The sequence below is a fragment of the Hypanus sabinus genome, chromosome 8 (assembly GCF_030144855.1).
Source record: "Hypanus sabinus isolate sHypSab1 chromosome 8, sHypSab1.hap1, whole genome shotgun sequence".
NCBI classification, from domain to species: domain Eukaryota; kingdom Metazoa; phylum Chordata; class Chondrichthyes; order Myliobatiformes; family Dasyatidae; genus Hypanus; species Hypanus sabinus.
Window position 1 is genome coordinate 158,605,393 of NC_082713.1, and position 144,179 is coordinate 158,749,571.

The 144,179-nt window shown below is 41.1% G+C and overlaps 3 protein-coding genes across 10 annotated transcripts in view; 1 reads left to right on the plus strand and 2 right to left on the minus strand.

Moving 5' to 3' along the window:
* Positions 1-11,471: 11,471 nt before the first annotated feature.
* LOC132398643 (uncharacterized) lies at positions 11,472-35,742 on the minus strand. Of its 6 annotated transcripts, none has more exons than XM_059978353.1 (9): positions 35,610-35,626; positions 34,556-34,684; positions 32,782-32,880; positions 32,014-32,071; positions 28,868-29,117; positions 27,720-27,821; positions 27,426-27,552; positions 21,378-21,598; positions 11,472-14,878 (listed from the first exon to the last, which is right to left on the minus strand). In XM_059978353.1, the coding sequence occupies exons 3-9, from the start codon at positions 32,785-32,787 to the stop codon at positions 13,648-13,650; spliced, it is 1,995 nt and encodes a 664-aa protein (XP_059834336.1). In that variant the 5' UTR covers positions 32,788-32,880; positions 34,556-34,684; positions 35,610-35,626; the 3' UTR covers positions 11,472-13,647. The 6 variants fall into 6 exon arrangements, with proteins under 6 accessions (XP_059834336.1, XP_059834335.1, XP_059834334.1 ...); XM_059978352.1 differs by having other exon boundaries at positions 34,634-34,684; positions 35,610-35,625; XM_059978351.1 differs by lacking the exon at positions 35,610-35,626 and adding an exon at positions 34,404-34,497 and having other exon boundaries at positions 34,634-35,568.
* A 5,104-nt stretch (positions 35,743-40,846) lies between these two features.
* Positions 40,847-79,770, minus strand: cand1 (cullin-associated and neddylation-dissociated 1). Of its 2 annotated transcripts, none has more exons than XM_059978357.1 (15): positions 79,483-79,770; positions 70,908-71,051; positions 66,623-66,777; positions 62,119-62,242; positions 56,999-57,255; positions 56,812-56,917; positions 56,425-56,552; positions 49,820-50,112; positions 48,926-49,067; positions 45,516-47,009; positions 44,423-44,518; positions 43,666-43,835; positions 43,409-43,573; positions 42,868-42,975; positions 40,847-41,760 (listed from the first exon to the last, which is right to left on the minus strand). In XM_059978357.1, the coding sequence occupies exons 1-15, from the start codon at positions 79,548-79,550 to the stop codon at positions 41,536-41,538; spliced, it is 3,675 nt and encodes a 1,224-aa protein (XP_059834340.1). In that variant the 5' UTR covers positions 79,551-79,770; the 3' UTR covers positions 40,847-41,535. The 2 variants fall into 2 exon arrangements, with proteins under 2 accessions (XP_059834340.1, XP_059834338.1); XM_059978355.1 differs by having other exon boundaries at positions 56,404-56,552; positions 79,483-79,769.
* Positions 79,771-136,553: 56,783 nt separating this feature from the next.
* Positions 136,554-144,179, plus strand: part of grip1 (glutamate receptor interacting protein 1) — a 458,415-nt gene continuing 450,789 nt past the window's right edge. Inside the window, exon 1 of one of the 2 annotated variants that reach the window (XM_059978360.1) lies at positions 136,554-136,984. In XM_059978360.1, coding sequence (XP_059834343.1) covers positions 136,930-136,984 — 55 coding nt within the window. In that variant the 5' untranslated portion in view covers positions 136,554-136,929. Of the gene's footprint in view, positions 136,985-137,257; positions 137,463-144,179 lie in introns of those variants that run through there. The other variant, XM_059978359.1, reaches the window with a different exon arrangement.

Sequence of the window (144,179 nt, forward strand, 5' to 3'; positions counted from 1 at the left end):
TACTAACCCATCCCTCCACTTCCTCTTCCAGGTCATTTATAAAATTACAAAGAGTAGGGGTCCCAGAACAGACCCCTGAGAATCGCACACCACTGGTCACCGGCTTCCATGCAGAATTTGACCCGTTTACAATCACACTTTGCCTTCTGTGGGCAAGTCAGTTCTGGATCCACAAAGCAAAGTTCCCTTGGATCCCATGCCTCCTTACTTTCTCAATAAGCCTTGCATGGGGTACCTTATCAAATGCCTTGCTGAAATCCATATACACAACATCTACTGCTCTTCCTTCATCAATGTGTTTAATCACATCCTCAAAAAAAAACTGGTGGTTTTTGAACCTGGTGGTGTGAGTGCACTTTAAAATTTCTTTCCATCACCATACAAATCTTTTTTTTTGATACCTCCAACATGGGGATAAGATTCTGACTAACCAGCTGTGCCTCTCAAATTTTAATTTCATACTGTGTATAATTTCTATATTATATACAGTATATAGTTACCTCCCAGTGCCCTTCATCCAGGGAAACAAGCTCAACCTTTCCCCATAACTTACTGACTCTCTTCTCCACAACCTTATCCATCCCTGCAGTATATCACTGGTCAAAATCTTGCAATCAGAAAAGCAAGATGGGGCACCTGGGTTGATATGGACCAGTTGGGCCAAGGGTGTCTTGCCACGTTGTATTACTCCATGAACTCCAGGCATTGTTCTATCACTACCCTCTTCTTCCTAACACCTAACACCAACCCAATTGGCCAGCTCACCTTGGATTCCCCTTCCAGACCAGCCTACCATTCAAAACCTCAAATGTCTTACAAAAGTCCATTATTGATCAGTCAATTTAGTATAGATTACTGCCTCATGCATTAATAAATAGGAAATAAGCCTACAACAGGCAAGAACTCAATATGCACTATTAAGTGGCGTATTATATTTGTGCTACATTTTGACACCAGCAACATGAGGACAGGATCCCCTGCAATCACCTTTAAGAGCTAGAGAGAAAGCTAAAAAATAAAAACTTCATGAATTAATCTCTGGATTCAATGTAATGGCAAGAAAACAAATGGGAAGGTCATTACCTAACTAAGTACTTGGTTTATGAGATGCATATCAGTTGGCCTCTCAATTGGAATCAGGTGAGATCTGTTCAAGGAGGACAGGGTGCACAGGTAGCATATCTAAGGAATAGTGTACTGGCATTGGAGGTGGTTCAGACGAGGCTCACAAGAATGATTCCAGGAATAAAGGGGTTAACAACGGAGCCTGTTCTCACTGGAGTTTAGAAGAATGAGGGGGATCTCACTGAACCTGTCAAATATTGAAAGGCCTAGCTAGAGTGAATGTGGAGAAGATTTTTCCAATAGTGGCAGAGTCCAGGACCAGAGGGCACAGCCTCAGACTACAAGCCATCCCTTTAGAACAGAGATGAGAACGAATTTTTAAGCCAGTAGGTGGTGGGTCTGCGGAATTCATTGCTGCAGACAGCTGTGTATTTGGGTTTATTTAAAGCTGAGCTTGATAGGTTCTTGATTCAATGGTTATGGAGAGAAGGCAGGGGAATGGAATTGAGAGGGATAATAAATCAGCCAGGATGGAATGACAGAGGAGACTCGATGGGCTGAATTGCCTCATTCTGCTTCTAAATCCTATGATCTTATTTTAGGGGACTGGAACCAATGTTTGACCAGAGGGATTCAAGAATGAAGCTGGGAAAAGTTTAAATTTAATTGACATGGATGTCAACATGTAGCAACATGAGGGACATAAAATGGGAGTGCTGGTTAGGAACAGAGAAGGAAATGGTAAAGTTTTTGAAGGGAGAGAGTGAGAGGTGCAATTGCATGTAAATACATGAAATATAGTGAATAAAATTGATGGTCTGTGAGCTTAAGTAAGTAGGATTACGATGTGGTGGTGTAAGTTTAAAACAGGGCTCTTCGAGGATAAGATTGGGCACTTAATTGCAGGTTATAAGCTGGTCTAAAAGTATAGGGAAGGATAAAAAGGAGACACTCAGGTGGTTGCTATGGAGAATGTCCTTGTGAAAGTACATACTTGGTTAGTGTTGAGAAGCAGGGAGGGAATTATCAGATATGAAACATGGGCTACCAAGCAGTATGAGAGGTCTCTGGGAGTAAATCAGGGAGATTATCCAAATGTGTAGAAGCTATAGCGCCTATCAGTGATTTCAAAAGCTCTAATATTGCATGGAATATTAAAATAAGTCAAGGGAACTTGATCAATATGTTTCAAACCTAACATGGAATTGGGCTTCATTGAACTTGTTTCAGAGGGATGATTTGGGATATGTGGATCAGTTATTAATAGGAGAACAATTAGGAAGCAGAGATCATCAGATCAGAAGGCTTAGATCATAAGGAAGATGCAAGGAGAAATAGAATATAAAAGCAAGGATGTAAAGCTGAGTCTTTAAGGCATTGGTCAGACCACCCTTGAAGTACTGTGAGCTATTTTTAGGGCCTCTTATCTAAAAATATTTGTGCTGACATTGGAGAGGGTCCAGAGGAGATTCACGAGAATGATCCCAGGAATTAAAGGGTTAATGTCTGTGGAGTATTTAATGGCTCTGGGCTTGTACTCACTGGTGTTTAGAAGGAAGAGGAGGGATCTCATTGAAACCTATCAGGTTTTGAAAGGCCTAGATGGAGTGGATGTGGAGAGGATGCTTCCTACTGTGGGGAACAGCCTCATAACGCAGAAAAGAGATGAGGAGGAATTTCTATAGCCAGAGGATGCTGAGTCGATGGAATTCATTCCCACACACAGCTGTGGAGGACTAACTGGGTATATTTAAAGCAGAGGTTGACAAGTTGATGATAAGTCAGGGTGCCAAAGGCTACAGGGACAAGGCAGCAGAATGGGGTTGAGTGGGATAATAAATCAGCCATGATGGAAGGGTGGACCAGACTTAATGACCCAAATGGCCTCACCCTGCTCCTGTTTCTAATGGTCTAAATACAAAGCTGAACTTTTAAATAGAACGAGGGTTGGAATTGATGTAGACATGGCCAGCTTGAAGTAGAATCAAATCTTAGGAGGCAAAATTGTAACTGTATGATGCGTGACCTCTGGAGGGCAAACGCTTCAGGAAAAGCAGAGATGACAAAAGAGATACACAAAGTGATGGAAGAAAAGTTCCTGTAGAACTCCAGTGAGAATCGGGACAGAAAGGAGAATAAAACAAGAACGAGCACGAACTGGAAGACAAAAGAAGGTATTGGAAGGAGAGTCAAATATCTTCTGTAGTTACGTGGATAACAAACCGGTAGGATCAGGAAGTGTGGAGATGATTAGGAATAATAAATGAAAGTCTTGTATCAGTCTAATTAGGGCAATCCATGGAATCCTTAGCGGATGGAAGTTAATCGTCATACAGCATTGAACAGGCCCTTTGGTCCAACTCATCCAATGCCAGCCATGCTGTCCACTTGATCTAGTCCCATTTCCTTACATTTGGCCCCAAGCTTCAAAACCATTCCTGTCCCTCTAAACCAGGGGTTCCCAACCTTTATTTATGCCAAGGAGCCTTACCATTAACCGAAGGGTCCATGGAACCCAGGTTGGGAAACGCTGCTCTAAAGTTTTAAACCTTCCCTGTCTGTGCACCAGTCCAAAGAGCTTTAAAACATGGCAGTTATACCCACCCTTTCTACTTCTCTGTCAGGTCATTTACCCACCACCCTCTATGTGGGGAAAAAATGCCCCTCAAATCCTTTTTTAAGTGTTTCCCTTCTCACCTTAAACCTGTGCTGTCAAGTTTTGACTCCTTGACCCTGGGGGTGAAAGAAAAACTATGACCATTCACCTCATCTATGCCCCTCATGTTTTTGTAAACCTCTAGAGGCAGATAGATGCTGATCAGAAACTGATACGAAGCTTTCTAGACATGAATGATTTGACTGAAGAAGAGCAGATGTAACAATTTGTTCAAAAACAGTTGTAAGGATACAAAGGATTAGAGAGTTATAAAGGATGGAAACAATCACTTTAATTAAATCCATTCAAATCATCAAGCACCCATTTTACACCACTCCCTTTTTCTTCTCTGCACATTCCCATTAATATTCTACCAGGCAATAGAAACTACTTGTTTTCGGATTTTCAGAAGGCCTTGACAAGGTACACACACGAGGCTGCATAACAATTTAAAAGCCCATGGTATTACAGGTATGATATTAGCCTGGATAGAGCTTTGGCTAATTGGCAGGAAACAATGAATGGGAATAATGGGAGCTTTATTTGCTTGACTAGTGCTGACTAGTGCTGTTCCACAGTTCGAACTTTACATCTTTTTTTAAGGCACTGCTGGATACTGAGAACATCAGGTATGCAGGACTATTCCATTAGCGAGTTGCTCTGTGTTGGGACCATTTATTTTTATGTTATACATCAATGATTTGGATGATGGAATTGATGGCTTTATGGCCAAGTCTGCAGACGATATAAAGATAGGTGGAGGAGCAGGCAGTTTCAAGGAAGGAGAGAGGCTACAGAAAGACTTAGACAAATTAGGAGACGTGGCAGATGGAACACAGTGTCGGGAAGTGAATGGGCATGCTCTTTGGTAGAAGAAATGAAAGCATAGACTATTTTCTAAATGGAGAGAAAACTCAAAAATCTGAGTTGCAAAGGGACTTGGAAGTCCTCATGCAGGATTCCGGAAAGCTCCATTTGAGTCAGTGGTGAGTAAAGCAAATGCAATGTTAGCATTCATTTCAAGAGAACTAGAATTCAAAAGTAAGGATGTAATGCTGAGGCTTTGTAAAGCACTGGTGAGGCCTCACTTGCACTGTGAGCAGTTTTGGGCCCCTTATCTAAGAGAGGATGTGCTGTCACTGCAGAGGAAGTTCACGAAAATGATTCTCGGAATGAACAACTTGCCATATGAGGGGAGTTTGATGTCTCTGGGTCTCTATTGACTGGAATTCAGAAGAATGAGTGATGATCTCATTGAAACCTACAAATATTGAAAGGCCTTGATAGATGGGATGTGAAGAGGATGTTTCCTATGGTGGGAGAGTCTAAAACAAGAGGACACAGCCTCAGAATAGAGGGGGTCCTTTTAGAATGAAGATAAAAAGTAATTTCTTTAGTGAGAGGGTGATGAACCTGTGAAATTTGTTGCCACAGGCGGCTGTGGAGGCCCAGTCATTGGGTATGTTTAAGGCAGAGGTTGATAGATTCTTGAGGTACGGGGAGAAGGCAGGAAATTGGGGCTGAGAGGGAAAATGGCACAGTCGTGATGAAATGGCCGAGCAGAATCGACAGGCCAATTGGCCCAATTCTGTTCCTACATCTTATGGTGTCATTAATCAAGTGACCTGCACACCTTTAGAAAATGAATCAAACTAGATCCCCCCAGTGAAAGGGAGAACACAGACAGCATCCGAGACTGGGATCACACTGGAACTGTGAGGCAGTACCAACGTACCACCCAATAAACCAAGAGTAACTGGATATACCAGATAATAACAAGCCTCTTGTGGGAGAAATTAACATGTCAGCCACTCCTGCTTGCTCAAAAATTTTTTTGAACGGAAACTGCAAAGCTTTCTTTTGACACCAGACAGCTGACAACAGTCCCTTTTGGGAACATGGTTATGCTTTACAAATACTGATAAAATTAAGGAGATCATTCACATGGTAGTCTCTGCCTACGAGTTTTATAAATTTCATACCAATGCCCCTGCAATCAGTTTAAAACCCAATATGAATATTTACAGTGACCAGCTCCAGTTTAGTTAATTGCACAGCAACAAAAAAGCTATCATAGTCAATGTGGCATCTATTGTACTTCAGGGAGCGTTCAGGGGTGACAAATCACAATGTAAAACTCTAGGCCTAATGCCAATTTTATGGAAGTACAGTAGTTGAAATTTACCTCTATAACATTCCGTTTATTCAAAATTAATTTTGCCATTGCTTAAAGCTCCTTTTCGTTTGTTAGTTTTATTCACTTGCTTAAAGAAAGTTTTAGTCCGGAGCCCTTGTGGATCTGGACTGGTTTACAAGTATTTAAGGAATGTGCCACTGCAGGGACTGCAGGAGGTCAATGCCAGCACTGATGCTTGCAAGTGCAAAGACCGTAGCACAGAATCCCTACTAATTGCATCTCTGCTGGGTAGTCTTAATAAATGTTTCAAACACAAGTCAACAACATTGTCAAAAGAGCAATTTATCAGTTAAATTTATGATTAAAGGCAGACAAATTAACTATTCTATTAAATATTCTGAGAATTCCCTTGACTTACTTTGTCTACAATATATGGATGAGAAAACATGAAAATGTAGAAAAAGGAACCTCTAAGCTTTTGTTTCTTTTTAAGTGCTTTAAATTATCATATTCATTGTTCTTTGAAGTCAAAGTTTAGCCCTGGGGTGAAATATTTATGTCAGATGCTATATACATTCCAGGGTTTCAAGCTAGTAAATTGCACCTGTCTACCCAGTCATTACAGCATTTATTTCAAACAGAAGACAACTGTACTATTGAAATAAATTTACTAGGGAGGAAAAAATGGACTTTTTGTCCAACTGTGCTTTGTTTTTTGTACAGACACCAAATTTATTTATTTTCTGGTCTTCTGCCAACCATTAACACTGCATGTTCTTGGAAAAAAGCTAAAACAAATGCCATTACACAATGTAATTAGAATAAATAAGCAAATATTCCTTACCGAGAGAGTTAAAGAGAATAGTCTGCCTAATTATATTTTCAAGCAGTTTCAAAGTTAGTTGCACCTTGTGCACTATTATTAACTAACTTACCAGGCTAAATAGGACATCAAAATACTGTAGATAATAGAAAACTAAAAGGAAAAAAATCTTAAAGTGCTGGAGATACTAAGCAAGTCAGATCGAATCTATAGAGAAACAAACAGGAGTTTCCATTGAACCATTGAGGAGTTAATATTTCAGTTAAATTTCAGGATTGTTACAATAGCAGACACTAAAGAATGAACACCTATAATTCTGACTAATCTGCCCAATCTGCTATCCCACATAATGAAATGCTGGGAAACTCAGTAGTGAAGTAGCATCTGTGAAAAGGGAGAGTTAGTAATTCAGCTCAAAGATCTGTTGTCACTTGTCCTTTAATCTCACTCCACTCTAACCCATCCATCTGTAGCCACTGGCAAAGTTATACTGGGACCCAATGTAAGCTTGAGGAACAGTATATCACATCTTTGTGTAGTCTTCTGGACTTGTTTTAAATTCACAGCTCAGGTAACCATGCCTTTCTGCTTGTACCAAAACTGACCAATTGTACCAGAGAGTATCCAATACGACTCTGCTTCAAAGCTTTTTATTAGCATGGACTAATCTCCTTACGGTTTTCACAATTTTGTATTTTACACCTTTTCCATTCCCGTGTGTTTTTTTCTCTCCAACTCTGCTCAGGTCATATTTTTTTAATGTTTGTTCAAGTTATTTCTCTCTAAATTCTCTCATTAACCCACCAACCAGATTGCTTCATCAACATCTGACCCTCTATGGCAGGCATTCCAAACCTGGTTAATTGTGGGAGTCAGTGGCATTAAAAAAGTTGGGAATCCGTGCTCTATGGCGACCCCTGCTCTAGGCCTCACTCTGTCAGAGATAGTCATTTTACCTTTTCAATTTCTTCCCTCCCCCCCCCAACAACAACTTACCCTGCAATTTAAAACTTGTTTTGTTTTCCTCCCTTTCCCCATTCCGATGAAGAGTGTTAGACTTGAAGTATAAGGTCGGCTTCTCTTTCCACAGCTGCTGACTGACCTGCTGAGTGTTTCCAGCATACTGCATTTACATTTTACACTTCTAGAATCAAGTTTTCTGAAATTCCCTCCCATTCACTGTAGACCTGATCTGTTTTTCTTGCAACTTTCAAAAATAGAAATTCCATTTGAATTCCCTCATGATAGGTGATTTTTTTTAAACTTGATATTTTCGTGTCTGATTTCCAAGTGTCCATTCGAATGTAATTGATTACTGTGTGATTCAGTTCCACTAAAAAAAATGACTGCCTTTGGGACTTATGAAGAGGAAAAAAAAATGGGATTTGGCAAACAGTCAGAAACCATACACTACACAGAGAAATGTGATGATGTATTGTGACACCAAATTTGTGCATATATAAAATATTGAGTTCAATTGAAAGCAAAATTTACAGATCTACCTTTAGGAAGGGGCAGAAACCTTGAAACCTTTAACGGAAAATATCAACTAGTGAACAGAAAGGCTTCTCTAATAAAAAGCTCAGTAATTTTCCCCACACAGTCAACCAGAATTTCCAGATGCTGTCAGATTACTTATGGCATGGTAGTGGCAGAACTACTCCAGTTGACTTCAGTACGCTGGTTGAAAAAGTGAACGCCATCACCATCACAAGCAAGGATAAGAGTTGTAGATAAGGTCCGACATTACTGATAACCATTGTAACATTTAGGGGGAAAGCTCGTACTTTATGCCACATTGTCAGCACGTGTTAAACTATATGCAAGCAAGAGTCAATCCCTCCTGCTGGGTGTATTCAGCTGATACAGTACAAGAAAAACCATAGTTTCACCTGAGTTGTAATCAGTCAATTAAAGGAAAATACATTCTTCCATGAGATATTGCGGTGTGTAGAGCACAGTTACAGAAATAGAAAACTGGAAATAATGCCCCACAGGAGTCATCGAAAATTAAGTTAAAGTCTTCATTTTTAACACACAGCTAAATTTTATAAAAGATAGTAATTGCTCAAAAATAACCAAAAGTATCTACAGAAGCTGCTAATTAGGATTCATTATGCATAGCGACATTTCCATTGCTAGCCATTATTTTTCCCCCCTTCTTGGTTAATAAAATCACATATGTTCCTGAATTCTAACACTCATTGACTTCTCTCAGAAACCTTGCCACACAATATTCCAGAAGTAGCTACGCTGACTGAGACCTAAAGCAAAGAAAGGATTAAATATTTACAAGTGGCAAAACTCCATCACAGCAGAAAATGATTCAGAGCAGCTTTTACCAGTTGCCTGGACAAGTCAAAGGAGACTGCAGATGGTGGAATCTGGAGTAAAAAAAACAAATTGCTGGAAGAGCTCAGCAGGTCAGGCAGCATCTATGGACACAAACAGACAGGTGACATTTTGGGCTGAGGCCCTTCACTTGGATGCTGCCTGGTCCACTGCATTCCTCGAACGGTTTATGCTTTTTTTAATAAAAAGTTGCTGTAAAATAAAAGTTTATAAAAGTTTCTTTAATTTTTTTGAATTTTTAATCTTTTCAATTTCTATTTTTACACTACTTAACTATTACATATATAATTACTGTAATTCAGTTTTTTCCCTATAGTGTACTGCTGAGGCAAAGTTAACAAATTTCATGACATGTGCTGGTGATATTAAACCTGATTCTGATCCTTTTATTTTAAATGCTTTGGCTTTGCTGCTAAATTTGACCCTGAAACCCTGGCACTAAAAAGATAGCAGCAATATAGCATGCTGATTAACAATTTATCACAACTGTCACAATTGCCTTCTTTACATCTGACATTGAATTGAATCAATATTGGGCATATTCCAATGGAGCGGCAGAGGCTGAGGGGAGATCTGATAGAGGTTCATAAGATTATGAGAGGCATAGATAGAGCAGGCAGGGAGTATCTGTTTCCCAGGGTTGGAATGTCTAATACCAGAGGGCATTCATTGAAGGTGAGAAGGGTTCAAGGGGAATGTGAGGAGTCATTTTCTTTACTCAGAGTGGTGAATGCACTGCCTGGTACAGCTGTAGAGGCAAATACATTAGAGGCTTTTAAGAGATGTTTAGATAGGCACATGGATGTGAGGAAGATGGAGGGATATGGACATCATGTAGGTAGGAGGGATTAGTGCCTGGGTGCCTTTGATCTGCTTTTTGCCTGGCTCAGCACGACATTGGGGGCAGAAGGGTGTGTTCCTGCACTCTATTGTTCAACGTTCTGTGTAAATACAAACACAGGAGTGAAAATGTTGCAAAATACAAACTCAATATCTAAAGGTAAATATGCATCAGAATTCCAGGGCAAGCACCCACATATAAATGTCATATGCATAACCGATACATCAAGGATCATTTGAACCAACTCATCAACTGGCGCGTGAGCTGGAGGAGAAATAGAACCTTTCAGATCATTCGCTTGGCTCAGGGCTCTCCATATCACATCCGTCAAGGGTGGCCACACAGAGCTGGTGATGTTCTTTCTAAACCCCATCATGCAGAATTTGACCCTCTAAGTGGCAGGTCGTATGTGAAGTGCCAGTAGGAAACAACAGCTGGTTTCACACCAGTACAATCCATCTCTGGGGTGGATCAGGGCCCGAGAACGAGCATGAAGGTTTCTGAGGCCTGAACTGCATTAATACTCATCCTCTTCAATCACAAAGAGCCAGAAGACGTTCCTAGTAATCTTAGCTCCAGATCGCTGCAGCACCAGATCCCGTAATCGGCAACTGTCCCATATTGAACCGTAAAGCACTCCAACGGGTAGGGAAAACTGCCCAGCGGATTATCGGCACCCAATTGCCCACCACTGAGAACATCTACCATTAACGCTGCCTGGGCTGGGCGAAAAGCATTAACAAGGATGCATCTCACCCTAAACATGGACTATTTTCTCGCCTCCCATCTGGTAGGTGTGGTAAACTATGTATACCTGTCTGGACACACCCCTCTGCTGACTGCTTCTGTGGCTCCTCCCACAGACCCCTGAATAAAGGCGATTGGGGCACTGCTCCTCCCTCAGTCTTCGAGATGTCGTGCTCCCTTTTTGCTGTTAATAAAAGCCTATCATTTTCTTCCAGTCTCCGAGAGTTATTGATGGTGCATCAGAAGGCGCTACAGGAGTCTTCACTCCCACACCAGCGGGCAGAGGAAGAGCTTCTACCCTGAGGCTGTGACCCTGCTGAACCTCACACCACAGCGCTAAGCGGTATTGCACCCATATTGTACTGTCTCAGAACTTTTATATCTGTGTGCTGTAGCACTTACTTTTTATTTGCAGTTATATTGTAAATAACACTATTCTCTTGCACTTCTGGTTAGATGCTAACTGCATTTCATTGGCTTTGATTCTGTACTCGGCACAATGACAATAAAGTTGAATCTAATCTAACGTAATCACTCTGTCCCTAAAGGAAGCAGAACCAATCAAAACCTTCTAAAAGAATTGGTAGTATCCTTAAGATATTTGTGCAGGAAATGCCAGGTATATATCAGCTTTATAAGTTCAGAATGAACCAATGCATTATATGCAAGTATTATAAAATAAAGTATGTAATAGGTCAGATCGAAAGGGATGGGATCACAATTGCACCCTCTAAACCATGCAAACAGTTGTGTCTGTCAATATGGATACCCATGATCATTGTATTCCTGCCAATTAAGCAGATTTAGAACTTCAGCAATCTTTAAAATTATCTTTATCCAGGCTAAAATGGCCAAACATCTGAAAATTATTTTATTTAAGTAGTTGTTATAATGTCTGAAATAATGACACAGAAGCACAAAATACATTCATATAACCTAAGAATTCAGGCTGGTTCGATAGATGTAGAATTTCAAAAACAAGTTCCTTGCTAAGTTAGTATCTGCCAAAATGTATATGTTTGTCAGGCATTTTAACTTGATACAGCACTTTCCTTGTAAAATTTATTTTACATGGTTACCATGATAAAGGAGTTAAATATCAGCATTCTAAATACATTCTAAAAGAAAAAGAATTTCAGGACGTATGTTGTATACATTTCCCTGACACTATATGTACCTATTGAAACCTATTGAGAAATATTTACCTATTGCCTTATGTGTGAAAGATATGTTCGAGTAATTTTGTGCTTAAGTCAACAAATCATCTATACAGAAGGTGCAGCAATGATTATTTCATTCAAATATGTCAAATGCAATATAAAATACTGAATTATTTGAATATTTGTTTCAAATATGAATTTAACATTTTTTGAAATAAAAACACAAGACAACGCTCTAATTGTATGGAATAACAACATTCACAGTCATACAACTTACGCTTAAAGAACTTTAAACTTTGCATGAGACTGGAAGCATTCATTACAATATATTCAAATCCAGTTGTGCCTAAAATCATTTTTTTTAATGAAATCTTGCAACCTGGTGCTCTAGTTTCATCCCACAGCCCTTTAAATGGCCACTGTAAATTGCCCTTGCTACGTAAATGAGTGGTAGAAACTTGGGAGAGTTGACGTGAATGTGGGGAGAACAGGGTGCGTGATGACACAGACTTAATGAGACAAAGGGCCTGTTTCTGTACTCAATAACTCTTTAGGCCTGTCTAAAAAGAAATAAGATTCTAATTCATGAACTATGAAGGCTGAGTTAGTTCTTGCAGCAATTAAAAACAAATTTCTGGACAGGCAGTTTTGAGATGCCTTTTGAACGGGGTGGAAGTACCTCCAGCTGATGGCTTTGCTCCTGACTTCAAAAATGTATTGAGGTCAGAGGTACTTATAGTGCAGATGAACAGCCGAAGGAAATTTCCTTTTGGTGACTCTCCAGAAATTGGGCCTGTGATCATTTGACAGTCGTGTGGTGCAGTTTTAAAAACTGCCCAGTTTCCGGAATATAATTGATTTAAGTGTTATTCAACTCAGCTCCCATCACATTATATTGATGCCAAGGATCTATTTGCCTGTCTCGCGTGGCTAAAATTAGGAAGGGTGTTCTGCACATTATAAAACACCTCACCACATTTGGATGGACAAGTTGTCTGCCCATCAGATTAGCCCTCCCATTCCAAATGTATTATTAAGAATAAAATTTTCATAAGATGATTAAAGTGAGGAATGGCCCAAGCATGGTCCATCACAAGCATGAAAAATGTAGCATTTCTGGGCCTCAAGAATTGAGAGACCATTATGTTCAAAATCAGAGCAAAACGTCATCCTTGTGACATCGATCATCTTCATGAACCTCTTCTAGACTCTGTCCAATGTCAAAACACCCTTTCTGAAATATGGGCCCAAAACTGATGACAATACTCCAATTGAATTTAGAAGCCAAGAGGTAATGTTGCAGCTACATAGGACCCTGGTCAGACCCCACTTGAAGTATTGTGCTCAGTTCTGGTCGCCTCACTACAGGAAAGATGTGGAAGATATAGTAAGGGTGCAGAGGAGATTTACAAGGATGTTGCCTGGATTGGGGAGCATGCCTTCTGAGAATAGGTTGAGTGAACTCAGCCTTTTCTCCTTGGAGCAACAGAGGATGAGAGGCGATCTGATAGAGGTGTGCAAGATAATGAGAGGCATTGATTGTGTGGATAGTCAGAGGCTTTTCCCCAGAGCTGAAATTGTTGCCACAAGAGGGCATAGGTTTATAAGGTGCTGGGGGGTAGGTACAGAGGGGATGTCAGGGGTAAGGGATAAAATGTCAGGTGACTTCCATAGGGCGTAGCTTGGAGCTGGAGAATAAATAGGAAAGGACAATGAACAGTCAGCATCTCTTCATCAGCTCCTCGTCACTGTGCCTTCTGCAGCCTCCCCTCCCAATCCTATCCCTGTTAAATAAAGTCTCCTGCAGTTACCTGCCAATGAATAGCCATCAGCTAAAAAACTGACAAACTCCTAGATTGCCTCCCGCTAAGAAGGTGTTCTGCATGGGATTGGAGTAGGACACGTCATGGTTATTTTCGGAACTTCATCACCTTGAGAACTAAATATCTCAACCGTACGTTTCGCTGAGGGACTTTTACACCATATTAAATCTTGTGGCTGTGGGAATTGTAAATGCTGTGGTTCATCGTTGGGCTGAAACGTGCAGTTTTCCCTCTGACAACATTGATTAGAATGCATATTTGCACTTGCTTTCATGTCCCTATTCCTGCCGAATCCTTGCTCCACTGTGCTACAGTAACACAATCGCTCCAGTCTCCGCTGTGTTGCGGTCTGCAATTCCAGATTACAAGCATGTCGACGGCAATGATTAGAAGATTGATGGCAATGTTGTCTTAGCTTCCTGTACTGCTTCTGATCGTAACAGGACTTTGTACAAAACTTTGTGGATTCCTCGGGAGCTGAGCACACATAAGCTTGTGCAGTTTGGTTTAATGTTCGATAGAGTGGCTCAAGTTTCGTTCGTAAACAAGCTTTCATGCTTCTGGCTAAAGTCTGATTTACACAAGCAGCACTCCACTGCTCTCCAGTCTTGGGGAGATGCACAGTTGTTGTTTGAGAATGAGCCGGCCAGTCAAGTGACTTCTTCAGCGAAGACTTTAGAGGTTGTGCCTGATTATGGTGCCCCGCACCACACTTCAAGAGCACTGGAGTGTTGGCGCATATGCTTGCTCCCCTCTCTTGCAAAATCTGATTCAGGTCAAAAGTGTGCTCTTCACTTCCACCATCTTCACGCGCACCAGAACTAACTTTGGAAACTTTATCAGAGTGTTTGCTGACTGCACTGCAGCAAGCTGTTTTCTGAGATATTTTGTTTGAAAATGACTTCACAGGTGATTTGCTTAAACTGGTTACTACAGAGGAGCTTACTTTAGTCTCTTGATGTTTACTGCCAGGCTCTCTAATTACTTGTTTCATTTTTCCTTCATATCTCTCACAATTTGGAGTCACAGGAAAGAAACTGTGACCATCTGGGTTCTGGAAAGTCAGTTTAGGTATTACTTTTGCAGCTCCATCATCTCCTTGCTCCCCATTGACATTTTCTAAATTGTGAACACAGTTATCATCAAAACACAACGTGTCCGGGCCCGTGTGTACATTACAGTTTGCAGCCTGACTTACAGATCTGTGCTTGAGCTCCAAGTCCAAGGCAATTCCATTTGCACAGCAGGGACTGCAGTCTTGCTCCAGTTCAGTCCTTCAAAATGTAAAAACACTTTAAGGATACATTTTAAATCTTTACAAGAAGTATTATTTATACTGGAGATGATATTACGTCTTGCTTTCTCCATATTAAATAGTGAACACTTTGTTTTCAATCTATTCATTCATGGAACAGCATTTATTAACCTTAATTTGTCAGGCAAGTCAGAATTAATCAGGTTGGCATGTGGCTAGAGCAGGGGTTCCCAACCTGGGGTCCATGGACCCTTCAATTAAAGGCAAGGCTCCAAGATATAAAAAAGGTTGAGTACCCTTGGTCTAGAGTTACATATAGGCCAAACGAAAAAAGGGAATAATTAGTGGTCTAGATACCAGCTTATTGGCTGCCATTACTTAAATTAGTCATTTCAGTTCAGATGTATTTAATTAATTTATTTTAAGGTCACCCCTTTGCAATCCCCAGGACCAAGTCATGACGCCCTGACAGTAGGTTATTGCACTGTACGCCTGCCCTGTAATCACTGCATCTTTCAACCGCAGCACACAAACAGCCATTTTATCGAACATAGAACAAAGAACAATACAGCACAGTACAGGCCCTTCGGCCCAAAATGTTGAGCCGACCTTTAAACCCTGCCTCCAATATAACCCCCCCCCCCACCTTAAATTCCTCCATATACCTGTCTAATAGTCTCTAAAATTTCACTGGTGTATCTGCCTCCACCACTGACTCGGGAAGTGCATTCCACTCACCAACCACTCTCTGAGTGAAAAACCTTCCTCTAATATCCCCCTTGAACTTCCCTCCCCTTACCTTAAAGCCATGTCCTCTTGTACTGAGCAGTGGTGCCCTGGGGAAGAGGCGCTGGTTGTCCACTCTATCTATTCCTCTTAATATCTTGTATACCTCTATCATGTCTCCTCTCATCGTCCTTCTCTCCAGAGAGTAAAGCCCTAGCTCCCTTAATCTCTGATAAGAATCCATACTCTCTAAACCAGGCAGCATCCAGGTAAATCGCCTCTGTACCATTTTCAATGCTTCCACATCCTTCCTATAGTGAGGTGACCAGAACTGGACACAGTACTCCAAGTGTGGCCTAACTAGAGTTTTATAGAGCTGCATCATTTCCCCGCGACTCTTAAACTCTATCCCTCGACTTATGAAAGCTAACACTCCATAAGCTTTCTTAACTACCCTATCTACCTGTGAGGCAACTTTCAGGGATCTGTGGACATGTACCCCCAGATCCCTCTGCTCCTCCACACTTCGAAGTATCCTGCCATTTACTTTGTACTCTGCCTTGGAGTTTGTCCTTCCAAAGTGTACCACGTCACACTTCTCTGGGTTGAACTCCATCTGTCACTTCTCAGCCCACTTCTGCATCCTATCCTATGATTCTGACTCTCTGCAATCTTCAACAATCCTCTACACTATCTAAAAAAACCACCAACCTTTGTGTCGTCTGCAAACTTGCCAACACACCCTTCTACCCCCACATCCAGGTCATTAATAAAAATCACGAAAAGAAGAGGTCCCAGAATCGCTCCTTGTGGGACACCACTAGTCACAACCTTCCAATCCAAATGTACTCCCTCCACTACAACCCTCTGCTTTCTGCAGGCAAGCCAATTCTTTTGGTTGCTGATTTTCCCCTGCACTTCTTTGCATATCATTTTCTCTTTAATGAAAGTATGAAAACATTTCAGGTACCAGAAATACTTAGCATGGCAGGAGGTATCTGTGGAGAAAGAAACGATTAATGTTTCAGGTTAAGTATCCTTTCCCAGAACAGAAAAGGAGATTAAAGAAGCTTGAGGAAGGAGATCCAACATTTTCTGTTTTTTCAAATACTTCCTGCAATCGCAATGTTTAAAATTCTCAATTAAGTATTCAATAGTAGGAAGCTGAGGTGGGTGGCAAACTGTCCCCAAAGTGGCAAGGTTGATAGGTCATCACCAGAAAAATTTGGACTGCAGAGGGAGAGATTTGTTTGGTCCCCACACTTCAGAATGAGGATTGTAAGAACAACGTAGGAAAGGAAAAGAGGGAAGGTTGATTATACAGACAAGCTTTTAAAATCAAAATCAGACTTGAACTGCAGAAAAGTTAAAACATGGAAGAGCGTTTGTAAAATAATTAAGCTGGCCCCATTTCATAATCAGGTGAATTATTTCCTTTCAGGTATTGATCCAACTTCCCAATGATTGTCACAGTTGGATCTGTCCCCACCACTAATCCTAATAGTGCACTCCAAGTCCTAACCACGTGCTGTGTAAAGACAAATACTTTTCTTTGACTTGACACCTTCACTCTATTCTTTTGTTTTTGACTCTTCTACCACTGGAAAAAGCTTCTCCACATTTATTCAGTTTTGCCCTTCATGATTTGCAGAAAAATAGATATTTGAGAGGGTGATAATGGGGCAGGAAATAGAGATTGTATTAAATGTTTATTTTAAAATTGAGATATTGTTTAACAGAGAGTCAAAATAGTCATACTGGCTTAGTGTAAACAAAATCTGATACAGGTAGCATATTTTTGGATCATCTCCAGATTCACCATCATCATATACGCCATATCGTATGATGTAGACAATCATGGTCCTACGGCAAATTTCTTTTGCAGACATGATTTGCCATTGCATTCTTCTGGGCAGTGTCTTTACAAGATGGGCGACGTGGCGTCAATGGTCACATAACCAGGACTTGTAATATGCACCGACTGCTCATACGGCCATCCACCGCTCCCATGGCTTCAAGTGACCCTGATCAGAGGGTAAACAGGTGCTACACCTTGCCCGAGGGTGACCTGCAGGCTAGCGGAGTGAAGGAGCACCTTACACCTCCTCTGGTAGAGATTTATCTCCACCCCACCAACCATCTCCAGTTTAAGGATGCTGTAACGAGGAATATCAACCTGGTGTGTACTGGAACAACCCAAGGATTAAACTAACAGTGGTATTAGTAAGAACTTTGGCAGAGCCAAAGTGAAGGGAATCAAGGTATGGGGAGGAGCTGGAAATGAGTAGCTTAGTGGAGATGCATGTGTGTGTGGCTCCTGAGAAACTCCCTCTGGATAAGCTGTGACATCAAGGCAGTCAGCCTCAGACACTTGCCAAGGAGAATCGTGGAGCTGACGACAAGGTTTTTTGCAGGATATTGACTTTACTTTTCCAATTTTAGATGATGGAAAGTATCTACTCATTCAGCAATGAAGGCAAGCTAAGCAATATTACAACTTAGAGACAGAAGGAGGATTGAGAACGGTGGTGGTGAACTTGTGCACGTGTGGAGATGAAAACGACTGTTCCAGGTTATGATATTGAGTGGACAGCATGTTGGGGAGGGAGGTAAATATTGATCAGAGCAATCTCCAGAGGAAACGGGGAATTAACTGGCTTTAGCTGGAATCAGGTAACTATAGGTGCCAGGTGGTGGAATGGTGTTGGAGGTCAGCATGGTCTACTGTACATTCTGAGTAGCAACTATCATCAAATATATCAAAATCGCAATAAGGAATTCAAATGGATACTTATAGATCAATCAATTCACTGAGTCAGTCAGCAACTAACTGTGCTACAAACGCTAAATCTTTGAGCAATGATCTCAAATTGGTGCCATGGTAGCATTGCGGTCAGCAGGATGCTACCACAGCTCTGGGCATCAGAGTTTGGAGTTCAATTCCAACATCGTCTGTAAGGAGTCTGCACCTCCTTGCCATAGAGCGTGTGGGTGCTCCGGTTTCCTCTCACAGTCCAAGGATGTGCAGGCTAGTAGGTTAATTTGCCTTTGTAAATTATCCCACGATTAGACTAAGTCTAACTGGGAGGTTGCTGGGTGGCGCGACTCGAAGGACATTCTGAGTTGGATCTCAATAACACAGGCAGTGTGTTGTGTTCAATATTTCATATTCTTTGAGAGATAAATCTAATCTCTTCAGGCAAAAGATGCTTCTTGGAGCTTCTAAAGTTGTAAATACTGTCTCTGAATTTGGGTTATTGTCTACTTCTACAACTTGAGCACCATTGATCAAGAACAGGAAGTGAAATGAGAAAGCTTAGCACACCAAATAGCCTTTTCTAAGTTTGATTAATAAAGCAAGAACTCATTTCTAACGTCCCTTAGCCTTTTATGTTGGTTTTACATTTTCAAAGTGTGTGCTGACGAAAGGAGGAAAATACGAGAAATATTGAGAGATACAGAAAGGAACAATGAAAGGAAAAGTAGATTCAAGTTGTAATAATGGAAGAGCAAATAAAAATTCATAATAACCTAACAACTTGTAGGATTTTGTTTACTTTTTCCAATCGGCTTTTAAGTATTTAGTCTGTAGTTAATGTTTACTCTAGTTAGTTCTTCGGTTCTGCTCGGTGGACTGTGATGCCTGGGAACCGTGGTGTCTTTCTGCTGCAACTAATGGCCCAGATCATTCTCATTTTCAGTCAGCAGCTCTGTAGAGCTCCACTGAATTATATCCTTGGGTGGGTGAGTGCATTCCTTGCAACAGTGCCACAACACAGAAGCTGCTGCTGGCTTTCCAATTGTAGCAGACAAGAATGAGCTTTGCTAACTATGACAGACGGACAGCCACGGCAGGGAAATCTGGATTTTGATGTATCCTACAGGACCACACTGGAGCAGGAGAGGTGGAGAGGGTCAGTACACTTAACACTCCTGGGTGTTACTATTTCAGAGGAACTGTCCTGGACCCAGCATGTAAATGTAATTGCAAAGAAAGCACGCAGCGCCTCTACTTTCTCAGGGGTCTGCGGAGATTCAGCATGACATCAAAAACTTCAATAGAGTGTATTGCCTGGCTGCATCACAGCCTTGCATGGGAACACCAATGCCTTTGAACAGAAAATCCTACAAAAGGTAGTGGATTCAGTCCAGTGCATCACAGTTAAAGCCCTCCCAATCATTGAACACATCCAACTGAAACACTGTTGTAGGAAAGCAGTGTCCATCATCCTAGATCTTCACCACCCAGGGCATCCTCTTTTCTCACTGCTGCCGTCAGGCAGAATGTACAAGAGCCTCAGGACTCACACCACCAAGTTTAAGAACAGTTACTACTCCTCAACCATCAGGCTCTTGAACAAAAGGGGATAACAATACTCACTTGCCCCATCATTGAAATGTTCCAGCAGCCAATGATCTCACTTTAAGGACTTTTTATTTTATGTTCTCATTATTTATTGCTATTTATTTATATCTGCATTTGCAGAGTTCATTGTTTTCTGCACTCTGGTTGATCTTTCTTTGATTATAGTTACTATTCTATAGAGTTGCTGAGTATGCCCGCAGGTAAAAGAGTATCAGGATCGTACGTGATGACATACATGTACTTGGATAATAAAATTTACTTTGACCTTTGATACAAAAGGATTGTCTAGCCATGGGGATCATTTGGGTGGGGAGGCGAGCTGATTCAGCACAAATCCTCCTGTTGCTGAAAGGAGTTCTGCAAAGGGAAGTAAGAACGCTTTGCAACAACAGTGATGATGCACTGATACCGTACAAGGAATGCGTCAGTCATGACTGGAATTCAGTAACCATACATTTATTACAAATTGAAAATGGGTTCACATCAAGTGTCAGCAACCAAAATTATGCTCAAGAACCACTTCTCACACATCTATATCAACTCATCAACATGGTACAAGGTGATGCTACTTAATAGGAAGAATGAGGAGGAATAATACAGAATAAAGGATATTGTTCTACAATGAGTGCAGAAGCAGAGGGACCAGGGATATGGGTGCAACCATCATTGAAAATGGCAAGGTAGGTTGAGAAAGCAGCTGATAAGGCACACACAGTTCTAAACTTAAATCAACAAAGGAACAGAGTATAAATCACAGAAGTAATGCTAAGCCTTTATAAACCAGTGATCCAGCCTCAAGGGAAATATAGTGTTCAACTCTAGTTGCCTCTGTCTAAAAAAAACTGTGAAGATATTACAAAGGGTCCAGAAAAGATCTTCAAGAATGGTTCCTGGGGTGATATTATAAGGATAGATTCGAGGGAAGGACTGCCTTCTTTAGATAAGCATGAGGGAAGATTGAATAAAAATACACAAAATGGCGAGAGGTAGGGACTGAATAGATAATGGAAGGCTCCTCACTAGCAGATGGCCTTGGACTAGAGACCACAGGTAAACAATATGTAACAGGTAAACAAATGAAATTCGGAGTGCAATAAAGAGAGTGTTATTTTTTTAAAAAGAACTCAGTGTGTGGTTGGAATCAGGAATCCACTGCTTGTAAAGTGGGCGAGGAAGGTTCTATTGAGGCCTTGAAAAGAATATATATGTGGAACTAGTGAACTGCTCTAGGAGAGAGATGATATGGACTCCTGCCCTAAAAGCATTCAATGATTTCCAATGGAAAAGCAGAGCTATTGTTACATGCTATGGTATTAATGGATTAAAGTGGAGAACAACGTTAGAATTAATGGCTTTTCTTAACACTGAAGTGGGGCCCTCTGATACATTAAAATGGAAATACATTTTAACAGCAGCTTCACTTCACCTGGTATTTCCTTTCTCTGCAAGTGAAGTTGCCGAAGGTCTTTGTTGCCTATTAACAGCTTTTCTCACAAAGCTTTTTGTCCACTTCATTCTTGCAACAGAGTCTGATGAGCTATTTGCAATGTTAGCACTTTTTACACTCTTCACATTTAAACTCCTGCCACCATCCACTGCGTACCCAAGTCCTCCCTGGAACCTTGCTGTCACCTTTGTTCTTGCCTGCTTTGTTAAAAGAGAGTGAAGCTTGAGCAAGGTTGTAATAACAGAATAAAAGACAAGCTTATAAGTAAAGCAAGTGATCTGACTTTGCAAAATATGACACTTGTAGGAGCAGCAACCCCAATATTAAATCTGGGAATTAAAAGCTCCTCAGTACAGGAGTGAGAGCAAGTAGCGTATAGTTCTAGTTCAGATCTGATTAGTGTTATGGTCCTTACCCTTGGTAACCTTCCGGTATTTGCATGGACAAGATGAATAGGTGGTACTATTAAAGTGGTCAAGATGATTTGTAGATGGAGGAAAGTTACGTCCCCCAGTGTGATAGTCTTGGAAAAAGGGGTACCATGTTCAAATTTGAGCTCACACGGCAGTGAAATTAAGAGCTAGTGAAATCTAGAACAGTCTCCCACATGAGATCATTAAAACCAAATCAATGAAATAAATATCTTGCAACAGAATTTGTTCAAAGAGAATATTAACAGATCATAAAGTTAAAGCATGATTAGACAAATCCCCAAAAAATAAGTCCCCAAAAAGGCTTGGAAGCTAATCGGAGCTACCATCAGGTGGGTGGTACACAGAAATCTCATGTCCCACACAACTAGATTTAAGAACAGCTACTTCCTTTCAACCTTTCTATTCTTGAAGCAATGGGCAAAACCTTAATATCCATAGATTCGCACCACTATGACCAGTTTGCAAGAAAACTGACTTTTTTGTCCTAATTGTGTTGTTTCTTCTAAAAATTGTGTACAACTTGTTTTTTGTTATTGTGAATGCTGGTTCTACGGTGCTACAAGCCTCCGATGTTACTGCAAGTACTTTTTCCACTGCACACATCCATGCATACACGTACTTCTGAACATGAAATAAACTTGGCTTTAAATAAGTTAGCTTGCTTCGTTTCAAAGAACCTGAGAACTCTGAATGGGGCAGCTCAGTGTATCACATCTACAATAGCTGCTTTGAAAGAACTATCCAATTGCAGCACCATTCCCCCACCATTTCCTCCTAGCCTAGCAAACGTATTGCAATGGATTTCAAAATTCTCACTGGCATTCGGGGGTCACAGTCCATCATTCATTGTACTTCTCTAGCTGCTTTACATTCTTCCCTCCCTAAACAATATTTTGTTAGCCAACAGGCAGCTGAACAATTACCATTGGTTTTACACACCAGCCAAAGTTGAATTTCATAACTGATCCTGCGACAGCTTATTTAAACTAACTTGGCATGAAGGAATGGCTGGACTGCAAGTCGAGCAATGCATGAGCAAGCCAAAGTTCCAACCATTCAGATGAGTGGGTAACTGTGTAAATAATTAAAGTAACATCCAGATGTTTCCTCTGCAGTGTTATGTGCAGTGTGGGAATAATCCAAATTCCATTGTGATTTTTATTTAATCTCAAAACAGGGTGTAAAATTGCAATTATCAGAAAAAAGATCATAATACAGGTTAAGGCCAGAAAATCAAAGGACTTGTCACCCTTCTCAAATTGCAGCCTTTTCTTCCTTTAAATATTATTTTGCCAAGAAAAGCAAGAACAGAGGACTTTACAGAAATTTTAGTAAGGAGTAGGATTAGAGGGTAACATATACAAGCCAACTGGTGAAGAGTTGGGAGGAAAATTGCAAAGCACAAGAGCATTGGAAATTAGGCATCCGTTAGTCTTGTGAGACCATGGATTTGCGCCTTGGAATGTTTCCAGGGCACAGGCCTGGGCAGGGTTGTATGGGAGACCGGTAGTTGTCCATGCTGCAGGCCTTCCCCTCTCCACGCCACCGATGTTGTCCAAGGGAAGGGCACTAGGACCCAAGCAGCTTGGCACCGGTATCATCACAGAGCGATATGTGATTAAGTGCCTTGCTCAAGGATACAACGTGCTGCCTCAGCTGAGGCTCGAACTAGGCCACCCGCCAACACAACATTGGGAATGGCAAATAGCAAAAGACGATATGAGACCCACTCAGCAATTCAGGAAGAGAAATGATGACCCTCATCAAAAATGGAAAATGACGATTTTACAGACTGCGGGGAGGGTGGAAAGAACAGTATCCCCAATAGTGTGTAAACCAATGTTTTCTGCTCTATTGATACTTCCCACACCAATGCATTAAGCTTTCATTTTTTTTTTTGCCCATAGTTTCCTCTCTGCTGATCGGTCAGGGCTCTTCAACTGCACTTCCACTCTCGTTCATTCTTCACCCAGCGGACAAGCATAGGGATCCCCTATCCTCACTTTCTATCTCACCTTTACAATATTAATCTTCTGCAAGATTTAACTGCAAATGTGTTCCCCTTTCCTGTCAGCATTCTAAATGGATTATTCCTTCTTGTGATGCCCGATCCACTCTTCCACTTCCACCATCATTCCCCTCCTCACAGCACATTCCCACGTAAACTCAGGAACCACTACGTCTGCCCTTTCACACGCCACTTCCTTTCCCACCATGCGGAGACCAAGTCCTTCCAAGTGAGGCACCTGCACTTCTTCCTTTTTAGTATATTAGCTTCAATGCCCTCGACACCGCCTTCAGCCGAATGGAGACACCACTGGGGACTACTTTGCAGAGTACCCGTGGTCACTCCACGGGGGTGGCCCCAAGTTTCCAATTCTCTTTCACTTTAATTGCCTATCCCACTCTAACCTGTATGCTTGCCCTCCTACTTTGCTCTGACAATGCCCAATGGAAATTTGACATGTCACAACTTTTATTGTGGTAGTCCGCAGTGCTTAAGACTTAGTGTTCAGATAATCAACCCTTGGCACCATGGTGGTATAGCTAGTCAAGGTTTTATTGCACAACTGCAGTGAACCAGTCCCAATCCTGACCTTCGTGTGCAGTTTGTCTTTCCCCCATCACCATGTAAGTTTCTTCCAAGTGCTTTCCTTCCACATCCCATAATGTGGAATACAGGAGGGAGACTTAAATTTTGGCTGAGTGGTGTCATAACAACAATTTCTCACTCAACATCAGCAAGACCAAGGAAGTGATTGTAGACTTCAGGAGAGGGAAACCGGGGGTCCATGAGTCAGTCATCGAAGGATCAGAGGTGGAGAGGGTTAGTAACTTTAAATCCCTACATGTAACTATTTCAGAGGATCTGTCCTGGACCCAGCATGCAAGTGTAATTGCAAAGAAAGCACAGTAGTTCCTCTACTTCCTTAGTAGTCTGCAGAGATCCAGCATGACTTCAAAAACTTTGACGAATTTCTACAGATGTGCAGTGGAGTATGTACTGACTGGCAACATCACAGCCTGGTACGGAAACACCAATGCCTTCAAACGGAAGGGTAGTGGACTCAGCACAGTACATCATGGGTAAAGCCCTCCCAACCACTGAGCACATCTACATGAAACACAGTCGTAGGAAAGCAGCATCCTCCATCAGCGATCCCACCACCAAGGTCATGCTCTTTCTCACTGCTGCCATCAGGAAAAAGGTACAAGAACCTCACATCTCACAGCACCTGTTTCAAGAACAGTTACTACCCCTCAACCATCGGGCTCTTGAACAAGGTAATAACTACTCTACTTGCCCCTTCATTGAGATGTTCTCACAACCAATGATCTCACTTTAGGGATTCTTCATCTCACTATCTCATGTTCTCGTTATTATTTATATTTGCATTTGCACAGTTTGCTGTCTTCTGCACTCTAGTTGGTCTTTCATTAATTCTGTCCTAGTTACTATTCTATAGATTTGCTGAGCATGCCCACAGGAAAATGAATCTCAGAGTTGCATATAGTGACATATATGTACTCTAATAATAAAAGTTACTTTGAACTTTGCAGGTTAGTGTGATAATTAAACACTGTAAACTCTCCTAGTGTGAGGTGAGTGATAGAATCTGGAGGGAATTTGCAGAGAATGAAGTGGGATGAGGGTAGGTGGGTGCTTGGATAGCAAAGACTCAACAGATTGAAGGACTTTCTGATCTGATGGCTTCTGCCTTGTCTTCTAACAACAGCTTTTAAGGAAGTAATTGCTTCATTACTTTGGTTTGAAGCTATCATGAACATTCCAGTCATTCTTCTCTACAGCCTAAAGAGCTTGTTTTCCCACTTTTCCATTTCTGATGAAGGGCTCTTGACTTGAAAAAATAAATTCCCCCGGATGGCGTTTGAGCTACCAAGTGTATTTAACATGCTGTGTTTGTGCTTTGAATTTCTAGTATCGACAATTTTTTTTGGCTAAAATGAGCAGAATGTATTATGAAAGTAGCCTTGGATTAGAGTGTAGAATTGTTATTTAACAGAGCACATAAAAATAGATATGACTGGGGAAACCCAACAAGGATTTATGAAAGGGAAATCATCTTTGATAAATATGAAGAGCCCTTTAACACAGAACCGGATAGGCAAGAGAAGTATCAGTAGACATGATACAGTATTTAAATATTTAAAAGCAGGTAATGGATAACAGTATACGAGGTTATTAAGATTAGGGCTCATGAATCTTAAAGTAACATATTAATAATGGTTTATGCATAACAAGAATGTGTGTCACTTTCAAGGACGGGCAAACTATAACTAGTGGGAACCAATAATATTAGCACATGGAATTTGTCCAGTTATATAACCTTTTACTTAGCTGATAGAACCTGGTATAATGCGTCCAAGTTGTTAACGATATAAAATCAGCTGGGAAACTAAACCAAGGGGAAGAATGTGTAAAAATAGATGAGTTGACTGGATAAAAACATTGTAACACAGGGAGTATAATAGGGAGCAATGTTGAAAAAAAGTAAAGTGGAAGCTTTAAATCAGAATGGTGGGAAAATGGCGGATGTTTAAATACGCAGAAATCTGGATGGTCCGGGAGAGAAATCACAGAAAATTGATTTGCATGTATAACAAAGTTAGTAAAGCAAATGTCTTTATTACCAGGGAATTTAAACAAAATAGGGATTTTAAATGCCTATAATAGGATCCTGGGTAGAAATCAGATATGCCGTTCAGTTTTAACCCAAGGAAGAAAATACTTCTCAAAGCCGACACAGTTGAGGTTGTCCAAACTCTTTCCTGGGACTGGGAGAATTAACCTTGGAGTTAAGATCGAGTTGGCAGGATTTACATTCTCTGATGTTTAGAAAAATTGGAGGAGCTCACACTTAAACTTGCAAAATTTTCAAAAGGCTTGGCAGGGAACATTTTCCAAACATGGTTTCCTGCTTAGAATTTAGGACGGAGATAAAATGAAATCTGTTCAAATTTTCCATAAGTTTTTGGTGATTATACAACGGATATGTTCAAGACTAAACAGATTTTTAGATAATAGCATGATTAAGGGACACATGGATGCTACAGAAATGTGCAATTGAAATAGATAATCACCTGCAATTTTATTAGATGTTTGAATAGGGAAATGGGGTGCTCATACCTTATGCTGTTTTCTTCGGTAATATATTTCAATTATCAGCTCAACTAGATCATTGTAAATCTGCACTATGCTGCAATTTGCAATAGGCCATATTAGAATCCTATATTATGAATTCAGTAAAGTTAGTTAGCAGATCAACATGTATCAATTGGTTTAGTATTTTAATCTGTCAGAAAATGCATCGACTTCTTTCCTTCTTAATTAATTTGTACGTGGGTATTTATTTACTTGGGGCTGCATAACCAAATACGACAAACAAAATAGGCACAAAAATCAAATTATGTGAGACTGTGTTTACTAAATACTACTCTGCTCACTAAACTGTGGTAAAGGGAACATCTTCATTTACTTATTATAAATTATTGCACTGAGATAAATCACACCACCAGCAGAAACATATCTGATTCATAATAAAGTTTTCTTAAAAACTCTGTCATCACATACTGTTTGGAACTTTGTTATTAATGGTCCATTGCATTGTCTCAAAGATGGGTTGTCCTCAACTTCACTGCTGCCCAAGCCAGTGTTATTTGAATTTGTTGATCCTTCTGCAGAATTTTGCATATTTTTTCTAAAAAAAAACGGAAACAGATCTTCTTGTAGATTTCCGCTCAACTATTTTCCTTCCAGTATTTAAAAGTAAATCAGTTAAGATTTTATTTTATTTATACACAAATGTACCTTAGTACATTGTGCTGCATTTTTTTATGGAAAAATGCAAAATTGAAATGTGCAAACCTTGTTGTACAGGTTTCTGAAAGACCTGACTTTCTTCCTTTTCTATTTCCTACACATTTTTCTTTATACGTCATATTATCACGATTCCCAGTCTTGTAACCCCTGCAACAAAATGTAAAAATATTGTATATTGTGAAATTCACAGCTGACAAATTCTGATATCATACTACGCACACAAAGCCGCCCACCCAATCCCCCCATCTTTTGAAAGAAACACATCTTTTATTGGATTTCTAATATTTTGGCCACTGCAATATTTTTTAAACTATATGCTGATGAATATCTTCATAAAATGAAAGTAGTTCATTTTCAAGCTTTGTGTTTCTTATATTACTTCAAAAACAGCTTTTTTTTTGGTCTTCTGGTACTTTAGATGTTGACCTTGTTACAGCTGAGATAATATATCAAATCCTTAAGCTTAATATCTCAAATTTCCTTACAACAAAGGAGGCTGCACTACACCTCCTCAATTCTACTCTGAGTATTAAGTGTTCCCTTTAATCCCATGTCCACATCTCCTCTCCTCAGTTCTCATCCACCCATCTGAAACAGGAACAACTTAGTGACCAAGTAACCTACCAACAGGTCTTTGGGATGTGCAAGGAAATAGATGCACTCAAGGGAAAACTAAGGACTTACAGGAAGAATGTCAAAGTTCAAAGTAAATGGAGAAATTGCACATGGACAGCACCCAAGGTCTGAAAAGTGGTTTTAAGAGCGTGACAACAAGCCTGCTTGCTGCTGCCTCACAGTGCTGCCAGTAAAAAGACTGTTCAATAAAATTTACTTTCCATTATAAATTTAGTGATTGCCTTTAATTTGTTGATTAACCAACCTAATATCCAAAACTATAATCGAATTGAGTATGTTAAATTATTAATAAAAGTTCTCATATTTTCAGGGCCTAAATTTACACTTACCAGTACACAAGTTCAACACAATAAGAGCCCTGTGTGTTAATTATTGAAATCAAATGAAGGCAAATGTGAAAAGTAATGAGCTTTAATGTTGAAAGATAACAGAATTAAAAATAATTTCTGGTTTAAGAGATAAAGGCTAGTAAAGTAAATATTGAAACATTCCTAAAAGCAAAACGATGAAAATTCTGATCTATTTTCAGATTCGGTATAAGAGATGGAATTTCTTACCTTATTACCAATGGCAGATTGGTGGGCATGGGAACATAATCCCTCTGCCAATGAAATCCATTCAATTTAAGAGTTTTCTTCCTCGCCATAAAGTAGTCAGCAATATGAGAAATTGGCACTTGTTCTTTTACATCATTCTCGTGAACAACAGCAGAGTTGATTTTTGGAAGATGTGGGATGGTCGTGTGCATGTTGGTTCTGTTTTCTGGAACACCGCTATGAGGATACTTTGATGTAGCCAATAAGTCATCTAAAACATGTGTTTTTTATATTTAAAAAGTTGTGGAAAAAAAACAAGATCTGTGTTTCTTATTTCTACTAGGAAGCATACCTTCTATTCCCACAATCTCTAGAGGTATTGAAAAATGTTGCAATACTGCCCATTTTCCTTAGCAATGAATTGGTAATTCTGCCCAGAATTGCACTGGAATCTTTTTCTTGGTGAATTTTCATACTTGCCACAACATTAAAATGTTTTATTTTATATTAAATGATACAAGTTTTTGACTCATTAGAAAACCTTTCTGGCTGCAGTGAAGCTCCCAAACCCAGTTCCCATTCCAAGCTCTCAGCCTGCATTATTCTTGTTTGCAAAATATTAACTACTCACCCAAGTACCTTTCAAATGCAATGAGACTTTCTGCTTCAACCACCCATTTAGCAGTGAATACCAGGACAGCAGCATTCCACAAGTGTTAGTAAAATTTCAACCACCCCCCCCCCCCCACCCCCACAACCTCTCTACAACTCCATATCGATTTGGACATAGGGATTAGAATTTTATATTGGAGCCTCTGGGGTACCAGGAAACAAAGCAAGGCAGCAAGGATCACAGCAAGGCAAGCCTGATTTGATATGTACACAGAAAAGACTGCAGTTGTTAGTTTCTAAAGCAACACGAAGTGCTGGAGTCAGGGAACATCTATGGAGAGAAATGCACAGTTAACATTTTGGGTCGAAGAAAGGATCTCAACTTGATATGTCAACTGTCCATTTCCCTCCTTATTTGTAGTTTCACGTGCATGTAGAAGATAGTTAACTTCTACTTCTATCTGCGAAACCTGACACAACCTTTACTTTTTTTTATTGAAAGGGTGCAAGTTCAGAAAGCACCATTACTTCCGAACAGGATTTGTATGGCTTGTTACAGCCTTGGATGGGACTAGGAAAAGTGCTGTCATGCACAGTTTGCACTGGAGAGAAAGGGAGAGAGGTAGGGTCAGCACTGATTCACCTCAGTTGCCTGTGGTTGGGTATTTGAGGGAACAGTACAGGAAGTGTTGAGGATGTGTTTCAGTGTGAGCTGTGTGTGGGGGGCAGGTTCTGCACAGGGTTAGTTCCGATGCTCAACTTCAGGGGATTCTTCTACTTCTTGCTTGTATACAAATTGGGGTGGATTCACAAGCTTGGCACAGTGCAGAACTGGCTCCAGGCAGCTTTTGAGGGCTCAGCGGTTAACATTCTGGGTGTAATTTCTGTGACACTGTAATTTCCTTTGGGATCAATAAAGTGTCTATCTAATTTGTTTACTTTTTATCATTTGCACGATTTGTTCTTTTTTATCCGCACATTATGTATCTGACAGTCTTTTGTCATGTGGGTTTTTCTTAATGGGCTCTATTGTGTTTCATTGTTTTGTGGCTGCCTGCAAGAAGACGAATCTCAAGGTTGTATATAGTTCGAGAATAAAAATGTTTCATTTATATTTTTTGATTTTATGTGCCTGTGATGCTGCTACAACTACGTTTTTCATTGCATTGTATGTGTGCACATGACAATAAACTTGCCTTTGACTTGTGTACTTGGAATGGTGTTAGCGGCTGGTGATAGCTGATCTATCCTGCTGGCTGTACTGTTGCTCGAGATTGGTGGATGTAGTCATGAATTAGACATTTAATTTAAAAGCCAGCATTTACAGGTAAAATATTTTGCTTGTAATATTGGTCGGATGTGGTAATTGAGCCCTGCTTGAGCGTGAAGAGATGTGAAGGGTAGATTAATTTTAGACAGCAAAATTAGTGAAAAATGCATGGGTTTGATGTGTTTGGGAAGACATGGACTATGGGGTTGGAAGCTTGAGGTCCAATGAGGATGGGGAGACAGAAAATCCTCTCCAACTAAGTTTTGAACCTCTGGAGCTCTCGGCATAGAGAATGTAGATGCTCAGCTATTAATCATGAGGTAGTCACAAACTTTTAAAGGGACACTTTATTATAGGACAAATTAATTCACTTAGAGTCCATGAGTCATACACTATAGAAACAGACCCGTTGGCCCAACCTGACCATGCTGGTTGTATTGCCCAGTGAGTTATCCATAAGACTGTATTTGGACCCTAGCTTCATAAACCTCCCCTATCCATGTACAGTACCGTGCAAAGGTCTTAGGCTAGAGTGCCTAAGACTTTTGCATAGTACTGTGCTGTCAACTTGGAGCAGAAAGCGAGTTTGTAGATCTGACAGGAGCAAAGGATGTTGGGAATGGCAAGGGTGGAGTGCTGTGGGAGGAATGTGGGACAGGTAGTAGGGAAGGTGTGCCAGAGTGGGAGGGGGGAGGAGGCTGGCGAGGGTGCAGACACACCCAGCATTAAGACACCAGGTAAGGTCATTTGATTCCACACAATTCGTTTATTGATCATTACAGAAGGCCTCTCTGGTGCTTCCTGCTCTCCTTCCTGTGTCTTCCCCTTTTCCCAACCATAATTTCCCTCTTCCTGACCCTTTCCCACACTCAGTCCACAAAAGAAACCTAGATGAGAATCAGGTTTATCATCACTCACATGAGACAAGTTTTTTGTGCAATACATAAAATTACTACACTCTATACCTTACACATATACTCTATACACATATACTATATATGTGCCTAAGACTTTTGCACAGTACTGTACTTACCTAGATAGTTTTGTGTAATGAATTCTTAAAAAAGCACAGTATTTATATTTCAAATACAGTAAATCTCCCATTAATTGTTGATTACTATTGCAAGTGTAGTTAATCTAACAAGCCAATCCTGATATTTTCATAAGAATATGAAAAATACAAGCACTTTAATTAGTCTCAAAGACAACAATGAACTGATTTCTGCAGGTAAAGTCACCTTGAGAAACTTCCATAAAATTTAAAATTCATAAAATTCAACTTTACCTGAAACTCTCAACTTTCCCTGCGATTTTATTGGTCTTTTGTACAGTTTGATAGGATTCTGTGAATATATTAAAATTTAAAGTTCAGTACTGTATTCAAATACTGAATCGTACCATTGAAAAAGTGCAACAAACAAGCTGAATAAGTCAGGAACAACACACACAAAATGCTGGGGAAACTCAGCAAGTCAGGTGAATGCTTGACCTGCTGAGATCCCCCATCAATTTTTGTGTGTGTTGCTCAAGATTTCCAGTATCTGCAGAATCCCTTGTGTTTTATAATAAGTCAGAAATGTGTATTTTACGCTGGTAGATATAGTCATTACTCACCGTACGAAATTTTGATAAATATATTTTAAAAGTAACCACAAAATTTACTTGACGTAATATTCATTGTCAGTCTTTAGATAACTCTAGCATAAAAAGATATGATTTTCGTTTCAATACTAAATTTATTCTGAAAACGTGGATCTGATTTCACAACTGTCAGCTGAAGCCTGGGATGACTCTAGGTGCAGTGTTAATTACTAATTGTTAGAGACCTACAGTACTATCTTTAGTGACAAACAGAAATAATGTTAAAAATGATACAGTAAACACACACTCCCAATGATATTGCATTAAAATTTAATATGTTTCAACAGGAAAAAGTCTATTTTATAAAACTTAATATACAGTATTGCCAGAATTGAATTCCAAAATATTTTAGCGACATTATTAGGTAAATAATTTAGACTATTATTTCCACTTATAATCTAATAGGACTTACAGACATCTCCTTCAGCAGTTTTTGTTCTCTATTTAAGTTAGTCTTCTCATCAACTCTCTTTTCACTTTTTCTTATAATAGTTTTAAGAATGTTGAAAACCTGATGGATAAATGAAGATGCAAAATACACCACTTTACTGAATCGACAAAGCAAAATTTCAAAAACAAAAAATACTAGCAGCGAGTAAGACCGCTCTACTAAATTGACAAAGTAAAGTTCAGTGAAATCATTTACAAGTCACTCAGTAATTTGCACTTTGGTAAAATTAAGAAATAAACTGGCTATTTGATGTACTTTGCATAATCCTTCCCCACATTTAGACCCGATTATTTATGAATACTGAGCCCCAACCACCTAAATGTAAATCCACATAATCTCTTAAAGAAACTTATTAAGTCCAATGTGGTTGAACCTGAGCTGTAGAATCTGTAACTTCTTTAAATAATTGGAATTTAAATATTCCCATTGTGAGAGCAGCAATAGTTTTTCTTGCATAGGCTCTGAGTTTAGTAGTCTGTTCTAATTCATGTCATTCTGTAAGACCATAATAAGCAGGAGCAGAATTAGGCTATTTGGCCCATCGAATCTGCTCTGCCATTTCATCATAGCTGATCCACTTTCCTTCTCAACCCTACTCTCCTGTCATATCCCTATAACATTTCATACCCTTACTATTCAAGAACCTATTAATCTTCACCTTAAATACACCCAATGACCAGGTCTCCACCACTGCCCGTGGCAATGAATTCCACAGATTCATCAACCTCTGGCTAAAGAAATTCTTCCTCATCTCTATTCTAAATGGACATCCCTCTATGCTGAAGCTGTGTCCTCTGGCCTTAGACTCCCTCACTATAGAAATATGCTTCAATGAGAGCTTCCTCTTCTTCTACATTTCAGTGAATTCAAGCCCAAAACAATCAAACACTCTTCATACGGTAACATTAGTTTGTCAACAGCAGCAGGTAGGCTACCAATTCAAGCAACACACCCAAAATGTTGGTGGAACACAGCAGGCCAGGCAGCATCTACAGGAAGAAGTACAGTTGACGTTTCATAGTCCTGACAAAGGGTCTTGGCCCGAAACGTTGACTGTACTTCTTCCTATAGATGCTGCCTGGCCTGCTGCGTTCCACCAGCATTTTGTGTGTGTTGACTTCAGGTTTATGTCTGGTTGTGAACTTTTGTACTTTTCTATTTTACAAGGTGTGCTATGGTTTCGGCATTAGAGGAAGACTTATTTGAGACTCTTCAGCAGAAAGCTGTACTGTCATCTTGTTTCAAATCTAGGATGCTCATTACTAGAGACAAATTTCCATGTCTAAGGTTATTAATGTAAGTGTGAATGCTGGGAAGGAGCTTTAATGAGATTTTTGTGGTTGCAGATATGTCACCAAAATTGACCGATTTCGAAATCAGCGTTAAAAAACAACACTGCTCCTGTTCACCTTGCTACAAAATGCAAGGAAAACTGTTAATATTTTCCTAGACTTCTTGAATATACTCTTCTCCATCCAACACAAATAGTTGCTAACATTTATTGTACACTACACTATATCCAGTAATTTTTCCACTTCATTCTGTGTTATATACAGTATTTTGGCAAAATGTTCTGTACTCACGTGGAAACAAGTGCCCCACGCTTCTCAGACCGAAAGGTTGGTCTAGCTTTACAAAAGCAGATGAGAGCAAGCTTCGGTATAATTAATCTGCCGTCTAAACCCCAAAGATGTTAAAAACATAATTTTAGAATGGGGACAGCTGTTCGACCTACCTTTAAAATGTAACGTTGATTTAGCAGCAGCAGCGGATGCCACGATTTCTGAGCAGAGATAATCGCTTGAGCACTTACCTAAACAATTGTTCAAACCCAAGCACCATCCTCGATAGGTCCCTTTCCACCCTGTACAAATCACAGCGGATAAAACGTCGACGCTGCGAGATGACAGCTGCTGTGACATTTGTAAATGACTTCCAATAAAACCCGATCATCGGTTGGACCCAGTGCACAGAACATTTGCTAAACGCTGAGCGTGATAGGTGTCTCATGCCCTCTGGTTACGCCTTCCATCATGCTGTGTATGTTAGGGTGTTTTTGCGGGCATGGCCCCTGTTCAGCAGCGTGGCTCATGCTCCGCTGGACTTGCACCGTGTCGAACCTAGCTGTTTCAGAATCTTCCTACCAAATCCAACCGCATACCACCCAACAACGACTCCACCCACCGGAAAAGGCGCCTCATCTGTACCGTTCAACCGAAAACCAACTCTGCTGCAGAGAAGTTCATAGAAGTTTATATTTCTAAGTGTAGAGAGTATCGCGAGAGTCCGCCGTGCGGGGGTGTTTGTGCTGACCGCGAGAGGAGAGATTCCGTAGGGTCCCGCCGCCGGTCAGTTCGAGGGGGCAGGAAGAGACCCGCGGGAACCACCTCCCACGGAGAAAATGCAGTGACTCCAAATCCAACCTACAATCCCGCATTAGACCCCACCAATACACACACAGTGCCGACATTCTACAATTATCTCACAAGCTCTTAATTTTGTTGAAGACAAAGTTCAAAGTCGGGAGGAATATTCGGGATGGAACTGAGAGCGTCAAGCCCAAACATCCAAAAACACACAGAAACCCTGGGTACGCGATCGAAGAATGCTAAACCCAGATCAGGCACCACCATCCCGGTGATTTACCGCACGTCTTGACAGAACCTACTGAAAGCAAAGCGAAAACAGATCCACAATCCAAGGGACTGCCCAAGTCAAATATAAGCAATTTAACTAACAAACTCCAGACTGTCACAATAAGCTTTTCTAATATACCAATTGTGAAATACCTTTAAGTTGACCAACATACACTCTGCGAGATGGGCAGTTCTGCTAGAATGCCCTGTAACCCTCTGGACTTTAGAAAGCTACTGACAGACGCAACATTGATCAAATCCTAGTAGCTTCTCGCTCGCTTTGGGCGTGACCGTCCGTCAGTCACATACTATACCCTCGAAGCAGGAGCAAACGTGCCGTAAGAAATTGAAAAGCTGGAGGTGTATACAGGTTGTGCACCCCTTACCTGAAATGCTTCGGACTTTTGAGTATTGGCATTTATATAAAGAGATAGCTTAAAGATGGGACCCTGCTAAACACAAAATCCATTTACAGTATATTACATTTACAGCTTATATGGTACATATATCCTTAAGGTAGATTTATTTAATATATGTAATAATTCTGTGCATGAAACAATGTGTACATTGAACCACCAGAAAGGTAAACGATCACGACCTCGGGCGCCCAGGTGGACGGTCAGTAGATGTTTGGCGTTGCCATCATTCTCGACTCTAAATTTACCGACATGTAACCAGTCCAGTCTTTGTCTTGCACACCAGCACCTAACAGTAATTATTGCATACTATTAATATAATTAAGGTAATACACACAAAATGCTGGAGGAACTCAGCAGGCCAGGTAGTACCTATGTAAAAGAGTGAACAGTCGACATTCCGAGCCGAGACACTTTGTGATTAACATTAACGAAACCGGCTGGTGAAAACCAACGGGGCTCTTTCTCTATTGTCTGTGGTGAGTCTTCCCAGCGCCCTGTGGAATGTTCTATTTGTGGCATCACGTCAGCGTTCAAAAACAAATTAGGATTTTGGAGATTTTCGGATAAAGTTCTCAGACTGTACTCGTTTCTTGTCTCCTAAAATTATTAGACAATGAATAAAGTAAAACTGTCACTACCACCACCACCCCCGTTATGTCTCTCCAACATTTTCAGTTATTTTTGCATTATATTCAGAGTAATTGTTTAGCTTTTTAAAAAAAGCATCCTCAATGTCACAAAACCATCGCAGTGCTCCGGACTTCCGTTTTAAATATACATCCCACTAGTCTGGGGCTGTTTTCTCCCGCCCCCGCCCCCCCCCCCCACAACACTGCAGGGACAGACCCTCCATCTCCACGCTAACCAGGGCTTTCAACAACTGATGGGTGTAAGATGGCAGATAATAATAGTCAATCCAAGCTATACCAACCATCCAGATAACCACATTTCAATTTATAAGGAAGAGCACTGGCCACAATAAACATCACAGCTGTAGCAAACACTATTAAGTTATCTACCATGAGGACAAATTTTAAGTATATTATGAAAGTACATACAGTACTTGAAACTGTATTCAGGCCTGAGATTCATTTTCTGTGGGCATACTCAAAGCTATAGAAAAATAGACATAACAGAATCAATGAAAGGCACCCCAACTAGGGTGTTCAACCAGAGTGCAAATAAAGAAAAAATAAAATAAATAAGTAATTAATATCCAGAACCCGAGATGGAGAATACTTGAAAGTGAGTCAATTGGTTGTAGGAACATTTCAATGATGGGACAAGTGAAGTTATCTCCTTTGGCTCAAGAACTTGAATGTTGAACCTGGTGAAGTTATCTCCTTTGGCTCAAGAACTTGAATGTTGAACCTGGTGGTGAGTCCTGAGGCTCCTGTACCTTCTTCCTGATGGCAGCGAGAAGGAGCATGTCCTGGCTGGTGGGGGGTCCTTGATGATGGATGCTGCTTTCCTGTGACAGTTTTTAATGTAGATGTGTTCAATGTTTGGAAGGGCTTTACCAGTGACAGACTGGGCCATATCCACAACTTTTTCTAGGATTTTTCATTCAAGGGCATTGATGCTTACAGCATTACAACTAGCAACCACAGACACATTGACAGTTAATGTACCTATACCAGGATCAGCAAAACACCATGAATAATTCATATGCTTGGCCAAACAAAACTCATCTTTTTTGTGGAGATCCACCAGCTGCAGAATGACACTGCATTTCACTCTTATTCCTTAAGGTATACAGTTATTAGTGACACGTTGATATGTATATTATGTATAATCCAGATAAATTGTAACAGATTCATTTAACCAAGATGCAACTCAAATATACATCCTCTAGCATTTCATAAATTCAGTGATCACTTACCAGCCTTCCAAGTTAGAAAGAAAAAGTGGTGTGACAGCAAAAGAGAAATTACTCATGGCTAAGGTACCTAACCACTTTACATCAGTCTTCACCAAGGATCATATTGCTGGAATCTCACCAAAGGAAGTTTTAATTGAGGTTTTGGATGGCTAAAAATGTTTACTTAGGGGTAGTAGTACATAAATTGGATAAAGCACCCAACACAAACAAAATGGATTCTGGGTTGCCATGTGCAGGGAGAAAAGAATTATACAAGCCCCAGTCATAAGCATCAACATCAATAGATTCAGGAATGCTACCAAGAACCAGAATGTTGGAAACATTGCAACACACACAAAATGCTGGTGGAACGCAGCAGGACAGGCAGCATCTATAGGAAGAAGCACGGTCGACGTTTCGGGCCGAAACCTTTTGTCAGGACAGTGCTTCTTCCTATAGATGCTGCCGGGCCTGCTGTGATCCACCAGCATTTTGTGTGTTTTTGAATTTCCAGCATCTGCAGATTTCCTCGTGTTGGAACATTACCCTCTTACAACCAGAGCACATGAAGTTCAATCAATGTGGGAAAGTTCCAAGAAATAATTATCAGAAGTCACATGAAAAATAGTACAAAGTATCTGAAGTGACATGACAATTTGCTTTGTATAAAAATGGGCAGTGATTTAGAGTCTGAAATGTACTGCCAGTGGCAGCTGTAGTCACAAATTAAATTGCTACAAATACTACTTTAATTATATTTGACCAAAGGGACACGCATCTTTAAAGTGTTCTCAGGCCACAGGCAAATCCAGCATTAATTTTCCATCTGTACTTGCCCAAGATGTTAATTACTGTAGCTTCAGGAGGTACCTTATCAAGTATGAGGACATTCTCAAAGTAGTTTTGCTCAGCAATAGAAGAATGGGAAGATTGATGATTGAAGTTCCTAGACCTTCCAAGTGAAAAAAGTCAAAGGTTTAGGAACCAATTAAGAAACCAAGGAGTACAGTATTTTCTATACACAGTATGAGTCAGGACATCCAATGTTTTGATTAGTGAATGAGCATTGCCTCATATATCATTTTTGAAATAATAAATTGAACCCCTTGGCATATGACATGAGGAGAAAGGAGATTTTGATAAGCACTGTTCCAACAATCACTGCATCAGAGCAAAAAGTAGCTTAAAGGGATTTTTCCCCACACAACTGACAACACTGAAGTATATTTGTTCTGATCAAGTCTGTAGATGTGAAGTATCTTGGAATGTACAGATGTGTCAAAGATGGTGAAATTCCAGTTGGATCATGAAATTCAAGTTCCTTTTTTCCCCCTCCATATGTTCTTAATGTGTACAATTATATTAAGAAATGATCCTATGTTGCAACTGGACAGATTTTAAAACAGCCATTCATTCTTTCAAAACATTTATTTAATATTTTGTGAAGAAAACATGCATTGGCCGTGAACTACAACTCAAAAGGTCAATTCTTTCTCTTATTGTTGTAAGCAGATCTGTATTTCCTCGGCTGTTAGCCTTACTTAATGTAGAAGCAGACCAAAAATTTGAACCAAATTAAACACATCAGCAACAAAATGTACACATCCCAACATACTAAATCCATACTCACCAAAAAGAATTGCAAATCTCTGGACAGACAGTTAAAGTGAATAAACCAAAGACATTAATGCATATTTCAGAACCACCAGTAGCATCAATGAATGCTACTAACAAACAAAATTGTGACTTCACAGAATGTTAAATTCTAACATGTACAATTTAGCAGATTATAACAAATCCATTTCCATCTTTGCACCCCTCCCCCCCAAAAACATTACTGATCATCATTAATGCAACAAGTAATATTTAAAATACCTGCTGTACAAAACACAGTAACAATCGGGGGAAGTACAGGTCCTTGTACAAAGAAGCAAACGTGAAATTATAATCTGCAGTTCAGAGATAAATGAATGAACCCATGCACTGCCACTCAAATAGTATAAATTAAATGTAATCCAGTCTTAGAAACTAATCTTGGATCAAAACCTTAGCTGCACAGCAAGTTTATTTGCAATGCTGAATTTAAAAATTGCAAGTTAGAAAAAAGTTGTTCCCTCTCTTCTCATCTAATCCTAAAGGGGAAAATGGTGTTAATATAGATTTGCTACTAATAAACAGTTATCTCTTTAAACAAAACAGATGTTTGGCCATTAATGAAAAAGCCATTGTAGCCACTTGAAGCAAACAAATCTGTTTGACGGCAATACAGAACTCTATTCAAGTTGGCCATTAGCTTACAGAATATGGCTATTTAATTTAAATTTATTTATCAAGGTATTAAAGAGCAAGCCCTACCACTCAATGTTAACACTGCAATGGAAACTAGGAAATCACTGGAAATATGTAATAAATCATTTGTTTGTAGTGGAGTCATCTTCTGAAATGTAGATAAATTATATACACAAGGTGTAACAAATGACAAATGCAACATTCTTAGAATTTGAATACCTAAAGTAGAATTAAGAACAGTATGACTTTCCCTTATGCGTCACAATTTTACTCCCACCCAAATGAACAAGCACGTACCCAATCTAATTTTCTTCCACATCACCTGCACCGTTCAAAAACAGCCTCTCTAAAGTCATCTTTCTTAATTTACACCTGTCTTCATTACCCTTAAATTCCTGTTTAATGTCTTTTAATTTGTCAGAAAACCATGTGGGAGGTTTTCTGACATGAAGTACTTAAATGCAAGTTGTTACCTGAATCAAGTTAAGCTTAGTATTTTTCAATACCTTATCCATTCATTATGGCTCCAGCAATCAACAAAATAAGCATATATATGCCAAGATTCCTAAATAACACGGATTGAATAAAGAAATTCAGTTCAAGTAAAATTGATGACCCCATTATTCAGATGTGCAAGATTGCCTTTGCAAAATTGCTTTAAGGAATGTATAAATTAGTATTTACTCCAATGCTGTGATCAGCCAGACTAAAATGAGACTTCTCAAGTCAATGTCATTGTATTAGAATTGGACCAAATCTAGAACTTCAGTGCAGATTTATTAGACTCAACATGGAAAAAAAACTTCTTGAATGTATAAGAGTAAATTTTAAAAAAGGCTTTACTGGTGCAGAGAATACATTGAGTTCACAATATAGATCCTAAACAAAAATACAAATTCCATGGAATGTTTAGGGAGTATTGAAGCATTCATGGAAATAATTGTGTTATTTCAAGAACAGAAAGTACGAATCTACGATTTAAGAACTGTCATTTTAATATAATAAATTTCCACAATGCAGAGTTCTTTAACTATTGTTTAGCAAGCTGAAACAAACAGTAGACAGATAAACAGACCTTTCATCCTTACAAAATATGTCAAACAATAAGGTGAATGTCATGAAATCTCCTTAATGATCATCTCCCAGGAGTAAAGTTCAACATTTATATTCCAAATTCATTCATTCAGCGCACCAGTATCTTTACTGCATATCTATACACAATCTACTTCTACAACTGTTTTACCTTTTTAAAATACTGCTGAATTGGATGTGGTATGACAATGAAGAATTCTGTGAAATTTACACTTTTTCCCCACTTTTAACTACAAGGACTGTTTGGGTTAAACACTAAAAAAAAGCAACAATAAACGAAAATGTATTTCCATGAAACTAAAAATAAATTCATAAGCTTAAAGCTCAAAGTACAGATTATTTTTTTGCTTGTGTACTGACTGAAAATCCAGTGCATTACAACAATAAAATTAGAGTTTCCTTCTTTGGAAGAGAAGAGTTAGGTAGTGTCCATCGACTCCAAGCTAGTAGAAGATGAGTCCTTCTGAATACTCTCAAAGATAGCTGCCAGTTCAGGGTTGGAGCTTATTTGAGACTGAAACTCACTCATGAGTGGACTTTTCTCTGCTTCTGGAATGGTCAATAATGCTGCAACTGCCCTCATTGCTGAGCGTTTCAGTTCATCTTGCTTCTCAAACTCCTGTTTGACTGAATTGGCTTTTACCTGATAGAGGAAATATCACTAGAGTAAGTATTCTGAACATTCTCCGGAGATTCTGTTTTAACTTTAAATGTTGTTAAGATCAAATTAATACAGATATATCCTCCTTCAGAGACTTCAGTACAAAAATCTATTCTGATACAGCCAGTGCAGAACTGAGAAATGACGACTGAAGAGCTGGGGAATTACCCTAGGTATCCTGATCAATATTTATCCTGCAACATTCTTATCATATTTCTTCTCGTAAAAGCTGGCTATGCATAAATGCACAAGTCATCACAAGGTTGTAAAGGGAATTGCATAATTATATTAATTTTCAAAATTGAGCTGGTTTATAATCCAACATATTGGATGATAAATTTATTTCTGGGTTGTAGAGAAGAATAGTAACAGGAGGGAAAAGAGCAAATAATATATTGACAACATTCCTTTGGTTTAGGATGAAGCATGCCCAATGATATTTGTAAGGAGAGTATCAGTGTACATTTTGCCTCAAAGAATGCTTTCCAAGTTTAATGATCACATGTTCAGTTTTTCAGCCTTGACTGCAAGTTAAAATCTTGTTCATCCAACACACACCAATTTAACTTTTGAAATTAAAGCCTTAAGCTTAAAAAGTAAAATTATAACACTATCACCATCCTCTAATCCAGTCAGAATTTGCAAGAAGTCCTATGAAAAAATAGTATCATTTGTCATACTCCTAGCATAAAATGACTCGACATTAAAGAAAAATAAGAACCAACTTTGGTATGTTTGAATTGTCAATTCAAACCAGATTAGCATGATGTTTTCCAAAATATCTACCTTTTGAATGAATATCAATTTAAAAACCACAATCTGTGGACACTTTCATCCAAGTTAACTAATTACATAATTTCTTTGACATACATTTAAGTCACTGGAGGATTAAGCCCTGGTCAATAGAGATCAAAATGTCTTTAGGCAAAAACACCAATACTCAGATTAAGCACTATTACAGAATGCCAGGACTAAGTAATTCCTTACTTGCCTATGTTAGAAAACCAAGAATACAATTACATTCATGTTCAGCAAAACGTAATCCAATAACCTTTATTACCAAAGTAACTTTTATGCACATCATCCTACCTTTGTTGTACATGTAGCACGTAAAGGTTCCACCAGCCTGTCCAACCTCTGCAGAACCGCACTTGGACAAAGAGTTGACAACCGTACTAACATCAAGAAAGTCAGCATCTGTCAAATAAAAAGTAGGTTTCTACAGAGCTCTACTGTCAATGATTTAATTAACCAGTCTTCAACTTATTGTTTGGTTTTTAAAAAACACAATTAGTACACAAAATTCCTTTTACTTTATTTTACTGTTATTGTGTACCTGAGCCATGAGTTAGACACTGATATTTAGTTATGACAATGAATAGTTATTTTACGTCTTATCTTTAAATGGACCAAATTTTAAACTGTCCTTCACACACCATGAAAGGGAAGCAAAATAAACAGATGGTTACATGATCCTTATGCCCCAATATCTGTGTAAAACTACACATTAGTGAACATTTTCAAAGGCGGAAATAAATATTTAACACTGGTGACATCTGCAAAGTAAAATACCCATCAACTTTTGCTTCAGACAACTTCTAATCATTATAAATGAGATTCAGGTTATTACCTTGATATCATAGTGGTCCTTGAGTCCATCTTCAACATGGTTTAGAAATTCAAAAATGTCTAATCTGTCAAGACAGCTATCTAGAAGTGTGTACATACATTCAAAAGCTGCTTTCCTAATATCTAAACCGTCATCCACAGTGTGCTTGAATGGTCCCATTTCCACCTGTCAAACAACAGACAGAATATGACAAAGCCTGGCTTAAAAGTACAAATTTTATAAAATTATTGCAGTCATTTAAAATTAAATATACAAACCTCTCTTATTAATTCCTTTCTAACTTTTGTTTCATTGTAAAGGTGAGGAAGAATAGTATCCAAGAGATCTCTTATTAATGATGGTTTATTATGTGCAGCTGAATTGAAAGTAACTAAAGCTACTCTTCTAACATTGAGATCTGGATCCTCCAATGTTTTTAGGAAATCACCTGAAAGAGCAATTTAGACAAAAATTAATGCACTATCTACAATTTTTTTGGTCTTTCCAAAAATCACTAGAGTGCTATCATAAATCCAAACTCGAAATAGTCACATACCCAACTCTCCCAAGTAATTTCTGGCATCCATGGTCAGATTACAATTGCAACAGAGACTTCACTTGCACTCTTAAATTAGCCAATAAGTTAATCAACTGAAATCTGCAGGGAGAACCATACCTCACTATTTCCCATCCCACACAATGGCACTAATGCCTCATTCAGCAACATAACTGCAGCCAACGAATATCACTCAATGCAGCAGAATTTTGCAATGAACCCTCATTTATTTTGGATGAAACAGACATGCCTTTACCCACAGGAGAATAGTTTCATGGAATACCACACAATATTTTCCAGTTGATGCTGCACCCATAGATTGTATAGAATGGCTGTACTTTGTCCCAGGGGATGGGTGTTAATGGGAATAATCTTAGCCAGTATGCTGAAGTGAGGCAAATACAGAAGCTTTTAAAATAATTATATAGAGATATTGTAAAAAATTTAAACAACAAAGGGTCTGAAAATGAAATGTTTACCTATGCAGTTCTTCAACAGAGGGTCTATTGGCTGTGGGTGATCAGAAATAGTAAACTTCACAGCAGTAACCACAGAGCTTCGAGCATAAGAAGACCCTATGTGAGAGTAACAGAATCAAAGCACATCATGAACAGAATGATGGATAAAATGTTTGTTAATACTTTACTTAACAGCTGGAGTTTATGTTTGAATCATACTTTATTATACTGTACTACATTAATATTTTTGTACTGAAGTTGATTCCTCTAAAATATTTACTAAAATAAGTACGTGGATTTAACAGAGAGCTACAAAACATGTTACTGACCAACATAAAGATCAGTTAAAGATTTGGGCTTTGAAGGGATGTGAAGGCCAAAATGGCAAAAGGGCACAATGAATGCCTGAGTTTGAGGGTACAGCAACTAAATGCATAGCTCCCAGAAGTGAAACAACTAAGTTAATTATATTCAAGCTGTCAGAATCGAAGGTGGATTTATTGTATAATAGATTTATTGATCAAAATATGGACACTAACAAAGCCAGCATTTATTACCCATCCTTAATTGCTCTTGAAGATGAAAATGGTCCACCTTTTTAAACTACTGCAGTTCAGGTAAGGGCACTTCCACTGCACTGCTCAATTGGAGCTTACAGAATTTAGATCACTGATTTTACATCATTGGATATCTGCCCAAATCAAGACTGTGTACATCATGAAGGGGAATCTACAGGTGCTGGGCTTTCTATATTCCTGATGCGCTGCATGAGATGACTAACAATGCAGCAATATAGTTCAGCCTCAGGGGCTAGAAAATAAGAGTTTGTGGCACAGGCTGAAAAATGACACATCATTCATAAACTAAACTATCATTATTGTATTCAAATGTTACTTCATTCTCATTTCTTGCTATCATCACACACTGTACTTACTCCTATTAACAGCTAAATATATCATACACAAAGATGGAATTTATGATTACCTGCATTTCATAGGATCGATAGTTGGTTACTAGAGTTAAACAAGATTGCAAAATTCTATTCTTTTCATCTACCCTCTATTACTAAGTTACAATCTAAGTCAAAACAGAATTTTCTGAAGAAATAACTCACCCGAATCCAAGTACCCTTTAAGCCGTGGTAATAATGTCTCTGGATCTATCAAAGTAAGCTTCCCCAGACACTCTGCAACAACATTTCGAGTTCCTTCTTCTGCGCATTCACAGTGTTTCAGCAGCAAACTCCAAATGTTTTCCACATAGGGTTTGAGACCTCCAACTGAAGAGGAACTAATAATCTCTTTCAGAGAATGCAGAAGCAGGTACTGCCTTTTGGGTTGACTTGTTATTTCTTGCAGAACAAAAGGTAGGTACTCTGGAAGGTTTCCAACACTAATGCTTCCTAGGGCATAGGATGCTGCAGATTTCACTTCCTCACTTGAGGAAGAGAATGCTTCCAAAATAACAGACTTCAGCTCAGTTTGCCCACTTAAGTCAATATGATGACCAACCTCTCCAAGGGACAATAAAGACAGGAGTCGAATCGAATCGGTGGATCTGGAATTCTTTACATCCTGGATAAATTGTCCAACCACTGCTGGCCCTTCTTTTGGGCAGGCTCGTGTTAGCGCTGCTACACACTTTGCTATCGAATAGTAGGACTGCTTGTGAGTCAACGCGTTGCTCTGTGAATAAACAGGACCAGTCAACATTCGTAGCAACTCCATGTAACCCAGATTTGCAGTTCCAGTTCCAACAAGGGCTTGGAAAAAATATAGCATTGCACTGAGAGCTCCTCCTTGAAGTAGTGGGGACCGAACAAGCCCAATAAGCTCTGTAAGAATTGAACCACTGACTTTTGAAAGAGAAGAAGGATGCACCTTGGCCAAGGTTGTAAGAAAGTTTATGGCCATCTGTGACACATGCATGTCACTTTCACTAATAAGTGGTGGAAGCTCCACTAAGACTGCTTCAATCATAGCAGGTGTCAGGCTGTCATTATAGTTCTTGATTAGGATGTCCAAAGCAGAAAGGGTACTTAGCTTCAATGCCCGCTGGTTCTTTCTCAAGAACGAAGCTAAAATTGGTACACCTTCACTTAGTATTGGTCGCAGGTCAATCTTGAGAGAAGATCCAGCTATTAATGTCAAGGCTTTCACCGTCGTCAGTCTAGTAATTTCATTCTTCAGCCTCTCTAGGAAAATCTGCAGTGTACTAGGTAAATCACTGCCTAAATGGTCACCAAGGTTACATATTATCTGCCCCATACAGGAAATGGCTCTTTCCTTCACCTCTTGATCAATGTCAGCAGCTTTTAGTCGCTTGACAGTACAAGTGAATAAGTCATTAATATACGGAGCAGCATCAAACGTGTAGAGATGATCAACAGGCCTTACTACTTTTACAAGTTGCTGAGTTACAAGAAGAGCTTCTGAAGTGATTTTATAGAAAGGATCACCTACACAAGCCACAACCGGTGGAACTAAGGCATCTACATGAGGGTGGAAGACCTGAGGCGAATGGTTACAAAGGATAACGTACAAACATGAAAGAGCATCAATCTTCAGGTTGGATGAACTAGATTTATCATTTAAGGAAAAGATTATTCCTGCAAGAGAAAAAAAAGCCAACATCAGCTATAATAGTCTAGAATAAACTTAATACAATTTACAAAAATGTATGAAAAATATTAGCATATCTCAAGCAAATATACTAATGCATTTCTTCAGAAGTACATAAGGATCATATTGAGAAATATGCATATTTCATAATATGAAAAAACATTTGCAATTTGCTATTTTTGGATTTAGCAAATTAACTGTCCATTTATTCCTCAATTGTTGACCTTGCACCAACAATCAGCCTTTACCATTGCATTTATCAAAATGTCAAAAACTGTATTCAATGCAAATATAAATATTATTTGCTACTGCCAAAAGCAGAATCAGTTTACAGCAATTTGTAAACCCACTATACTCCTTTGGATAAATCACAAATATAACAATCTGAATTAAATATTTAGAAGAGGAACATTAAATAATATCACTTTTAAACCTTGCTCCATTAACTGCAATATTAAAATGATTTCAAATAGCTCCTTACATCTATATTTTTGTGCTATTTGCTAAAGCATTTCTTTCATTCTTTTTATTAAAGACTTTATCTTCCCTTTATTTGATTTTGTGTTTATTAAATTTCTGCAGATGCAAAATCTCTATTTCCTATGTTGACCTTGTCCTAATTAATGTTCCTTTCCAGGTGAAATTCCCATGGGGTCCCACACTAATAATACAAGTTTTGATTTCCATATAAATTATAAAAAAAATTGACATTTGACTTTCAACCACTTAAGAAAATAATAAGCAAAACTTTAATTATTATAGCCAATGGTCTGATGGGATCTACCAGCATTTAGCATATGGTTATCTACCCTGTTAATGGATTCATCAGGGCATGCGCACTAGTAATGCCTAGCATTATACCAAATTGGCAATGATATGCCAGCCAGACCTTGACATAGAATCGGAATCCATATTCAATTCAATGAGCATCCTTAATTCATCAATGTGGGGAAAGCCGTCATTACACCTTTGTGTTGCAATACATATTTTATTTTTAAAAACTAAATAGTTAATGAGTGGCAGGCTGGGGATACGACTCTACCAAATAAGGTGCAAAGCGTGCCTTTCCTCCACTAGCTTGCACGGCAGTCTTGGTCAAGGTGCAGCAATTGTTTAGCCCCCCCACCCCCGGTTCAGGGTCACATGAAGTCATGGAAGCAGGTGGTGGATGATCATATGAGCAGCTGGTGTATATCACAAGTTCTGGTTATGCAACCCCTGACACCAGTCACTGAAGAGTATTGATAATGGCTGTGGTCACCCGCCTTATAAAGACACTGCCCAGAAGGCGACAATGGCAAACCACTTATGAAGAAATTTTGCCAAGAACAATCATAGTTATAAAAACCATGATCATCCATGTCATGCGACACAGCACATAATGATGAAATATTTAAAACTATTAAAATTGTTCTAAATGATATTATAAATTTTAAATCTTAGGAAGTTTTCAGGGCTTTAACAGACAAGGCTCTGCCCCAGGGTGAGATTTGCTGAAGGCTGTCAATGTACCAAAGGTACCCTGGCTAAGTATTATGTAATCTCCACCAAGATCTTATGACACCATGCTGCCCAACATCCAAAGACAAGTAGTCAGAACATTCAGACCACCAAATCTGACCCAATTAACATCATTCCAGTGGGACATTACCCATTGGGAGAGATGACCAAAAGCTATCAGGCAGATTTAAGAGCAAAATAGTTTTAAAATTTGGAAATCAGCATTCATTTGCAATAGTGTCAACTCACAATGCCAACAACTTGAACTCAAGACTTTTCCATTCTAATTTGTAATGTTAGGGCAAATATATTTAAAGAATCTATTCTAAGTCTTAAGTAAATTTTCAGACTGCAACAATTTATAAAGATCTTAGAAAGTAACTTTACAAAAAGACATTTTCACCTGGAACCAGAACTGGTACATGCTGAGTCAAAGCCCCTGGCAACACATTGACCAACTCAGTCAGCATGTGAAAACAACACTGGCGAGTTTTCACACTCTTCTCTTTCATCTGCTTGTGTAATGCTTTTACAATATTGGGAACCTATAAAAGAAAAGTTAACCAAGATCTGAATTAAGCTCCTTATTGCTACACAAATGAGAAAGAGGGAACATAATAAAAAAAATCATGTAATCAAACATTCAATACCCCAATTCAATTTCCAAGTACAGTCAGCCCTCCGTATCTGTGGGGTTTGGTTCCAGGACATCCCGTGGATACTCAAGTCCCCTGTATAAAATGGCGTTGTATTTGCATATAACCTACACACATCTGCCCGTATACTTTAAATCATCTCTAGATTACTTATAATGCCTAATACAATGTAAATGCTATGTAAATAGTTGTTATACTGTATTGTTTAGGGAACAATGACAAGAAAAAAAGTCTGTACATGTTCAGTACAGGCACAATCATCGTAGCTCTTCTGGGAACGCTGACACAGAGGGTCAACTGTACACAGAGGTTAAATAAATTGTCCCAGGCCTTTTTACATCAGCTAGATAGAAGAAAATTCTTTTCAAGTCACTATCTTTTCATAAGAATGGCATACAATCTATAGGACTTCTCTTAATACCAGTGCCAATACATCATTCAAATGAAGAGAAACACTTTTTGCATGAAGCACATAGCGACTGTATGTAAAGTTTAAAGCAAGACTTAGTCCATCTGATGGCACAGTTGCAATTAATGGAAGGCTCACATTGGATGTTCTGCACCCTCCAATGTGACAAAATATAACAGCCGCAAATCAACGAAGTAGCACCCATTATGATAAGTGCCGTTTTTAAACTTACTTGATTCTGTAGCATAACCAAAGGTGTCTCTTCTTGTTCCATTGCATCTGGGTCAAGGTGCCAGCTCTGAGCAGGTCTGGTCTGCTTTAGCAATGAGAGATAGGCGTGGAAAACATCTGCTTTAACATTCTCCTCACGTTCCTTGAATCTAGCAATCAGTGCTGGAGATACAGTTTTATAAAATTCTGGTAGCATTTCATGACGAGTACTGACCACACCATCTAAGCACTTGGCAGCAGCACGACGCACCTTCCAGCTCATATCATCATCATCACTGTACTCATCATCACTTCCTAGTAAGAGGTGAAGACAAATGCAGAAAAAGTTAATATATAACACCATGAATCCAGACACAGCAGATATTTAGATCAATGAAAACATCATGCAGCAGAGAGAAATTCAACCGGAATTTTCATGGTTGTTTATGTACATCATAATGCAGAACAGGAAGAACATTCATCACTTAGGTGTTATGTTATTAAAGGAATATGCAAAAGTCCACATAAAAGCAACTCCCAAGAATTATTTTTATTAGAATTACTATAAATGTTATAATAAACAGTGCTACTGTAGCAGTGTGCTACGCGTAGCGCTGCAATAAGGACACGGAGTCTGTGAGCTGCAGTTACAAAAGAGGTTTATTCAAACTTCGCGGCCTCGCTTTAAAACCTTCCTGATCCCGCCCACCCCGGGTGGGAATGCTGTAGGGGGTGCGTATTCACAGTCCCGTCCCACACGTAGGCTTTTCCCCTTGCTGGTGAAGCAGGCTTGGCGCCCTCTTTGGGACCTGCCTCAATGCCAGTGCGCGCCGCTTTGTGAGCTGGTTCGAGTGCCCCAGAACCTGCAATACACCCCACAATGTCCACAGTCTGGGTCAGACTCTGTTTGGGAGGTCTGCCCTGCGCCACTGTGCCTGAATCTCGACCGGCTGCGCCAAGACCACATGGGTCAGTCCACTGTGAAAACCTCCTCTTTCCCCACAATGTCCAGCACGAATGTGGACCCGTTGTTTCTGATCACCGTAAATTGTCCCTCGTAGGGCTGCTGTATCGGTACCCGACGTCCGCCCCGTCGTACAAAAACGAACTTACAGTTTTGCAGGTCGGGTTCGGCCCATGCTGTGAAATGGGTATGGGGGCCAGGTTACCGAGCCTCTCGTGTAGTCTGCCCAGGACTGCTGCGGGTTCTTCCTCTTGCCCCCTTGGGGCTGGTATGAACTCTCCTGGGACAACCAGGGGTGCGCCATACACCAACTCGGCCGACAAGGTGTGCATATCCTCTTTGGGCGCCGTGCAGATTCCGAGCAGGACACAGGGAAGCTCGTCCACCCAGTTAGGCCCTTTGAGGTGGGCCATGAGAGACAACTTCAGGTGACAGTGGAAACGCTCCATTAGTCCGTTCAACTGTGGGTGGTAGGCAGTTGTGTGGTGCAGTTGTGTCCCCAAAAGGCTGGCCATAGCTGACCACAGGCTGGAGGTGAACTGGGTGCCTCTGTCAGAGGTAATGTGGGCAGATACACCAAAGCGAGATACCCAGGTGGCAATCAGTGCCCGGATGCAAAATTCGGAGGTGGTGTCGGTGAGCGGGACCGCCTCTGGTCATCTTGTGAACCGGTCCACGATAGTCAGGAGGTGCCGCGCTCCTCGTGACACTGGCAGGGGGCCCACAATATCCACTTGAATGTGGTTGAAACGCCGGCGGGTGGGGTGGAACTGCTGCGGCAGAGCTTTGGTGTGCCGCTGCACCATGGCTGTTTGGCAGTGTATGCATGTTTTGGCTCATTCATTGACCTGCTTGCGGAGTCCGTGCCAAACGAACCTGTTGGCTACCATCCGGACAGTTGTCCTGATGGAGGGGTGCGCTGAGTTATGAATGAAGTCGAAAACGCGCTGCCGCCAGGTTGCTGGAACGACAGGGCGGGGTTCGCCAGTGGTGACATCACAGAGTAGGGTCCTCTCACCTGGGCCTACGGGGAGGTCCTGGAGCTGCAAACCGGAGACTGCAGTCCTGTAACTAGGGATTTCCTCTTCTGCCTGCTGCGCCTCCGCCAGTGCTTCATAGTTTACCCCCTGGGACAGGGCTTGGATGTTAGGGTGGGAGAGAGCATCCGCCACAACGTTGTCCTTTCCCCGAGACATGCCGGACATCAGTCGTGTATTTGGAGATGTAGGACAGATGTTGCTGCTGACGGGATGACCAGGGGTCGGATGCTTTCGTGAACACAAAGGTAAGCAGTTTGTGGTCCGTGAACGTGGTGAAGGGCCTACCTTCTAAGAAGTACCTGAAATGCCGGATTGCCAGGTATAGTGCCAACAGTCCCCGGTCGAAAGCACTGTATTTGAGCTCGGCTGGTCGTAGGTGTTTGCTGAAAAACGCCAGGGGTTGCCAGCGACCCTCGATGAGTTGTTCCAGCACTCCACCAACTGCCGTGTTAGATGCGTCCACTGTGAGGGCGGTAGGGACGTCCATTCTGGGGTGCACTAGCATCGTGGCGTTTGCCAAGGCTTCTTTGGTTTTAATGAAAGCGGCGGCGGACTCCTCATTCCAGATAATGTCCTTGCCCTTACCCGACATCAGGGCGAACAGGGGGCACATGATTCGGGCAACTGAAGGGAGGAAGTTGTGGTAGAAATTCACCATACCCATGAACTCCTGAAGGCCTTTGACTGTGTTGGGTTGGGGGAATTGTCGGACCGCGTCTACCTTGGCGGGCAGAGGGATTGCACAATCTTTAGTAATCCTGTGGCCCAGGAAGTCGATGGTGTCAAGCCCGAATTGGCATTTGGCCGGGTTGATTGTCAGGTCGTATTCACTCAGTCGGGCGTAGAGTTGACAGAGGTGGGACAGATGCTGTTGGCTATGAGGATGTCGTCCAAATAGATGAAAGCGAAGTCCAGGTCGCGTCCCACCGCATCCATTAACAGCTGAAACGTCTGTGCGGCATTCTTTAGGCCGAACGGCATGTGGAGGAACTCGAAAAGGCCGAAAGGGGTGATGAGTGCCGTTTTGGGGACGTCGTCCGGATGCATCGAGACTTGATGGTATCCCCGGACGAGGTCTACCTTGGAGAAGATCCGTGCACCGTGCAGGTTTGCTGCAAAGTCCTGAATGTGCAGCACAGGGTAGCAGTCCGGTGTTGTAGCCTCATTCAGCCTGCGGTAGTTGCCGCATGGTCTCCAGCCCCCTGTTGCTTTGGGCACCGTGTGCAGGGGGGAGGCCTATGGTCTGTCGGACCGCTGTATGATCCCCAATTCCTCCATCCTCTTGAACTCCTCCTTCGCCAGCCGGAGCTTGTCCGGGGGAAGCCTTTGAGCACGGGCGTGGAGGGGTGGTCCTTGTGTCGGGATGTGGAGCTGTACGCCGTGTCTGGGCACGGCTGCCGTGAACTGCTGTGCCAGAACCGATGGGAAATCCGCCAGGACTCTGGTGAAGTCGTTGTCAGACAGCGTGATGGAGTCTAAGTGTGGGGCCAGCAACTGGGCTTCACCCAGGGAGAACGCTTGAAAGGTCTTGGCGTGGACCAGTCTCACCCTGGGCAAGTCGACCAGTAGGCTGTGAGCTCGCAAAAAATCCGCTCCCAGCAGCGGTTGGGCTACGGTAGCCAGTGTGAAATCCCACGTGAACCGGCTGGAGCCGAACTGTAGCCGCACCGTACGGGTGTCGTAGGTCCTTACTGTGCTGCCATTCATGGCCCTCAGGGTGGGACCTGGTTCTCTGCTGTGGGTGTCGTAACTCGTCGGAGGTAAGATGCTGATCTCGGCTCCGGTGTAGACCAAAAAGCGGCGTCCCGACTGCTTGTCCCAGACATACAGGAGGCTATCCCGATGGCCAGCCGCCGTAGCCATCAGCGGCAGCTGGCCCTGGCGTTTCCCAGGAACTTGCAGGGCGGGCTACAGCGGTGGGCTTCTGCGCCCCACTGCTGGTGGTAGAAGCACCATTGTTCATTGGTCTCCTCACCCCTGCCTCTGGGGTTAGCGGGCTCTGCAGCCAGGCCTGGTCTGGTTTGCAGCTGGGAGCGCGGCCTGGTGATCTGTGCGACGGACGCCCCACTCTCCTTCTTGGCTTTCCACAGCACATCCGCCCGGGCCACCACCTTCTGGGGGGTCGCTGAAATCCGCGTCGGACAGCAGCAGACGTATGTCTTCGGGCAGCTGCTCCAGGAATGCCTGCTCAAACATGAGGCAGGGCTTATGACCTCCGGCCAGGGACAGCATCTCATTCATCAAAGCCGAAGGTGGCCTGTCTCCCAAACCGTCCAGGTGCAGTGAGCCGGCAGCTCGCTCACGCCGTGGGAGTCCGAAAGTCCTTATGAACAAGGCTTTGAATGCTGTGATTTCAATTCACCAATTGTAGCGGTGTGCTACACGCAGCACTGCAATATCGACATGGAGTCGGTGAGCTGCAGTTACAAAAGAGGTTTATTCAAACATCGCAGCCTCGCTTTAAAGCCTTCCTGATCTCGCCCTCCCTGGGCAGGAATGCTGTAGGGGGCGCGTATTCAGTCCCGTCCCATGCGCGGGCTTTTCCCCTTGCTGGTGAAGCAGGCTTGACGCCCTCTTTGGGACCTGCCTCAATGCCGGCGCGCACCGCTTTGTGAGCCAGTTCGAGTGCGCTGGGAAGTGGGTCACCACACTAGAACATTAATTTAGTAGCATCTTCCTCAACGTGAAAGCCTTTGATAACTCCAGGCAATCCCAAACCAATTTACAAAATTGTGTTGTACCAAATACAACAGCCATAATAAAAACAGAAAAAGCTGAAAACATTTTTATTAGGACAGCATCTGTAGAAAGAAACATAGCTGATTCCCAAGGTTAAACACACTTCATCTATTTCTCTTTCCACAGATACCACCTGATACAAATGTTTCCACCATTTCCTGTTCTATTTCAGATTTCCAGCACAATAGTTTCGTTTTTTGACTTCCAACCAATGGAGTAATTAATTTGTGCTAACCAAGCTCTTATAAATAGAGCATCAGGTCTTTCTTTATTCATTGATGTTTTAGTAAATTTAAGGGATAAATATTGGCCAAGATACTAGCATAGCCATGCACAAATTCTCATCCACTAGAGGGCAACTCAATATCTCCTTCAGAAGAAGTTGCACCCTCGGTGCTCTCCTGAAATTTTGTGCACAAATTGCTCAATTGGGATTTGGATGCACAACCTTTTGAGAGAGCTACCAAGACAGGACTGACACTTGAACATGAACGGAAAAGAACATTCCTGAAGACTAGGGAGACATATTGACACCTACAAGCCCCAGTAGATTTCCTCCTGCAAGCCTTTTCAATAAGATCACAGCTGATCCCATTTTGTTCTCAACTCCACTTTTATATTCTCTCCCCATATCACCAACTCCCTTGTTAGTTAAAATGACTGTTAATGCCTATTAATAATAAATTGATTCTACATCCACAGAACACAGGAGTTCACAATTCAAAAGATTCATGATCTTCAGAAGAAATTCTTCATCTGAAATGTCACCTCTTTTTCTGAAACTGTCCCGTTACAAATATCCATTCAACACCCAGCAGCGCCAATTCCCCTCCAAAGTATTTAAATACTAACTCTATCCTTCTGAACTCTTACATCTTACATACATAGGCCCAATCTTGCTTCATAAGTCAACTCCATCTGAGGAAAAGTTAACTTCCCTGCACTTACTAGAACACAACTACATCCAAAGGCAGTCTTTCAGGTGCTTTCTCATCAGCACCCTATAAATACTTAGCAAATTTCTGTGTTTCACATATACTAGCATACAATAAGACATGTTATATTAGGAAGGCCTGGAACAGCAAACTTTCCAGAGTATCAGACTCCCATTAATACTCCACACACCTTAATTTATTTAAATAAGTTACACAATGTGTAAAGAATTTTCCATTGAATCCACAGACTTTAAAGGGGACACTAAATAGAACTTGGTAAATTTACTTCTGTAAATTTCAGCTTTTCAGCTTCAGCTCATGAAATCAAAACATCCTGATCCAGCCAGAAACTTACCCACATTCCTGACTCATGGAGTTTCAGAGATGAGCACCAGCTACATACGTGGCCCACAGTTGAGATTCAAGACTCCAGTTGCACACCTACAGACTCTAGACCCAGGCTCACACACCAAATTACCGATCAAGTCAGATGCTGAACTACTGGGATTTTCAAAAAGCTGGCTTTTGGATTATTTGAATTTTTGATTTACTGGGATTCCCATATCCCTTTGCAAAGCAATAACTTGAATCTCATTCACTTAACCCTTCTATATTCCTCTCTAACCTCATCAAAACTTGCTAACCTATTTTTGTGTCATTAACAAAGTTGGCTACCGTACACTTAAGTCTCTACATCCAATCCATCAATATAGTTATCAATAGCTGAGACTCCAGTGCTGATGCTGGTGTTTGCCAGTTCAGACATCAATTACTCTAAATGACCATTTAGAGTATTTGGACATTTTTATCTTACTGGTTAGCTCCCTTAATCCATGCCAATATATTTCCTCACATTTTACTTAATGCCAAATATAACATCTGATTTTAATGTGGAAAGATAGAACATTTGTATCAGTTTTACTTCAACCTTGATCATCATCATCTCCACCTTCGGACTCCATTGCCGCATCATCTTCGTCATCATCGTCATCATAATTGTAATTGGGGTCATAAGTCAAGTACCTCAGGCATATGTTAATAATGGTGGTGACATGAAGAAAAACTTCCTTTGGGCACCTAAGAAACATGATCATTAAAATAATGTTTAATGTTAAAATTAAGTTAGTAATTTCAAGCCTATCCAATATCTAGATCACAAAACCACTTATGGAGAAAGCTGCATCTTACTTTCTATCTGAAGAGCAAATCAAACATAACCTCTACTTACAACAATGAAACATGTTGTATACCATCACCACACCAAGGCAGCAATTTACTTCTTCAGTGTGGTAGTAGCATTTTATTATTAATTCCAAGTTACCAATTAACATCATACCTTCTCACAAATGACTCAAAAGCTTGAATGCAGTATTCTCTCAGCTCATCATCTTCAACACTGCAGAATTTCACAACTAATGGAATGATTTTTTCCAAATATTCTCCTAAAGAGAGCACAAAGTTTCAAACATTCTTGCAAATAATGACTTTCACTAACTACTATAAATTTTGCATATTTGTGTTACCTATTCGGTGTCCTGCCTGTCTGCTAATAGCAGCAATGCACTGAATATAGGTCCTGGTTGTAGACATAGATTCGTTTTTAGCAAGTTCTGTCAACAAATGCTCAATCAGGTCAACAAAGACCAAGTTTCCACAGCTCATAACGAGGTGACCAAGGGCTATAATAGTTCTCTTCCGCACAGCAAGCCGAGGACTGGTAAGCTGGGGAAGAAGGCAGTTCAAAATTGATGGATGGAAATTAACCAGCAGACCTCCTTGCCTAGAAAAGACAGAAGATTCCAGTTACAGTTCAACAAAAAATAGTTACTTTTCGTCAACCCATCTAAAGTGCTCTTTCAATTCAAGAATGCACCAGACATCCCAAGTAACATTACAAAGTGCAAGAAGCAAAACACATTTACATTTTCATGATTTTCATAGTCATGTTTGATTTAAAAATAAATTTTGATATTTCTCATCCATTTTCATAATGGAACTACAAGACATATTTGCTTCAAATCAAGTCAGGGTTTCTATTCTGTACATTAGAGAAAATATGGGACCAATTAAATTAGACAAATTCAACTGATTAATAAACAGTACATTGACTACATGTTATTCAATAGTTGCCACTTCTGTTCTTTTATTTTTAATACTGTTGGAAAACAGTTGGAAAATGATTGGATATTTTTGAGCTGGAGTATCTTTCAGTTCAGCTTACTTGAAGTAAAAGAAGTTCCACTATACTTTCACTTAAGATTTCACATTTATCAGTCTATAAAAAATTTAATGAAGGGCATTTTAATTTACTACATATTAACTTTTTCTATTCAGTGTACTGAGATTTTAAGTTTTTATTGTACCTTATCATACATGGCCTGACAATAGTTCAAGTATTTTTTGGAATGATCTAACAAAGCAAGGTTTAAACCTCTATGCTGAAGTTAAAGGATATTTGAAGGTTTTAAAAAAACTAGAGTTGGAATTCTGAAACAAAAAAAAACAGAAAACATGGTAAACATCAATGGAAGCTGAAACAGATCAATGACCAAACTGGAACCCAGTTCAGACAAACTGTTTTCTTCAGAAAACATGAAAACTGTTACTCTTCACAGATGTTGCCTGATATTTGCTTGTTTCTAGTATTTTCTGTTGCTGTTAAGGATTATATGTTGATCCTACAGTACATGACAAGTATAAAATTTGTAGACAAAATTGTACCAAACTTTCTGTTTAATTAAAAATGATGGTGAAAGTCAGAAACATACTCCCTTCATCAGCAGGATTTTAGCTACTCTGGTGTCAATTTTTAAATTAAATCACATTGCTCCCTTCTGCTGTATCTGGTCTTTGTTGTAATACCGACTCAATGGGCTAAACAGTGCTGGTTACAGCCAGTGATTCCAGAAAGAATTGCCAGCATTCAGCTGTACTTAGTCTCATTCTTCAGCTGACCCAGTTTCAAATTTGTGAGTTACAGAGAAACAGATATTACCCAACTAACCGTCCATATGGTATTCAATAGTATAGTACAAACTTGCAAGAGTCGAAAGTGTTACAGAAGAATCTGTCCAACAGGACAGCAGAATCAGAGACCATTTAGGTCAATAGGAAACACCAGCTTGGATAATGATGAAACAATATTTTTTTGCTACTGAATAGGAAGGACAAGGGTGGCAAGGTGAGAACCTGAGATGTCCAAAGGTGAGGAAATTTAATCAAGACAAAGGTAAAGTATGTAAAGCTTAGGAACAGAATCAAACCAAACCTGCGAGGATTATATAAACAGCAGAAAAGAATGCAAGAGGGAATTAGGAGATCAGGAGGGGACATGAAAAATCCTTGGCAAGTGGAATTAAAGAGAATTCCAAGGCATTCTATACATACATCAACAGCATGAAGATAACTAGAGAGAGAGTAGGATCACTCACAGATAAAGGGAGAACATTTGCTTGGATGCAGGGGATGTGGGTGAGATCTTTAATGACTACTCTACGTCAGTATTTACTGAGGAGGACGACATGGCAGATAGGGAGTTCAGTGTTGAGTGCATTGATACGTTAAGTTACTTTGAGTTAAAGGAGGACGTAGTGTTAGATCTCTCAAAGAGAACTAAGGTGGCTAAGTCCCCAGGGTCTGATGGTACACATTCGAAGTTATCAAAGAAGAGGAGACTGCTAGAGCCTTGGCCAATATCTTTGTGACCTCTTCAGCCACTTGCAAGGTCCCAGAGGACTGGCGAGTAGCTAATGTTGTTCCATTATTCAAGAAGAGAACTAGGGATAATCCTGGAAGCTATAGGTCAGTGAGTCCCATGCCAGTGGTAGGAGGTTACTGGAGAGAATTCTTAGGGATAGGATTTATGAGCATTTGGAAAAACATGGCTTAGTGAGAGCTTGTGCAGGGCAAGTCATGTCTTACTAAAATTGAGTTTTTTGACACAGCGATGAGGTTCATTGATGAAGGTAAAGTTGTGTATGTTGTTTACATGGATTTTAATAAGCCATTTGACAAGGTCCCTCATGGAAGGCTTATCTAGAAGAATAAGATGCATAGGATCCATGATGAATTGGCCATTTGGATTCAAAACTGGCTTGCCCATAGAAGACGCAGATGATGATAGTAGTCAAAGAGAGTTATTCTAGCTGGAAGTCTGTGATTAGTAGTGCTCTGCAGGGATCTGTACTGGCACCTTTGCAGTTTGTCATGTATGTAAATGACCTGGATGAAAATGTAGATATTAAGTTTACAGGTGATAGACAATAGACAATAGGTGCAGAAGTAGACCATTCGGCCCCTCGAGTCTGCACCGCCATTCTGAGATCATAGCTGATCATTCACTATCAATACCCAGTCCCTGCCTTGTCCCCATATCCCTTGATTCCCCTATCCATCAGATATCTATCCAGCTCCATCTTGAAAGCATCCAGAGAATTGGCCTCCACCGTCTTCCGAGGCAGTGCATTCCACACCTCCACAACTCTCTCGGAGAAGAAGCTCTTCCTCAACTCTGTTTTAAATAACTGACCTCTTATTCTCAATCCATGCCCTCTGGTACTGGACTCTCCCAACATCTGGAACATATTTCCTGCCTCAATCCTATCAAATCCCTTAATTATCTTAAACATTTCAATCAGATCCCCTCTCAATCTCAATTCCAGCGTGTACAAGCCCAATCTCTCCAATCTCTCTGCGTAAGACAGCCCTGCCATCCCAGGAATCAACCTAGTGAATCTACGCTGCACTTCCTCAATTGCCAGAATGTCCTTCCTTAAACCTGGAGACCAAAACTGTACACAATATTCCAGGTGTGGTCTCACCAGTGTCCTGTACAAATGCAAAAGAACATCTTTGCTCTTGTATTCAATTCCCCTTGTAACAAAGGCCAACATTCCATTTGCCCTCTTCACTGCCTGTTGCACTTGCTCATTCACCTTCATTGACTGGTGAACTAGGACTCCTAGGTCTCTTTGCATTTCTCCCTTACCTAAATCGACACCGTTCAGATAATACTCTGCCCTCTTGTTCCAGCTTCCAAAGTGGATAACTTCACATTTATTCACATTGAATGACATCTGCCAAGTATCTGCCCACTCACTCAGCCTATCCAAGTTTCCCTGTATTCTCCTAACGTCCTCTTCGCATGTCACACTGCCACCCAGTTTAGTATCGTCAGCAAACTTGCTGATATAGTTTTCAAAATTGGTGTAATGGATAGCGTAGAAGACTGGGAAAAAAAATCACCAGGATATAGATCGGTTTCAGATACGGACAGAGAAATGGCAGGTGGAGTTTAATCTAGCCCAATGTGAAGTGTTGCACCTTCATAGGACAAATGCAAAGATACAGTGCACTGTTACAGGCAAGATCCTTAAGTTTTGTTGAGCAGAGAGATATTGGGGTACAAGTTCATAGCTCCCTATAAGTGGCTACACAGGTTGATAGGGCGGTTGAGAAGACACATGGCATGTTTACTTTTATTAGTTGAGACACTAATTTCAGAAGCCAGGTTGCAGCTTTATAAAACTTAAATCAGGCCACATCTGGAGTTTTGCGTACAGTTCTGATCACCCCATTATTGGAAAGATGTCACTGCTTCGGTCAGGGTGAAGAGGAGGTTTATCAGGATGCTGCCTAGATTAGAATGCATGTGCTACATGAGAGGCTGAATAAACTTGGGTTGCTTTCTCTTGAGTGGCTGAGGGGAGATCTGATAGAGGTTTATGAGATTATGAGAAGCATAATGTAGATGGATTAAACAGGCAATATATCTTTCTTTTTCAAAGGTTGTAATGTCTAATACAAGAAGGCATGCATTGAAGTTGAGAGTGGGTAATTTCAAAGGAGATGTGAGTGGTGGGTGCTAGAATGTGCAGCCTGGGGTGGTGGTGATAGACAGAAACATTACAGATGTTGAAGACAGACACATTATTGTGAGGAAAATGTAAGCATATGGATATAGTTTAGGCACAAGAGGTTAGTTTAGTTAGCCCTTTGATTACTGATTGGTTTAGTACAACACTGTGGGTTGAAGGGCCTGTTCCTGTGCTGTACTCTTCTCTGTTCAAAGTGTCTTTGAAGTGCCAGGTATTAAAAAAATCGCAATCACATTTCACAGGCTTTGATATGAGAGGAATATCTATCATCTATTTTGCCTTGGATGAAATGCTGCAATGGTGTTGCAGGAAGAGTGCTTCACAATTACACTGCCCAATACGTACTCACTGCTGAGGTCTCCCTCATCTCATAACCCAACATGCAAGTGTGGAAGGGCAGCAGTTCTGGCGCTTTGTGTCAAGCCAGTTAATTGTGGATGATGATTCTAGGAAGAAACCCAAGTTCAGAATTATCTATGCTATTTAAATTTGCTAATCTATACTTCAAAATGGCTACCCTCTTGCAGTACCTATTAATCATTAGCCTTTACAGCAGGTTCCCTTAGAGTATTGTTACAGTAAATTTCCAAAGCAAAATCCATTTTATTTTCTACCCTCAAGTAACTGCACATTCTTAAAAATGACTCCCTTGAGCAGTTTTTGAACACAAGTGGTGTTATCAAAAGAAATGACTACAGTTTATTTCTTTATTATTACAGAGCTTTACAAAGTATGGATTTTTAACTGACATTCAAAGACAAAATTACCTGCTTAGCATATCTGCCATGATATCCAGAGCTTCCAACTGAACAGAGACATCTTCCTGTTTGGCAATAGCATTAGTGAGACGTCCTGTGATCTTTTTACAAACATTAGCTGCCAAAGCAGATCCTGGAAAATAAATACATATTCCCAAACAGTTCCCACATAAATAACGTGAATAAACTTTAGTGTTGCCTGTGTTCTATGTAACATAGGAATTTGTGTCAGTCATATGATACCACCACTTAGAATACATTTTCTAAAATCACATTTGAAATCTGATTTTCAGCCAGCAACAAACCTAACATTACTGCCCTCCTTATCCATGGGTTCCGCATGCACGGATTCAACCAACCATGGATCGGGAAAACCCAGAAGTTGAGCATTGTTCACCTCGCATCTCGTTCATTCGCTACTTGTGTGATGAATGAGAGGAAGGAGTTTAAAGCTAGTAAGGGACGGCTGGGGAGCTATGTAAAGCACTACAGCCTCAAGAACTTAAAAGATCATGGGAGAATTGGGATCGGCTGATGCCAAGGTGGCATCAGCGTTCCCAGAAGAGCTACGATGGGAACCAATCCTTCGCTGTTAAGGAGGGCCGACTGTAGTTACTACGTCAAAGGCATAAGCAGATAACGAAGTTCTTTGGTCAAATGTGAAATTCTTTAAATAAAAATAACAGGGCAGCATAGCACAACATTTTACGGTACCAGCGAGCCAGGTTCAATTCCTGCTGCTGCCTGAAAGGAATTTGTACATTCGCTCCGTGACCTCGCGGGTTTCCTCCTGGTGCTATGGCTTCCTCTCGCAGTCCAAAGATGTACCAGTTGGTAGGTTAATTGGTCATTGTAAATTGTCCTGTGAATCGGCTAGGATTAAATTGGGGGATTGCTGGGCGCTTGAAGGGACAGAAGGGCTTATTCCGCACTGTACCTCAGTAAATAAGTAAAAGCATCATTAGAAAAAGCAAAGAGCAAAATGCATAAAGAATAAAAAAGGGTTTTGAAAAAATGGACCTCGTTTGAAATGTTTAGGACAACTTAAAATAATTTCTTACAATAAGAGTAACTTTGTCACATGTATATTGAAACATAGTGAAATGTGTCATTTGCAGCAACGACCAACATAATCCGAGAATGTCTTAAGTGTTGCCACGCTTCCAGCGTCAACATAAGTTGCCCACAACTTACTAATCTGTATGTCTTTGGAACATAGGAGGAAACTGGAGCACTTGAAGCATACGGTGACAGAGAGAACATACAAACTCCTTACTGATAGCAGGAACTAAACTCCTGAATGCAATGAGTTTGTATGTTATGGTGCATGACATAGAATTATTTATCACTGGACTTAACTTTCCAATAACACCTCTCACTAACAACTGACCCACTTCTAAACTATTTATCTGCATTATTCATGTAATAATTGTCAATATTATGAGGTCTGTTGCAGGAACACATTTATCTTCCCTCATATTCATCAGTACTTTCGCTTAAGTAAAATTTAACAATCAGATTGAAGGGTTGATTCAAAATAATGGAGCAAAGTATTTAAATTTGTACTGGGGATCTTTTGAAGTAGATTAGGAATCATGCTTTCATTCAAACAGAAGTGCAAAGGGAACTTGGTTCCCTTTTAAAGGCTGTGAATGGTGGATCAACTATTAGGATAGTATACAAGTTAGATGCAACACAAGATAATGACAGAATAGCTTAAAAGAATGGAATAATAAAGCTCATATCTTAAAAAAAATTATTTATGTTCTTCTGACAATAACTTTATGAGAATTATTATGAGATCAATCAGATAAAGATGTATTGCTTAGATGTATAAATTTCCCCTAGATCAAAGGAGGTATTAAAACCAGCCAAGCCAGATAAATAGGGAGAATTTACTCAGTAGCATTTCTACTGTCAGTAATTCATCAATACAAGGTTCCGGGAACCTAAAAACATTCTCCCAGAAAAACATGAAGCAAACAATTGAACTTCCAGCACACAGGAGCTCAAGATCAGAGGTGGGCTACTTGCCAAGACAGTTTTGTCTTTCAATGACAAAATAACTGATCTGTTACTTAAGTAGCTTTGCCTAATATCCCTTAAAAGCTTAAGCTAATAAAAATCCATCACTCAAAATAACACTAACTTAGTATCCATTATCATTTGAGGAACAGCAGCAAATGGTTTCCAAGCTTTGCTCATCAAAATGTTTACTCACTTTACTCTTCTAAAGCCCAGCCATATTTCATTGTTGCAAGAAGAAATTTGCAATTACCTGGCTTTCTGCATTAATTACTCATAAAATATGGTCTGATCTTCATCCAAGTCACAATAACAGACAAACACAATCTGTTAAAACTAAGACAACAAACAATTGTACGCCTCATCGATACGGAGTACATCATTTAAATAATCAGTCTAGGTTCAAAAAAGTATGTGAATCTCTGAGGTAATGCCTTCTACAAAAGCTATTTGGATTCAATGAGATAAGATTGGAGGTGTGGGTTGCAGAGGTGCCCTGCCCTATAAAGAAAGAAAGTCAAGTTACTGACAGAGCCCGCTCTTCTTAAGAAAGATCTGTTTATGTGCATTATGCCTCAATCAAAACAACTTTCAGAGGACCTTAGAAGAATTGTAGAGACACATGAAGCTGGGGAAGGCTACAACAGTATTTCAGTGTTCATCAGTCCACAGAAACAGAAATTGTCTATAAATGGAGGAAATTCAGCACTGTTTCTACTCTCCCGTGGAGTGGGAGTCCTGCAAAGATTAGACCAAGAGCACAATGTGCTGAAGGAAGTGATGAAGAAGTAACCAAGGATAACACAAGACCTGCAGAAATCTGTAGAACTTGCTAAAGTCTCTGTCATTGTTTCCACTACAAGAAAAACAAGAATGGTGTTCACGGAAGGACACCATGGAAAAAACCACTGCTCTCCAAAAACAAACATTGCTACACATCTCAAGTTTGCAAAAGACCTCCTGGATGCTCCACAACACTTCTAGAACAATGTTCTATGCCCAGGTGAGACAGAAGTTGAACTTTTTGACAGAAATGCACACCACTATATCTGGCGGAAAAAAGGCACCACACACAAACACTAAATCCTCATCCCAACAGTGAAGCATGATGGAAAGAGCATCAAGGTTCGGAGCTGCTTTCCTGCCTCAGAGCTTGGACAGCTTGAAATCATTGAGGGAACAATGAATTCCAAGACATTTTACAGGAGAATGTCAGGGTAGCAATCATGAAGCTCAATGGAAGTTGGATGATGCAACAAGACAATGATTTGAAACAAGAATAAATTAACAACAGAATGGTTTAAAAAGAAAATTTTTGTTTTAGAATGGTCAAGTCAGAGTCCGGGACCTTAATCCCATTGAGATGCCATGGAATGATCTGAAGAGGGCTGTTCATGCAAGGTATCCTAGAAATACTAATGATCTGAAACTGTTTTGTATGGAGGGATGGTCTAAAATTCCTCCTTGCTGTTATGCAAGTCTGATCAACAGCTACAGAAAACATTTTGTGGAGGTTATTGCTGCTGAAGAAGGTGCTACCAGTTATTAAATACGAGGGTTCACATATTTTTTCCAGCCTGGATTGTGAATGTTTAAAATGTGTTCAAGAAAGACATGAAAAGATCATCTGTTTGTGTGTTATTAGCATAAGCAGATTGCATTTTCCTATTATTGTGACTGAAGATGAAGATTAGACCACACTTTATGAGTAATTATTGCAGAAAAACAAGTAACTGCAAGGGTTTACAAAATTTTGCTTGCACCTGTATGTTAGGATCCCATTTCCAACCTCCCCAGTTTGTGAAAAGAAGAGGGTCCAAGTGTCTCAAAAACATTCCCAACCATTAGCATGGGATTTTGACATCTTCAATTGTTTTGGTGGTACTGTAGCTTAGCAGTTACAGCACCAGCTCCGTGTGTTCAATTCCGCCACTGTCTGTAAGAGTTTGAACATTCTCCCGTTAACCAAGTGGACTTCCTCCTACTCCATATTCCTCCCACATTGCAAAGTCAAATGGATTCGTAGGTTAATTGGTCACGTGGGTATAATTGGGTGGCACAGGCCTGTTGGGTCGTAAGTGCTTGTTAATGTGCTGCATCTCGAAACTAAACTGATGACTTTCTAATATTGATCATCCATTATGATCTGAAGGGTTGAATCAGCTAGCAGTGACAAATTATAATTTTAACCATATTATGACAACTAACTCCACTAATTGTTTCTATAACCACATTTAAATATTACCAAATCTAACATTAAAATAGTTTTTCCCCCACTGTTGCACTTTGAATTTAAAAAAGAATGGTATTCACTCAGTGGTTTACAGATCTGGGTGATCAGTGATGCAAGTGCTAATATCATCAAAGTGATGATGATTTCAGCAGTGAAGATATAGGCATCGTTCATTCCTGGGAAGGATGGTAACCTTAAAACTTGTTAATGAGGAATTCAAATAAAGGGTTCTGGATCATTTGAGTACAAGCTTACCACTAGAGGCTGGAGGCAACTCTCCAATCACCGTTTTCAGTCCAATACTGGAAATATCTCGTAGTTGTTCCTTATCTGACAACATATTGGTACACAATGTATCCACAATTGTTTCCACCTGATATTCCTTTACTTTGCTGACCAATGGGCCAAGACTAAAGGACAAACATTTAATTAGAAAATAAATAGAAAAATTGATTGGAACATACTCAAAAGCATGTTTTGATACACAAATAATGCATGTATACACTTCAGATTTAATGATATTAAGTGCAAAATTTTCTCTTCTAAAATAAACTCATCAAAATAAATCAAAATTTTAAAAGCTGCAGATGCTGTAAATATGATATAAAAATGCTGGAAATGCTCAACGAATTTAAAGATCCTTCCTCAAAACTGGAAAGGGATAAATTAAGTTAGTTTTAAATTGTTTTGCAACTAAATAGTAACTTGCTTCCTCCTTTTGACAAAGGCTCTATAATTTAAAATATTAACATTTTCTTTTTTCAGATGCTGCAAGCCCGGATGCATATTTCTAGCACTTTTTTTTGTTCTGTTCTTTCCACAACTAATTTTTAAACAACAATTGTTTTTTCTTGTGAGAACAATGTGATTACTATGGCTAATACTAAATTAAATGATTTGTAAAGTAAAAATTACACTTGTTTCAATGACTATAAAAGTCTCGTCAAAACACAGCCATTAGTAAGTCATTAAATAATAAATTCCTTTATTCCCAAAATTTATGCAAGAGTTAAGATTAGTGATTTGGAGCAAGCTGTCACAAAGAATGCACTATGGTTTAATGCATAAAACAACCGTATGTGTTATATAACATGATTTAAATATACAGATTGTCAAAAGGTAAGTGAAATGTACTTGCACACACTAAGAGCCTGAAAACACACTGAACCAAATATTTGGGACTGATTCCACAAGTTCTGTGGTTCTGAGCAACAATACAAAACTCTGGGGAACTTAGCAGATCAAGCAGCACCTGTGGAGGGAAATGAAAATTGGAAGTTCCAGGCAATTCATCTGGGCTGGAAAGGAAGGAGGAAGAAACCAGAATAAAATGTGTGCGGGGGGGAGCGGGGAGAGGGTTGAAGGCACATGGGTGAGAAAGGGAATGTGAGAAGGTAGTAGGTGAAAGAGGTAAAGTGCTGAGGAAGGAATAAAGAGAAAGAAGTGGGGGATCAGAGGGAAGTGATGGGCTGGTCATGGAGGTAGGGCAGGGTAAAAGGGACACCAGAATAAGGGGGAATAAATGGGATGAGGGGTATGGTTGGGGGAAAACAGGAGAGTGCTTACCTTAACTTAGAGAAATCAATTTGCATGCTGTCAGGCTGAATAAAGATGGAACATGAGGTGTTGCTCCTCCAACTTACCTCACTGGTAGGTCAAGGAATTTGTGGGCAGGCATGTCAGTGTGGGAATGGCAAATGGAACCGAAATGGGTGGCCACTGGGGGAAATCACTGCTGTAGCAATGGACAGTGTATATCTGCTTGACTATAGTTCTGAACTGAAAGTAGACTTCCAAGTGCACTGTCAAATGCAGAACCCTGGGATTTCAGACTCCATGGAGTGCATCCTCTCTAGCCAGAGGTAAGGTCCGAGAGGTCTGGAAAGTAGCCTGTGATGTTTCTTTGCTCAAAGAAAATAGGGATATTTCAGGAAATTAAAGGCCAAAGAGCCGGACTTCAATGATAGGGAAGGGTTTAGAGAAAATTTTTAGGGATACTATTTACTCATACTTGGAAGAATACGGACTAATTGGGGTCAGTTAGCATGGCTCTGTATTTTTTGAGGAGATGACCAAATTGAATGATAAGGGAGGGAAGTGATTGTTGTATACATAGATTTTAGTATGATGAAGGTGTTATCCTGACTGGAGATCTGTTACCAGCGGTTTACTACAGGATCAGTGCTGGGACATTTACTACTTATGATGTAAATAAGTGGAATGGATGAAAATTTATATGAGTTGGTAAATTTGCACACAAACATAAAAAGTGGTCGAGTTGCAGACAGTGAAGAAGATAGTCAAAGGAAGCAACTGGATACAGTTATGGGTGGGAAAATGTCAGATGGGAGTTTAATCTGGTTAAGTGCAAGATGTTGCACTTAGGGCAATCAAATAAATAATCGCCAAAATATATTTAAAAGGAATAATTAACGGCAGCACCATTGACAGCAAATCTAAATTCATACCTGCCTGAAAGTTACAACGCAAGCAGATGGAGTGGTAAAAGTTGTGTATGCTATGCTTGCCTTCATCACTAGGAGCACAGCGTATAAGAGTTATAGAGTATTATGTGCAGTTCTAGTTCAGTCCAGGAAACTAAAGACCAAAGAGCCTGACATCAATGATAGGGAAGCAAGGATTTTAAGGGATGACTTACTCATATTTGGAAGAACATGGTTAACTGGGGTCAATCAACACAGCTTCCTGGGACAAGTCATATCTTACAAAGTTGATTATTTTTGAGGAGGTGACCATTGCAGAAAGGATGTGGAAGCCTTGGAAAGGGTTCAGAAGAGATTGCCAGGATTAGAGGGTATTAGCTTTAAAGAGGTTGGACAAATTTGATCGTTTTTTTTTCCTGGAGTTTTGAAGGCTGCTTCCAATAAGCTTTAAGGGTAATAATTTGAAAATAGTAATATGCTGTGCACTAAAATCTTCATGCCAAACTCTGGTTATTTTGCCAATGGCCTTAAATTGGTATTAAGATATCTAGTTTCTGTTTCCATACAATTACTATAAAGTTAGGCCTTTTTAATGGCTTGGTACAAATACTCTGTTAATAATAACTGATAAATAAAAACTGCACGTAGTTGTATAAGACATTGCTGAGGCCAAATTTGGAGTATTGTGAGCAGTTTTGGTCACCTAATTATAGGAAGGTATTAATAAGGTTGAAAGAGTTTAAAGAGTGGTAAAGAGTTGAAAGAAGGTTTACAAGGATGTTGACGGGACTTGAGAAAATGAGTTACAGAGAAAGGTTGAATAGGTTAGGACCTTATTCCCTGGAGCGTAGAAGAATGAGGGGAGATTTGATAGAGGTATATAAAATTATGATGGGTATAGATAGAGTGTATGCAAGCAGGTTTTTTCCACTGAGGCTAGGGGAGAAAAAAAACAGAGACATGGGTTAAGGGTGAAGGGGGAAAAGTTTAAAAGGAACATGGGGGGGGGGGCTTCTTCACACAGAGAGTGGTGGGAGTGTGGAATGAGCTGCCAGATGAAGTGGTAAATGCAGGTTCACTTTTAATATTTAAGAAAAACTTGGACAGGTACGTGGATGAGAGGGGTATGGAGGGATATGGTCCAGGTGCAGGTCAGTGGGACGAGGTAGAAAAGTGGTTCGGCACAGCTAAGAAGGGCCGAAGGGCCTGTTTCTATGGTTCTAGAGATTAGGATATATAGGAAATATGATCAATATATATCCACAAAAATAGAACATCGTGAAAAGGTATGTCTTAATAAAACTGCTTAAGACAATATAAAAATATGGACACCAAATTAATTCTTCAAGCTAAATATGATGGCTAGTTATTTAGTTTTGATCAGTGTTATCAGAAAGAATCAGGATCAGTTGTTTGTGGGATAAGCATACACAAGTAATAGAACAGAATAATGTAACTACTAATGGCACAGAAGTATGCACCCACTCCTAAGCACCATCATCTAGCATTTAAAGTTTAGCAAAGCAATCTCAGGCACCTGATTACAGAAATGAATAGCAAGCCTTCTTGAGCAAGGCCCAATTAAAAAATAAAACTATTCAGTGATGATTTATTCAATAACACCCATTCCCAGAACACAAACTAACAAAGAAATAGCTCAAGTCCAGGTAGAAATTTGCCTATATTGAGGAGGGCAATTCTAGGGAAGGGTATAGGTCATACACACCCCATCATAATAGTATGGCATATTGGAAAGGGAACTGGTTTATTATTGTCATATGTGCCAAGGTACAGTAAAAAGATTGCCTTGCATACTGTTTATACAAATCAATTCATTAAACTGTGCTGTGAGGTAGCACAATGTAAAACAAGAACAGAATGCAGAATAAAATGTAACAGCCATAAATAAAGTACATGCAAGAAAGTAATAACTTGCCAGATCATTATAAGGTAGATTAAGGTCTAGAATCCATTGTATCATACCAGATATTATATGAAGGCCTCATGGGAAATTCTACTTAATAACCAACTATTCAAGCAGGTATAAAATAATGATTATGGCAACTTTGTTTTCTGAATTGAGAATGATCTTTTACCATTTAACAGCAAGATTCTGTACTTCACCATTCTTGTCTTCCAGTAACTTCAAGATCATTTTGACCACTTTTCGTTCACTGTCGTCATCTAATTTAATTGAATCTTTTTGCAATTCTGTCATCAAATCATTGGTTGCCATGAATCTAAAAATCATACAAATGAAATGCAGTTGTTAAAACATGATTTCCATTACATGTTTAATTTTCCATTAACACTGACTACAAATTCCATGGTAAATTTGAATATTGCACATTCTTCATTGACTAGCAAACAGATAAAATGCATTTGTAATGGTGTTTTAGCTGCTTTACATTTTAGAACAAATAAACCTCCTGTGAGAACGCTTTAAGGAACTGAAGCGTAGCTTGATGACTGTCAATTCATATGAGGTGGTGACAGACAGGAGCTACAGGGAGGTAACCACCCCTAGATTGCAGAGGACAGGTAACTAGGTGAATGTCAGGATAAAGAGGGGAAAGGCACTGCCAGTGCAGAGTACACCTGTAACACTGAATCAGATCTGCAGGTTTGGTGAGTGAGACAGAAAACACTGGTTGTGAATAAGTATATTATTTATCAACAACTTGATCAAACATTCATGTTCCCCAAGTTATAGAAACTACAAGCAGAATATTCACCAAAACATACTTAGCTAAAAGTGCATGCAGAGCACACCTTCCCAATGCCAAATGCACCACTTGTCTTAAACAAAGGAAGGGAGAGCAAGCCCCTTCCACATGCTATTTTATACCTGGGATATTTGAAACTGGACACCAGGCAGTTAACCAATGGGAAAGGAATTGCAGTTTCTAAACTAACCCATCAAGACAAAGTGACTTTTGACAAGCAGAATAAGCCAAGCCACCCAACAGGGCAACACCTGTGGCCATTCCCCTCAATAATAAAGATATAACTTTGGATACTAATGAAGGGAAATACCTACCAGGAGGGAGCCACAGTGACCAGGTCTGGAACTGTGGCTCAGGGAAACAGAGGTGAAAAGGACTGTAGTGTTGGTAGGTGATTCCTCAGTCAGAGGAACTGAAACGAGGTTCAGTCGACGGGAAAGGCACCTGAATGGTATGCTGCCTTGCTGGTGCCAGGATCAGGAAGGTCTCAGATCGGGTCCAAGGCATTCTCAAGGGCAAGGGTGAGCAGCCAGAAGTCTTGATGCATATTGGCACCAATGAAAGATGAGGAGGTCCTGAAAACAGGAAGTTGAGAAAGAGGACCTCCAGGGTAGTAAACCTGGATTGCTGCCTATGCCACACGGCAGAGAGGCAAGAATAGAATGAATTGGCAGGTGAATGCATGGCTGAGGAACTGGTGCAGGGGGCAGGAGTTCAGATTTATAGATCATTGGGATCTCTTCTGTGAATTTGAATTAATTTAAATCTTACATCCATCCCACAAAGTGATTGGAGTAAAACTCTCCGCCTTATGACTCCGTTGCAATATATGGACATGTGAATTTAAAAGTCTAATGGCTTGTAGAAAGAAGCTGTCCCATAGCTTATTGGTCCTGGGTTTAATGCTGCAGTTCCATTTGCCAGACAGAAGCAGCTGAAACAGTTTATGGTTGAGATGACTGGTGACCCCACTGATCTTTCAGGCCTTCGTTCTGCACATCCACAGATGCACTCGGCTGCCCGTACCACTTTCTGCAGTACCTAGCAATCAAGGATGGTGCAGTTCCCATACCAGACGGTGATAGATACAGCCAGTCAGTATGCTCTCAATGGTGCATCTGTAGGTGGTCTTGGGAATTTGGGAGCCCTGCTGAACTTCAGTTCCCTGAGGTACAAAAGACACTTATGGTTTTTTTTGCCACAAGGCCTGCGTACACAGTCCAAGTGAGATCTTCGGTGGTGCGTCTACCAAAGAACTTGAAACCATTCACCCTCTCTTGCTGGGAAAGGTATGAGCTGTACAAAAGGGGACGGGTTACAAAAAGAGTTGGCTAGAGATTATGGATGCATTAGTAATGATCTTTCAAGAATCACTAGATTCTGGAATCATTCTGGAAGACTGGAAAATTGCAAATGTCACTCCATTCTTCAAGAAGGGAGAGAGGCAGAAGAAAGAAAATTATAGGCCAGCTAGTCTGACCTCTGGTTGGGAAGATGTTGCAGTCAATTATTAATGAAGTCTCAAGGTACTTAGTGGCACTTGATAAAACAGGCATAGTCAGCATGATTTCCTCAAGGGAAGATCTTGCCTGACAAATCTGTTGGAATTATTTGAAAAAATAAGCGTGATAGAGAAAGGAGAATCAGTTGATGGTCCGTACTTGGATTTTCAGAAGGCCTTTGACAAGTTGACACACATGAAACTGCTTAACAAGCTACAAGCAAATGGTATTAGCAGAAAGATTCTACCATGGATAACACAGTGGCTGACTGGTAGGAAGTAAAGGGCTGGAATAAAGGGAGTCTTTTCTGTTTGGATGCCAGTGACTATTGATGTTCCACAGGGGTCTGTCTCGGGACCAATTCTTTTTATGCTATATGTCAATGATTTGGATAATGGAATTGATGGCTTTGATGGAAAGTTTGCACACAATACAAGGAGATGTAGAAGGGCAGGTAGTTTTGAGAAAGTAGAGAAGCTACAGAATTAGGTAGATTAGGAGAATGAGCGAAGAAGTGGCAGATGGATTGTAGTGTCAGGAAGTGTATGGTCATGCACTTTAGGAGAAGAAAGGGCTGACTATTTTCTAAATGGAGAGAAAATACAAAAAACTGAGACGCAAAGGGAGTCAGGATATGAAGGGATATGGGAGAAGTAGGAAATTGGTGCTGAGGGGAAAAATTGATCAGCCATTATGAAATGGCATAGCAGACTCCATGGACTAAAATCGCCTGATTCCGCTTCCATATCTTATGGTCTTAAACCTACTACTGAAATATTTTACAACCTCAAGGCATTCAAAATCAAATGAAAACAAATGATATCCCAGAACAGTTCTCATGTAGTTCATGCAAAATGCACACCAAAATTATTAATACAAGAACTTAAAACTATCAACTAAAGCAACAAAGTTCCTTCCATATTCTTTTGAAATCTTCTGGTCCTACTTCAAATTATGGGGAGAGTGTTTTGACATCAAAAACTGCACTTCTATATGTGTTACACAAAGAGCCACAAGTAAAGCTCATGGGGATCAGAGGCAAACACTAATGGCAGATGGGTGAATACTGGCAGCAAATCTCTGTGCTAGAATATTGGTACCAGAATTCAAGGCTGCATTCAGATTTCTCACCTTCCACTGTCTGCTAGTTGTCAATTACCTCACAGTTTTCTCCCACTTCCATGTTTAATCTAATGAAACTCCAAGTAATCTTAATACGGTTGATTTCAGTTAATTGGGCCATCAGCTAATCAGGACAGCCATTTACTTGTGACAACTCTTAATGAACAAAAACAAATCAAGAGCACAAATCCCCTTCATTTATTTGGGATACTATGCCATGTAATTCGGACAGGAGACTGTTGCCGAAGTTTCTAAATAGTGAAAGTCACGTGTACTTGTGTGGCCGCCAGACATTACATTGTGCTTAGTGCAAACGGTTCCTAAATAGCATTAGTTGTGTTTCTTACAGAATTTTTAAGAATTGATTTAAATACATCCATCCCACAATGTGAGGGAGTAAAAATCTTTGTTATGACTCCGGCACAATGCAGACATGTGAATTTATAAGTCCAATGGCTTGCAGGAAAAAGCTGTTCCGTAGCCTATTGGTCCTGGCTTTAATGCTGTGGTACCATTTGCCAGACAGAAGCAACTGAAACAGATTATGGTTGGGATGACTGGTGTCCCCGATGATCTTCCAGGTCTTCTTTCTGCATGTGCTCCTGTAAATGTCTTCAATGGAGGGAAGTTCACTTCCACAGATGTGCTGGGCTGTCTGTACCACACTCTGCAGTGCCCAGCAATCAAGGTTGATGCAGTTCCTAAACCAGATGATGATATAGCCAATCAGGATGCTTTCAATGCTGCCCCTGTAGAAGGTCTTGAGGAATTAGGGGCTCATGCTGAACTTCTTGTCACCTGAAATGGAAGAGACACTTGTGCTTTTTTGCCACACAGCTGGCATTACAGCCCAGGTGAGATTTCAGTGAGGTGTATACTGAATAACTTGAAACTACTCACCCTCTCAACTGCAGACCCACTGATGCTGATAAGGGCAAGCCTGTTTCCATTTCTCCTGTATTCCACAATTACCTCTTTTGTCTTTTGGACATTGAGAGAAGTTGTAATCTTGGCACCACTGTGTCAGGGTGTCAACCTCTCCTCTGTAAGCAGTCTCATTACTGCTAGAAATAAGGCCGATCAAAGTTGTGTCATCTGCGAATTTGATCAGCAGGTTTGAGTTGTGTGTAGCAGTACAGTTGTGGGTGTAAAGGGAGTAGAGGAGGGGACTCAGGACACAACCCGGGGGGGGGGGGGGGGGCGCCTCTGCTGAGGGTCAGAGATGAGGGAGCCCATCCTTACCACCTGTCAGTGATCCAATAGGAAGCTTAGAGGAAGTCACAAGGCAGGGTGCTGGCCAAGGTTGAGCTTCCTATCAAATCTGGAGGGAATTATGGTGTTGAATCCTTATCTGTTGTCCACAGACAGCATTCTAACATATACATCACTATTCTCAAGCTGAATGAGGACAGTGAGTAATTCTGTGGCCATGGCATCATCAGTAGACCAGTTCCGTCGGTAGGTGGAGTGCAGGGGATCCATGTAGGCGGCAACATGCTGCAGATGTAATCTTTCACCAGCCTCTCAAAGCACTTGCTTAAAATTGAGGTGAGTGCAACAGGGTATCAATCGTTCAGGCATGCCACCTTGGTTTTGTTAGGTACAGGGACAATGATAGATGATTTGAAACAGGAGCACATGACACACTGGGAGAGGGAGAGATTAAAAATATCTGTAAACACACCATCTCCTGTTCAGAAAGCAGTTTTTGTTTGTTATTGATAGTTGGCAAGAAGTTAAGTAGAAAGGTGATTTGGAACTGTTTTCACTGCGGATTCAAGCATTCATGCTCAGAGAAGCCAGAAATGAAAATGAAACTTCAACATGATAGGTACAAAGAATTTGGAGGAACAACCAATCACCTTGAATATAACAATTAAAATGAAGATTTGGAGGATGCATCATCGAAACCATTGTACAAAGGCAGTACATTATCTGCAATAGGTGCCTGCACTGCTTTTGTTCATCTACAGTCAATCAAAAGAACACAGCACCGTACACTGGATGAATTCCTCCAATAACTATTGGGAACTGTAAGCACACTCACAAAATGCTGGAGGAACTCAGCAGGTCAAGCATCATCTATGGAAAAGAGTACAATCAATGTTTCAGGCTGAGACCCTTCATCAGGACTGATTGATGAAGGGTCTCAGCCCGAAAGGTCAACTATTTACTCTTTTCCATGGATGCTGCCTGATCTGCTGAGTTCCTTCAGCATTTTGTGTGTTGTTTGGACTTCCAGCATTTTTTCCAGATTTCTTTTCTGGTTTGCCATTGGGAACTATATACAGTTCTGATGCACTGTAGTAAGCGTAATGTTCTAATTTGTCTGCATTTCATTTAAATACATAATGTGTTACTCAGTTACACAATAGTTCGTCTTTCTACATACTTTAAATATTTCCACAAAACTCTGGCTAATTGGGCAGCTGCTTTAACTGGGCCAAAATGTATTATTTCCTGTGTATCCCACTGCATTTTTAAAGCTCTCCTGACATCCTGGGAACTGAATCCAGCTTTTCCATTTTCAGTGTATAAATTGAATCCTCACCAACTGCATTCCCCTCCACAGTCTTTCCAGTCCATCCCACAGAACAATGTCAGAACTGAACATAATTTTGGCTCAGATTAAGGGACAGGTTTAAAGACTTGAAAGTAGTGCTTAGTTCTGTAAATTCATAAATTCTAACTTAGCCTGTAGCTTTAATCTTGGTTCTTTTACCCTTTGAACATGCACCATTTATCTTGCCTCAAAATACATACTGAACAAGGTGTTGCTATGAGCAAAGGCACTCTATAATAAACAGTGCACGAAGAACTTGTGACCTCAGTTGCATGGGCTTCCACTTTCCCCTCATCAGTTGCTGTTTCATAACAATTCAATACCATCCCTGAGATAGCACAGCTATGACATCTTTCCTTGTACTGGATGTGCTGATGGCAGAGTGGTGTAAGGTGCTCCTTGTCTGCGAATCTACAGATCACCTTTGGGAAAGGTATAGCATTGATCAGGGTCATGTGAAGCCATGGGAGCAAGTGGTGGATGGTCGTATCAGCAGCTGGTGCATATCAGAAGTCCTGGTTATGTGACCACTGACACCAGGCAATCAATGAAAAGCAGTAATAATGGCTGAGGTCACCCAAATTGTAAAAACACAATCACAGTCATGGATAAGTCCATGATCGCCAATGTCATATGACAGAGCACACGATGACAAGCAACCAGACTTAAACATACTTAAAGAGCACACCAGTAGCCCTGCCAGTGACCTTATAGAGGTGTATAAAATCAAGAGGGGCTTAGATAAAGTGTATGCACTGTATTTCCCAGGGAAATGAGGGGGGACAAAACACAAGAGGGCACAAGTTTTAGGTCAGAGAGGAAAAGATTTAAAAGAAACCTGAGGGGCAAATTTTCACACATAGGGTGATGCACATATGAAATGAGCTGCCGGGGGAAGTTATTGAAGCAAGTAGCATAGCAACTTTTCAGACATTTGGACTGGTCTATAGTTAGGAATGATTTTGAGGAATATGGGTCAAACACAGACAAATGGGACTAGTTTAGAATGGCATATCTCTTAGCATGGATGATTTCGGTTGAAGAACTTAACTCCATGCTGTATTATTTTGTAACTCAAGTGTTGTCTACATTCTGAATAACTCATTTTTCCAGAGGTATCCTCATCATTCCCATGTTTACTCAGGACCACAGCAACAATACTAAAATTGAGTGCAGTATGTGAAATTGTGCATTCAGGACAGTTTCAACTTGCAAATAATTTCAAATCTACCCCTCTTGAACAGATTGGTTTAGGATACTGATGCAGCTAGGTGCAAAACCTTCCATGAATCAGATTGGTTGCACTTACTGTGAAGATTATGCAGTCAGGATTGATCCAACAATGAGACATGGAATACTGAGCTGCCTCTGGTAGGTAAAAGCAGTGGGAAATGGAAAACACCATGACTTGACGGGTCAAGCTGAAAGGACATTACTGAAACGCTGCTCTTTACGTGCAATTGATTTTGAAGTATCAGCAACACAGCTCTGGTCCAAAAATGTAACTTAAAACCTAATTTATTAGCCATCACATTCAACAGGTTTTAGCCACAGTTTTCAAACCCTCCAATGCAATGTGACCATCAGATGCCTTTTCAGCTTTCCAAAGTAAATGTTTCTTCTAGCATGTGTTTATTCTTCCATTACAGTATTTATCAAACCTACCATCATGAACGTACAAGAGCCTGAAGAGAGACACTCAACATTTTAGGAACACCTTCTTCCCTTCTGCCATTAGATTTCTGAATGGACAATGAACCTGTGTACACTACCTCACGTTTTTCACCGGCCTCTTTTTGCACTACATATACACACACACTACAGTATTTTCCTGGGCAACCAGAAGAAATGCAAATCGATGTACTTTTGTCTTCACCTACAAATCATTCAGGGCTCTAAACAAGACTTCCACATAAAGTGCTTTATTTTTATTTATGATTCCATCAGATATGATGTCCCTAACAAGACTGTATACCAAACAGGCAATTAATTCTGAAGGCCTGACCCCAAGCTTTTTTTTTGCTGTTATCACTTTAATTTTTTGCTTCACTTAAATCTGCCCTCAATCACTCTTTGTCAGTTGATAAATCACTGCAAAGAAGCTCATGCAAACACATGAAATATTATCTCATTTTCTAATTGGTCACATTGTAACCTTCCCAGGTCAACATTGTGTTCAGTATCCTTCAGACACAATTATTATTTTTCAAATTTCCAATATTCTTCCCACTCCTTTGGTGACTTCTGATTACTATCTATTTACACAAACTATATTTATTTATATGGCTTTAAACTCGCCAACTTATTCTATCAGAGATCTTTCCTCTCTGTACTACAACTGCATCACTATTTAATTCCAGTCCCTAACAAAATCATCGTCCAGGACTTTCCTGCATTATTGCTTTTATTTAGGAATGACTGGTATATTTTTTAAAACGATATAACCATTTCAATCACCGCCCTAATCAGCAACATAAAAACTGGAGTTTGCCATTAAAAAACAGGCTGAAAGCTAGATGGCCCAGGAACTGAGCAAAATGAGGATGGCCGGGGGCCATTACAAGCCTCTGTAATAGTTGCTGTACCCATTACTTCATTCGAGAGGTCGGGGAAAGCGAGAGCAAGGTTGGAAAGGAAGGGGGCAGGGGAGGCGCGGGAAGGGAGGGGCGGGGAAGGGAGACTGTGACTCTAACAAATAAACGGAGCCTGGCACAAACTTCGATGGCAAGGAGACAAAGCGGCAGCATCAGGCCGTCACCTGAAGTCCTTGTCGCTGGACGTCATCTTCTCCAGCAGGTTGGAGATGTGGTAGGAGGCGCTCGCCATGTTGCGGCCTTCACCCCAGCGCCTTGCGGCCACGCTTGACGCTTCCTTCAGCTCCGACTGCGGCCCCGGCTGTCCGGCTTCACGGGCGGGAGGGAGAGAGGGAGTAAAGAGAGGAAGGGGCGGCAATAGCGCGCAGCTGTGTGGCCACAGTCGCGTCGGCGGAGCGCTCTACTCCCTCCACACAGTAGCAAAACCGCCGCCAACGCGCGTCTGCAGGAGCTTGGCGCAACCCCCGCCGAGGGTCGGAGTTCACCGCGCAAGCTCCGTCGGCAGCTCGCAGCTGCGCACTGTCACCGCCAGCGGATTCAATCGCTCGCGCGAAACCGGTCGTCCGGCGTGTGGGAGAGGGACAGTACCCGTGTGGGAAAACAGAAATAGGGAGCGAATCCGCACGACCAAACTAACAGAACCACCGATGCTGGAAATGTGGACCAAAGCAGCAAGTGAGGGAGCAAACGGAAAGTTTCAGATTCGAGACCCTTGTTTTTGCAGACATTTCTCCCTCCCTAAGTACCGTTTTATATGATTTATACACTTTTTCTAAGTGCCTGTGATGCATCTGCAAGCATACTTTTCACCGTACCTCCTTATACAATGCGTATTTGTCAGCAACAGCAGTTCAATGCAATACATAATCTAGCAGAGAGACAATAATTAATAAAATAAAAAATAAGTAAATCAATTACATATATTGAATAGATTTTTTAAATGTGCAAAAACAGAAACGCTGTATTTTTTTTTAAAGTGAGGTATCGTCCAAAGATTCAATGTCCATTTAGGAATCGGATGGCGGAGGAGAAGAAGCTGTTCCTGAATCACTGAGTGTGTGCCTTCAGGCTTCTGTATCTCCTAGCTAATGGTAACAGTGAGTAAAGGGCATGCCCTGGGTGCTGGAGGTCCCTAATAATGGATGCAGGGCATGCCCTGGGTGCTGGAGGTCCCTAATAATGGATGCAGGGCATGCCCTGGGTGCTGGAGGTCCCTAATAATGGATGCAGGGCATGCCCTGGGTGCTGGAGGTCCCTAATAATGGATGCTGATTAATAATTGGTTTATCATAAAGAATAAACTCTTCTCAGGCTTCCAGCCTGGTACAAGTATCGATTTTAACCAACGTTTCGATGTCAGACTCTGCCATCTTCATCAGTGGTGATGCCTGGGCATGTCTAGGCTGGTGGCATTTATACCTTTCTCATCCGTCCCTTCTGATGGTTTTTTTTTCTGTGTTTTGGATGTGCACTTGGACAATAGACTCCTTTTCTCAGTCTTATAGATTTTATACTCTGTATTTTCTTTGCCCAGTCTTCTCAGTTTCTTGTCTGAGCGGGAGGATTTAGGGATTGATGTGCCTGTTCTGGTTTTTTTTTGTGTGTGGGAAGAGTGACTTAGGAATCGATGTGCCTGTTCCTTTTTGTTTGTGCAGGAAGAGGGATTTGGGCGTTATTTGCCTGTACCATTTTTTTTTGCAGGGAGGTGGGATTTGGGTGTTGGTAATCATGCTGCCTTTCTTTTCTTTCTGGGTTTCATAGAAACATAGAAAATAGGTGCAGGAGTAGGCCATTCGGCCATTCGAGCCTGAACCACCATTCAGTATGATCATGGCTGATCATCCAACTCAGAACCCTGTACCTGCTTTCTCTCCATACCCCCGATCCTTTTAGCCACAAGGGCCATATCTAACTTCCTCTTAAATATAGCCAATGAACTGGCCTCAACTGTTTCCTGTGGCAGAGAATTCCACAGATTCACCACTCTCTGTGTGAAGAAGTTTTTCCTCATTTCGGTCCTAAAAGGCTTCCCCTTTATCCTTAAACTGTGACCCCTCGTTCAGGACTTCCCCAACATCGGAAGCAATCTTCCTGCATCTAGCCTGTCCAATCCCTTTAGGATTTTATACATTTCAATAAGATCCCCACTCAATCTTCTAAATTCCGGTGAGTATAAGCCTAGTCGATCCAGTCTTTCTTCATATGAAAGTCCTGCCATCCCAGGAATCAATCTGGTGAACCTTCTCTGTACTCCCTCTATGGCAAGAATGTCTTTCCTCAGATTAGGGCACCAAAACTGCACACAATACTCCAAGTGTGGTCTCACCAAGGCCTTGTACAACTGCAGTAGAACCTCCCTGCTCCTGTACTCAAATCCTTTTGCTATGAATGCCAACATACATTTTGTTCTACATTTTGGCAGGAATAATCCAAATAGAACATACAGGGTAAATAGTAGGGCATTGAGGAATGCAGTGGAACAGAGAGATCTAGGAATAACAGTGCGTAGTTCCCTGAAGGTGGAGTCTCATGTAGATAAGGTGGTGAAGAAGGCTTTTGGAACACTGGCCTTTATATATCAGTGCATTGAGTACAGAAGTTGGGATGTAATGTTAAAATTGTACAAGACATTGGTAAGGCCAAATTTGGAATATTGTGTACAGTTCTGGTCACCGAATTATAGGAAAGATATCAATAAATTAGAGAGAGTGCAGAGACGATTTACTAGGATGTTACCTGGGTTTCAGCACTTAAGTTACAGAGAAAGGTTGAACAAGTTAGGTCTTTATTCATTGGAGCGTAGAAGGTAAAGGGGGGATTTGATTGAGGTATTTAAAATTTTGAGAGGGATAGATAGAGTTGATGTGAATAGGCTGTTTCCATTGAGAGTAGGGGAGATTCAAACGAGACGACATGATTTGAGAGTTAGGGGGCAGAAGTTTAAGGGAAACACGAGGGGGTATTTCTTTACTCAGAGAGTGATAGCTGTGTGGAATGAGCTTCCTGTAGAAGTAGTAGAGGCCAGTTCAGTTGTGTCATTTAAGGTAAAATTGGATAGGTATATGGACAGGAAAGGAGTGGAGGGTTATGGGCTGAGTGCGGGTAGGTGGGACTAGGTGAGATTAAGAGTTCGGCACGGACTAGGAGGGCCGAGATGGCCTGTTTCCGTGCTGTGATTGTTATATGGTTATACCATTTGCCTTTTTCACCGCCTGCTGTACCTGCATGCCCACCTTCAATGACTGGTGTACAATGATACCCAGGTCTCGTTGCATCTCCCCTTTTCCTAATTGGCCACCAATCAGATAATAATCTGTTTTCCTGTTCTTGCAACCAAAGTGGATAACCTCACATTTATCCACATTAAATTGCATCTGCCATGAATTTGCCCACTCACCTAACCTATCCAAGTCACCCTGCACCCTCTTAGCATCCTCCTCATAGCTAACACCGCCGCCCAGCTTCATGTCATCTGCAAACTTGGAAATGCTGCATTTAATTCCCTTGTCTAAATCATTAATATATATTGTAAACAACTGGGGTCCCAGCACTGAGCCTTGCAGTACCCCACTAGTCATTGCCTGCCGTTCTGAAAAGGACCCATTTACTCCCACTCTTTGCTTCCTGTCTGCCAACCAATTCTCTATCCACATCAATGCCATACCCCCAATACCGTGTGCTTTGAGTTTGCACACTAATCTCCTGTGTGGGACCTTGTCAAAGCCCTTTTGAAAATCTAAATATACCATATCCACTGGTTCTCCCCTATCCACTCTACTAGCTATATCTTCAAAAAAATTCTATAAGATTCGTCAGACATGATTTTCCTTTCACATATCCATGCTGACTTTGTCCGATGATTTCACCTCTTTCCAAATGTGCTGTTATCATATCTTTGATAACCGACTCTAGCATTTTCCCCACCACCAATGTCAGACTCACCGGTCTATAATCACCCGGTTTTACTCTCCCTCCTTTTTTAAAAAGTGGGGTTACATTAGCCACCCTCCAATCCTCAGGAACTAATCCAGAATCAAAGGAGTTTTGAAAAATTATCACTGATGCATCCACTATTTCTTGGGCTACTTCCTTAAGCACTCTGGGATGCAGACCACCTGGCCCTGGGGAACACCATGGTTACCCGGAGAATTGAAGAATGTCAGAGTTGTATACTTTGATAATAACTGAACCTTTGACGTACACCGGGAAAGCACTTTTTGGTTTATTATTGCCACATTCACTGAGGTGCAGTGGAAAAACTTGTCACATACTGGTTATACAGATCAATTTATCACAACCATACACTGAGGCAGAATAGTGTTACAGTTACAGGAAAGTACAGTGCAGGTAAGTAAAGCGTAAGGTAGATTGTGAGATCAAGAAATTATCCTACAGTACTAGGAAACTGTTCAATAGGCTCATAACAGCGAGACAGAAGTAAGCCTCTTAGTATGCACCTCCATCAATATTGATTTTTCCCTTCCCCTCCCTGGTCCTCTATTTCCCCTCTGACATTTTACATCTTCTCATCTGCCTGCTACTTCCTCCTGGGTCCCCTCCTCCCTCCCTTTCTCTTATGATCCACTCTTCCCTCCTATCAGATGCCATCTTCTCCAGCTCTTGGTCTTTCTCACCCACCTGGCTTCACCTATCACCCTCAGCTAGCCTCTTTCCCCTTCCCCCCCCCCCCACCTTTTTATTCTGGCATCTTCCCCCTTCCTTTTCAGTCCTGAAGTGGGTCTCGGCCCAAAGCATCGACTGTTTATTCGTTTGCATGGAAGCTGTCTGCCTGCTGAGTTCCTCCAGCATTTTGCGTGTGTTGTATCTGATGCCCTAAAGGCAGCAGTGGGGGGGGGGGGGGGGGGTAGTGAGAAGAGAAAATGTTCTGGGTGGATGGGATCTTTTGATCATACTAGCTGCTTTTGTGAGGCAGAGAACAGTATAGACAGAGACAGTGGAGGGGAGGCTGATTTTTGTGATGAGCTGAGCTGCACCTTCAGTTCAGATTTTTGCAGTTTCAAATGGAACAGTTGTCATACCACATATTGCATCCAAATAGGGCACTTCCTGTAGTGTGGCAATAAAAGTTGGTGAGGGTCAAAGAGAACCTGCCAGATTTCTTAAGCCGCCTGAGGAAGTAAAGACACTGGTTAGCTTTGTTGGCCATGGCATCACAATACACAGGCTATTAGTGATGTTCACTGCCCGAAACTTGATGCTCTCAACCCTCCCAACCTCAGCACTGTTGAAGAAAATGTGCACTGCGCCCTCTTTCTGAAATCATTCACAAGCTCCTTTGCTTTGGCTGATGTTGAGGGAAAGGTCGTATCCATGGCACCACTCACTTAGCTCTCTACCTTTTCGTGTACTCTTGTCTTATCATTGTCCCACTGCAGTGGTATCATCTGCAAGTGGAGTTAGAGTAGAATCTGGCCACACTGTCAAGAAGATACAGAGAGTGGATGAGGGGGCTGAAGATGCAGCCTTGTGGGACATCACTGGTGAGAATAACGGTCCAGAGGTGTTACTGCTAATCCTTACTGGCTGCAGTCTGTTGAGGTGGAGTCCCAAGAGTTTGGAGATGAGCTTGCTTGGACTTACAATAAACTTGATTTGACATGAATGAGGGAAGGTACTGAATGTTTCTCGTAAAGGCAGTTCAGGGACTGTTTGATCATTTTTGGGTGGCAGAATCAAAGACAATTCAGGTTAGGAATACTTGGACTAAAGGCATTTCAATTATATAACATGGAGCTATCCTTCACATGGAATGTACAATAAATGCATCAGGTTAGATATCAGTTCATGATTCAAGTTTAGTTGTCATGTGCACATTGAAACGTACAATAAAAGCATCACTTGCATTAACAATCAACACACCTGAGGCTATGCTGGGAGCAACCCAGAAATGTTGTCGCATATTCTGGTGCCAAAATAGCATCTCCACAGTGCAAGGCAAAACAACACAAAGCAACAGTAAAGCAAGCCCCATTCCCCCCTCCCAGCCCCTCACATACACAGTCCTTTAACCTCAGGACAGGCCTCCAATGTCAACCTCCCCAGTGGGCTGGTACAGATTAGCAGATTTGGCTTCAGTCAACGGCCCTCAACTTCAGTCCCAGCATCAAATCCAGGACATATCAATCACTGAACACTAGGCTTCAAATTGACAGACGTTATGATATATATTTCTATGATGTTTTCCTCTTTTATAATAAATCCCAATCATTTAAGGTCATCTTTAAGTATGCTGTATATTGCTAAAATAATATGACAGCATTCTGTATTGATTCAAACATTGAGATTAGCAGAGACCTATAGTATAATGTGGTGTATGTTTCCAAAATTATCTATCAGTTATCCAACAGCTTAATTGCTTTTAATTTCTTGCCAGAATGTTGCAGTCTGCAATCAAACGTGGCAAAACAATGTTTACATAGATGCATATACTCCATAGGAACAGAAAATGGGTGGAATTCTCACAATCTGAACTTCAATTCTCTTCGCCCCTGATATTTCATCCTTTCAAAGCATCAAACTCTTCACAAGGCATCAAATCCCACATCAAACCTGATTGCAAAAATAAATGAGCTGTGATATTTAATCAAAGTACCTACAATACAGGGCTTCCCAACTCTTATTATGCCATGGACAATACCATTAAGCAAGGAGTCAATGGACCCTGGCTTGGGAACCCCTGTTGTAGCAGTTGGGCCCCCTTGTTTTAAGTATTCACGTTTGGAAATGGTTCTTCCATGGCTACTTAATCACCCTTCTTGATAAAGATCTCTGCTTTCTCTTTCTCAGAGAGACTAGCAAGGCTGCTTCAGTTTTCTTAATATAAAACTATTTCAATTTCTAGTAAGAACCTAAATCTTCTAAGCCCTTCCCACATTTCATCAGTAAATTTACGGTAGATTCCAGAAATACCATAGAATTCTACAAATGTTTTCTAACACAGATTTGATAGATTAAACATTACATCACCACTATCCCTACAGATGTGAACCAATCTTTAAATCCAATCACTTGGAGTTGCTACTTGCAATTGTTTATATTTTCAGCAGGCAGTTATCGTCATCATTTTGTGCCATGTTATATGGGCAATCATGGTCTCATGACCTTGATTGTCCTTGGCAAATGTTTCTACAGAAGTGGTTTGCTTTTGCCCTCCTCTGGGCAGTGTCTTTACAAAGCGGGTGACCCCAGCTGTTATCAATACTCTTCAGAGACTGCCTGGCATCTGAGGTTGCACAAACAAGACCTGTGATATGCACCAGCTGCTCATACAACCATCCATCACCTCCTCCAATGGCTTCATGTGACCCTGATCAGAGGGCTAAGCAAATGCCACACCTTGCCCAAGAGCGTAGAGAAGGAGCACCTTACACCTCCTTTGGTAGAGATGTATCTCCACCCTGCCACCACAGCAGTCAGTAACCCACATTTTTATACCAATTTTTCTCTAAGTGTACCCTTTTTGGGCTCCTGCTTTATTTACAGGAGATTTCTTTCTGTCTGTCAAAGATTAAAAGAATAGAAAAACAAGAATTCCAAATTTAAGATAATAACTTTAGAAGTATAATATTAATTTTTCAATCTTAGAGTAAGCATAAATTAGGGAGTTGTCTGAAGTACAGCAAGAAAGCTCTTCCCAGAATCAAAACCAATATTTATCCATTAACCAAATCAGCTTAATGAAACAATATAGTGTTATTAAGATTTCACTGCTGTTGGAGGGCTTCACAGTGTACAAATTGGCTTGTACATTTTCTACTTTATAATAATGACTATATTTCAAACATGGTCATTGGCTATAAAACCCTTGACGCATTAAGGTTTTGCAAAGGACAAGACAAATTAAAGTTCTCTCTAATATTGATCAGTTTTAAATGGCACAGCAGAAGCAGATATAGATTTATATTTAGATGGCTGAGACACATTATTTTGTCTTAAGTAGCTGAGAAATTTTGATACTTTCAAATTTGTGATTGAGTTGCTCTTAAGCTCCATGTTTTCTCACAAGTTTCAAAGCTATAATTAACTTTGCCATTGACAGTCCCAAGCCTGGCTGCGAAAGGGGAAGGATTGGGCATGGAGCTAGCAACCCTATCCCGTAAAAACACTGCTACAGTGATGCCAAAAGAAGTTCCAAACACCTCATCCATGGTAGAAGAAGGACACACCAAGAAGATGGGCTACACCTGGGAAAATTTGAAAGAATGGCCCAGGACGGAGGACTCTGGCAAGCTACTGTTGGCAGCCTGTGCCTCAGTAGGGGTGAAGGGCTGAAGAAGAAGAAGAAGGAAAGGCTATCATTACATCATTTGAGTAATCTATACTCTCATAGTATTGTTCAGAAGAAAAACAGGTTCTTCAGCCTAACAAGTCCATGCTAATCAACAATCATCCTTTCACACAGGGTTCTCAACCTGGGGTCCATGGACACCTTGCTTGATGGTATTGGTCCATGAAATAAGAAAGGTCAGGAACCCCTGCTTTCACACTAATCCCATTTTTGTTCATCCTGTACTCAGCAGTTTTCTACTCTCCTCCCACCTCCCCAAAACTTCTACTCGGTTAGATAAAAGGGAGAGTTTACAACTGTCAATTAACCTCCTAACCTACACATCGCTGGAATGTGCAACAAAACCAGAGCACCTGTGGAGATCGACATAGTTACACGGAGATTGTGCAAACATCATGTAGACAGAATGCAAGGTCAGGATTGAACCTGGGCTGCAAGAGTTGTGAAACACCAGCTCAGTTAGCTCCATGTGTGGATAGCATTTAGTTTTACCAAGCAGTGTCACAGAATGTCAATAATAACAAACTGCCAGAGCAAAACATGTTCTTCAATGTGCAATTTGAAGATCTGCTAGGGATTGGGGGAAATAGGAATATTAAGCAAGTTAGCTGAACCTGAAGAGTCCTTAAAGAGATCGTGCATCAAATTCAGACATAAGCAAATCCATTAAATATGACAGTTTTCAGGTGCATAATATGAAGCAACTGCCTTAAAAATCACCTATACCCATTCCATGATAAGACCATAGAACACAGAAGCAGAAATAGAACATTCAGCCTATTGTCTACTCTGCCATTCGATCAAGTCTGATTTTTATCTCCCTCTCAACTTTCCCCCTTTAACATTTGACTACCTTAATAATCAAAAGGGAGAGGGAGGGAGGTAAAAGAAATAGGGGGAGTGGCATTGCCAATTGGGTGTAGTATCACAGCTGCAGAAAGCGAGGATGTCATGGAGCCATCGTCTACTGAATCAACGTGGGTGGAAGTCAGAAACAGAAAGTGAGCAATCATTCTATTGGAAGTATTCTATAGAAATTTTCTCAGATCCTTTTTGAAATCCCTACACACTGGGATGTCCAGCAGCCATTCCTTTCCAATGGGGCAGCTAAGTCTCTGTAATGGCAACAATGTAGTAGTTCTATATACTGATCCAGCCACCCTTGTGGCTGATGCTTCTTGCATTAAAATAGACATATTTCAACCCATCCAACTGACTGCATATATGCTCCAATCTATTGCCTATCCTCCCTACAGTTTCTCTACATGTTGCATATCTCTTTACACCAACTGCTCCACCCTCTGACCTATCATTCAGGGAAAGTTTGCAGATGAAATGATTGAGCCTTATTGAACGACTTATACACCATATCCACGTATACCATATCCAATGCTCTACCTTCAATTCATTTTGTCACTTCCTCATAAAAGTCCATCGGGCCTGCGAAGCCTGACTGTCCCTAATCAGACTATGCTTCTCCACATGTCCATAAGATATGGGAGCAGAATTAGGCCATTCAACCCATCAAATCTGCTCCACCATTCTATCATAGTTTATTTATGATCCATCTTAACCCCATTCTCCTGCTTTTTCCCCGTAGCCCCTCTGTCCCTTTTTTGGGGAGGACAAAGAAAGAGAGCTTGTGGTACGTTGAATTCTCAGGTGAACAATTAGTTTTTCTAGTACAACAGATCATGGTCTTTCTTAATGGGTGTGTAAAAGGGGTTTCTTCTTTTTTCTTTGTTACTGTGTATGTAATCAAAAGGGCTTCTTTGTTTTGTTAACTAGCAGGAATGCTAATTTACTGATAACGAGAATTGTATTCCTTTGTAAACCAAATGGGGATTAATGTTCTTTCTTCTGAGTCTGTAAGCTTTTGTTGACGGGCTTTTGGGCAGATCGGCGCGAGGGGGTCGAGAGAGAGGACGCAATGCTGTAAGCTGGGCGAGGAACGGACCCCAAGCGGGGGTCCAAGGCCAGGAGGTACTCCGAGGAGGGGGGATGAAGCTAGATGTGCTTGGTTGACCACTCGGAGGGTCCTGAGCTGCGAGTCGAGGAGTTCGGAGGGGAGCGAATGATGGCCAGAAGACTTCAGTAATTGAGCTCCAACGGTTGTGCACGAAGTGGTTTGGACTTTAATAAGTTTGACACCTTTTCTGTATTTTTTTCTTCATATATACTATATCATTATTAATCACTTAGTTATAGTAACCTTTATAAATTGTACTCATTTAATCGCTTATGGTGTACTGTCTGTTTTTGGGCGAGGCAAGGACTTCACACAGCATCCACACCAGCTGATTACCCAGTATGGCGGGGCCGAAGGCTGCTCCCCCTAGACGAGAACGAGCTGAGCAAGCCTGAGGCAACCCAGGGGGTTACAGGTGGAAGGTGTTTTCTTAATGCTTGATGGGTGGAAGATGCTGATGCTTTGTTTTGCTGAAGTAAGTAGGGGAGGGAGAGGATTGTTGCTTTGCTGCTGCTAGTGCATGGGAGGGTGGAAAGGGGGGCTTTGGGGTTCTAACATTTTTACTGGCACTTGATCTGTAGGGCACTTTTCTGTTTTCATGGATGTCTGTGAAGAAAAAGAATTTCAGGATGTATATTGCATACATTTCTCTAATATTAAATGGAACTATTGAACAATCAAGACTATCAACCTCCGCTTTAAATATACAGTACCTAATGACTTGGCCTCCACAGCCATCTGTGGCAATGAATTCTACAGATTCACCACCCTCTGGCTAAAGAAAGTCCTGCTCATCTCCATTCTAAAGGGACGTTCCTCTATTCTAAGATGTCCTGTCTGTATCCACTCTTTCCAGGCCTTTCAATATTCGATAGGTTGCAATGAATACTGGGGCATAGGCTGCTGACAATAGCTTGCACGAGTGTTCTGTACTGGGCCAGTCTTTCATGGTGTCTCCAGCTGTAGCCCACTTTCTTGGTGTATCCTTCCTCTCTGAGAGATGAGCTCTATAGAGTTTCTGTTGGTGTTTCTCTAAGACTGGGTTTTTAAGGAATGGGTTTGCTAGCCCCTTGCCCAACCCCTCCTCCTTTCACAGCCAGGCTGGGGACTTTCCATGGTTGAGTTTCCAGGAAGATCATCCCTCATAAATGTTCATGGGGGGGCGGTGTGTGTGTGTGTGTGTGTGTGTGTGTGTGTGTGTGTGTCTGTGTGTGTGTGTGTGTGTGTGTGTGTGTGTGTGTGTGTGTGTGTGTGTGTATATATGCGTGCTCACCCTTAACTCCGGGTGGAGTTCATAAATATTGTCTCTAAAAATCTGCATTAGTAGTTTTCCCACCACTGATAATTCCCAGAATGATCTTTATTTCCTTTCTTGAACAAAGGAATAACAGTTACCATCCTCCAATCTTCTTCTACTACTCCTGTGGCTTGTGAGGATACAAAAATACAAAAATCACCACCAATGATGCAACTATCTCTTCCCTTGCTTCCCGTAGTAAACAAAGGTGGTATTGTCTTCTCCACACTTTTTTCTTACGATCGCAAAATGCTGCTGGACATTAAGAACTTGAAGTACTACAGGTCTACTCCATCAGCTCATTGGTGAAGAAACTGAAGGAGTTGGGCTTGGCGTGGATCGTGTTGCTGTCTGCTATAGAGGGGTGTCAAAGGTGGTGCAGAAAGGCGGTATGCAGTCAAACAGTGAGTGATGTCTTAATCACTTTTCTTGTGAACGTGAATCTCTATTGGACATTAGTAATGTGGAACGCTGCGAGTCTGGTTCACTAGTTTATTGGCAAGCCAACTACAGGGGAGCTGAGTGGCCTTGGTCATAATGAGGACTTGACCACAAGCTGCAGTGTTGCCTGTTTGCAGTGGTCCAGATAGAGGCATCAGAGTCGGTATGGTGCGGCGTCCATGCTGTTGATGGGGCTGGTTTCCACTGTTCACTCAGCAGAAGACTAGACTTCAAGCTGCCTAGGAGAGAGGTGTCAGAAACAGTGTGGCACAACATTGGTGCTGTCCTTCAGTGTTTGCTGGGTGGAAGACAAGCTGCTGACTGCTGCAACATTCATGGAATCGGACTTTGACAATATATTTGGTTGAATGACAATTAAACTTAGACTTGAACTTACAAAATGATGGAGAAGAACAGCCTGAAAGGTTGACTGTTTATTCCTTCCTATAGATTCCACCTGACCTGCTCAGTTCCTCCAGCATTTTGAATGTGCTACTCTGAATTTCCAACATCTGCAGAACCCCTTGTGTTTATGTTCTAGTGCATCAGCTTGTTCTGTGGTGGCCTGACATCTGTCAAGTTCTCTCTCACTGGTGAATACTGAAGCAAAGTATTTTTTAAAGATCACTCCTATCTTCTCTAACTCGAGAAATACGTTTCCTCTTTTATTCCTGATTGGTCCAACCCTTGATCTAGTCACCCCCGTGTATTTCATATATGCATAGAACACTTCGGGGTTTTCCTTAAATCTACTTTCCAGGGCCTTCTCATGTCCCATTCTAGTTCTTTATTGGCAAACATTTCACTCTCCAGAGTCATGGATGAACTTTGTTTCCTAAACCTTAAGTATTCACTTGTCAACAATGATTCCTTCACTCTACCATCTTCCTTTGCCTCAATGAGACAAACCTATCCAGAGCCCCAACAAGTTCCCCCTTAACAACCTCCACATTCCCATTGTATATTTCCAAGTATATCCATTCCCAATTTGTGCTCCAAAGTTCTTGCCTAATAGCATCATAATTAACATTCTCCCAATTACAGTAAGTACTTCTGCATACCAACTGCTCTTCTCCTTCTCCAAGTCTATGCTAAAGATCAGAGAGCTGTGCTCACTGGCTCTTAAATACACGCCCAATATCTACTGAACTACATCCATGGAATATCCTTTGCCTATCCTGCTTGTTACTTCCTCAAACTATTCCAACAGGTGTGTTAAGCAAGATCTCTCAAGTTTAAGGAAACCATGCTGACTTTGGGTCTCCAAATACCATGCAACCTTATCCTTAGTAATGGATGCTAAGATCTTATCAACCACTAAAGTCAGGTTAATTGAACCATAATTTCTTGTCTTTTGCCTTCCTCCCTTCTTAGAGAGTGGAGTGATATAAGCAATTTTCCAATCCTCTAGAATCATTCCCGGTTCTAGTGATTGTTGAATGACCACTACTAATGTATCCATAATCTCCTCAGTTACCTCCTTCAGAACCCCATGGTGTAGTCCATCTGATCCATATGCCTTTTCACTTTCTGACCATTTGTCTTCACATGTACCTTCTCCATAGAAGTACAATTATACTCACTTCTGTCTCCTGATTCTCGAATTTCTAGCAGGTTGCTTGTGTCTTCCACAGTGATGACTGATGCAAGATACAGTTGGTTTCTCCACTATTTCGTTCTTCCCCATTACTAGTTCTCCAGCGTCTTTTTCCAGTGGTCCATTGTCTCTCTTTTACTCTTTATACATCTGAAAAAAGCTCTTTGAGATTATTAAGCTAGTGAACCTTCACTTTTTATCTTTTCTCCCCTTATTGCCCTTTTAGTGCCTTCTGTTGGTTTGTAAGCATTTCCTAATCCTCTATCTTCTCACTAGTATCCTCTCTCTTTTGCTTTATGCAGTCTTTGATTTCCATTTCCCGTCATGTTTTGTCTGATCCTCCTTTTTGAAAGCTTCTTCTTTTTGATGAACTGATCCTGTATTTTCTGAACTACTCCCAGAAACTCCTGCCATCATTCCTGCTAGTCTGCCCTTCCAATCAATCAGTGCCCAAGAAGAACACAGTGAGCGGCCTCAACAATATCCCCCAGTGGTACTCACATCCACTGTGATGAAGTATTTTGAGAGATGGGTCAACTCCTGCCTGAGCAAGGACCAGTAACTGCTGCAATTTGCTTATTGCCACAATAGGTGTAGAGTTGATGCAATCTCACTGGCTCTCCACTTGGCCTTGGGTCACCTGGACAATAGTAATACCTATGTTAGGCTACATTTCTTGACTACAGCTCAGCGTTCAACACAATTATACCCTCAGCTCTAATCAAAAAGCTCCAAAACCTGGGCCTCTGTACCTCCCTTTGCAACATTTCCTCCTTGCTGACAAACAACACTGACACACATTTAGGATGCATGCTTAGCCCACTGCTTTACTCTCTCTACACCCACAATTATGTGGCTTGGCACAGCTCAAACACCATCTATAAGTTTGCCATCTGGAGGAACTTCAAATAGCGATGAGGAGACATTCAAGAGTGAGACAGATCAGCTGGTTGAGTGGTGCTGCAGCAACAACCTTGCACTCATCATCAGTAAGCCCAAGGAATTGGTTGTTGACTTCAGGAAGGGGAAGTCGAAGAAACACTCACCAGTTCTCAATGAGGGTTCTGCAGAGGGGAGGGTAAGCAGTTTCAAGTTCCTGAGTGTTAACATCTCTAAGGATCTATCCTGGGCCAAACATACTGATGCAATTACAAAGAAAGCATGACAGTAGCTATGTTACATTAGTAGTCTGAGGAGAATTGGTATGTCAGCAAAGACACTTGCAAATTTCTACAGATGCACTGTGGAGACCATTTTAACTAGTTACATTTCTGTCTGGTATGGAGGGGCCACTCCCCAGAATCAGAAAAAGCAGCAGAAAGTTGTAAACTCAGCCAGCTTCATCATGGACACTAGACTCCTCAGCAACGAGGACACCTACGAAAGGTAACACCTCAGAAAGGTGTCATCCATTATTTAAGACCCCCATCACCAAGGACATGCCCTTTTCTCATTGCTATCATTAAGGAGCAGGTATGGGAGCCTGAAAACTCATACTCTACAGGCCTGCTCCACCAATCATTAAGATTATAGCTGAATCATTGTTGGTTTCAACATCACATTCACAGTCACCACACAACTGACTCCCTTATCGGTTAAATATCTGGCATCATCTACCTTGAATATATTCAATGACCAGAGTTCCCTACCTCTAGAAAGGGGCTTCCCAACTTTTTTTATGCCAATGAGCCAACTGAGGGATCAGTGAAACCCAGGTTGGAGAGAATTCCAGATTCACTTCCATCGTTTGTTGCTGTCTGGAACATGGAAAGTGTTTTGGAGTTCTTTGGCATTGCTTCTTCGTTAACAGATTAATTCACTATATAAAGAAAAGATTTCAAATAACTTACTACAGTAACTTACAGACTGATTTTAAAGTTCTTTGTTTAGAAATGCCTGAATTAAGGAGAAAAATGTATCCACAAAATATCCTGCAATGCTATCAGTCCTTTGATGCTTTTGTTCAAGTTTCCTGTGTCTCTGGCTGTGCACCCCGGTGCTTGCCTGTCTTTCTGCTCTTAGACCCCTTATTCCCACCTTGTTCAGGTCTGCTGCTGCTCTTCTGTTGTCCCCCGATGCCTAGTCTGTCAACTAGCTCTCAGACACCTGTCCCTGGTCCTTCTCAGTTTTGCTGCTGCTCTGTGCTCTGCTTTGCTCCTTGGTGTGACATGTTTCTGCATCAGTCCCTGCTATTGTCCTAATGGGCGTCATCACTGAGCGAGAAGAAAAGGCCAGTAACTACACATAAAAGGAAACAGAACATCTGGAATAAATATTTTACAACCTTCCGACCTCAACAGTATAATCAACAACTTCATTGAAGATTTTAAGCATTTCCTGTTTATACTTTAGGTTTCTAGTGTTCTAGATTTTCTTCATTTTTTTGGCTACTACACATTGAGCACATCCATCAGGATCATCTGCCAAAGGCTGCATTGAATGGCTAACTCAGAGCTGCTGATGGCCCACTTTAAGGGGAAAGCTTCAAACCAGTATCAAAGTCTCAAAAACGTCATTATTCACATTGGCATATGGGAGAATACTGCTCCCAGCTGGCTGATTGGGAGAGGTCTGGGCAAAGTCAGTGTCGTCACTGGGCAGCCCCCGCCCAAGTACTGCAGATAGATCAGAATGTAGAGGCTGTGGATACCTTCTATATCCTGACTGTGAGAAGGTTTGTTGCACACCCATCAGGGTTTTCTCTCACTCACTGACCTTGTAACAACCCCTGTCAAGGTGTTGGGGATCTCCTTTTATATATTTTCTGAATTTTTTTTTAGGATAAATCTATTAACCTCTGAATTTGTATGAAGCTTTTGTAGGAGGCCACTTGGACTTAAATTCAAAACACTGCTTGTTTTCTGATGAGTTCATGTTCCTGGGTGTCAAGATCTCTGAGGATCTAACCTGGTCCCAACATATCGATGCAGCTATAAAAAAGACAAGACGGCAGCTATATTTCATTATGAGTTTAAGGAGACTTGGTTTGTCACCTAAAACATTCAAAAACTTCTGCAGATGTACCATGGAGAGCATTCTGACAGGCTGCATCACCATTTGGTATGGTGGGATGGCTACTGAACAGGATTGAAAGAAGTTCAGAATCAGAATCAGGTTTATTATCACCGGCATGTGACATGAAATTTGTTAACTTAGCAGTAGCAGTTCAATGCAATACATAATCTAGCAGAGAGAGAGAGAGAGAGAGAGAGAAAACTAATAATAAATAAAATAAAACATAATAATAAATAAACAAGTAAATTATGTATATTGAATAGATTATTTAAAAAAGTGAGGTAGTGTCTAAAGCTTCAATGTCCATTTAAGAATCGGATAGCAGAGGGGAAAAAGCTGTTCCTGAATCATTGAATGTGTGCCTTCAGGCTTCTGTATCTCCTAAAAGATGGTAACAGTGAGAAAAGAGCATGCCCTGGGTGCTGGAGCTACAAGAAGTTGTCAAATTTGTCAGCTTCATGGCTCCATCATGGGTAGTAGCCTCTGTAGAATTCAAGACATCTTCAAGGAGCAGCGCTTCAGAAGGTGGCGTACGCTATTAAGGACGACCACCACCTAGGTCATGCCCTCTTCTCGTCGTTACCATCAGGAAAGAGGAATAGAAGCCCAAAGGCACACACTCAGTGATTCAGGAACAGCTTATTCCCCTCTACCATCCAATTCCTAAATGGACATTGAACCCATGAAAGTTAACTCACTTTTTTATTATTCCTGTTTTTGCCCTATTTTTAGTTTAACTCTTTAACATATACTTGCTGTAATCGATTTACATATTTATTTGTTTGTATATTATGTATTGCATTGTACTGCTGCTGTGAAGTTAACAAGTTTCGTGACATATGCTGGTGATATTAAACCTGATTCTGATTCAAAGCACAGTCTTCAATGTAATGTATTGTCAGCACTGCATATTCCATCTTTTTTAAATTGCTCTTCCACTTTGTCCAGACTTCAATAGTAGTCAGCCAGTCATTCTTTAATCTCGTATTAAGTGTCATTTCTATTCTGTGTATACTGTGTATTGAATTGGTAAATAGTTGACCTGCTTCCAAGAAGCCATTTGGAGCAGAGTACTCGATAGTCAATTAAAATGGTCACGGTGACTTAAACATATTTTCTTTACCTTTCTGAATTACTGCGAATGATCTTTGATTAGCATTTTTCTGACATAGCAAGCTCATCATTGAAATCTCATTGTTAAGAATCAAGACTATGAATTCACCTCGTTATATCATTGGATGCACAAAATAACTTTAAAACCATGAATGAGTAGAAATTATTACAAGCATCAATTTACATATTTGGAAAAATTTTTAAATGAGAAATTTCTGTAGATGCTGGAAATCTGAAGTAACACACACAAAATGCTGGAGGAATTCAGCAGGTCAGGCAGCATCAATGGAAAAGAATAAACAGTTGATGTTTTGGGTCACACCATTCTTCAGGACTGAGAAGGAAGGGGGAAGATGCCAGAATAAAAAGGTGTGGGGGGAAGGGATGGAGGCTGCCTGGAATGGGATAGGTGAGCCAGGTAGGTAGGAAAGGTAAAGGGCTGGAGAGGAAGGAATCTGATAGGAGAGGAGAGTGAACCATAGGAGAAAAGGAAGGAGGAGGGAACCCAGGGGGAGGAGATAGTTAGGTGAGATGAGGTAAAAAGGTCAGAGTGGGGATTAGAAAAAGGGAGGAATTTTTTAACCAGGAAAAATCAATGTTCATGTCATCAGGTTGGAGGATACCTAGACGGAGGAGGCCATGGACCAACGGGAATGGGAATCAGAATTAAAATGTTTGGCCACCAAGAAGTTCAGCTTGTGGCAGATGGAGTGGAGGTGCTCAACAAAGTGGTACCCCAGTTTACGATGTGTCTCGCCGATGTAGAAAAGGCTGAATCTGAAGAACTGGACACAAATGCTATTTGAATGGGGCCATTGGATCTTTCATGCAATAGATGTCTTTACTTCAAAGCACTCAAGGATAAAAGAAATGAAATCATACAGTACCATTCAGGGTATTGTTCACTTAAGCATTTAATATCCGCTTAAACAATTTAGAAGTGTAGTCTGCTGTAATTTAGTATGTTTCAGTCAATTTTGCACAGCTAATTCTCATTACTGACCATAATCATTGTAGAAATGATGATGAAGAATAACCATTGACAAGGGCATCAAGGATATCTCTATGCTATTGTACAAAATAATGCTGAGATATCTTTAAAATTCCATTGAAAGCAGAGTACTGTATGTTGTTTTAACTTCTCATCTCTAACAATGCCGCACACTCTCAGCACTGCACTGCTCTTCAGCTGGGTTTTTATGCTCAGATTTTGAGTGGGAGTTGCATTGACAACCTTCTGACGCATAAGCAGAAGTCCCAGTATCTGAGCCAAAGCTGGCAGTACCATTAAAATGAAATGATGCATCTTCTTTGATGTACCCTTAAGGAAAAGTGACATATCCATAGCTTCCAACTCTTAGATTCAAGTGCCACTTCTGAGCCACATTAACACATATTGTAACTATCATTATATTAGCTGTATTTGTGACAGTCTCCAGAAAAATCAACTCAATTAATGATTGAATGTTTTCAAATTCTAAAACAACTGTGTCAATCAATCGATTGAAAAACTGCTTGTTTAAACTCAGTGTTTGTATTTTCTCTTGCCAATTTCATTTTCTGAAATTTTCCCCTCCTTGCTTTTCGTTAATGGCGCCCTACTGGGAGATGGTGCCTGACTGCCAGTTATACCTCAGTAACTCATTCAAGTAGGCATTATTGTACAGGCTTTTGAAAGAAAGAAAGCCTCAACAGATATCATTAAATATAAAGCTACTCATCCGCAAGCGGCAATGTATCCCAATCGAGACTAATGCTGATCTTATCTGACATTTCATTCACACAAATGCTTGAAGCATACAATGCTAGATGGTAGTTAAGCAAAGAAACTTAGCCAATTTTCCCCCAGACTCAGGGGCAGTTAATTGTAATGTTGCAACTACAACACCGCTAGATGATAGCAAACAAAATTTTTGTTCAGAATGAGGCTAGAAGTCATAAGGGTTTATAGATCTTTTGTTTATTTAAGTAGGCCAATAACAAGGAAACTAATTCAATGAAGAAATTGTACACTACTGAATTAAAAACAGATTGCTAATTAGTGCAAGGCTGAAAAACAGTGGAAAATCACATTCCATTATCATAGGGGGTTAATGAATTCATGAGTAGATCTGGTAATTAATGTTATAAAGGCCAATTCACAAGTTTGAAAAGAGATTCGGGTACAGTAGGATCCCAATAATCTGCTATCTGACTGTTTAGAAATTCCTGTGGATAGGCAACTGATGGTTTTTGCCATGCTCAGTTTGACTCACTTGGATCCCTGCTCCTGTGCTGGGGCCATGTTTCCTGTGTCCTTTGAACTTGCTGAGTTTGCTGGGAAGTGTAGTAGAATACTGTTCAACAAATAAAGGGAAAGTTAATTAAAAAGTGCTTGAGTATTCTTATACTCTCAGTGGCCACTTCATTAGGTACACATGCTCATTAATGCAAATATCTAATCAGCCAATCGTGGCAGCAACTCAATGAATAAAAGCACATAGACATGGTCAGGAGGTTCAGTTGTTGTTCAGATCAAACAACAGAATGGGCAAGAAATGTCATTTTTTTTAAGAGAAACAACACAGAAATAGCCCTTCTGGTCCAACAAGCCAAGCTGACCAGCTTGACACTAGCCAATTTACTATGACCAATTAAACTACCAACCAGAATGTCTTTGGACTGTGGAGGAAACTGGAGTATCCAGAGGAAAGCCAAGCAGTCACAGGGAGAATATACAAACTCCTTACAGACAGCACCAGAACTGAACTCCAAACTCCAATGTGCCGAGCTGTAATAGCATAATGCTAAAAATACAAAAATACAACTGCAGATGCTGTGGATCAAAGAATACGTACACAACGCGCAAATGCTACACCTGTCCCCACATCTCCCCCCTTATCACCATTCTGGGCCCCAGACAGTCCTTCCAGGTGAGGCAACATTTCACCTGCGAGTCTGCTGGAGTCGTCTATTGCATCCGGTGCTCCCGGTGCGGCCTCCTCTACATCGGTGAGGCCCATCGCAGATTGGGGGACCACTTCGTCGAGCACCTATGCTCTGTCCACAACAACAGACAGGATCTCCGGGTTGCGACCCACTTCAACTCTGCCTCTCATTCCCATCCAGATATGTCCATACATGGCCTCCTCTACTGCCATGATGAGGCCAAACTCAGGTTGGAGGAGCAACACCTCATCTACCGTCTGAGTAGCCTCCAGCCTGGTGGTACAAATATTGAATTCTCCAATTTCTGGTAATTCCCTCCCCCTCCCCCTTCCCCTATCCCAGGTCCCTCTCTGCCTCTTTCCCCTTTCAACTTTCTGCTTCTTTATCTCTACAGTTCTTTCATGCTTATCCCCTCCCCCCCCCCCTTTATCTTTCCTCTGATTGGTTTTCCACCTGGCGCCTCTAGGCCCTACCCCCTCCCCTATCTCTATTACTGGGCTTCGGCCCTCTCTTCCCCCCCCATTCCTGATGAAGGGTCTTGACCTGAAACGTTGGCTACTCTTTTCTCACAGATGCTGCCTGACCTGCTGAGTTCCTCCAGAGTTGTGTACATATAGCATAATGCTAACTGTGGCACCATGGTGATCCAGGTGACTGGAATGATTGTCGGGAATTTCACTCACAACAGTCTCTAGACTTTACAGAGAATGGTGCAAGAAACAATAAGACATCCAGTGAGTGGCAGTTCTGTGAGTGAAAATGCCTCGTTAATGAGAGAGGGTAGATGAGAATGGCTAGCATGTTCAACCTGACAGGAAGATAAGAGTAACTCATATCACCACACGTTACAACAGTGGTGTGCAAAAGAGTATCCCTGAACACACAACACATCAAACCTAGAAGTGGATTGGCTACAGCAGCAGAAGACCAGAAACATACACACAGGGGCACTTTATTAGGAACAGGAGATATCTAATAAAGTGGCCATTGAGTGTAGATAGTAGTATAGAATAACACCAAGTAGTCTGGAAAATCTATCAATACCACATCAGCAAAGTCCTAAATGTGCTGGAGTATTATAGTTTTACTGCATTCTTTAAAGGGGCATTGTAATTTTATTCGTAACACCATTCTCCATTGCTTTATTTAAAGAAGCCATCTCATTTTTCCACTACTAATTCACTAGAGGGTTTGCGATCACTTTCCAAAATCATTATTCTGAACTCCATTGAGGAGAGAAAAATCCTGCTCTCTCACGTAACATCTGGAAATCAATCTTGCAAGAATATCCTCCTTTGGTATAGAAACCAAATTTGGTTTTCATTTTAATTGTCAGATATCTTAGCCTTTGAGTTAAAAAACACTTCGGCAGGCATATGGATAAGTAAGGTTTAGAGCAGAGGTTTCCAAACTTTTTTATGCCATTCACCCCTACCGTTAACTAAGGGTCCACGCCAGGTTCAGAGGGATATTGGCAAAACACAGATAGATGGGACTAGTTTAGATAGGAATCTTGGTCGGCATTGGCCAGTTGGGTCAAAGGGCTTATTTTAGTGCTTGATGACTCTGACTCTAATTTGAATATTTAGATAAAATTTTCGCTTGTCTGGTTGAATTGTCTCACAAAGGTCACTTTGAAAACTAAGTTCATCATAACCATTTCCCATCAATTAAATAATAAGTTTCAGAAGATTGTTGTCCAGCCCCAATCTTGTAATTTCCCTATTTGATGAACCATGCCTCAACAAAGGCAGACAACAATGAGGGAATTCACGATCATCTTCACTCTGCCTATGTAAGTTCTAGCTGACCGAAGAGAGGAGTATTTTAAATTGAAGCCGCATTGTCCATTTGGCAGATGAGGCTTGAACAACCTACAACAGGCAGTTCAAGATATTAGTAAGATGTAATCTCCACAAAATCCTCCAAATCCACTGGAAGAATAAGCAAACTAACATTAGTAACCTTTCCAGGTCAATATCCCCAGCATTAAGGGCTTAATAACTTTCCACCAGCTTTTTTTAATGAGTCCATATTACTTACCTATCTGTTCCAATCCCTGTCAAGGGAAGGCATAAAAAAGATCCAAGGATTTTCTTAAAGTCTTCTTGAAGAAATATAGCATACCCACGGACTCTGAAAATCTGTAGCCTATGACTATTCAAACTATATGTGAATTTCCAGATGGTATTGAAAACTGTGTTCCTTAAGGTTGTTATAGCCGGGGGGTGGTAATGGAGACAAGCTTCTACCTCCTATTATATGCTCCTAGCGGCGTGTTCCTCAAATACCCCCTGACAACCAAATCCAGCTCCTGGCCTTCACATGTGACTTAGCTATTAAGCCCAGTGGAACCATTTCTACTGACAGGAGAAGGGACAAAGGCAGGTTACTAGCACCTTAAAACCAGCTGCTTTGGGCAGATGGGGCTCATCAGCCGTGGTTGGCAGCTCATCTAGAAGGAAAACTCTGATCTCAAACCTTCGCTGGCATGCAGCTCTACCCACTCATGGGGAAGGCTTCAGGAGTAAACTCCGAGTGAAAAATCTGGAGTTGGAATCCATAAGGCAATTCTACATTGAGTTTAATGCTGATTGACAACTCCTTCAACTCTGCTATTCCTTTGGGTTCATCAGATATGTGGAGAAGGAGCTTTCTACATGGGCAATAGCTTGCTCTCCATATCTTACTACCCAGGTTTATGTATCTAGACATGTAGGGTTCATTATGCATTGCCAACTCTGACTGATGGATCCCCTCACCTCATTGAGAACTGCAAAACAATGCATCAGGAAGAAAGTGGAATCCTAGCATAAATGGAGCACACGGCTTCACAAACTACGCAGCTCCTCTAACAGGCTCATCCTGGCCCATGTCCAGTTCCTGCATTGGCCTCATCATTCACTTCAGAACTGTCTGAACTGGGGTGGATGCAAGTATCTTCAATCCTGAATGTCAAAGGGTTCACTCCCTTTATTTTCAAAGAGTGCCCCCTTGCTGGTCACTTACAAGGAGGAAATTTTCAAGGATGTTGCCACATCTGGAGGACCAGAGTTATAAGGAAAGATTGAATAGGCTAGCACTGTATTCTTTAGAACATAGAAGATTGAGAGGCGATTTGATAGAGGTATACAAAATTATGACGGGAATAGTTAGGGTAAATGCAAGCAGGCTTCTTCCATTGAGGTGGGGTGGGACTACAGCCAGAGGTCATGGGTTAAGGGCGAAAGGTGAGATGTTCAAGGGGAACATGAGAAGAAACTTCTTCACTCAGAAGGTCATGAGCATGTGGAATGAGCTGCCAGCTCAAGTGGTGATTGCAAGCTCAATTTCAACATTTATGAGAAGTTTGGATAGGTACATGGATAGTAGGGGCATGGAGGGCCATGGTTCAGGTTGATGGGAGTAGGCAGTTTAAATGGTTTAGGCATGGAGTAGGTGGGCTGAAGGTCCTGTTTCTGTACTGTACTTCTCTACTTGATAATTGCCACTGAAGAATATTATGAATTGGTACATAATTAAAATATAATGGTATTTATTCACATCATTTTATGGTATAGAGGTGTTAAAAATTAACACTCATTTTAATGAGTTTCATGGCGAATATCAAATATTAATGAAGGTTAATTTAATTTTCATTAATATGGTAAATTAAGTAGTGCATCCTAATTCTTAGAAGCTCAATAAGGCATTAAAACACACACTGAAATAGTGCTGCAAAATCTCCTGTGGTCAAGAGTCTGTAGTGTGGTACTTAACCACAGGAAGAGATCTTGCTGTGCTTTCTTATTAGCAAAATCACAAAGATACTGCAAGTCATGTGTTGTACGCTAATTGATGCTTCTTTTCAGCTCCAACAACCTTTGTGCACTAGTGTCAAAACAGAAGATGATACTACAGGGATCTATAAAAAAGAATAAACAAATAGTAATTGGTATTAGGTGTAATTGACTAGGAGGGACTGTTCTTGGTCTGCTGTGGTAGAAGTATTCACAGCAAGAAAGTTTGCTTTCTAACATGAATGATGTGCTCTCTCATCTCGGTAAGGCTGCCAACAGTTTCAAAGTTCAAAGTAACTTTATTATCAAAGTACATGTCTGTCACCATTTACTACCCTAAGTTTTGCTTTCTTGCGGGCATTCACAGTAGAACCAAGAGGTGCAATAGCATGAATGAAAATCTAGAATAGAGTGGAAAATTTAGGTACACCACCAACTCAGAATCACTGAAATCTCTTGTTGAAAATATATGTATCCTGATGCTGGATACTGACTGAATTTAAACTGTCCAAGCTTACACTTGAAGTTTAACGTTTGTTTTATTCACCATCACCTTTACTGGAAATGGATAACATTAAAAACCTCTCCAGATCCTCCTGCAGCAAGTTAATAGAAAGCTAGTTTATCTACCATCCGCATCTTGAAATAAGTTCAGTTTTTAATTGTTTAATATCCAACTATCACAACCTGTGACTCTACTTATGTAATACTCTTGTGTGTATTGTAGAAAACAATTTCCAATATTCTAGATCAAATATTCAAGGATTCAAAGTACATTTATTATCAAATTATGCATGTGGTATACAGCCCTGAGATTCATCTTCCTGCAGACAGCCACGAAACAAAGAAAGAGAAACCATGGAACCCATTCAAAGAAAAACATCAAAACCCCAATACCGAAAAAAGAGAACAAATGGGCAAATGGCAAAAGAGAAACCGAGCAAAAAAACCACAGAATATAAAAACGTCAACCAACCAGTCCAGGCATTTTCAGAGCAAGAGAGAAAAAACTGCTGGAGGATCTCCACAGGCCAGGTAGCATCTATGGAAAAGAGTAAGCAGTCGACATTTCGGGCTGAGACATTTCTTCTCCCTTAGAAGGGTCTCGGCCCGAAGCGTCGGCTGTTTACTCTTTTCCGTAGATGCTGCCTAGCCTGCTGAGTTCCTCCAGCATTTTGTGTGTGCTGTTCTGGATTTCCAACGTCTCCAGATCTTCTCAGGCATTTTCATTTCAGGTCAATCTAGCTCTGTGCTGTTCATTAACTTTAGGCCACAGAACCAGCCCGCCATGATCAGAAATCGCACAAAATAGCAACAAAAAGGAGTGACCTGAAATCAGAAGCACATCATTAGAAAGAACAGCTGTAGTTCGAATAAACTCATGCTGTGCCATACAAATGGAAATTAAAACAAATTGGCTTTTCACCTATGTTAGACAAGTATAACCTACGGAGGAGGGATCTACTATTTTACATATATTTCTTGCTAGCGATGAAAGAAACACATTCTGTCGGACTGAATCTGGCAGTATACACTGGAATTTAGAAGGATGAGAGGGGATCTGATTGAAACATATAAGATTATTAGGGGATTGGTCACACTGGAGGCAGGAAGCATGTTCCCTCTGATGGTTGAGTCCAGAACTAGAGGCCACAGTTTAAGAATAAGGGGTAGGTCATTTAGAACAGAGATGCGGAAAAACTTTTTCACCCAGAGAGTGGTGGATATGTGGAATGCCCCAGAAGGCAGTGGAGGCCAAGTCTCCAGATGCATTCAACAGAGAGTCAGATAGAGCTCTTATAGATAGCGGGGTCAAGGGATATGGGGAGAGGGCAGGAACAGGGTACTGATTGTGTATGATCAGCCATGATCACAGTGAATGGCGGTGCTGGCTAGAAGGGCCGAATAGCCTACTCCTGCACCTACTGTCTATTGTCTATCCCTCTGAAAATGCTGAGTAATTCCAATACTGCTTACTAAACAAAGATTTTGCACAGAGCAATAAATGCAAAATAACAGTATTTCATACACGTTATAACGTTTAACAGACAGGACAGATTCGTATTTTGCCACGGTGCTTAGCAATGGAAATATCAGCAGCTGTCGATGCAATGTCAAAAGAATAACAGTGATTGACTTAATGTGCAGACATCTGTGCCAGTAATTCAATTTTGTGGATGATGGATGGGTTCAATCTGGCATATAGCATGATAATAAAAAGGAAAAGATGATTTAGTTTCCATATGTTCTGAAGTTAGAGAATGGAACTGCATACCTGTATGGTTATAGAAAGAAAAGTGTATAGATCTTGAATTTGAGTAATAGTGTACTTATCTCTTTGAAAATTCAGTTATAACATGCATTAAGCGTTTTTTATCGTCCATGAATAGGTGCAGGTAAGCTGTTTTTTTGAAACTTTAACCACAGGGATTGCAATAATAAGGTATTTGGATATTGAGTAAACAGTCCCACTGCCTTGTGGGCAGCCTCAGGAGTGACGAAGGCTACGGGTGTAAACTCAGACAGAAAGTCCGGAGTGGAGCCCCAAAAGCAGCTGGACGTCATTGAACACTATTCCAGCAGCTCCTGCAGCCAAGCTAGTGCCAAACATATTGCTTCACTTTACTTTGGACTACACTGGTGAGGTCTAGAGGGAGACCTTGATGACTGGGTACCCCAGGATCACCATACCTTCTGCCCAGGCTTGTGTCCTGGAGAGGTCACTTGCCCAATTGTCCTTTGAGGCTGATGGATGCCATCATCATCATGGGTACTGAGAGGCAACAGTTAGTACAGAAAGGTGGTATGAAGTGAAAAGAGCTCATATAATAGTGGAGGAGGCATGAGGTGCCAGTTGACCTGCTTCCATGTCTGTGTGTACTCCCAAAAGAAAAGTGTTGAAAATTTAGACCCAATCACATTGCAGTGTATCAGCGTTTTCAAATCTGAATGAGGTGTGACTTCAAGTCAAGTCAAGGCTTGGTGGGGAACCTGAAGGTGCCATGTTACCACGTGTCCACAAATCATGCCAGTTGCTTTCAATTGAATCCTAGAGCTTCAAGTATTTGTTACAGCTGCACTCATCCAGGTCAGTGAAGATTATTCTGCACATCGCAGTCCTGACTTGTGCCTTATAGATGCTGGAGATTAAGTGATTTTGATGGTTTTCCTTATTCAATGTCAGTACTTATTTGTGCTTGGGTCAACCAAGTCCACACTGATAAAGTTTTCACATCAGTTTAAATAATTATTATTAGAAAATAACTACTTAAAGAAAATACATTTTGATGATTACATTCACATACTCATGTTGTTTTTGTAAATTCACATTTATTTCATTCCAAAATTTCACATTCTTGAATTGCAAGGCCAAAGAGTCTTGTTCCATTGCAAAAAGAACCATCCATTTAGGGCAACGCTATGACGGCTCGGGGCATTCCGGAGTTTGGAGTTCAATTCTGGCACCAATCTGTAAGGAGCCTGTACCCTGTGGAATATGTGGGTTTTCTGCAGTTGCTTCGGTTTCCTCTCGCCATCCAAAGACGTACAGGGTAGGAAAACTTGCCGTTGTAAATTGTCCCGTGATTAGGGTTGGGTAAATTGGATTTCTCAAGTGTTGATAGCAGTGTGGCTAGAAGGACCGGAATGGCCTATTCCTCACTACATCCCTAAATAAATAAATACATTTATATGGATAAGTCCTTGGTAGCTGGAGATTAAGTTCCCTTGTGTCGGAAAACATGCTGATTTTCCAAGGTTAATTTTCTCTGGTAACTTGTTTCAAATTTCTAGAAAGGATTCTGTCTGAAATTTTGAAAAACTAAATTTACAGCAATTTATCATGTGTTTTTTAGGGCTAAAATGTGAACTATTGGTCCAGATTTTGCAGAATATTTAATGTTGATCAAAGTTCACTGTTACTATATGCTAAATTGTAGAATAATTTTAATAGTCAAACCACTTGGAAAACAGGCCATTACTGCCCAGGATATTCTGGTGTGTTAGATCAATATTTTGCATATTGGCTCTGCATTGAATACTTGTATCTGCAGAACAGAGTCTGATTTAATTCAAAAATAAACTAGGGCTTGTCTATTCCAGTGCATGTATATTTATAGCAACATCATAAGTGCTAAATAACATATCTTGCACGAAGAATTTTAAACAAGTATGGACCTTAATTCCTCCAGAATTTCAAGACTGCTGAAGATATGGAAAAAAACAAATACATTTCATTACTTATCCCCTTAACCAGTTAGATTGGAATCAGAATCTGGTACAGTAAGTTAGAAAAGTCAGTTCTCCAATAAATCATATACAGAAAGAGGAAGGCATTGGAAGGAACAAATTTTGGCCAAGAAAATTACAGAAGAAAAAGGCAATTGCACAGCTAACCCTGACAGTTTATCTACAACTCTTCCACCATCCTTGGGAAGACAGTTGACTGTGAGGATCACTAGCGAACTCAAGTGCAAGAATCACAGAGACTTCGGCAATTCAAACAAAACTGAAGATTTATTACATAAAATAACTAAAAAAACTAACAAGGGCTCAGGTGAACTATACTGAATCTTGATAAACAAGAACCTTGACAATACACAGAAGAACTTGGTCTGAGTTTCACCTGACATGGAACCACAACGACCCAACAAAGAGGGAATGGCATACTCCCTGCAATGCACACTGGAGCACATAGGAATTCTGGACATTGACAATACTGTGCTAATTAAAATATCCCAAATTGAACATAAGTGATAAGAACAGAGTTTAACAATCCCCATGATCCCAAGTGAGACACTTGTAAAACAAAGTAAAAAATGCAAGCCAGTGCAAAGACAAACAATTAGACACCTACAGTAAACAATCCAAGGAGAATGCTTCCGCATGAGGTGACATTGAGAAAATACAGTCTACATACGAACTGACAAAAAAAATTTAAAAACGATCCTTGGTTGTAAAGGAAGCTGTAAAAAAATTACTTTGTATTTTTATTGTAATATTGTGACTGAACAGCTACTAAAGAAGGTTGGGTTGAATTTCTGATTTATCTACTCTGCCAGCAAAGCAAATATGAAATGGGTCTTTCAGGAGTTCAATATTCAAATGCATTAGCTCATAAATCCCTGAGACAGGTCATCTGCATAAATGCCAATGGACAAGATGTAGGGACCTTGAAGTATCTGAAGAATTGAATTGACTTTATTTCTTACATCCTTCACATACATGAGGAGTAAACTTCTTTATATTATGTCTCCATCTAAATGTGCAATGTGTAATCATAGTAATTTATAATAATTTACAATAAATAGAACAGTCAATGTAATATAGAGTACACTCAAGTCAGTGTGAGTTCATCAGTCTGATGGCCTGGTGGAAGAAGCTGTCCCAGAGCCTGTTGGTCCTGGCTTTTATACTGCAGTACTGCTTCCTGGATGGTAGCAGCTGGAATAGATTGTGGAATAGATAAGGGCCCTTTTTACAAACCTGTCTTTGTAAATGTCCTGAATCATGGGAAGTTCACATCTACAGATGTGCTGGGCTGTCCGCACCACTCTCTGCAGAGTTCTGCAATTAAGGGAGGTACAGTTCCCATACCAGGCAGTGACGCAGCCAGTCAGGATGCTCTCAATTGTGCCCCTGTAGAAAATTCTTAGGATTTGGGGGCCCATACCAAACTTCCTCAACCAACCGAGGTGAAATAGGTGCTGTTGTGCCTTTTTCACCACGTAGTCGGTGTGTATAGATCACACAAGGTTCTTGGTGATGTGGATGCCGAGGAACTTGAAGCTGTTTACCCTCTCAACCCCAGAACCATTGATGTCACTAGGGGCCAGCCCATCTCCATTCCTGCTGTAATCCACAACAAGCTCCTTTGTTTTTTGCGACATTGAGGGAGAGGTTGTTTTCTTGACACCACTATGTCAGAGAGATGACTTCTTCCCTGTGGGCCACCTCATTATTGTTCCAAAAAATAATCCAAAAAAGAAATGCCTATTAGCTGTTCCTGGCCACAACAGACAATCTTAGGCTTAACCTGGATAAGCTTCTATTCAAGCTCCCCTACTCAGTATTCTGATCAGCACCTGCAATAACATAAGACCATAAGACATAGGAGCAGAATTAGGACATTTGACCCATCAAGTCTACTCTGCTATTCCATCATGGTTGATTTTTTGTCCCTCTCAACCCATTTTCCTACCTTCTCCCTATAAACTTTGATGCCCTGATTACTCCTATTAACCTCCACTTTAAATGTACCCGATATTTCTTTGCCCTCAACAATGGCTTCCCGCTCATGAATTTTGATTGCCATATAGTAAGGCAGCCATGCCACATCACCTTAACCACTACAAGTGACACGGTAGTGTAGTGGTTAGCACAATGCTTTACAGTACCAGCAACCTGGGTTCAATTCCTGCCACTGCCTGTAAGGAGCTTTTACATTCTCTCTGTAACCTTGTTTCCTCCAGATGCTCTGGTTTCCTCCCACAGTCCAAAGATGTAAGGTTAATAGTTTCAGTTTTTCTCCACACCTTGTGGTGTATCGGGTGGCAACCTTGCGGTTTATTTAGCAATTTTGTCTGTTTTCTATGAGGCCGAGTTGCTAGCTTGATTTTCAATGCAGTACAGATGAAAAACGGCCAGATTTGAACCTGGGACCACTTGCCCCAAAGTCCACTGTGGATGCCACTACACCACTGGCTGGCTACAGTAGGTTAATTGGTCATTGCAAATTGTCCAGTGATTAGACTAGGGTTAAATTGAGGGTTGCAGGGTGGCATACTTGAAGGGCTGGAAGTGCCTACTTCATGTTGTATCTCAATAAATAAAAAAATTACTGTTAAAAATAAATTGACTAGATCTGCTTTGAAGAAGTGATTTAACCCATAATCTTACAATGTTTATAAAGCACTGAGCAGCACTGTGAGATGTAAATCTAAGGATCTCAAGCCCATCAGTATGTAAAAGCAGTATTACCTGACTAATCATTCATGCAGGCATATAGATTTACAGTTCTCCAGCAAAGCAATTATAATCATTTGATAAAGACATTCTTTCAGAGTTTGATGACAGCAAGCAAATGGACATGAATGGTGTTTAAGAAAGAATTGATACGATCAGGGGCCAGGGGATTGTATTCTTTAACTGCAATGATTATTTTCAATTGTCAATAAGAAGAAAATAAAAATCTGATCGTACTGGCTCCATTCAGAGTGCAATAAGAATATTGACAGTGTTTTACTCCTTCTGAATTGTGACGCCTTTGTTAGACTCTTGCTGTTTGCAACAGGGGTAGTCATTGCTAAGATCCACCTTCACTATTTCTCATCCATAGCCAAAGAGCTGCTTCCAGAATCAGGGAGTGAAGTGGCACAGCCATTAGTGCTGCTGCCAGTCAGCTTAGGTGATCCAAGGTGGGCCCTGATATCAGGAGTTGCTTGTTTAAAAATCACTCAATCCTCTCAGAACCATGAGAAATTCCCTGTGAGCTCTGGTTTCTTGTCACATACCAAAGATGTCGCCCTAATGTAGGTAGTGAAAATCATGTGGGTAAGATAGAACAGACTACAGGGAAATAAGCAGGGAAGTGGGACTGCTGGGGATGGTCTGAGAACCAGCAGAAACTGAGTGGGTTGTTTGCGCTCCTTCTGCGGTATAAATGGAATTAATTTAGGAAAAAAACACAAGTAACATAAAATAAGAATAAGGCATCAATGAAGGCATGTTAATGATGAAACTCACTAACTCTGTCACAGCTCTTGGACATTGTAGGAAAAAAAATGATGATCATCAATGCAACTTGAGGTCTACAGCACATTGGTACCCTCTTTAAACTAACTGCAATGATGCCCTGGTGTGATACCACCATTGTTCTCTTCACATAATACTCCAAATCTACAAGGCAGGATAAATGAACTGCAAGCCTCCCAATTCAACATCACTAACATGGAAACCCTAATTATATACTCAGTTGGCTGCTGGGCAAGCACATCATTTGCATCGCCCAACGCCAGACTGCTAAAATAGACATCCCCTATGATGTTACCAACTGACCAGAGGAAAAGATTCAAGTATGTTCTCAAAGTCTCATTCAGAAAACTCAATTTCTCATCTGAATTCCAAGAACCCTTGGCTCACTGTGGCATATCTAAGGTATGGCACGTGCCCTGGGCGCCACTGAGCAGTTTCTATTAAAGTCAGACAAGCCATCCTCGGACAGTGAAAAAAGAATTTTCCTCAGATATTTGATCTGTCTTTGATTATCATGGGTGAGAAGCACTAGGATGGCCTTATTTCAGAGCATTGTGTAAGAAGACCATGAAACGTTTCTTCACGAAGAAGGAAAGTGGAGCTGAAGGACTGAAGAGACAAAATTTGGAGGCGGAGGAAACCAAGAAGTCGAGCAAGTTCTTCTTGCCCTTCTTTGAAAAGCCCGGAACAAGTAGTTCGCACGTTCCATGGAGTCGCCTGCATCTGCTACAAGTTTGTTAGAATCCAAAGGTGGATCAAGTACAAATGCGTCACAAGCCAAGGAGGAGTCAAGTCAGATAAATCCGAGTATGAGGAGATTAAGAGTGAGGCTGCCACAGAGAACGTGGACATGACAGACGGGGAAGACGGTGGTGATGGTGGTGATGTTGAGTTTATTGACGAGGTTTTACCTTACAAGATTGAACCTGACGACACTGAACCTAGTGAACTGGAAAGAGCCTCAAACTGTCATACCAGAAGTGATTGAACAGCATGACATTGGACTTCTGAAGTTCGACAAGGATACTGGAAAAGCAATTCTGCCTGACGCATTGAGAACAGAAATAATAAAGCTGGGTTCAGAGTATTTCCAGAACAGTGAGGGGCTGTTCCTACCAACAAATAACCACTTAATGAACAAAACTTGGTTCAAGAGGAAATTGGGAAATGGTCGTGGTGAGGAAGTGACTTGCTCATGGCTGCTCTATTCCCCTTCTAAAAAGTCTGCATTTTGTATCTGTTGTCTTCTGTATTCCTGGTCAGAACATCAATCCTCATTGGAGCAGGAAAGTGGATTCAACCAGTGGAAAGCACCTGAAAAGATTAGTGTTCATGAAAATTCCAAGAATCATCGTGAATGCTTCACACAGTGGAGAGAAATGGAAAGAAATGTGGCTGGAAGCAGAGGTGTTATTGACGCAGTATTTCAGTCACAGATTGTGAAGGAAAAGCAGAAGTGGCATGATATCTTGACGAGAATCCTTCACTGCATAAAATTCCTTGCGACTCAGAACTTGGCTTTGTGAGGACACAGGGAGTCACTTCAGCTAGACGATGACTCCAATGTGGGAAATTTCCTTGGCTTACTGAAACTACCAGCCATCTTTGTCCCTGTCATAAATGAACACCTCACTCATCTGGAAAGTCATCCTGGATCCACGTCTTATCTTTCACCAGGTGTCCAGAACAAATTCATCCACACGATGGCATTCACTGTTCGCCAGAGTTTACTGAGAAGCATTCATAAAGTGAAGTACTACGGTCTCATGTTCAACTCAACTCCTGCTCAGGCACACCGTGACCAGATGTCAGAAGAAGTGAGGAATGTGGAAGTTGATTTTGAGAGGAAAACAGTCCGTGTTAGAGAGTCCTTCCTTGGTTTTATCCAGATAAGCCAGAAGGATGCTGAAAGCTTGGTTGAAGACATCTTGAAACAGCTAGAGAAGGACGAAATGGAGCTATAACATTGTCGGTCACAGTGCTATGACAACGCTGCTGTGATGGCTGGACACTGAAGTGGTGTCCATCAAAGAATAAGTGAGAAAAACAACCTGGCAGTGTTTGTGAATTGCGACAATCAGTCACTCAACTTGGCAGGTGTACATGCAGCCAAGCAGGATACAATGACGGTCACATTTTTTGGAACCATCGAAGCTCTCTATGTGTTTTTCTCTCGTTCAACACAGCGCTGGGAAAACTCAAAACGCCGTGCCTGCGTTTGTTAAGTCAGAGTCTGAAACCAGGTGGAGTGCAAGGACAGAAGCAGTGAAGCCCATCAATTGGTACCTTGAGGAGATTCTTCAAGTTCTCCAGGACATGATAGACAATGAAAACGAGACCAGTGAAACAAGAAGTGACGCAAGGCAGCTGTACAACCGCATGTTGAGTTACGATTTTCTGATTTTGCTCAGATTTTGGAACAAGTACTCATTCGCATTGACCGTATTCAAAAGAAGCTGCAGGATCCTAGCATGAACTTCCAAGATGCTGCCCTGGATTTGAAAGCACTCTGAGATCATTTTTATGATGAAAGAGAAGTGTTGGTCAGTGAGTTACTTGAAGAAGGAGTCGGTCTTTGTCAGGAATGGAATATTGAAGTTGAAAGACGTCAGAGACGAAAGAAACAAATGGCTGATGAGAACTCGAGAGATGCTGGGTTAACAGCTAAGGAGGAAATGGAAAGAGTCATGAAGGGAACACTCGACCATCTTCACAGAGAAATGGACAAAAGGTCCGCTTGTTTGCACGATACTGATGCCAAGTTTGGGTTCCTTCTCGATGTCGAGGGACTGTGTTACGGCACCGACAGTAACGACCTAAAGAAGAAGTGCGAAAATTTGGGCGAATTGTACAGCTCTGATGTTGATGGACAGCAGCTATATGAAGAAATTTTGGATTCAGAATGTTGCTATCAAGGCAGGTCAACATAAAAATATCAAGACCTGAAGGGCTTCTTGAATATATTGTTCAGTATAGAGATGAGAGCATCTTCCCCAATCTTTGCATTGCTATTCAGATAATGCTAACCATCCCAGTTTCTATCGCCAGCTGTGAGAGATCATTCAGCAAGTCAAAACTAATACTTTCAAATTTGAGAGCCTCCATGGGTCAAGGCAGACTCTGTGATCTTGCTCTGCTGAGTGTAGAAAGAGAAGAAACTGAATAAACTGACTTTGATCACATCATAGACAAGTTTGCATCAGTGAAAGCAAGGAAGGTGCAGTTATAACTTTCAGGTAGTGCCATAATTTGTTAATTAAAGGATTAATGAGCTTGACTTGTATTTTTGAGCTGATATTATGGTAAAGTTATCTAAAAGATGGGTGTCAGATGTTTGGACAGGGAAACAATTTCAGTGCTTGCCGTAGGCGCTATTTTCCGTAGATACGCCCTTGATGGCTTATGACCACTAAAATGACAAAGGAACATTCAAGATAGTGCTGAAAACCACTGGCAGGAGTCCTTGCATAAATGGTAGAAAGAAAGCTCCACTTCGAAAAACTACCTACACACTCTGCCAATTTGTTGAAGCCCCACCTGTGGCAAAATCTGCCAAAAACTGGTCACATTTACTTCAAAACCCACAGAGATGGAGGAGGAGCAAGTTATCTTCAATCCTGAAGGAGAGATTGTTTAAAAAGAAACACATTACTAGAGGTTTTAATGCAATTTCATTAACGGGTTACTGATCCAAAGGATCAGGTTTATTTTTGAAACAAATATGATTGAAATTTCTTGGAGGCTTTGTTATTTGGTTGTAGAACTAGCACTGCAATTTCAGTGCAATTCCATTTCAGGAACTGGTTATAGAGTCTAAAAGTTAATTGTGAATTTTGCTTTCAGAAAGCAGCCTTCAAAATGCAAACATTGGTCATTGCCTTTTGACAATCCAATTTGTTTGTGAAAATCCACTTGTCAATGATACAACCAGAGCCACTCAGCTGAATGGGAATAGTAAAACCCATCATAGTAAATCCTGAGTGACAATGGATGACTTTGAATGTGCAAGTAATATCAAAAACAATCTCATTAGGACCGTAAGAAAGAAATCCTGGAATTGGAATTGGTTTATTATCGTCACATGTATTAGGTAGAGTAAAAAGCTTGTCTTGCATACTGTTTGAATAAATCACAGTGCATTGATGCAGTGCAGGGTAATACAATAACAGAACACAAAATAAAGTGTAGCAGGTACAGAGAAAATGTAGTGTAGGTAGACCACAAGATGCAAGATCATAACAGGGTAGATTGTGGTGAAGAGTCCACCTTGTAGTACTACTGGACCATTCAATCATCTTACAAGCTGTAAGTCTTATAAGGGGTAGACACTATCCTTGACCCTACTTATATGTGCTTTCAAGATTTTCTATCTTCTACTTGTCTGAACAATTATAATAGAAATAGGAACAGTAGATCCAACTTTCTCAAGTCCTCCTTCCATCCCCTCAGCTTGATTCCCTTATTGATTAGAAATCTATCACAATTTTGTTTGTATTCAAGGATACAGTCTCCACATCTTTGAAAAGTAATGAATTCCAGAGACTTGTGGACTGTGGGAAGGAATTCTTCATTTCAGTCTTAAATCCATTTATTCTAAGACTGTGCTCTTTGATCCAAAAATAAACTTCCAGCAGAGAAAACATTTTCCCTGAAAGTCCTCGAAAAATCTTAAATGTTTCATTTAGATAAGACTTAGGACCTTACGACAAAGGAGCAGAATTAGGCCTTTCGGCCAATGAAATTCTTCTGAATTCTATTGTGTATAGACCCTATCTATTCAATTTTTCCAGGATCATCCTAATGAACATTGTGCTGTTAATGAATATCAAATCCTTCCTTCACAAAGTTGACCAGAGCTATTCCCAATATTGTAGCTATGTCCTGATTAACATGCTTCAATCCATCATCAAGGATCCCCACCAATCATGCCATGCTGTCTTGTCTGCTACCATCAAGAAGGAGGTACAGGAGCCTTAGGTCCAATACCACCAGGTTTAGGAACAGTTATTACCCTTCAATTATTAGGCTCCTGAACCAGCATGGACGTCTTTGCTCACTACTCTTGTTGTGTGAATGAAGTCACCAGAGAAGATTACTGGTAGATACAAAGCAGCTTTTTTATTCAACAGAACAAGGTACAGCTTGCCTCATATGGAGACACTTTTGGTTGAGAAGTCTGTTGGGCCAGTGTGGAGCTTGATATTTTATGTGCCAAACATCGAGGGAAAACTCCATATTTATAATGTTTGGACAATGCTTTCTTTGAAACTACGAACACCCTTCACACCTCCTGGTTCACATCCACAGCACAGACATACAAATTAATTTTAATCAGCATTGTCTGGACGGGATTCACAGCTTTTAGGAACCCGTTGTTCAGAACAGCACTCCAAGTTAAATCCACCATACATTTTCAGATGTGAAGACTAGTAGTCAAAGTCAGTTGCTAAATGTATACATCCTAAACCTAAATATTGTTGTAACGCTACAATGCTGAAATGATCATTGAACATAACCTACAAACTCATCTTCGAGGATTCTACATCTCATGTTTCCAATATTATTTATTTATTTATTTTTATTACTCCATGTTTCTTTTTGTATTTGTGAAGTATGTCAGGCCTGATTTATAGTTTTTCATTGATTCTATTGTACTCCTTTGTTCTACAGTGAATGTCTGCAAGAAAATGAATCTCAGGGTAGTATTTGGTGATATATGTATATTTTGATAATAAATTTGCTTTAAACTTTGCTTTTTACAAAGGCAAGCCCTTAAGAAACGAAGGATGCCATTAACATTCCCAATTATATGGCAGAAACTAATACCCTTATCCCTACTTGCTGTTCTCTCCAATTCATACTGCATACACAAAATGGTGGGGGATCTCAGCAGGTTAGGCAGCATCTATGGAAATGAATAACACTTGCATTTTTGGGGCTGTAACCCTTCATCAGGACTCATATTTTTGCTAATATGTTACCTCAAACACCAAGAGCCCTTACCTTGCAATGCAACATTTAGTGTGGCACCTTTTATAAAATGAAATATATATATACATTCCATCCACCTGTTCCCCTCTATCCAATCTGGTTGCTACTAACTCAAATTTCAGACAAATTCGGCAGTCATGACTTCCCTTTCATGAAGACACTCTGACTTTCCAAATGTCCTGCTATTAAGTCAATAATTGATATTTAAAATTCTCCAATAGACATTAGGCTAACTTGCTTATAATTGCCCACTTCTTTTAAAATCTCACCCTTTTTGAATAGGTGTATCAATGTATCTCTCCAAAATCTAAGAGGTTTTGGAAGATTGTAACCACAGTATCCACTATCACTGTCTTCACTTTCAGGATTCGAGGATATAAATCATTAGCTGCTGGGGACCTCTCAACTTCTACTCCCATTAATGTGCCAAATAAAAATTACTAATGATGCTGAGGTACTTAAATGTCTCTCCTGCACATTTGTAATATCACTGGGGTATTAATAGAATCTTACTGTAAAGACAGACGCAAAACATCAGTTTTAAACCCTTGCCATTAATATTTCTCCACTTTCATTCTTTGAGGGGTCAACATTCACCTTAACATCTCTCTTTCTTATTATATACTTACAGCAGCTCTTAATGTCAGTTCAAACTCCTTGCTTCCTCAGCACTACCTGAGAGGTGAAGAGACAGGTGGTGTTGAGGAAGAGCTGAGTCGGGGAGGGACTTGGACAGATTAGGAAAATGGGCAAAGAAGTGATAGATGGAATACAGTGTAGGGAAGTGTAAGGTTATTGAGCTTTGATAAGAGGAATAAAGACAGACTATTTTTTAAATTGGGAAATAATTCAGAAGCAGAGTAGCAAAGGACCTTGGGGGTCCTGGTGCAGGATTCCCTAAAGGTTAACTTGCACGTTAAGTTTTTAATAAGGAATGTAAATGTTAACATTCATTTCAAGAGTTCTAATATACAAAAACAAGGATGTAATGCTATGGCATTATGAGGCACAGGTCAAACCACATTTGGAGGATTATGAGCAGTTGTGGGCCCCTATCTAAAGAAGGATGTGCTGATGTTGGAAAGGGTCCAGAGAAAGTTAACAAGAATGATTCTGGGGATGAAAGGGTTAACATATGAGGACTGTTTGATGGCTCTATTTGTTTGAGTTCAGGTGGACGAGAGGGTGGCTCTCATTGAAACCTGCCAAATATGGACAGAGTGGACATGGGAGGGGGGGCATTTCTAATAGTTGGAGAGCCTAAGACTAAAAGATCCAGCCTTTGAATAGATGAACATCCCCTTAGTAAAGAGATAAGGAGGAATTTCTTTATCCAGAGGGTGGTTAATCTGTGGAATTCATTGCCACAACAGCTGTGGAGCCCAGGTCACTGGGTATATTTAAAGTGGATGTTGATAGGTTCTTGATTAGTAAAGGTTTCAAAAGGTACAGGGAGAAAGCAGGACAACAGGGTTGAGAGGGAATAATAAATCAGCCATGAATGACTGGTAGAGAAGACTCAATGGGTTGAATGGTCTAATTCCATTCCTATGTCTTATGGTTATTACATGACACACTAGATTATCCTCACCTTACTTGTTCCTTCTAAAATATTTTGTTTTTGTCTTCTTCTGCCGTATACTGAATATATCCTGAACACCAACATGGCACTAACTTTTAGCATAGTGTGGCGATATCCACATAGTGTTCCTGGAACATCCGAACCGGTTCACAATTAGCCAGTGTTCCGGCTAAGGGAGATAGCCTGCGGGGGTTTGCGAGCACAGAGCTTTGGAGCCTCTGCGCCACGGGGGGCAGGTTGAGGGAGGCTTAAAAGCAAGGCTGGGTATTTCGAATAAAGTTTTTCTTCGACTGCAGTTACCGACTCCGTGTTGTAATTTTAGCACTGCATGTAGCACACCGCTACAATTGGTGACCCCGACTGAGTGAGTATGGTCTAACAATCAACCCCGCCAAATGCCAGTTCGGACTCGATACCATTGACTTCCTGGGCCACAGGATTACTAAAGACGGGGCAACCCCTCTGCCCGCTAAGGTAGATGCGGTCCGCCACTTCCCCCGACCCACCACGATCAAAGGCCTTCAGGAATTCGTAGGTATGGTCAATTTCTACCACCGTTTCCTCCCTTCAGCTGCCCGGATCATGCGCCCCCCGTTCGCCCTGCTGTCCGGTCCGGGCAAGGACATTACCTGGGACGAGGAGTAGCCGCTGCTTTTGTTCAAACGAAGGAAACTTTGGTGAACGCCGCGATGCTAGTACATCCCAGAATGGATGCCCCTACCGCCCTCACAGGGGACGCATCTAACACGGCAGTCGGTGGGGTACTGGAGCAACTCATCACAGGTCGCTGGCAACCCCTGGCGTTTTTCAGCAAACACCTGCGGCCACCCGAGCTCAGGTACAGTGCTTTCAACCGGGAACTGTTGGCGCTCTACCTGGCAATCCGGCATTTCATGTTCTTCTTAGAAGGTAGGCCCTTCACCGTGTTCACGGACCACAAACCGCTTACCTTTGCGTTTACGAAAGCGTCCAACCCCTGGTCATCCCGCCAGCAACGCCACCTGTCCTACATCTCTGAATACACGACAGATGTCCGGCACGTCTCGGGTAAGGACAATGTCATGGCAGATGCGCTCTCTCGCCCTACCGTTCATGCCCTTTCCCAAGGAGTAGACTTTGAGGTGCTGGCAGTGGCACAGCAGGCAGATGAGGAGATTCCGAGTTACAGAACCGCAGTCTCCGGTTTGCAGCTCCAGGACCTCCCCATAGGCCCAGGTGAGAGGACCCTACTCTGTGACGTCGCCACCGGACAGCCCCGTCCCGTCGTCCCGGCACCTTGGCGGCGACACGTTTTCGACTCCATTCATAACTTGGCGCATCCCTCCATCCGGACAACTGTCTGGATGGTTTCCAGCAGGTTCGTTTGGCACGGACTCCGCAAGCAGGTCAGTGAATGGGCCAGAACGTGCATGCACTGCCGGACGGCCAAGGTGCAGCGGCACACCAAAGCCCCACCGCAGCAGTTCCATCCCGCCCACCAGCGTTTCGACCACATTCATGTGGATATCGTGGGCCCCCTGCCAGTGTCGCGCAGAGCGCGGCATCTCCTGACTATCGTGGACCGGTTCACAAGATGGCCGGAGGCAATCCCGCTCACCGACACCACCTCCGAATCTTGCACCCGGGCACTGATCGCCACCTGGATATCTCGCTTTGGTGTGCCGGCCCACATTACCTCCGACAGAGGCGCCCAGTTCACCTCCAGCCTGTGGTCAGCTATGGCCAGGCTTTTGGGGACTCAGCTGCACCACACCACTGCCTACCACCCACAGTCGAACGGGCTAGTGGAGCGTTTCCACCGTCACCTGAAGTCGGCCCTCATGGCCCGCCTGCGAGGAGCCAACTGGGCGGACGAGCTTCCCTGGGTCCTACTCGGCATCCACACGGCGCCCAAAGACGATCTGCACGCCTCGTCGGCCGAGTTGGTGTACGGCGCACCCCTGGTCATCCCCGGGGAGTTCATACCAGCCCCAAGGGGGCAAGAGGAAGAACCTGCAGCAGTCCTGGGCAGACTACGCGAGAAGCAAGATAACCTGGCCCCCATACCCACTTCGCAGCATGGGCAGAACCCGACCTGCGTACCCAAAGAGCTGCAGAACTGTAAGTTTGTGTTTGTACGAAGGGGCGGGCATCGGCCACCGCTACAGCGGCCCTACGAGGGGCCGTTTATGGTGCTCCAGAACAACGAGTCCACGTTCGTGCTGGACGTTGGGGGGAGAGAGGAGGTTTTTACCGTGGACCGACTCAAACCAGCCCTTGTGGACCTGGCGCAACCGGTCGAGTTTCCGGCACCGCAGCGCAGAGGCCGACCTCCCAAACAGGTTCCGGCCCAGACTGTGGACATTGGGGGGTGTATCGCCAGTTCTGGGGGGGGGGTAATGTGGTGACCCATTTCCTGGCACATCCGAACCGGCTCACAATTAGCCAGCGTTCCGGCTAAGGGAGATAGCCTATGGGGGTTTGCGAGCACAGAGCTTTGGAGCCTCTGCGCCACGGGGGGCAGGTTGAGGAAGGCTTAAAAGCAAGGCTGGGTATTTTGAATAAAGATTTTCTTCGACTGCAGTTACCGACTCCGTGTCATAATTTTAGCGCTGCATGTAGCACACCGCTACAATAGCTTATATTTTCTCCATCAATTTGATGCCCTCCTTAATTTCTTTGGCTAGCATCAATGGTTCATGCAACCAATTAGAATTTTTCCTATTTAATGGGATATATTTTTCATGGGAGTCATAAATTATCTCTTTAAACATTTATCATCTATAATCTACTTTCTACTTCCCCAGACCACTTCAGTCAACCATATCCTCATTCCTTTAAATCTCCTCTTACTTAAGTCTAACTCAGTCATTTCAGACCCGGGTTTTTCACTCTGAAGCGAGGTGGCATGTTTTATCATGTTGTGATCACTATTTCCTAGGGGGACCTTTGCTCTAATTTATTAAATCTGTCTGGTTAGACGCTACCAAATAAAAAATAGCCTGTTCCCTATTTAGCTTCACAACATACTACTTTAGGAAATATCCCATATGCACTATGACTTCATTAAGGTGCCTACAATTTCCAATTTTATTAAGCCCATCTATGTGAAGATTCAAGTCAATCTTGATTAATACACTTATCTATCTACGTAGTCCCATTATTTCTTGACTGATACTCTTCCTGTATTGCAATGACTGGGCATTTATACACCACTCCAACCAGAGTCTGCTTTGCTTTCTGTATTTTGTTTTCAACAAATGAACAGGACATGTCTTCTGCCTTGAATTTCCTCTTACAACTACATAATTTAATTTTATTAACAGAATTATCCCATCACCTTTCCTATCCCATTTATGTCTCCAAAGCTTTGCTGAATATTGAGTTCCCAGGTTTGATTTCCAATGTAATTTTGCAAATAGTGCCAATTCAACTGTACTTCACTGATTTCGTCCCAGATGCTATACACATTTAGGTAATTAGCTCTTAAGTTTTTGTTTTGCCATCTTTCCTGGTCTGTTGAGTCTGTTGTAGATCTCTTTGTGTTTCACCTTTCTTTCTCCTGCCTTTTTTTGCTTCTCTCTTTAAGTATCCACCCCTTGCCATACTATATTAAACACTGGTAAATACCATTTCACACATATCAGTCCCAGTCCTGCTTTAATCTCCACCTTGCACTAGTCCCATTTTCCCAGGCTGGTCTAAACACCTCAAGACTCTATATCCTGCATTCATCTTAGTTACCCTCTAAACCTATATATATTAGTGTGAGACATGCGGAGTAATCCTAAGATAATTGTGTTTGAGGTCCTACTTTATAATTTATGTCCCAATTCCCTTTATTCATTTTGTGGAACCTCAATCTTTTTTAAAATCTTGCAGTCAATACAAACCACAATCATCAACTGAACACCCTTCCCTCCAAAACTCCTCCATCTGCTCAGAGACATTCTTAAGCCTAGCACTAGGGTGGCATAATATCCTCTTGGAGTCAGATTTGCAGCTATTTAAGAACCTGTTCCTATGTAGCTTATCACTGTACATTTCTGGTAATTTCCTTCCCTTCTGTGCAAGTGAGCCGCCTGCAGAGCCACAGAGATCATTCATGCTATACTAATCTGAGATGCCATCTGTCCCAACAATATCCCAGTCTGTTTGAGAGTGGGCAAACCCTAGGGCAGTCCTGCATTACATGCCTTTTTCTGCTCTACCTGGTGGTGACCTATTCCCTTTTTTGACTGCAATCTCAGCCTCCATGGTAACTCCAGCTGAGGCAAAAGGGAGACATGTACCAGAGGTACTTACTTACTGCCCGTTACACTGCTGGCATTTAGAGCAGCAGTGAAGGTCTTCCATCTCGGGCGGTGTTCAGGGCTTCCTTCATCATGTCAGTAGCTTCCTCTCAGTTTTCACTCCTGTCAGTCACGCAATCCCGGGTGGAGACTCCGGAATACCATTGTACTCAGATTTAGAAGGATTCTTCATTGCTGTTTCCATAGCAATTTTATTTTATCAGTCAGGGCTGTTAGCCCTGAGCTGAAATCTCAGATCTAGGGGACCAGTGGACCACTCTTAGTCTGGCCTCTACCCTTTGACCTATTTGGCATCGGCATTGGTGACCCTACCAAGAGTCAAAGCAGGAAGCTCTGACTCCAGCCAACATAGCTCTCTGGGTCACTGAGACACGCAAGCCTCCTAGACGATGCACCAGAAGTGTCCACACCAAAATTCTTCCAGTAACTGGAGGTGTGGACACATCTGGTACATGTGCCCCCAGCTTCCCACTTAAGCCACAGGAGTATTCTAGGTGGCAGACCTGCCTTGTCATGAGTTACCTTTAAAGTATTCACTCTACTTTCCTTCATTTAAAGAATATTAATTATACTCATGACCTAATGTCACGCTGAACTTTTGCCAGTTACAGACCCTGATTTTCTTTCACTTCCACCCTTGAGGTTATACAGATAGTCGTGTGATTCTATTTATCAATCTGCTACCTCCCTTATTGTGCATCATTTCTTCAATCCTGACTTTATCTGTGGAGCCCCACCTCTGGACTGAGTGAAGGTTTTCTATGCTGACTCCAAACTTTAAAAAAAAACTCCAGTTCCCATTCCGACATGCTGATCCATGGCCTCCTCGTGTGCCGAGATGAAGCTACCTTCAGGGTGGAGCAGTGACAGCTCATATTCATCTGGGTACCCACCAACCTGATGCATGAATATCGATTTCCCCTAATGGTGAACAAATGTCCCTCACCTCCTCTATTCCCCACTCTGATCTTTCACTTCTCACCTGCCTATTACTTCCCACTGGGTCCCCTCCTCCTTCCCTTTCTCCTATTGCCCACACTCCTCTCCTATCTAGTTCTTTCTTCTCCAGACCTTGACATTTCCCACCACCTGGCTACACCTATCACTTTCCATCTAGCCTCTTTCCCCCACCCCCCACCTTTTTGTTCAGGCATCTTCCCTCTGAAGAAGGGTCTCGGCCCGAAACTTTGACTGTTTACTCTTTTCTTAGATGCTGTCTGGCCTGCCGAGTTCCTCTGGCATTTTGTGCGTGTGCTTTGGATTTCCAGCGTCTGCAGATTATCTTGTGTTTCTAACCCTTTTTGTGCTGCTTAATGTCAAGTATACAACAGACTGTCCCACCTCTTAACTCACCGATGTCCTCAACACTACATGATGTCTGCAGCTCAGCTACTAGTGCAGACTCTCCAACTCAGATTCCTGCTCATTTTGAACTCACTGGGCCCCTGTTCCAATCAAGTTTTGACTGTTAAAATTCATTGTAGGAGTCAAAAGTTAATTGACTTGTCCCACTTTAGTGAATCAGTGATGTTAAGCAAAAAAAAACCAAGCTGGTAAAATATACAGAGGTTTTTGTGGGCATGCAAGCAGGAATTATTCAGCAGTAAGGGAACCTTCTTTTGTTTGTGATTTCTGATTGGTTGATCTACATTCAGTTTTACTGGGTAAGACAGACTCTGCCATTTTACTCAAAATAGCATTCGATTCCTAAATAGATTATTTGTGCACCAGATTCCAGCATCTGCACTCTCTTGTTTTTCCTTTGATCTATGTGTCTTTTGCATCTCACCCCATTGATATCGTTAACTATTCATAATGTTACCATGAGTACACCGCCACTACTTAAAACAGAGATGCCGAGGAATTTCTTTAGTCAGTGGGTGGTGAATTTGTGGAATTTGTTACCACAGGCAGCTGTGGAGGCCAGGTTGTTGGGTGTATTTAAGACACAGCTTGATAGTTTCTTGATTGGACATGGCATCAAAGATTACAGGGAGAAGGCCAGGGAACAGGGCTGTGGAGGAGAAAAAAGGATCAGCCATGATTAAATGGGGGAGCAGACTTGTTGGGCCAAATGGCCTAATTCAGCTCCTATGTCTTATGGTCTTATCTTGACGGTCACTGTGGATTTGAAAGTTGGCAGTTACATAAACACTGGTGCTGGGAGACAGAGTTAGCGGCTTAATAACCAGCACTGATTGACTTATCTTATGATACCAGCAAAACCACGTATTGTCCACTGGATATATTTAGTAGACGGCAAAGTATTTTCCTCTTGCTAGGTTGAATACAGCTTCAATGCAGACAACAACCTTGAATCTCTCAAGATCATTGCAACACTGTAGAAGTAGCATTAGATGTAAACGCTCCCCATCATAAAAAAAAGGTACAAACAATAAAACTTACCATGTCCTTTGAAAACTTCAACGCAGCATAACTTATAATTAATTCTAAGCATTTGTTGATGAAGAGGGAAAGACCAAAGGATTGCACTCAAGAAGAAGTGCATTTGACTTTGGGGTCTTTGTGTTGGCCATCTCACTTTTGAGTGTGATGGATAAAATGTGTCTTGAGATAATTCTTCACATTTAAAACTATGTTGCACAATAAAACAGGAAGAATATCCTCTGAGTTTTGTGATTCTCTCTCCCGGAGACCTATGGGTGCTGAATCATTAGTATATTAGTAATTGAAAGATACAGACAGATTATTTGGCTCAAGGGCTATGAAAGCCTAGAAGTCGAACAGCATTGAGGCCAAAGATCAAGGCAGCCATGACCTTATTAGATCACAGAATGTGCCTAACAGGCCTAACAAGCTCCAATGTTGTAATAATTGAAGTAGCTACTATAACAGACCAAATTTAAGGAACTATTCATCGGATAATATCAACAACTATAATGAACTATGTGATTTGAAAATTAATCAGAGCTTTGAAAATTATCTGTAAAAAGTGTTTCATTTCATTCCAACTCTTATAATCAATTCCTAACAGCTGGGACATTTATTTTTTAATTAAGTTCCTCATAAATATAAGAAGGCTTAGAAAATGTTGGAAGTGTTCAGAATCTGTGAGAGGAGAGATCGAGTTCATGTTTCAGGTCAGAGACCTTCTCTCAAAACTGCGGAAGAGAGAGAGACATGTTAGTTTTAAGTTACTAAGAGAGTGGGGAGGTAGGGTGGGAAGTACTTGGGTAAAATGTCTGATAGGGTGAGTCTAGGGTTGCTATAGTGATAAGCTTTGATGAAGCCATCTGTTGCATCCATTAATGAGGGAAAGGTGAGGGAGAGGATGCCAACAAAAAGGAGCATGTAAAACTTGTGAAGCGTAGAACTGTTGAAAATGCTAAGAAGATGCTTGTAGGAAGGGAAACATGGTCATTATTACAGATAGAAGATCTTTAGCAGAACTGGCCTTTTGTAGATTAGAGATTCAGATGTGGATTGAGAAAAGTAGCTCCATTTCAAGCTTGAAGAGTACATTTTATTGAACTGGCCACTATTGCTGGTCAAGTTTTCTTAGGAGAAATGTAGGATATTGCTTGGTTGCGTGAGGAAAAGAGTGATTCAAACAGCTGTAGGTATATAACAGGAAACAATAAACATACAGTTGTCCACTCAAAAAATAACAACATTAGTAATTCAGAAAGCATTGCAGCGGTTAGAGTAAAAACATTTTCATTATAATCGACAACAACACAAGACAAATGAACATGAAGACTGCAGGGAATTACTGAAGCTACCTTCCAAATATCATTTTCAGTCTAAAGAGATGTTAGCACAAAATTATACAACCAAGTAATAAATTCAAAGTGAAAATAGCTATGTTACTTCAAACTGAATTACCAGTGAAAATAGCCATGTAATTCAAATTGAATTAATTATCTAATGATGAAAGATTAAATTACCAATAAAGAGATTGACCTCTTCCAGTATGTTCATGTTCAAAAAAAAATTGACCAGAAAGCACTTGTTCCAAATGAGGAGGCAATATGTTTTTGGAATATTGGTTAGGCTGCTGCTGAAATATTGTGTACTGTTTTTATCTTCACGTAGTAGAAAGGAAGAGATTGCACGGGAGACAGTGCAGTGGTTCACCAGGATGTTACCTGGGTTGGAGCATTTGGGTTTGTTTTCCTTGGAGTGCAGGAATCTGGGTGGGGTGAATTCATGCAGATAGTAGTGGGTGCCATGGTAGAATAACAGTTAGCATGACTCTATTACAGCATGAGGCCTTCTGACATTCGTAATTCAATCCCAGCGCCGTCTGTAAGGAGTCTGAACGTTCTCCCCGTGACTGTGTGAGTCTCCTCCAGGTGCTCCGGTTTCCTCCCACATTCCAAAGACGTACTGGTCAGTAGGTTAATTGGTCATTATAAATTGTCCTGTGATTAGGCTGGTGCAAAATCAGTGGGTTTCTAGGTAACGCAGCTCATTGGGCTGGAAGCGCCTGTTCCACTCTGTTTCTCGAAATAAAATAAATAATATTATGGAGTGCATAGATAGCATGTGATAGTGTTGCGTTTGCTGACTGCAAAATTCTGAACATAAATGAAGACTTTAATCTCTATCGGATATAAATTGCCATCAGTACTCTCACTGAAGAGAGGTTATACTATAACTACCCACTATTCAAGCCATAGCTCCATCTCCCTACTAAGGAGAAAATACTTCCAGTCAACAAAGTACTTTAAAACACACTTCTTTTATTTTCAGTGAACTCGTTTAAATCCAAACAGCGTTCTTAAAGCACATTTAAACCTCATAGTGGATTTCTATTTTAAACATTTCAAAATTACAAACTATTTCTGAAATACAAAACATTTCCAAAGCTCAAAGCACTAAAGATTTCTAAAACCCAGGTACAATTCCTATAAACTAAAAGGACATATCAATAAATAGCAGACAAACAAATTGATTGTCAGACAATGAAGCTGGAGGAACGGATTCTAGTTCATTCCCTGTTTCTTCCACGTTTTTTTTTAACATTCCTAATAAGATTGAACTGCCCTCTACATTTATATCCTTTCTCTACCATTTGGGTGGCTTCGCACACATAACACTATATTTCCTTAGATATCCTTTTTACATAAATGGTCTAAAAACATTTGGAGACATCAATCTCAGCTTAGTGTTCACAGTTCACAATTAATGTTGTAAACCTAACTTCCTTGACTGCATAAAACCTGCAACCTTAGTAGATCAGTTATTTGATATGCTAAGTAATATTGTGCATCTGGTCTGCAAGCTTCCTTGAACTAAACAACTTAGAGTTAAACTCAGTTTTGAAACAAACCAAATTAACAACACATTGTCTTATACTGCATCTCAGGCAGGAATAAATCAAGTGCAGTGAACTTCCAGAGACAGAGCATCTGCAAAATTGTGTTTTTAACTTCAAGCTTATTAATGCTTTCAATTTACACTTTAAGAACTGAAGACTGACTCTCTTTTACGACTGGAAAGAAAACAAAGCAATATTAGTTAGAATCTCACTTACACTCATTTGGTCTTACAAGTGGCAGCTGCTGTGCTTAGAAAGCGAGATTAGCAGCATGAGAAAGAGAGCTCAAGTTATCATTTCAGAGCATTGGTCCTGGGCCAAGCATATACATGCAATTACAAAAAAAGTGTGGCAGTGTCTCTACCCTCTTAGAAGATTGTGAAGATTTGCCACAATATCTAAAACTTTGACAATCTTCTATAGAAGTGCAGTAGAGAGTATATTGACTGGTTGCATCTCAGCCTGGTATGGAAACATCAATGCCCTTGAATGGATAATCCTGCAAAAGTAGTGTATAATGCCCAGTCCATCATGGGTAAAGCCCTCCCCACCATTGAGCACATCCACATGGAGCAATGGTGCAAGAAAGCAGAATCCATCATCAAAGACCCCCACCAGCCTGGCCATGCTCTCTTCTCTCTGCTGCCAACAGGAAGAAGGCATAGGAGCCTCAAGACACACACTGCCAGCTTCAGGAACAGTTATTACCCCTTAACCATCAGGCTCATGAACCATAGAGGAAGACTTAACTTCACTCGCCTTCATCACTGAAATGTTCCCATAACCTGTGGACTCACTTTCAAGGATACTTCATCTCATGTTCTCGATACTTATTACTTACTTATTATTTTTATTTTTCTATTTGCACATATTGTTGTCTTTTGCATTTAGGTTGTTTGTCCATCCTGTTGGGTGCAGTCTTTCATTGATTCTATTGTATTTTTTGGATTAACTGAGTATGCCCCCAAGATAATGACTCTCAGGTTTTGTATGGTGACATACAGCATATTAAGTTTACTTTGAACTATGAATTTAGGAAGCGAATATCCATCAAAGGAGTAAATTGTAGGAAACCTTTCCCTATAGCAGAGATGTCTAAAAGTAGAGGGTAAACACAAAGTACACTGCAGATGCTGTGGTCAAGTAAACACGTACAAACAAGCTGGATGAACTCAGCAGGTCAGGCAGCATCCGTTGAAAGGAACAGTCAACGTTTCGGGCCGAGAGTCCTGACGAAGGGTCTAGGTCCGAAACGTTGACTGCTCCTTTCAACAGATGCTGCCTGACCTGCTGAGTTCATCCAGCTTGTTTGTACGTGTTTAAAAGTAGAGGGTGCTGGCTAAGAAGTTCTGAGGTGGCAAGACATTGAAAGGGAATAGGAAGCCATTTATGAGGGACAAGCGAATGACCAAATTATCAAAAACCACAGATAATGTGCAAGTAAATTGGATATAGATGGGTACAGGTCTTAGTAAATTGGTTTATTATTGTCATAAGTACCGAGCTTCAGTGAAAAACTTGTCTTGCATATCACCCATTCAGATCAATTCATTACAATGGTGTTCTTCAGGTTATGACAGGGTTCTATGTCTGTGAACGGCTCATAAACTGAACAGTTTACAAACTGGAAATGTGGTCCCGAATCAAGTTCTCACAGAGCAGAGGATGCTTGCAGCCACTCAATACTTTCAGTGGCCACTTTATTAGGCACACCTATATGCTCTGTGCAATTACCATCAGCATATAACCTATAGCACCAGAGATTCCAGCACAATAGACCACTGCTATACCACTTTAAGGAGTGCTCACTGTTCCATGCCCTGATGACACTTCGGGAAATCTGATCACTTGGCTGACCTCCTTCCTACATACAGGCAGTGGCTAAAGAGCAAGGCTCCACGGATAAAGGCAATGAAGAGGTGGTCGCCGGAGCCAGGGGAGTGGCTACAGGATTGCTTCGAGTTGGTGGACTGGACTGTGTTCAAGGACTCATCAGAGGATCTGAATGAATACACCACGGTTGTCATAGACTTCATAAAAACAGTCGGAGATAAGTGTGTCCCCATAAAATCATTCAGAGTCTTCTCCCATTAGAAGCCCTGAATTAAAATCACAATGAGAATCAGATTTATTAGCATCGGGATATGCATGAAATTTGTTATCTTAGCAGCAGCAGTTCAATGCAATACATGATAATACAGAAATAATAAACAAATAACCAAGTAAATCAATTACAGTAAATATATATATATGTAAAATAGTGCAAAAACAGAAATAATATATATTAAAAACGAAGGGGAAAAAGTGAGGTAGTGTTCGTGGGTTCAATGTCTGTTTAGGAATCGGATGGCAGAGGGGAAGAAGCTGTTCCTGAGTTACTGAGTGTGTGCCTTCAGGCTTCTGCACCTCCTCCCTGATGGCAACAGGAATGGACCAGGAGATCCACAATCTGCTAAGGGCCAGATCAGAGGCATTCAGGTCTGGTGACCAAGTAAGATACAAGAGGTCCAAGTATGATCTCGGGAAAGCCACCTCATGGGTGAAGGGGCAATTCCAGACTAAACAAATCACCGAAGGACTTCAACAGCTGTGGCAGGACATGAGTGCTACTACCTCTCACAAAGTAAAATCAAACGACATAGGTGACAACAAGGCTTTGCTCCTAGGTGAGCTCAATGTCTTCTATGCTTGATTTGACAATCAAAACATGGAGAAAGCTTCACAAGCTCCCACTGTTCTTAATAACCCTGTGATTTCAGTCTCTGAGGTCGACATGAGAGCATCACTCAGGAGGGTGAACCCAAGGAAAGCATCTGGCCCAGCTGGACACCTGGCCAAGTATTAAGGACTTGTGCTGATCAATTGGCTGGAGTATTCACCGAAATCTTTCAGAAGTCTGAGGTACCCATCTCTTTTAAGCAAGCTGGTGATTAAGAAGAACGTGGTAGCCTGCCTCAATAGTCTGGTAGCACTTACAGCCACAGTGATGAAGTGTTTTGAGAGGTTGGTGATTAAACATATCGACTCCTGCCTGAGAAGCGACATGGATCAACAAGCAACATGGCACAACAAGTCCTCAGCAGATGCCACTTCATTGGCTTTTCACTCAACCATGGAACAGCAAGATGCATACATCGGGATGCTCTTTATTGCCCACAGCTCAGCATTGTATACTATCATCCCCTCAAAACTAATCAATAAGCTTCAAACTTTGGCCTCAATACCTCCTTGATCAATTGGATCCTCGATTCCTTACTTGCAGACCCTGGTCAGTACAGATTCACAACAACATCTCCTCCACAATGTGTGCTTAGCCCCCTGCTCTACTCGTTTTACACTTATGAATGTGTGTCTAAGCACAGCTCCAATGCCATATTTAAGTTTGCTGATAACTCCACTATCACTGGCCAAAACAAAGGTGGTGTTGAATCAGTGTATTGGAGGGAGATTGAAAATCTGGCTGAGTGATGACACAACAGCAACCTCTCACTCAGTGTCAGCAAGACCAAGCAGATGATTATTAACTTCAGGAGGAGGAAACCTGAGATCCATGAGCCAATCCTCTTCGGGGGATCAAAGGTGGAGAGAGTCAGTAACTTTGACTCCCTCATTACAGAAGACCTATCCTAGGCTCAGCACGTAAATGTATTTATGGAGAAAACACAGTAGTAACTTCTTAGAAGCTGGCGAAGATTCATCATGTCATCTAATACTACAAAAAACTTCTACAGTATAGAGAGTATATTGACTGTCTGCAACACAACTTGGTATGGAAACACCAACGTCCTTGAATGGAAATCCTACAAAATATAGTGGATATGGCCCAGTCCATCACAGGTAAAGCCCTCCCATCCATCCACACAGAGTGCTTTGCAAGAAAGCAGCATCATCAGGAACCCTCACCACCCAGGTCATGCTCTCTTCTCGCTTCTGCCATCAGGAAGAAGGTACAGGAGCCTCAGGACTCATACCAGCAGGTTCAAGAACAATTATTTCCCCTCAACTATCAGGCTCTTGTATCAAAGGGGATAACTTCACTCAACTTCACTTGCTCCATCACTGAACTGATCCCACAACCTATTGACTCTCTTTCAAGCACTCTTTATCTCATGTTCCTGGTGTTTATTCCTTATAATTTACTTCTTTTCCTCTTTTGTTGTAATTTGCACTTTTGTTGCTTGCCTGCCCTGTTGGATGCAATCTTTCATTGATTCTTTTATGGGTCTTGGATTTACTGAGCATGCCCACAAGAAAACAAGTCTTAGCATTCTATATGGCAACATATATGTGCCTTGATAATAAATATACTTTGAATTTGCTTATTAATGCAAAAATCTAATCAACCAATCATGTGACAGCAACTTAATGTTTAAAAGCATGTAGACATGGTCAAGAGGTTCAGTAGTTGTTCAGACTAAACATCAGAATGGGGAAGAAAAGTGATCTAAGTGACATTTACCATATAATGACTGTTGGTGCCAGACAGGGTGGTTTGAGTATATCAGAAACTACTAATCTCTTGGGATTTGCAACCACAACAGTCTCTAGAGTTTACGGACAATGGTGCGAAAAACAAAACAAAATCCAGTAACGATTGGTCTACAAATTCTTCAATAACAGAAAAAGCAGGAGAGATTGGTGTTGCCTGGCCAGCCAGTAACTTCCCTAAATTATCTGTAACACCAAATTACATCATGTGAAGGACACAATAATTATCGGGCTTTTCTGTGCTGTGTGCTAGATGGCTTATTGTTAATATGCTGTCTGAAAATGATGAACGTGAATTCATTTTACAGATCACTAAATATTTGCGGAAGACTAGAAGAATCAGGAGCTTGCTTTCATGGGGTAGGGATTGATTGTGGGCCTTGGGCAATCAGGATGATTCCATATTTCACAAATGAAGAATTTGAGGATGCCCCACTGGAGGTGGGCTTCATATTTGGGCTCATCATTTGGTCTGGTTGAGTTGGGCTTGGTATTTGAGGAGGAAAAATAAGGTTAAAAGTTGAGAACTAGGGCAGAAAGTGCTGGAGACTGGATGGAATGTTGGCATGGTGATGATCAGGCTTCTGGACAGCCATCTGATGGGGTAAAATCCAACAATCTGATGTCAACTCTAGTGTACGGATTCACTGCCTGATTACTTGTTAAAGCATGCCTCCTTGAACTTGAACTAGAGTTGGCCAAATTTGACATGAATGCAAACTTCTGTAAGGGTTCCTCTGTAGCATCAGTTAATGTACAGTACTTAGACTGACTGTTATCAAGCAGGTATTTATTACGCACCGTTTAAACCACTTTGCACATTTCAGCTCCACCGTGTATAAGCAGACCCAAAAGGGTGATGACAAGTACCAAATGCAATTCCCTTACTTTATTTACTAAGCACTATTTCAGAGAAATTATGTTGGATAGCACCACAGCAAGTCGTACGACGCAACAGATTTTCTAGACTACGGTGTCTAATTGTTCTCCGAGAATCAAATGCTGTACGAGACGCAGCTGAACATGTTGATCGGCGCAAAGCTGAATCATTATTACATTCTCTAAAGTAGAAACCAAAATCAAGTATTTAGTGCATTTCTTGCATCAAATCATATTAATGGTAAAAAGAGCAACAGTGGAATTTGGCAATTGCCTAAATACACATCAATGTTGATTTTTATAAATCTAAATATCAAAAAATATGTATGAAATTTTTTGAGAAAAGTTAAAGAGGAAGCTTGGTAGAAAAACAGATGGATGATGAATTAAAAGAGAAAGTCAAACACAAGAGTGTAAATGGGAACTGAAGATACAGCACTGATATGGGGATTAATAACATGGATTAAACCAAAACTGGAATATAATAATGAATGTTTTTAGAGAGTGGTCTGTGGTTATATGGAAGGAATGGAATGTTATCAAAGGTTACTATGAAGTATGAAAGTAGAGGTTGACCAAACCAGCTTTTTATTAGTTGTTAGAATGCATAGACAATATTAAAAAGTGTTGCTTTCCTTATACACAATGCCGCTGGAAGATAAGACATAAAGATTGCAGCACAGTTACCTGCACTGTAGTTTATCATTGAACATAGTAACATAGAAAATCTACAGCACAATACAGGCCCTTCGGTCCACAAAGCTGTGCCGAACATGTCCTTACCTTAGAACTACCTAGGCTTTACCCATAGCCCTCTACTTTTCTAAGTTCCAGGTATCCATCCAGGCATCTCTTAAAAGACCCTATTGTTTCCGCCTCCACCACCGACACCGGCAGCCCATTCCACGCACTCGCCACTCTCTGCATAAATAACTTACCCTTGACATCTCCTCTGTACCTACTTCCAAGCACCTTAAAACTATGCCCTCTCGTACTAGCCATATGGCTAGACCAGAGCAATTCCAGTGGAGAATTGATTTAAAGAAGCCAAATGCTTTTCTAGCAAGTTTGTCACTGTGTAGGCTTGACTATGCAAATCATTAGCACTGAAGAGAGTCAATTAACATAACTCATCTCTGCCAGGTCCTCACAAAAATAAATTGACTATTTAAAGAACAAAGTGTATTATGTTCATACTTGAGCTATGCTTCTCCCTCCATACCCTCTCAGACCTGATGAATATTTCTAGGACTTGTATCTCTAGACATTTATCTAGTTTGCTTTGAAAGACTGGGATTATAACTTTAATCGTTCTGTATGTTTAAGCATTAAAAACTCTGCAAGATGCCACAAAACAAAGACCCAGCTTCTTAATTACACAGAGACAACTTCAAGTTAATCATCACTTGTCAATTATTCCTTAAGTAGAAGTAGAAACTCGACTTAATATATTGAAAATACAAGTTTTCCTTGCAATGGAAAAAGTCCCAGAATTTCATTTTTTTCCCATTGGCAATCCTGCACAATTTGGCAATTAACTCTTTTTCATTTTAGTGACTCTTCCTGTGACGGGAAATTAAAGTCAAGTACATTGCTTGGCATAACTTCTTCATTTGTGTTAAAGGCTTTAAAGGTTTTGTTTATAAATTAGAACCATAGGTCAGAAAGTAAAACACCATTTTCAATTAATTCAAAAATAAATAATTGTGATCTTAAACTCCTCTCAAAGTTATTATAGCTATGAGAGAAGGATTTTAAGATCACAAACTGGATACTGGTCTACACATAGAAAAAAAATAACATAATAGAGCATAAATATTGGACTTGCACTAAAATAAAGCCATTAAAACGAGAAAATAACTACGAAATAAACTAAAAACTGACAAACAAACAAGAAACTCCATTCATCCTTCCTACCCCAAAATATTTCACTTGCCGGAGAATAGTGCAGTATACCCTGTATGGTTGTGAATACAGATCAACCAGTTAGGAAGAATGGGGAAACTGAACTTTGTGTTCCATATTGTCCATGCACATAGCAGCACACAATCTCTCAAAGTACTTCAGAGGGTGAAGCTTAAAATAAAATAGAAAAGGATGAAAAAGCGTCAGACCGGCAGCCTCTGTGGGAAAAAAACAGAACGTGTTAATGTGCGCCGAAAGATACCCAATGCTTTTTAGTGGTACCCGACGCTAATGCAATCATTTCATTCCGACTGGTTCATCCCTACGGTGTGGAAGTGGTACAAGGTACCTAGTAACCATCATGACAGTTTGGCTGTACTAATCTTTATTAGAGGCAGTCCAAGAAAAGCGCATGGAGGGTGTTTCTTCCTTTCAGGGGACGTGTAAGTAAATCTGGACTGCTGTGAGCTGGGTTTTGGTTAAAGTGAAGTTTCCAGCTATTGATCCGAACAACTAGTCCTCCTGTGATTATCTGAACTCGTGAATGGACTGCACCATCTCCCCCAGTCGACTTACAAACTCGACTCGTCCACTCTTAGTACTCTGTCAAGGATATTTTTCCCTCACCTGAATTCCTCCTGATCTTTACACTGGGGGAAAATGAGAATTTCAGGGATTGGTTATCAAAGAAGAGCCGTGCTTCAATCCTTGCTGTGCATTTAGTGAAAGTAGAATTTGTATTTCCGTTACTATGGAATTCCTTTCTTCACCCTAGTCTGTTGAAGTTTGCCAGTGCTCCAATCTGCTGGTGTGTGTGGGGAGAGCCCCCGGGGGTGTTGGAGCTTGACAACGAGGCCGCCGTTTCAGCGGCGGGGAAGGACGAGCGGGGAGGGCGCTCACACAGGCAGAGCCTGCTGATGTACGCGATCGGCTGAGGAGGGAGAGAGAGAGTCTGCACCGCCGCCAGCCTTTGCATGAATTCTTTTAAAAGATGCCGATGTGGAAGAAGAATATGCCTTCATGTTTGCAAGCTGATCACGAAAGAGGTAAATATATATATATATATATAGATTGCTAGCTCAGGGGTGGGAGGTGGACGTAAGGCATTGCCCTCGGGTTTTACTCGTGCACGCCCGGCTGAAAGAGGAGCCGGCAAGCCGGCGGGACCGACGCCTTGTAGCGAGGCGGCACACATCCACGCTGCCTTGTAGTACAGTGAGTGCCTCGCCGTTGTTTGCAGCCCAGCCTCGTCTCCGTACTCTCAGCCCTCCTTGGGAGTTGCCTCCTCGTTGAGCAGGAGCCGTGCATAAACTTAAACGATAGTTTTGCACAAACAGACTTTGCCCACTAATCTTAAAAGGCCTTTTGTGTGAGATTTCAGTTGGCGTTAAGTTTGGTTGTGTTTTTGATTTGAAGTGTAAGCCACGCTCATTGACGTGCTCCCCGTGCTCGCTTCGAGCATGGGGTGCATTTTCCAGACAGTGAAAACGGCTGCTGCTGACATCTCTTCTTTGATCGTTCAAGGTAAGCTCATTGGTGGCACCAAGAATCGCTAATGATTGCTCCCCGTTCTGGGCGCCGCTTAGAGTTTGGGTACGCTGTCAATTTGAAGATCGCAGGGGCAAATATTTGTTTGGAAAATCTCCAACCCAGTCGGTGCGCGGTTGTAATGTGGTCTGTGTGTGCCAACCATTCATGATTTACGTAAGGTTCCGTCAAAATTCCGACTTGGTCATTCAGTGTTACTACAACGCGAGCTGGAATGCAAATGTAACCTTTCTCTTCCATACCGGTCTGTGTCTATGAATGGGGGGGAAAATGGGGAAACTGGGATTGGCAGCTGGAAATCTTTCAGCAGAGGAGTTATAGGCAGTTGCTGTGGATTGAGGACGTTTATTCCCGTGGCTCTTCAGGCCAGTGTGGGACCTGTGGACTCTTCCACAGGGGAGGGGGCACTGAACAGGTGGGTGGTTTAGGAAATGGTATGCTTCTGACATTTATGCTGGGCTTCTCTGCGCTTAACAAATAAACTGAAGGCTTTACATTTATTTTTGTTACGGACTTAATAAGCCTTTCCAGCTGACAGAGCAACCCTACCCGCCCCTTTCCCCGATCCCAACTCTTCCTTGTGCCCATCAATTTCATCCCGTATCTCCCACTCCTCCAAAACAGGCAATTGCCAGAGATCATTTAATCTACCAACCAGCACATCTATGGGATGAGGGAAGAAAGCAGGCATTTTGGGGGCGGGGTTGAATCTACTTGGTCACAAGGAAAAGGTGCAGATTGTGTACTGGCAGTATTGGATTGAACTCTACCGGAATTGTGAAGCACCAACTCTACCTTCTGTACCTCACTGTGTTGTCCCACTTCCCAATACCATCCCAAGTAGTACTCCATTTTAAGCTAGGGGTTCTAGTGTCCACCCAGCCATATCACTTGGAATAGTGTCTGCCTTGGATGTATGAAAGATTTGGTCTTCCCATCCAAGCTGACTGTAATCAGGATGAAAATGTTGGGGGTATTGATGTGGCTTCTCCATCAGGATTTGACAGAGACTGCTTGGGAAGTACCTCTGCAACGATCGGAGTGCCTCCTATCGGTAGAAAGCGTCTCTGCAGCGATTGGAGTGCTGCAGTGTAGTCACAGTATGCCTCAAGAACTGGAGTGTGGAACATTAGACTTGAGTTTTGTGCCTGCTTTGGGCTGTATCTTCAGACATGCTCTTAGACAGCTAAAGAATGTCTAGTACTTTGAAGGCAGTAGTTAACTTCCTAATGAATGTGTGCCTTCATTGAGTAATGTGGGAAGTTGTCCTCATTTTCCAGGGCCAAGTCGTGAGCTTCATTTTTTGGATGGTAGTTTGGTACAGGGAGACAAGATCGGAGAGAACATTTCACGGTTTTGCAGATTGCAAATGCACAATGCAACATCTTGTATGTCAGCAAGTGAGAAAGTGACAAGTTGGAACTCGGGCTCTGAGGCCTCACATGTTCTAGTATCCTCTATGTCCTCTGAGTAAAGCTGGGCTGTCATTGATTCGGGAGTGAAGGCAGTGCAAATTGACCAGACTTCATTTTGTCCTGTAGATTAGTTGCACTCTACTGAGAAACCTATAGGCTGTGAGAAAGATGAGTACTGGGGGTATGCTGTAGCCTTGTGTTACACTGGTTCACACTGAGAATGGGTTTATTTTGATCGCAGTTTGCGTTCCATCACTCTGCAAGCCTAAGGGAAATATTCTGCAAGCAGTCAAGGAGAAAAGGATGTCCCAGTCTCCATCAAATGAGATAGTTTTAAATGCTAATCTCCCATCATTTCTTCTGGAATTGACCACCTCATGAAGATCATGCCCATTCTGTCCCTGGGCAGATGTAATTCAGCTCTGGGATTTGGAGCTGATCTCTTAAATCACATGGAGATAATGAATGAGTACATGTGCAATGGCTTTACTGGTGGGTGGTCTGGAGGGCAATGTCTGTGTGTTATGCAGCTGGAACTATTGTCAGTGGTCATGACCATATTGTCTGAAGTTTCTTGCATGTTCTCTTGGAAATGAAGCCAAGGCTGCGTTTGACTCAAATTCCCTGTTTTTCCGTTGGCATTATAGCCTTGGACTTGAAGGTTTGGGCTAAAGGTGAGGTTGGACCCAGGTTTGCTGTAGGATGGGAAGTGAGGACAGTTGTGGTTGAATTAATGTGTGTCTATTCTGGTCAGCACTGGCTGCTCTGTGCTTTAAATTCACTTTTCTGATCTCTTAGTCGGCTGGGCGTTAGGTGCTTTAAGTTGCTGATGGACTTGTCACTGCCGAACAATCCATGCATATCATAGTAACCAGTGAGCTGCTGGACTTTTTTTTCCTTCTAATTCTTTAGATCAGCGGTTTTCTGTTGGACTTCATTCTTCAGATAGTGGTTTTGTGAGTTTCAGTTTTCAGATCAGGAGTGCTAAGTACTTGTGGTTAATTAGTTCCCCAGTCTCTGTGATATTGCCATCAAACTTTTTTCCCTACCTGTGAAATGCAGAGTTTCTTCACAGGTGCTGATTATCATGGACTTGCATGTAAGTGAGGTGGTCTGGAGATCACTTCCAGTCCAGGGTCAGGGACTGGAGGCCCAGAGGTGGCCTGTCCTGGGGTTGGATGCAGCCTGGGTGTGAGGGTGGGAAGGATGGGAAATGGGCTTATTTTCCTACCGTTGCTGCTGCTTCTGTTGTTCGGGGGAACATTGTAGGTGTGCTTTGTTGGCAGCAGGATGTGTGGGACACTTGTCAGCTGCCCCCAGCACATCCTTGGGTGTGCTGGTTGTTGACACAAAGAACTGTATGTTCAATCTACATATAATAAATAAATCAAAATCTGACTCTGGCATCAGGTTATGAGGATTTTTATTATTGGGCGTCCATCGTAGATTTTTCTTGTGCCAGTGCTATTGTTGCTGCCTTGAAGAATTTTAATCTCCTGTTGCCATTTTAATTGTGTGTAATGTGTTTTTCCTGAAACCGAATTTGGTCAATTTAAGGCTATATTTCCTATTAAACTACACCAATATATAATCAGCAAAATTAGTTTCCAGTCGTGTACAGGAAATTGAGTGCTAATTACCAAATGCTGTTTGAATTGAGTTAAGCTTAACTTGACGAGCACCTGTTTGCGAGTTTCAAAATGCCCAAAACCTTAGAATTATGATTTCCTTTTGGCAAAATGGAATCCAGGGGGAACAAGATTTAATTATCAAATTGTAACTTCATCTACCCCATTATTAACTGCAGAGTTATGTCAACATATTAGAATCGTTTTGTTTATTTACATTTTAAAAATTATGTACCATATGTTATGATATTTTACATGGCTTATTTGGAAATAAAATGTTAATTTTCTAGCACTTGCCATTTTGTGTTTGTTCCAGCATAGTTCTCTTCTGTTCTTGCTTGTCTCACTCCCTTTAAATCTCCGGACAGATGAGCTGCAATTAACAAGGTTTCATTACCTTTTTCAGCCACCACTTCCCAATCTGTGTCATCCAATCTTGCTTTGTCTCTGCCCTATCAAAGATACTCCTTTTCTTTCCTCTGTTTTTCTTAAGCGTGTCTGATTTTTCTTTCCCTATTTCTGATGCACAACGACAGTAGTTTGAAATAAAATGTGCAGATAAGCAACCTGAGGTTGCATTTGGTCTTGAATGGGAGAAGTATCCAGGAGAATGCAGTTACATTGGATTCATGAGTGCTAACTTCCCAGTCTTGCTCTTTATTTGTGGTTCAGGATTACTGAAATTATAGCCAATATGACTACCATACAGGGTTAAAGGAGACCATGACTGTGAAAAGCAATGACAAGCAAATAATTGAGAAGAGTAAAGCTGGAGAAATTTTTACTGTTTTTGTTACACTTGAAGAAATCATAATGTCTGTTCTGAGCACTGTTATCACTACTGTTGTGAGATGGCAGCATGCCAAATTGCCTATACTTCATTCCTCTGCTTGTGAGATATGGCACACAAGTTGAAAAGGCGGCTTTGGCCATATTTTGCTTATTGTATTTCCTAAGTTAAAAGGCACTTAATTCTGGTCACAAACTGCCAAAATGTATTGATTTAACAATGGGAATAGTTGCCAAAGTCTACTGATCTGACAATGGGAGCTGTTCTTGTACTTAATCCAATCCATCAATGCAGAAAACCGCCCTTGATGTATTGTCATGGCTGCCTTGAAGGAAAACTGCAACTGCCCTGCTGAATGTAGTTAAATATTTTTGGCTAATGATTATACATGTAATGTATGGATCAGTGAAAATTGCACCTTTGTGGGGAAGGTGTTAAGGCTATCCAAAATGGAATGACACAAGTTCTGAAGATTTCCAATGTGTGCACAAGGCAATATCCACCTCCAAACAAAGATGGTAAAATGAGAGGTTACGGTAGTTTGGGATTCATGAGAACATTAAGTGCTCATGTTCTGTTTAGTGTCTCTTTTGAAGGCCACAATTGCCTGCTGTTCTGGCCCTTTTGTAGAGATGGCCTCTGCCATAGGTGACTGGAATCGGAGTTATCTTTTCATTGCAGCCATTAAAGTGGTTAGAATTCTGTCACTTCAAGTCTCTTCACAGACACAACCGTAGGAGAAAAATGCTGCGAGAAGTTCTCCAGATATCTCTAACTGAAACATAAACTTCCTTCCTACTTTGCAATTGATTCAGAAAGCAATAACTGTTAACATTGTCAGCTTTCCAAACTGTTCTACATGCATGCTAGCCCTGTGCAAATCTGAGCCTTTGGCTTCTCGTCTCTGTAGTTTCTCAACACTTGGATCCAATGCTCCCTTTTCCAGTCAAAATGAATGATTTAACATTTTCTCACGTTAAACTCTGTTTGCTGTATCTGTATACTCAACCTGTATCTGTACCTTTTTATAGCTTCACTACTTCCTTTCCCAGGTATCGTAGACACGAGATTTTGCATTTGCTGGAAATCATGAGCAAACCACAATATGTTGGAGAGGACAGTGGACCATGGAATAAAGGGAAGGAATTAAGGAACCAATGGTCGTTACTATCCTCTCCGATCACATTCCTCTACTGGCCTTTACCTCTTCCACCCATCACCTGCCAGCCTCTCACACCATCCACCATTCACCTACTATCCCCCTCACCTGGACTCACCTATCACCTGCCAGCTTGTACTCCCTCCCCCACCCCACCCTCATTTTGGCTTCTGCCCTCTCCTTTCCAGTCTTGGTGAGGGGTTGTGGGCCAAAACATTGCCAGTTTATTTCCCACTGTGGACACTGCCGCACCTGCTGGGTTCCTCCAGTGTTTCTGAAGTATTGTGTCATCAGCAAATTCAAGAACTGACCTAAAATCAAGTTAATGATGGAACCTAGAGGGGAATTTATTGGAACTAATGTTTAGAGTAAATAAAGTGATTAAAAACCATTGCACTTAAGATTAAACAATTCAAGGAAACAGACAAATCCCAACTATTCATCAAACATTACAATGTAAAGGTTTAACTTAAGGGGAGAAAATTGTTGTATATACCATGTAGTTGTTAAATATTTCAACCTCAGAGGCCTTTGAGTTAGTTTTCAATAATATTTAGAAGTTATCCTTGTTAGTTGCCTTATTGAATAATGTGAAAGAACTCTCAGTTAGCACAAGTCAAAATATTCAAATGTGAAATGTAATTTTGAGTGACACAACAATATTTAAATCCATTCAGTCATTCTGTATTCTCAAGCAAATTGTTCAGCATGAGATGAATAAGATTTCTGAAAGCCAGCATAGATTAGTTGGACTGAATACCGAACATCATGAGGAAGAATACACAGACAATTTTGCTGTATTCGCAATTCTAATTTAACCTGAATGTATCATTTCCATAAAGCTGATAAGGATTCCACTTCTAAAAATTAAAATGTGGCTGAGTTGAATACCTGAGTTGAGTTTTAACCCAGTGTTGCATGTGGCAAGAGAAATGGAAAGGAATGCAGATGTTGGAGTTTTTATATACAGCATGATGCAGCAGCAAAACTGATACAAAATCAAACAAAACAATTGCTTCTAGACTGTGACTGCCACAGGGTTGTTAAACTTGCATGATGCACCCTCAGCTCCAATGAAATGAAATGAGTCAAATCCTTTATTTCCATCCTTTATTAGCAATCAGCAAAGATACAATTTTAAGACCATAAGATATAGTAGCAGAATTAGGCCATTTGGCCCATCAAGTCTGCCCTGCAATTTCTTCATGGCTGATCCAATTTTCCTGTCAGTACCAATCTCCTGCCTTCTCCCTGTATCCCTTCATGCCTTGACAATCTGTCAATCGCCACATTAAATATACCTAATGACTTGGCCTCCACAGCCACCTGTGACAATGCATTCCACTGATTCACTAATCTCTGGCTAAAGAAATTCATCTCCTTTCCAAAAGGACACCTCTTAGATTCTGAGGCTGTATCGTGTGGTTTTAGACTCCACCACCATAGGAAACATCCTCCCCACATCCACTCTATCACGGTCTTTCAATGTTCAATAAGTTTCAATGAAGTCACCCCTCTTTCTTTCTTTCTGAATTCCAGTGAGTACAGGCCCAGGGCCATCAAACACTCCTCATATGACAAGACTTTCAATCCCGGATTCATTTTTGTGAACCTCCTTTGAATCCTCTCCAACATCAGCACACCTTTTCTTAGATAAGGGGCCCAAAACTGCTCATAATACTCCAAGTGAAGTCTCACGAA

Bases quoted from the DNA above. Each gene is read 5' to 3' on its own strand.
- LOC132398643 (XM_059978349.1), bottom strand. The intron at 32,072-32,781 runs GTAAGTCCTATT...ATATATTCACAG, and splicing joins AACTGCTGAAGGAGATGTCT to AATCCTATCAAACTGTACAA. The intron at 21,599-27,425 runs GTATGTGATGAC...CTTTTAACAAAG, and splicing joins TAATAACAAAGTTCCAAACA to CAGGCAAGAACAAAGGTGAC.
- cand1 (XM_059978355.1), bottom strand. From the start codon at position 79,550: ATGGCGAGCGCCTCCTACCACATCTCCAACCTGCTGGAGAAGATGACG. The intron at 71,052-79,482 runs GTGACGGCCTGA...TATGATTTTTAG, and splicing joins TCCAGCGACAAGGACTTCAG to ATTCATGGCAACCAATGATT. The intron at 47,010-48,925 runs GTGAAAATGTCT...TTTCTCTTGCAG, and splicing joins TGTACCAGTTCTGGTTCCAG to GAATAATCTTTTCCTTAAAT.